Here is a 129,622-nt window from a genome sequence, read left to right on the forward strand (position 1 = left end):
ATAACCGAGCCGTTTTCAAGGGGGAAAAAAGTCCATCCACAATGTTAGTGGCTACATTAAGCCACCAAAATAAGACACAATTATTATTTCCCGGATTACATAACGCATTCCTCCCCCCGAGATGGGGTTTTGATACACTGCTTTGGGCGATAACCGAGCCGTTTTCAAGGGGGAAAAAGTCCATCCACAATGTTAGTGGCTACATTAAGCCACCAAAATAAGACACAATTATTGTTTCCCGGATTACATAAGGCATTGCTCTGGGGCTTATTGATGGATGTGAGCTAGTTTTCAGGGCGAAAAAGAAAACTGGTTATCACCATAAGGATACTCATGGTGATGTGTTCATAGACTGGTTTTGAAATAAACCCCTTTCCATATCCTATAGAAATCTTTGCATGAAGCAGAGTCGATTGTACGATTCCGACTATATCATGAGTATGTGTTTATGAATAACTATCAAATAGTAATGATACCAGGTGTTCGCGAAAATGTGAGCGTCTCCTGCACCACCGATGGCAGTCGTCACAAACACATGCAAAGGCAAGTCAAATGTTCACCCGAAACAACACGACATATGGCACAAGTTAAAATAGAGAATTGCATCGGACATTATTTTTGTCACTGATGCGTCAAATTTGGAAATGTCCTCCACATGTCTTCCTTAAAACCTTTTGAAAGTTTTACTGAGGCCTTGAATGTTGTAACCTTGATCAAACAACTTCTGGGCAAGAGTCGTATGACTCAACTGCTGAATATGAAAAAATATCATGGATAACGCCAGATATCATACCAACCATGAATAATCTAAAGGCGATCATGCAGGATTATCTGACATCTTGCAATGTCGACTTCAGACCATCTTACGTCCGTTTACACCAACCAATGCAGGAATAGGGGCTGGGGGCTGGACGCCATCACTTATTTCACAGTGGTGTTGTGTAGTTCGATTTTACAGGCGCTTGTGTCAATTTCGGCAAGATCGGACACCCAAAAAAATTCTTAGTTGGAGTAACAACCACAGAAGAGCGAGTGAGTGAGTGAGTGAGTGAGTGAGTTGGGTTTTATGCCACTTTTTTCACAGTATCCCAGTTATATCACGGCGTGTCAGCTTAATTTTGGAGGAAAGCCCGAAGTGATGCTGGTGTCAGACGGTGAAACCCACGAGCACAGGTATGGCGTTGGTGAGGTGAAATGGGGTTTAACGTCGCGTCCAAGATTATTGCACTTATATGAACGTGTGTGTGTTTGTGTGGATGCTTGTACTAGTCCAGACTGATGCCGATTTATAGTGCTAGCTCACTGAGATACCATGCCGCAGTTTAACATGAATATCCCACTCAGACACAGTATACTGACTCCGAGCCGACCATTCCTTGTTTTGACCCTTAATGCCGAGCGCCAGACAGGGTAACAACAAGTACCATCTTTTAACGTCTTTTGGTATGACGCGAACCCCGGACCTTCCGCTCTCCAGGCGGACGCTCTACCACGGAGGCGGTCTGACAAACCTAGAAACATAATCGGGGTGAAGCGGGATTCGAACCCACAATCATAGGTTTCTGGCGAGCCATATGATTTATATTTATTAAATGAAGACAGAAAAGCAGTTTCTGGCATTTCCGGCAGTACTGTAGAGAGAAGAAATGGTTAATGGGTCCAGTGAACAACTTTTGATAAAGATAACATTTTCATCAATTCTTAAATTGAGCGGACCCTTTTTATACCGTCCCATGCCTTTTCGTGTATACATACTGCTGTGTGTTCGTGGATTCGTTAGACGTTGAACCCGATGACTTAAATAAAAGTATCTGACGCAACCTCTCTGGAACAAAGAAGGATGAAGGAAAACATCCCCTAACACAGTTGCAGCCAGCATGGAGACATTGGGTGATGTCAGGCGCCCTACTCTATTCTCATCACTAAATGACCGGAATGGCCACACAAAGCGGGCCGTATAAGTCCACCGTTATCTACTGGGAGCTTCGTGCTGTATACCTAACAGCCTACTGTTTGTCTTGGACAATGTGCCCTGAATATGCCCTGTTTGAAAAGCGGAGATTGTGTCGCCGGTTAGTGAAACAATTACGAGGGGATATAGCCTGAAAGAGACGAAAAGGTTTAGATTAATTTTTTAATTAAGGATACAAAAGAGCGAAAATCCACATTGAAATGCAATGAGGTAAAAAGCCATGTTTCTGGTTTTTTTTGTTAACTTTCCAGGTTTGGTGTGATTTTTTAAACAAACACAAACAGGGATAGGGGAAAACGTTACATATAGGTAGGGAAGCCAATACATGAATACACCTGACCATATTGTAAGCCCCATTTCATTTGCTTTGCAAAATAACCTGGCGAGCAAATGCCTATTTTCTCGTCCTTTCCTGAAAGGTATATTTAATTATAAAATTTAACTGCCGGCTTAAAGAAAGGAAAGACATAAAATTGACAAAAACACTCTCAAGCATCAGGGTATACTTTCCTTTGCCCAGCAGTGTATATGTAACTCCCTTGGTTAAACCGGAGTAAAATCTAAATTAATGATAATCTTGTTGATGTAATCTTGTAATGATAATCTTGTGTGTATATATATATATATATATGTGTGTGTGTGTGTGTGAATAAATAAGTGTATATATGTATATATATATATATATATATATATATATATATATATATATATATATATATATATATATATGTTATTTACATCAACGGGGATATATATAAATATATATAAATGTTCATTCAGTGTACATGTCATATAAAATAAAATAATAGAGTCCACGTTAGTCCAACATGTTCTTTATATCAGTTTCAGACATGATACCTTTAATGACTCATCGTCACTTCAATCGTAAATGTTACACTGCTACTTTAGTATAGCACTATACTTTACTGCAAATGTTCAAATGTCTCCATACATTATTGTTAAATTACTCGATGTCGCCGCTGGAGTGTGTAAATACATTATGACGTCACAGTTGTAATTTATGACGTCATCATCAGTATGACGTCATTCATATGTCATTGTCAGTTACACTGAAGAGCTGTTATTGGACAGTGAAAGTACTATATGTATATATAAATGTATACAAATACATGTTTTATTTATTTTGGATAACAGTATAACTGTCAATACACTTTTTATCTGGGGGCGGTCGGGTAGCCTAGTGGTTAAAGCGTTCGCACGTCAAGCCAAAAAACCGGGTTCGATTCCCGACGTGGGTACAATGTGTGAAGCCCATTTCTGGTGTCCCCCGCCGTGATATTGCTGGAATATTGCTAAAAGCGGCATAAAACCATACTCACTCACTTTGTATCTCCCTGGTGATCGGCCCGATCTTAAAAAAACGTGTTTTTCACATGCAAAGGTGGGTCAATTGTCCACCTGAAAAAAACATGCAACATATCGTACGATTAAAAATAGGAATTGCATCGGACATCTTTTTTGTCACTGATGCGTCAAATTTGGAAATGTCCTCCATGCCTCGCATGGAAGTGTGACAGTGTCTGTGTAATCACGGCAATACTTAAATGTTAGATTGATATGTACATCATGAAACCCGAGCTTGCAATCAAACACACCGGTGTTTGACTGAATGCATCAAACTGTCTTGGACTGTCATTTTGACGAGCTCCGTCCCCTTTTACCAACACCCATATAAGTCACCCCAAAGGTCATTGTGCAGTCTGTCCACAATCAGGAGATACCCGTGTAAACAATATGCCCCCATAATTCCCTCCTCACATCAAATTCCCATCTTCGCCCTAAGTTCAGAACGGAGTAGGAGAAAATACCACGAGACGCGAAATCGTCCACGACTAGTTTTCCGCCCTGACTCTTATCAAACAACGTAAAAGCCCATGTAAACATTGAGTAGTTGGCGCATCGCCCGACACGAGCCGGAGGTTTCAATGTAGACTAAAACAGCCTTTGATACCCCTAGCCTTAACTGCGCGCCCACTATACACGTGTAGTTTGAACAGGTAGTGTTCTCGCTGTCGTCTGTCAGTCCACCCGTCGATGTTCTACACCCCTATATCAGTCTGCACATATCGTACCTATCTTACAAAGTGATATTTACCTGCAGCGTTCGGTTATACCCATACTTACCTGGCAGGTGTTCTCTTTGAAGATAGCCGACATGAAGGTTTTTGTGTTAAACGCTGTTCTTCTAATAACAGGTGAGTGTACAAATCTATATTCAGTCTTTTAGATATATTTACAATAGTTAGCATGATGATTTTCCTGCGGCACGTTTCTGGCTTCAAAAATATATGTTGATAAAAAAATATTTTGTACCAAACGTGTAATATCATATGAAATAGGAAAAAAATGTAATGCCTTTGAGAAAAGTTCAAAGATGTATTTCCAAAAAGTTTGTGATGGATACATATCGAACATTACAGATTCAGTGGTTCTCTCAAAATACCGCCTCGACTATTTTGAAACATGTTCCAAATGTGTATATTTTTCCAAGGTACGTGACATTTCTCAAAACAAATGGCATATACACTGACAATTGCTTTGATTTAATTCCCTGTACTAATGATTCAAATGGCTTCCATTTGTCAATTGCATTATCCATTGCTATTACCTACTAGTGGGACGATCGGGTAGCCTAGTGGTTAAAGCGTTCGCGCGTCGCGCCAAAGACACAGGTTCGATTCCCGACATGGTACAATGTCTGAAGTCCATTTCTGGTGTCTCCCCGTGATATTGTTGGAATATTGCTAAAAGCGGCGTAAAACCATACTCACTCACTCACCTTTTAGGGCTAACTACCCCTTGAAAACCCCTCACCCGTTTTGTTTTTGCCCATTGCACAAGACGAATCAGTGGTAATTTAAGTCCTGGTTTCCAGTTGTCCAATGCTGATCAGCGCTAATTAGCTGTTGGCTTCCCTTTTAAGTGTCCACCTTTTTTTATCTTATTACTTTCGTTATTCTTACATGTACATAATTATGATCTCTGCTTCATAGCATTCTTTCACTGATGCAGGAGTAAGCATATGCTCCAAAACATTGTGTTCCCCATAATCAAGAAGTTGACATCCATAGATTCTCTTCCTTAAATAAAGGGGCACGGGTGGCCCAGTCGTCTGAGGCGCCGCGATTCGCTGTGCAGACTTACGTCCCTTGGGCACGCCAGAAACCTATGGTTGTGGGTTCGAATCCCAGTTCACCTCGATTATGTTTCTAGGTTTGTCAGCACCATACCCGTGCTCGTGGGTTTCATCGAAGTGGTAAACGTCTGAGACCTGAATCACTTTGGGCTTTCCTCCCACACGGAGCTGCCACGCCGCGATATAACTGGCCTACTGTTAAAAGCAGCGTTAAACCCAACTCACTCACTCACTCCTTAAATGAAACAAGAACATGCAAAACATTGATAAAACTGACATTTCATTGGAGCAAATAGGGTAAACAACGCTACTGCCCTCTCATTTTGAATATAATCAACTCCAGACGTCACTCCAGGACACCGGCACAATCAATCCACAGTTTGTTACTCTCAGTCACATATCCGCCATCTTGACTTACAGCTGTCATCAATTTGTAGAAAGGTAACACTCTAAATAAATGAAGCAAATAAATGACAAAAGCCTTCCATACCTTAATCATAAGTAATCTCTGCTAAAAGGTGAGTGTATCCTGCCCCACTGGTGGCATCCGTCACAAACACATACAAAGGCAAGTCAATTGTTCACCTTAAAAACACGGGTTTATTTTTCCTCCACCTAAAACACTTTTGAAATTTCCACCAAGGCACCGATCGCTGCAACCATGATCAATCAACTTTTGACCATGAATCGTATGACGCTCTCCTCGTAGAAAGAGCATGCCCTGGTGTACCTCAAACGTTGTGAAATGGCGACACCAAAAGCTGAAGCTGCTGGAATATTACTCGACATAAAGGGGACGCTGACACTTGGAAAGTTGAAGAAGTCATAAAGCGTGGCATGTGGAGAGTTTTTTGTCAATCTGAATCTTTATGCATAGATCTAATTATGAAACAGATGAGCGTCGAACCAGGAACCTAAGGCAGTGTCACTGGTCTTTTCTATTTCTAGTTCACAAAGATAAATCTGCGGAAGTGAATTGTCTATTTGATCGTTATTGGACGATATACGATCATCGATACACCTGAAGCCTAACTTAAATAGCTTTGACTCAAATCACTTGTTTTGGTTTTGCCAATCCGATAAGACATTCTGACTCTGATCGGATCATGACGAAACAGATGAGCAAGAAGGGGGACACAGTTGCCTATGGGATGCCTACTTCCTGCCCAAAATGCCCCTATCCTAAACTTTAATGGGTAAAGATGTAATATTGCCTGTGTTAAATGCATCTTAAGACACCGTACTGTGTTCACTGTGTCACATCTATGCTGTACGAGGCACGCACCTTAAATGCAAACCGAGAAATTAGGTTTGCTTGTTTGTCGTTTAACGCTGCACTCAGTAATATTCCAGCAATGAGACGGCGATCGGAAATAATCGAGGCGACCAGACAATACAGTGATGCTCATGAGCATCGATCTACGCAAATGGAATACGATGACAAGAATCAACCAAATCAGCGAGGCTGACCACCCGATTCCGCTGGTCGCGTATAACGACAAGCATGGTTTGCTGAAGACCAGTTCTAACCTGGAAATTAGGGTTTGACACTGTAATAGGTGGACTGTGTATTAGACTAATTAATGCTGTAGTTGACTCAAACTGTCAGATGTTTCAGGTAATCTTCAAAGGCTAAATCAAATTTTGTCAAATATGTTTTGAATTTTGACGAGAGCATAGTTTTCACAATGCCATTAAACCTTTCCGAGAAAATATGCATATTCACCATCTGCCCATATACGACTATACGCCCATGTAGGATGATAATTTATTCATGTGTTTAGTGATGTTGTGAATACAAATTGTAACAGATTTCTCTTTGACGACAAGGCATAAAGTAACAAAAACATACCTTATAGTGATACTAATATGATGATGCGTCTCTCTGAAAATAGTATAAAGTTGTTACACTTGGATCAGTTATCCTGTCAATGACACGAAAAACATCGCTTGTAACTGAATAGTAGTTAAAGATGCAATGGCATCTTGTTAGCGTGAGCGTATACTCTGAAGACATTATGACAGAGGCGCCTGTTTCACGAACCGTGGTGTATTCAAATCCACAAGATTGAGGACACACAAAGTATCCTTACATCTAGACGTCTGTACACAAATCAAAATCCACACCTTTAATTATCTGACATTCTACCCGCCGTGTTGGCTCTTAAACAGGATGAACCTCCATAGTTAAGCATGTCATTGTGAGCAGCATCTCAACACACCAAACAGCACGTGTTGGAATACAAGCGTTAGGCTCTCTATTGTCCCGCGGCGCGTAAGTGGGTTTCTATTTGCCAGCGTCGAACCAGGGACCGTTAGTTACTCAAATGTCCGGGTCTGCCTAGTTAGTGGTAGTTGGTGTTTACGTAGCTACAATGGGGACCAGACAGGTGTAGATTAGCTAACTAGATCACGCCTGTGCGCAATGAGAAATGAGATTAAAGAACAGGGCCCATTGCACAAAGCGATCTTAGCGCTAAGACTGTTGTAAGCCTTTGCTAAAGTATGGGAGTTACTATCATCGTAGCGCTAAGATCGCTTTGTGCAAGTGGGCGCAGGACTTGACCTGGGCGATGGGCAACCGGGTCAATGGTGCTGCCATCCGTTCATTGGGTACCCACTGTCGAGAACACATCAATGTTGGTCATATGTTGGTAATGATAAATCTATGTAAACAATAAATTCTGAATTGTATTTTCACCATCGAACCCTTGGCGAACATATATTAGAAGAATCCAAATAATAGTTCCAAACATAAAGTGTCAGGGTAGAAACATATACAGGGTAGCTGAATTGTCAGGAATCAATTTGATCTTGAAAAACAGTATATGATATTTTAGTTGTTTTTTCTCACATTAGGCACAACATAGTGAAAGACGTCATGTCTGAGCTTATGCTGTGTTTCAGTCCAACTTCATAACTATCAAATACTGTTTAAAGAATGGTTGGTATGAAATATATTGATGTGATTCTGTAAGATTTATATATGGTTATATGATTAATATTGCTTCATCATATAAGGTTCATCTCGACATCCTTTGTTTGAAATTATAAGCATAGGGATAACTGTACGCATATTAATTAAAGCGATACATTCATTATTTTTCAGATCCAAATTGTACATATATAACTTTGATGATATGGACAATTATGAATCGTTTGTATGGTATACATTCTTTGTTTAGAAACAAAATCTGGCACAAATTTGCTTTTTTACAACGGAATATAGTGACCTCCATTTTGAAATCTCCATAAAACCTAAACTATTTTTACATGTTCAAAAATAGATATACGTGACCTTTACTTTATTATCGATTTTAAAGATGTAAAACAAAACACAGGTAACAAAATTCTAACATTCGGAGACAATATGCACAAAGCAAATTCTGAATTGTATTTTCACACTCGAAGCCCTGGCGAATGTATGTTTGAAGAATCCAAATAGTAGTCCCAAACATAAAGTGTCAGAGTAGAAACATATACAGCGTAGCTGAATTGTCAGGAATCAATTTGATATTGAAAAACAGTATATGATATTTTTAGTGTTTTGTTTTTACATTGGGCACAACATTGTGCAAGACACTAGTGACAAAAGCCTAATTTTCTGAGACAATATACAAAAAGCAATAATTATTCCTCACAAATTCTCGTGTTAAACAAGATTATGAAAATATGGGCGTTGCCATCTTTGTTTGGGTGGAGTACACGTGTACATGCAGCTTGCAGCACCCTGACTCAAGTAGGCACATGTAACGAACAAGCAAAGATTATTGTGCCTTCGTCAAATGTACTCAGCTTTAACCTCAGGGAACCTACGTACATGATATAACTTATAATCGTGTGAGGATGGGCCACGAAGACGTGCTGTCGAGTCTTCAGTGAAACCATCAAAGCATGGAGTAGGTGATCCTGGAGAGTATAGAGAGGTTATGTATAGAAGAGTTGCACAGATGCGTACCGAGGAGTGGAGAAAAGATGGGGTAGCTAACAACGTGTTCTTTGTGCGTGGGAAGGGTGACTGTTATTACAGAACAAACCTGATTGTGAAGACCTCTTCCCAACATATCAAATGGCTTTACTGATCAAGGAGAACACGTTGTGTTTGCTTTTACCGTTATTGCATCCACGGTCACATATGTGACCAAACATGAGATAAGGGACCTTATGTGTGACGAATCACATTTTTACTTCTCATCATATTTTAAAATAACAGTATCTTAGAAACACAAAAATACAATTCACAAGCTTCAATTCATATTTATTACAGAGATATATGACATCAAATATTTGGTCTCATTTTCCAACTTATAATTGATCATGTCATATTGCAGTGTTTAGATATAGCGTCTGATTCATCGAAAGTAGACATGTATGCTGAACGATTTTGAAATAATTTGTTTTATTACATTACGAACTAACGAGAGAGAAATATAATATTTCTTTTACAGTCCACACACATGACGGGTTTTACTGACCTAAGTTGACGTCAAACGTCTTTACGACGTCACAGTACAATTGTATCCTAGCAGCCATAAGGTCCCTTTTCTCCTTGAGGGTTACATATATCATTTATATAATATTGATGATAAAACTTTGATCTTTGAAACGCGTTACTTTCAATAGGGTAAAGTACAATATATATCGTTTAATATACTATAAATAGAATAACGTTTACAATATTTCAAAAGATAAGTATTTGTGTTAAACGATATATAGACATAAAAGGATAAACGTGTTTACTATTTAGATACACAAAAATAACTAAACACATATGAATATTGTATCATGCTGAGGTTATTATTAAATATGTATCTGTAATAAAATACATCTATACATCTTGGTTCAGATCGACATGGATTGAGAACATTACATGAGTATCCCCTTGTCTATGTAAATTGAAACAAATTATAATTGGGGTTGGGTGGTGGCAGTTGCACAAGGAATTAAATGTCAAACTATTCACTACCTTTTTTAAGGCATCATAGGCGCACTTTGGGACTAAATTTAACAAGAATATATTAAATTTATCTCATACATGGTAGTACATTTTGTACCCTACAGGCAAGACAAATGGGGAGAGTATTGACGCCTTCTTGCTCTGTAGATACTAATAATGACGTTAGCAAGAAACTGGTTATATATAAGAAGAAAACAGCTATCAGATAAATTAATTGGAAAGGATTAAATGAGCCTGCTTACCCTTTTACCCTGACACACGGTGTCATCACTGAGTTTCAGTGATATATTGACACTAAAAATGCAAGGCATCGTTGATGAATCTCTTCATCAAATGTGAAATTGGATGGAAACTTGTTATATAAAAAAAATCCAGCCATAACCTAAATTAACTGAAAATATTTAATGGGCATGCTTACCCTTTTCGCGAACACCTGGTGTCACTGATTGTCAGTGATGCATTCATATACTTTTGACCACTATTTTTCCTTTTACGCCCAGTGGAATCTGTTTCGGCGAATAATCGAGATTGATTGTCCTCTGACATTGGCGTCTTAATGAACTGTACACGTCTATATTGTCTCCTACATAGCAAGCATAGCTGACCTGTCTGTCTCTCTTTGTTCTCCACTCTTCTTTAAGTCACCTGTCCTTCACAGTTTGTTTAACTAAATTACATCAGGTACGTGAGGTGTTGTTGGTTCGTGCTTGTGTTCCTGATGTACAGGTGACAGGTCAGTAGCGTTGGTCAGCGGTGTAGCCATTCGTACAGGCGTTACTGACCCTCCTCTGAATCAAGATGCCAGAATGTTGTACAATCCTGTCTACTTGAAACAGAGTTTCTTTATTCTTAAAGTTATCAGTACAGGTAATGTATGAGCAACAAAGAAAACATGTTTCTTTTAGGTAATTATTTTGATATGCTATGAAACAGAATATCTTACATTATTGGTGTCTGTTATGTATTTGTTTTAATGAAAACTAAACCCAATGCTGAAATTAAATTCAAATATTCAAATGTAATAAGGAATAGTTAAATATAATAAATATTCAAACTGAGTATCATTTTTCAAATATGATTATGCAAACTATTTAAAAGGTATAACAGAATTTAAACTTTATGCTAGCCCGTTGTTATTTTTTACCTTATTAGGAAACACATATGGTACCATTTACACTTCAGAAATATTTAAGGAAATGAATCATAAAAGCGACAAAACCCTTTCTCCAGCCACAATAAATTTCTACTAAAAGCAGAGTCTATTGTAATATTCCGACTATATCGTGAGCATGTGTTTATGAATCACTATCAAATAGGTGTTTCCGAAAAGGTGATCGTATCCTGCCCCACCTGTGGCACCCGTCAATAAAACATACAAAGACAAACCAGTTGTTCACCTGAAAATACACGGAAACATGTGGTACAAGTTAAAAAAAGGAATTGCATCGGACATATTTCTTTTCACTGATACGTCAAATTTGGAAATATCCTCAACATGTCCACCATAAACCTTTTTGAAAGCTTTACTAAGACCTTGAATCTTGTAACCTTGGTCAAACAACTTTTGAGCAAGAGTCTTACGACGCTCTTGGGAATGGTCGTAGAAAGTGCATGCTTGATTGTACCTCAAGAACAAATAATTAATGTAAAAGTGCGTTACCTAATGGTATTACCAAGGTAAGTGTCTAAAAAGAATAACATGCTTTATATATATGTTGCATTCTCTAGTAAGGGAAATTAAAAGAAATACACAAAGCACATAGTTTTGCGGTTCAATGAAGGAAGGTTTTCATGTCGTAAACAAGAATCAGTTTTGGAATAGGTAAGTTTACAGAAAAATAAAACTTGAATATATTTCTTTCTCAGTATATGTTACAAATGTAAAGATTCTTCTGAATTATTTTCTTTTCACAAATGCACTATGAAACCATAAAATGATTTTAGCCCCATTGTAATGTTCTATGTCAAAGAACTTTTTACAAAATTAAAAGTAATATAAGTTTCCAAAAACAAAATACAATTATGTAATGCCATATATGAACACTATTCGTTGTTAACTTATACCAATACCTGTACACCTGTTAATTACAATTTATTTCCTGAGCTGATTTGGGAGCTTGAACATCATCATCATGAATACTTTCGTTACTGATGACTTAACAGTACAACTTGATGAAAGTGCAGTACACTACGGTTATAATGAACTCAAAGGGACCACTTATTTTAGTTCGTAATAACCGTAGTTCGTTATAAGCATATTTACAGCATATATACAACAAATGGCCGGGACTGAAAAATAAGTTCGTTATATCGGTCAGTTCGTTATAAGCGTGTTCGTTATAAACGTAGTTTACTGTAAGTTATCTTTTACTGTATAGCCATGTATTTTTTACATTTTTGAATATTTATAAAGTAAGAAAAAGTCGAAGAAGGTTGCTGATTGGATATCAATATAAGTAAAATGTTATTTTGAAAAATACATCCGGGTATCAGTTTCGATGACATTTATTTGTCATTACGCACAACAAGAAGTCTCTGATCTAAAAACACTGGAGTGATTAGAGTAAGTGAGTGAGTTGGGTTTAGCGCCGCTTTTAACAGTATTCAAGTTATATCGCGGCGTGTCAGCGTAATGTGGTAGGAAAGCCCGAAGTCATGCAGGTCTCAGACGTTTACCACTTCGGTGAAACCCATGAGCGAACCGGGATTCGAACCCACAATCATAGGTTTCTGGGGTGGCCAAAGGGACGCAACTCTGCACAGCGAATCGGGGCGCCTTAGAGGACTGGGCCATCCATGCCCCCGAAGTGATTAGAGCATCAAGAGGTCTTTCTTGGTAATTATATGCGGGTGGTTGTACATCACAGAACAAAACGCATCCTGGTGCAGTGTTGCTGAAGCAGGTTAAATCACCATGGTGACAGTGACACCCTGGTACATGATTGTTAACGACGCCCAGTCATCTGTGTGATGAAGTAACCCTACCCTCAACAAGTCGGATGGGGGGAGGGGGGGTTACAGATTAACACGTGGTGGTGGACAGTGAACAATGGATCACGCAGCCGCAAATAACTAGTTTCAGCACATAACTGTCACGAATGTCATGAGGTTGTTCGTCGAATACTTATTGTATAGCGTGAGTGTACGTATATGTGCATGTTTTGACAAATCAACACTGCTATAAAAACCAACTCTTGTCAAATTCCATGGTGTGGGAAGGGTCTTCTTCTGCTGTGGCATGCACACTTCATACACCCTTATACATTAATGAAGCACACATTTACCTGAGACATTTTACGTCATTTCATTTGGTAATCCAAATAATGTTATACTGTTTCCTGACCATATAGGAATATTCTATATCATAATAAAAATGACAGATTTTCATTTTTTTTTAATACGCCAAAATATATATGTACAGTAAACTACGGTTATAACGAACTCAAAGGGACCAGTAATGTTAGTTCGTCATAACCGTAGTTCGTATAAGCATATATACAGCATTTATACAACAAATGGCTGGGACTAAAGAATAAGTTCGTTATATCGATCAGTGCGTTATAAGCGTGTTCGTTATAAACGTATTTTACTGTAAATATAAATCATCGGAATAAATGGTGAAATCATATTTCTGGAAACTTAAAGCTGTTCGAATGTACTTTCCCTATGGACTTTTAATAGGGCTTTTTCGTGTCTCTCCGCCAAGTTTTAGCAGGTGTATGTGAAGTGGTCCTGTGGCGGTATAATCTCTGTGTCAACAGGCACTCTGAGACACGCATTCTACCAGTTCTCGTTTTATTTGGCACTAATTAGATAAAAACCTTTGACTCACGCTTAAAATAATACGCCGACTTTTGGACTAGTTCCCTGGTATACTGAGGAGACTAATATACGACTTGTATGTAATGAATACAGTGAGTATGATTCTGGCACTGAGGTGTTCTCTTTACACCTGTAATAAAGTTATGTACACTTCGCCCAAAAGAAAGCATACACTTGAAAATGGGATTTGACCCAGAAATTACAAACATTATCAAAACCTAGGAAACTGTAACCAGTCGCCAAAACACAGCAAACTTGAGGTCCAACAACACTATGTATCAAACACATCACCATCAAATAGCCATATCTTGTTTGTTTAATTTTTAGCCATCATTAAACAAGGATGCATACTTTTTTTGTCCGGAGCGGTCTGGTACCCTAGTGGTTAAAGCGTAAGCTCGTCACACCGAAGACCCGGGTTCGAATCCCGACATGGGTACAATGTGTGAAGCCATTTTTTGGTTTCCCCCGCCGTGATATTGATGGAATATTGCTAAAGCAGCGTAAAACCATAACTCACTCACTCACTCACTCACTCTTTTGTCTGGTAGTATACTAGGTTATCTTATTTTACCACATGCGGGACTTCCATGCATTTATATATGGTCATTGATCTAATCTACATAGACGAACATATGCTTTCGGTACCTGGTACAAGTACCAAAGTACCCTGTATGTTCCTGCAGATGGTCGCCAGTGTACCATGTGTTGTCTCTTATCACAATCGATGCTCATGATATCAATCACTGGATTGATTATAATAATGATTATAATCCAGACTCGATAATTTAAAGACGGCGCGATATTCCCGAAATATTGCTGAGTGAGGCGTTAAACAACAAACAAACAAACAAACCACGTGTTGCAAAGACGCAGAGGAAGCCGTGATGCACGTGTGGAGCCATGTCATCAAATAGTCGATTACGTCATCTGTAATTCAGCATGCTTATGGAAGAAAGAATGGTTTCGTTACAGAATTAATACAGGATAGGATTTTTTAAAATTGCTATTTTCCAGATGTATTTTTGAAGGTTTCCTTTCATGTTTCTACTGGCATTTTCTTGTTCTTCCTAACTTTAAAACCACCAACGACAGTTGAGTAAAGCTACGTATTAACGAAACTAGAGGATATTGCTTTTCTGGCCTGATTCACGATGAGAATAACAATGGGAGATTTTCATTAAGCATTTGGCGTACCTTTTCTTAAAGCATCAAAAGTTCAAATATACAGCGGATAATGCTGAGCATACGTTACATTACCTCTACATATTTAACCACTATATGTTACAGTCACTGTGTAAACTCACTCAATTTGTAAACTGACTGAAATTTTCATCTAGGCAATTCACAAAACGCCAAAATATTTCATTTATTTTACAGTTATTGTCCCATTATTTATATTATGATAACGAATTCCAAACATGTTTGTGCTTTTGTCATCACCAGTGACTGAAAAAGATAGGATTAAAAGAAAACGAAAGTCAGTTTACACATTTCTATTTCTTGGCTTCTATTCCGAGCATAATTTGTCTGATGTGATGTTTTTTTGGTAAAGCCCTTTTGAACTTCTTCATAACTCTCTGTCAAGCTGACGGGAAAATAACTGTAAATTGACTGACATATTTTGGCGTTTTGTAAATTACCTTAGTGAAAATTTCAGTCATTTTACACATTGATTATAACATAAACTCGGTATGGCTGTAATAACGATAAATACGGTATAAACCTATACTAGCTCACATGTGACCACAATTATAACAGCAAGACGCATGGCGAACCAAGGCTTACTGAAGCTCTCGGAGTTTGGAGGTACAGCGAGATGCCACGCATAGTGGCATTATACAGGTTAAAGCATGTTTGCACACATGTTGAGGCAGGTGCAGAAAAAACGCCAATGTTCAAAAAGGACAAAGCCCTTTTCAGCCGCCTGCTTAACGCGACTTTCTTTGAAAGTAGCCTCTCTTTCTGCTCCCTTGTATAGACATCTCACGGTGCATAGTAATCAACGTGTTTATATCGGAGCTGGTTCAAGGTTATTATTCGGAAACTTAGGTGTAAGAAAGTTCTGTGACAGAGGTATACACAGCTGCCGGTCCCAATCTCAGCTCTCATATAGTGTTTCAAATGTTCAGAGAAAGTGTCAAAGACTTGTGTCTGTACTGAATACAGTATGGTGTGTTCCGCGTGGTGCAATAACTGCTTAACGATTTGTATATCTATCCCGCTCACAACCTAGGCATGGTGTTATTGGGTCATGTATGGAAGGTTACTGTGGTTGATGGTGAATATGTCTCTCGAATTAGATCACCCGTGCGTGCGTGCGTGCGTGCGTGCGTGCGTGCGTGCGTGCGTGCGTGCGTATATATATAAAGTGACCCGTGAAGATCCGGCGACTAACGGGATGGGGTGGTCAGGCTCGCTGACTTGGTTGATGCATGTCATCGTATCCCAGTTGCGCTGATCGACGCTCATGATATCAATCACTGGATTGTCCGATCCAGACTCGATTATTTACGGCTCGCCGTGGTATAGCTGGAGCATTGCTGACTTTGGCGTTACCAAACATGAGCAGTGAAAGAGTCCGAGAGAGATCTCCGTCATATAGCTGGAATATTGCTGATTGCGGCCTTAAACAAACAATCAAACAAACAAACAAACAAACATATATATATATATATATATATATATATATGTGTGTGTGTGTGTGTGTGTGTGTGTGTGTGTGTGTGTGTGTGTGTGAATAATACATGATAATTGATATATCTTTTAAAGTATTAATAGCTTACTGTCTTTCTTTATAACTTAAGCCTTACGTCGTGCGCAAAGAAGCAGGACAGGAGTCGGTTTAAGGGCAGTCAAATAACTAATGGTGTGGACAAGCTAGAATATAAAACGCCAAAGCCAGAGAATAACCAACAGATTCCTTTAGGTGTAAAAGGCAATATACCGATGAAAACAACACGAATGGATCACTGAAAATAAATCAGTGACGACACCAGGTGCTTACCATTAGATAAACGAATTCGCGGTTTCCGAATTTCAATACGAGTTCGTCACTTTGAAAATATAAATAAATGTGTAAAGAAAATTTAAACAGGACACGATTTAAATTGGTAGCTACAGAAAACTATTGTTAACATCGTAATACAATTTGGTGCGATTATGTTTCAGGTTTAGTTGAAACTAAATACACCGTAGGTGGACATGCATGTACGTCAGTCTGATTTGACGTTTATCATTCGCTACAATGCATTAGCGCAACTATGTGTGCGTATGGCGGTGCGAACTCTGGTCAATCTCCCGACCTCTCATCCTACTCTGGGAGTCCCTCTACTGACAAATCTGACGTGCGAAATTTCTCACTTACTTTGACCTTTCTGAATGCGCAGTGAAGCCCTCACAACAACACCGTACAGACCGCCATCTGCAGCAGCGTTGAAACCACAAGTTACGTCGCGGGTCACACACACTGATAACCCACATGCAAATAAGTGCAAGGACGCTGTCGAGGCATGTACGTTTGCAGGGGCATTTCAGAGAGACCATGATACACGGTCTGTGTCAAGAGCTCTTGACGATGTCATGGGTGCATTGGAGGGAACTTACGTACAGTCCGTTTGACTCCAAATGAGAACGATAAATTGCAAAATAACTCGAAATCCAGAAAAGTGTATGAAACATCAATAATAGTGGCAGTCGGTTCGGGCACCAGCAGTTCCGACGACGAGATCTATGGCATGAGCGTGTCAGATTGCGACTGAAATTATCAGGGCACGGCCCCTCTAACGCTCTGTCGTTTCCCCTACCACAGACCGTGCAGTGCATGCGTGCTTGCGCTGTGCCTTCCACGGTTTGTCCCCCCTACGTGTCATGTACACATTTCTATACAAAATTACATGCTGGTTTCTTAAAGAACATCATCCGTCATGGGTCTTTAAACAAACAAAATTCAGATTTTGTTGGGTACAGGGTATTCATGGTCAAGTACCGTATTGATGTTTCATACACTTTTCTGGATTTCGAGTTATTTTGCAATTCATCGTTCTCATTTGGAGTAAAACGGACAGTAGTGTCTCTGTGTAATCATATTAGATTGTCATACATGATAACATTACCCGGCCTAAAGTTGTGGCAATTGCCGTGTTTCTTGTCGCCATGTATCTTAACTCATTTCTGAAACGACAAAATGAAAAACGTCAGTAGGTCAAGGGACGTTCCTCTTTGACGTGACATTCACCAAAAATTATTTTACTTCTTTTCTTCTAAATTTGAAAACACGTGTATTTTTATGCTATTTATATGCCAAGCGACCCAATGGCTTTTACAATTGGTAGTAATAAAAAGAGATATAAGTGGTGTTGCAAGTGAGTGAGTGAGTGAGTGAGTGAGTGAGTGAGTGAGCGGGGTTTGATAAGTTAATTCATGGTGTGTCAGCTTAATGGAGGAAGTCATCAGCAACATAGGCCAATGGCCGATGTATTGCTTCAGTCGTATGTGGAATGCTACTAATAATGATAAGAGACAGAAAGAAAAAGAAAGTAGGACAAGACAAATAATTTCATAAAAGAAAATAAATTCTTCAAATCAAATGAAAAACAGTTTTACAAGCATAAAAATGCAACCAATGGCAGTAATCAGAAAAGACCCTCCATGGATTCCAGTTGTGGTCTATACCCAGCAACTGTAACCTCGAGGAACCATGGGTAGAGGAATATAATGATATTGTACAAGACAAATTATGGTCACAGTTTTCTGTTTCATTAACCTGATTTTCTGAAAAAAAGTAATGAAAAAAGTCCAAATCTAATACGGTGAGCGAGTGAGTGAGTTGGGTTTTAACGCCGCGTTTAACATAATTCCAGTTATATCACGGCATGTCAGCTTAATGTGGGAGGAACGCCCGAAGTGATGCAGGTCTCAGACGTTTACCACTTCGGTGAAACCCACGAGCACGGGTATGGTGCTAACAAAGTGGGCCTGGTGGTATTCCAAACCGGTATTGGAGACTGTTCCCATGTGTCCAAACACCATTACGTCACTGTTTAAATTCTCTTGTTGATACAGGGGATGTTCCGCCTTGGTTGTGCAAAGGTCGAACAATACTTCTCCAAGAGAAAGGCGATTTGACTGATCCCCAAAACTTCTGCCCTATTAATTGTTTGAATACACAGCGTAAAGTATTTACATGATGTCTAACAGATCTTGTGTCATGATACTGCGCTTCCAATGACATTATTTACTTGGAGCAGAGAGGAGCCAGAAAGGGATGTTGGGGTTGTAAGGATCAATTGCTGGTTCAAAATAATATCCTTGAAGAGGCTAAAACACCGTTACCACCGTAACCTCTCAATGTGTTGGATAGACTACAGAAAAGCTTATGATTCTGTACCTCACGAATGGATTTTGAAGTCACTGAAATGTATTGACCTCCCCGAGCGAATACATGTTTTACTCAAGCCTTTAATGAATTCTGGTCAACTCAACTTGAGATGTATTCGCAGGAGCAGGTGGTGACTTCGGAACCCATTTCTATTAGAAGTGGAATTTTTCAGGGCGATTCTTTTAGTCCTTTGCTTTTCTGTTTGTCATTAAATCCTTGAAGCATTTGCTTAGCAAAGAGGAAGGTTATTTCCCTGGACCTCCTGAACCCAGATCACCCCTTACTCACCTCCTTGATATGGATGACCTTGAACTTATTGCCAATGGAGGATCCACACGAAGAAAACAGATTCTCCTTGTCGAGTCCTTATCTTATAACATCGGTATGTCCTTTGGACTCGACAAATGCAACATTCTGCATCTGAAACGTGGCAAGGTAGAAGATACAGGATCAGTCGGTTTACTTGGGGGAGGAATTATTGACCATCTCGTTGAAGGTCAGGCCTATACATACTTGGGAATGCAGGTTAGGTACCTTGTACCTTGTACAAAAGTACAAATGTATGTTTAAGAAAGTCTGGAGTTCAGAGCTGAACGATCGCAATTAAGTTAAAGCCACAAATACCTATGCAGTACCAGGTTTTTCATATTCTTTTGGTGTTGTTGATTGGACGAAACAAGAAATTCAGGGTATTGACTCCCTCACACGAAGAATCATGGCAGACAATAGATCCCACCACCCTCGCTCTTCCCTCAATCGCTTATATATACCAATCATAATGGGAGGGCATGATTTGATTAGTGTTGGGGCCCTTCATGATAGAAGTGTTTTGTGCACTTTTGCACACATTTATTTGTCTGATGATTCTATTGTGAAGCATGTCAAGACTCATGATGAAAACAAGGTTGTTCCACAGTTTACGTGAACGGGCTTAGGATGTGGGACATTATCTCAATGTCGGTGTTGATTTTGTTGATGTTTCTGTACTGCTGGATGGTACAGAAATGAGTGTCAACCAATGAGTGTGTGAACGACACTGCATCGAGTGTATGTGTTGTTTGTTGAGAGGATAAGCAACCCTGCAGTGTCCTACGCTTGGATGAAGTCGGGTCGCCTGAAAAGTGAAACAGAAGGCTTTCTGTTTGCTGCTCAGGACCAGTCACTTCCCACTCGAAACCGTCAATGTGTGTTTTTGCATCAAAATGTAAACATGCGATGTAGATTATGTAATGAATTTAATGATTCTGTCCAACACATTGTCAGTGGATGCCTAGCTTTGGCACACACACAGTATCCTAAGCGACATGATGGAGTGGCTAGATCATTTTATTACCGTCTTCGCAATGCTTGACGCAGGTTTTGACGCAGAGGTCCATCCATGGTACGACCCAGAATATGTAGAGGGCGTCACTGAAAATGATAAATGCAAAAATGTTTGTAATATGCCCGCATACAGCCTCAGACCTATCCAGGCCAACAAACCTGATCTTGTCCTTTTTGATAAATCCAATGAAATCATTTATATTATTGAATCTTCTGTCCCTTTTGACAACAATGTCATTGACAAGATTTAAGAAAAACATGGCAAAATGCAGACCTCGCTTTCAAAATATCACGCCTGCATCCCATGTACCAAGTTGTCCGACTCCCCATTGTACTTGGTGCCTTAGATTTGGTACCTCCCAATCTGTTGACTGACATCGGGAGAGTACCCGGGTTTACTGCTAGGAATACAGCCCTTCTGACAATCTGGGTAATGCAGAAGGCTGCAGTGTTGGGGAGTCTTCACATTCTCCAAAAAGCTCTGGGTTGGTTTGACTAGGCAGCGCTTCCTGGGAGAAGTCCCATTCGCTGTCTGGGCTGCGTGTAGAGGGGGCAAAGGCCCCGATCTGATGATGAGCCTAACAAGCCTGACTGTGCCAGGATCACCCAAACCCCCTTTGCTGCATTTTTTATTTAAATCTGTAATCTGTATTATTATTAATAATAATAATAATAATAATAACACTACACACACACACACATATATATATATATATATATATATATATATATATATATATATATATATATATATATATATATATATAAAATAAAATAATAAAGTCCACGTTAGTCCATCATCTTCTTTATATCACTTTCAGACATAGTACTTTCGCTGTCTCATGACAGCTCTTCAGTGTAACTGATATATTACATGTACACCGAGTGAACATTTACCTCATTTTTGTATATATATATATATATATATATATATATATATATATATATATATATATATATATATGTGTGTGTGTGTGTGTGTGTTGTTGTTGTTGTTATTATTATTATTATTATCATTTAAATAAATAAATACAAAAGTCCAAAAAATAGCTGTATGATTTACTCAACCAGTTATACCGTTACGCTGTTTGACGTCAAAGTATATATATATATATATACATATCTCTGAAAATCAATGCTTACAAATTGTCTTGCTCTACCGGTCAAGACATTACTTAACGCACAATCATGCCATGTCCTTGTTTCCAGTTTTGGTTCTTGTCGAGAGGACGTCCGGGTTATGCAGTAGCCTCGGGAAGGTGTGCAGGAACGGAAAGTTCCGACGAGACCCGGACAACTGCAACCAGTTCTGTCAGTGTGCCCACGAACGCTGGTACCAGAAGCGATGTCCACGTGGACTGTTCTTTGACGAGGCCCACAATGTCTGCAACTGGCCGGACCAGTCCCCTATGTGTGACCCCCCCCAAGGATGTAAGTGCAGCTGGAATCACGACCCTGTCTCATATTGATATTGTTATTTTTCGTTGTCTAATTTGTTTTGATGGTCACTGCCATCATTTATTTCCCGTGTGTTGGAGAGCTTGAAGATCCGGGGTAGAATAGGTCTTCAGCAACCCATGCTTGCCGTAAAAGGCGACTATGTTTGTCGTAAGAGGCGACTAACGGGATCGGGTGGTCAGGCTCGGTGACTTGGTTTGAAGCATTGCATCGATCCTTATTGCGTGGATCGATGCTCATGATGTCAGTCACTTGTCCAGACTAAATTATTTACAGACCGCCATCATATAGCTGGAATATTGCTGAGTGAGGCGTAAAACAACAAACAAACAAACAAACCAATCCTGAGGGTTGGAAATATCTCACAGAGTAGAAAACTAGAGATGACATACATTTTTACATATATCTAACTTGCATACATTATCATAGTCAAACATGTAGAGATAACACAATGATTATTTGATGTAAAATTCGCATTATCACGGATGACAATTGGAGATAACGTAATGTAAGCTATATCAAATTACCTACTTACATTAATATGTTTTGTACATAGTCTATTGTGAACTCGAGTAAACACAATCCTAATTAAAGCAACGTTTGGAGATTATGCGAGAGCTTCTAGCTAGTGGTGATGTCGCACTCGGAATATAGTAAATCACGGAAGCGATGTATCTATGTAGGGAGTGGGCCGCCTCCGTGGTCTATTGGTAGAGCGTCCACCCGGCCGCGTCATACCAAAAGACGTTAAAAGGTAGTACTTGTTGTTACCCTGTCTGGCGCTCGGCATTAAGGGGCTAAAACAAGGACTGGTTGGCTCAGTATACTGTGTATGAGTGGGGTATTCATGTTAAACTGCGGCATGGTAGCTCAGTGAGCTAGCACAAAAGATAGGTATCAGTCCGGACCAGTACACACACACACACACACACACACACACACACACACACGTACATGCACGTCGCGATATAAGTGCGATAACGCGACGTTAAGACCCATTTCATCTCACCTCACCTATGTACACAGTGACTTGAAATACTTGTCCCCGTGGTAGGGTATGTAATACGACGTTGTTCAAAGTATTTACTCTAGTACTGTACATCTTATTTTATGGCTAATCTTGTCACCAATGACTAAAGGGATGATGTAAATCCTACTGGGTAACCATGCAGGTAGCAAAGGTACTTAAAGCCTCCATGGTCCCTGGTATGGTAACCTAACTTCAGTTGTTGGTGATCAATAGCCTGTTTTTATAACGTGTTGTCTGTCACAATCTGATATCTTTACTGTTCTAAAACTAGTTTTAAAATGATAATCTGTTACATATTGCTGGTCGTTGTGTTGTCCTTCGACGACACTTTTTCATATATAATATAAATGCATAACTTGTTCAAGTCACGAAATGACTGAAATATTGCCGATGTGACTTTAAATTTGAACTGACTCACTCACTTAAAATACTTAATTCTTGATTCAAATTATCTTATATTTGACAAGTACATTCCTTTTAATATTGATTCAGTTTGAACTGTTTTGAAAAGTTAATATTCCTGTCTGTTCAGTGTGTGACCCAAATCCGTGTCAGAATGGCGGCACGTGCGTAAGTAACCGGATGGGCTACTCCTGCCTGTGTAGAGACGCCTACGGCGGCAACGACTGTGCTCTCAGTGAGTGTTCATCTTCCAAATGTATTCTCCTTATTGTCTTATCGATCAAATCAATGCATGTTCGTGAACCATATGCATGAGAGAATGCATGCTATAGACGCAATGATGCAAGATTGAGCATGACACAATATGTGTATCACGACGTTTGAAAGAACACGTGCATGTCAAACTGAAATGTATGTTAGAAAAGATTTAGTGATTATATATTTAAAGTCACGTTTCTCGCGTATAAATGAGAAAGAACAGTATTAGTGCCATGACAGAACCTCTATCAAATACAATTTTTAATATGGTATCATTTCTATATTTTTATTTTCTTTGTCTTTCGATAACTTTGTTTGTTGTTTGTTTAAAGCCGCACTCAGCATTTTTGATAACTGAATTGTTAACAATATAAACTGCCGGAAAAATGAAGAAAACACCACTTTGTAAGGTGGATAAAAATGAAACAAAAAAGAAATGGTTATTTTGTGGTGATTATAGTTGATACGGGTATCAAATATGTGTTTTGTGTCAAAGTTTGCAGTGTTTCTGCTATTTTGTTCAACCAATTTGATGGTCAAATCAAATTTTCAAGTGTATAATTTCTCTGACTAGCCGTTTACGACTTGTATGTAATTGTACATAAAAATAATGACAACATTTATCAGTAATGCATACTTTTTATTTACATTTGCAGGGATATGAATTTACATCATTTTCATTTATACCTGATACTGTACCCAGTCACCCTTTGCATCAGCTTATCACGAATCATCGCTACTTCACCTCCATAGCGTCGCCCTGGTCAATAATGTATTCTTTCAATAACAGATGTTATTTCCCTCTAAACACACTACAGTGAAACCCTGTGATTCCGGAAACCCGTGAATCAGGATATCCTGTTAGTATTGTAGACATATTCTTGTGGACAAACAGACTACAAAAACCCATGAAACATCAGTCCTTAACTTTATGAATCCGGACATTTCACTACAAATGGTCTTGTCCGGATTGACAGGGTTTCGCTGTGTAAGGCATGTTTTATTCTTTGTTTTATGTTAAACCAGCATGGTATTCTGCATGTTTCTTTAATCTTGTATGTCATTTATGTTGCATTCGCAGGAAATTATCTTTGGAACATTTTTGACGATAATTATTTTAATTAGCTATTTTCCGTTTGTATTTATTTTTCGTTTTCATGTGTCTTCTTCCTGGGATAGTTACAATATGTATATATTCATCATTTGAATAACGGTATGAAATGTCGTGTTGAGCATGACCTACCCCCGTGTGTATACAGAACTAGACGCCTGTCAGTACAGCCCATGCCAAAATGGCGGGAGATGCCGCGTGTCCTCAGCCAACAGTGTCTACTGTGATTGCCCTAGCAGCTACACGGGTGTCTACTGCCAAGGTCACGTGAGATGACCCTATGTCAAGGGCACAGTTAGAGCTTCCGGTCATGGTTTTAGATGATTACACACAGTAGCGTCATCCTTACAATCACCCCCTTCAGTAGTTGTAGATAGAATCTCTGTTAGCGGATATAGTATGTTGAATTCCCTATGTTGCTGGTACCTCCCGCTTCTCCCATAACCAAGTAGAATTCCCGTTATAACACCGTTGCACCAGACTGGTTCTTGACTCTCTTCACGTTTGCGATATGTACGCAACTAATGCATATCATGTGAGACGGGATCCAGGTGAGTTGTTGCTAACATAGTTTAGTTTGTAATCCTAACCAAATTGCTGCTTATGAAAGTGCGCGTGTAATTGTTCTCTCTGCGTGTGTTAAAACACACGGTTAATCGAGTTCTCATATACAAGAAATGGTCGATTCCATGTCACGTTAAACTTCAAATTGGAAGCTTGCATAGTCAGTTGTAAAGGTTTCCATAAGAAATGTATGCATAGAATCGTTAGTCCAGCCAATAATATAACTACATAATTCCAGCCTAGTTCGGCGAGTGTGGAAACAGGACTTTTACAGTCAGTTAACTCCCTTGCCTCGGGAAGATGTCTTTCACTTTAAGTAGCGTTGTGCATTCATATACTGTTTAAAAGAAGTTAAAGAACACGCAATTCTTTCACATCTCAATTGTTTAACTATCACGACTTTTCATCATTAAGCGTGAGTGAGAAAGTATGGGTTTTTCGCGGCTTTTAGCAATATTCCAGCAATATCACGGCGGGGGACTCCAAAAATGGGCTTCACATATTGTACCCATGTCGGGAATCGAACTCGGGTCTTTGGCGTGACGAGCGAACGCTTTAACAACTAGGCTACCTGACCGCCCCTCGTCATTAAAAAAGCCGTGTAAAACGATAGTTTTAAAGGTGCGGGCGTAGGGGCATGTTTGAATGATCTATGCGTGATGGAGCAGATGACGTAGAAGGCAAAACAGAATAGAACAAACTGGATAGAGCAGGAGGAAGGCACGAGTTTGCCTGATGCCGTATAAGGTCCTCATACACGAACAGCCGCAGCATAACATAAGATCTTTCTAATAACGAGGAAATGGCACCATCATAAAAATACCTGCTGTACACTGCGTCAACATAGTAGCCCATACCATCAAAATTTTGTCAATGTATGCTTCTCAACGTTTGCTAGGATCTTCAGTCCAAACCATTTTCGAAGAAGTAACGATCCTGACAACTTCACCAAAGGATGAATCTGTTTTAAGGCGCCTGATTCACCTTAACTAGCCAGTAATCATCAGTCCCCCGGGAGCACGTCATTTCATTTCAGATTGCGGTGTTTACGGATGAAACTGGCAAGGAACTTTTCAGAAGTAACGAGAAAGGCCAAATGATTTGTCCGTTGGCTGTAGATTAATCCTCATCTCCTCAGTGTTATGGCTTCAGTCATGCCAAGATCTCTGTAACGCACAAAACACAGGGTTTTATTCAGCATGCAATATCACACCCGTGAAGTTTCGGGGTAGAAGAGGTCTTCAGCAGCCCATGCTTGCCGTAATAGGCGACTATGCTTGTCGTAAAAGGCGACTAACGGGATCGGGTGGTCCGGTTCGCTCACTTGGTTGATGCATGTCATCGATCTCAATTGCGTGAATCGATGCTAATGATGTCAATCACTGAATTGTCAGGTCTATTATTTTACAAACCGCTGTCATATAGTGGGAATATTGCTGAGTGCGGCGTTAAACAACAAACTATAGAAGGCATTCTCAATTTTAATACAATTCAATTGTCAGTTCAGCTATTGTTTTGACGTGTTCCCTTAGTGCTGATTTCTAAGCATTTGGTGAGAAGCATAGATACGACTGAACATAATCTATAATCGATCATCTATCTCCTAGCTATACTGCTCAAAAGAAGTTACAGAACACCCGCATCTTTCAAATTACTAAAGTTAATCTGTCATGGCCATGACAAATTAACTATAGTAATATGAAAGAAATTCTTTTGAGTAGTATACTTGTTCCCCTGCCACCATATATTATATATACTGCTCAATAAATGTTAGGTATAGTGAGCTATTTCATGCGGTTATATAACTGAATTATAACAACTTATTAAATTATGTGCTTATGTTTATTTGGCTATTATGGGGCTTAATAAGCTTCCTTGTTCCTTGACACTATCGAATACTGCTCGCATGACAACATATTCAAGCAATTAGTCACATTCAAACCTTATCTGGACACTCAACATATTCCTATCGCAATTTGAGTTGTATATTAGTGGGGGCACGGGTGGCCCAGTCGTCTAAGGCGCCGCGATTCGCTGTGCAGAGTTGCGTCCCTTGGGCACGCCAGAAACCTTTGATCGTGGGTTCGAATCCCGGTTCGCCCCGATTATGTTTCTAGGTTTGTCAGCACCATACCCGTGCTCGTGGGTTTCACCGAAGTGGTAAACGTCTGAGACCTGCATCACTTCGGGCTTTCCTCCCACATTAAGCTGACACGCCGTGATATAACTGGAATGCTGTAAAGAGGCGTTAAACCCAACTCACTCACTCACTGTATATTAGTGAGACAATGTTGTAATTTTGGTTAACATGCATTAACATATGTGACTAGTCGCACGCCATGTGGAGGTAAGTTCCAATATTATAATTAGACGGCAATAGATATAATTGAATTGTATTAATTATCTGTTTATATGTAAATAACACTGTTTATAAGTGTGTATATCACAAATATGCTTATGCGGGTAAATTATTAATGTTGCCATAACTTACACAAACTTCACGTAATATGATATTGATCAATCGGAGGTTCATCTGCCAAGCATCTGTACCCAGTGTTGGTTTGTTTAACGCCAGCAATATTCCAGCTATGTGACGGGGGTCTGTAAATGATCGAGTCTGGACCATACAATCTGCCGTTCTGCACAAAACAAGGACTGGCCGCATCGGAGTCAGTATACCGTGTCTGAGTGGGGTATTCACTGCGGCATGATATCTCACTGGGCTAGCACTATAAAACCGGCATCAGTCCGGAATAGTACCCGAAATCGCATTTCAATCCCTCTTCTTGTCTGTGTACAGTTGAACAGTGATCAGTAAATTTAGTCACTCTTTGTAATTCGGGGAATTAACAGACCAGCGCCCCGTTCCACAAAGCGATCTTAGCGCTACGATTGTCATAAGTCAGTGTTAAAGAATGGGAGTTACGATCGACTTAGCGCTAAGATCGCTTTGTGGAACGGTGCCCAGAAGAGTATGTGCAAAAACAAACGCTTAATCAGCTTACATCTTTCACAGCATTAAAGCAAGTCTGTAGCATAGGGCTATACATGATGACTTACTGTGCTGGTGATTTTACGATCGCTTCCAGCAGAGCGGATTTCGCACTCAAAATAAGACGTAAACAATCTCGGTTTTCTCTTACAGATACGACATGCCCACGTTATGCATGCCCAAACAACGTGACGACATTCAACTATCCTGACTGGCAAGACGCCACGTGCAAGTCGTTCTTCAGCTGCGAGTTAGGCTCCTTGCGAAGTCGCCAGTGCCCCGGGAACCGCCTATTCAGCTTCATGCTCCTGCAGTGCGTGCAACCTGCCCAGTTAGAATACCCATGCACGCTCAACCTCGTCGACTCGCAACTAGCATGAAGACTGTCATGATTTCAAGACGGAACCCAGTCAGCTAAAAAGCAAATAATTCTTTCATTTGACATTTCGTATATTATGATTTACCAGACGACTTTACAAACTAAAGTTACGTTTATATTAGATATGAAGATTTCATCAACCTTTTTATTCGTCTATGAAGCATTATCTTTAAAATGACTGGGTTATTTTACTTGTGCAAACTTAACAATTGAATACACGTTCTCAAATATTATCTGTTTAACTAGACTTTAAATATGATACATTCTTTATTGTGATCAAAATTTATCAAAGCATTGGAGAATATCAGTAGAATATCAGTACCATAACTATTAAAACGTTTGATGCATATTTTGTGTGGTCATATTCTCTGTTGCTCTGCCACAAATTCACAAAATCAAATAATATTCGCGAATAAGTTTATAAAGGCTGCAGATATGAAATCCTCTCTGAAACCACTGGGAAACCATTGAAACATTGTTTCTTACGGTGGCCCATAAGGGACATGGAGTCTGTTTTTCAATATTTTGATATTGCTCTTACTTTTGCAAATTAACACGATTTTTTCATACAAATATGTGATGAATCATGTATAAAGTAGATATTGAAAAGTGAAGCGAAAATGTCAAAAACTAAAATGAAAATGTAAAAAACAAAAAACAAAAGGTAAAAAATTAAGATTAAAATGTCAAAAAACTAAATAGTTTTCCCCGCGGCGGAAATTCTCTTCTGTATTTTCATTTTAGTTTTTGATATTTTCGCTTTTGTTTTTGACATTTTCGTTTTTGTTTTTGACATTTCCATTTTAGTTTTCGATATTTTCGCTTCACATTTCAGCGACTTGAAAGTACATTTTCCATGTTTTCGGTTGTTTTTATACATGATTTATCACATATTTGTATGACAAATTATGTTAATTTGCAAAAGGTTACGATAAAAGTAAGTGAAATATCAAAATATTGAAAAACAGACTCCATTTCCCTTATGGGCCCCGTAGTTTCTCAGTGCCTGGAGTTAATCAATATAATGTTTGGCTGCTATTATGAGATATAGTACATTTGTGAATACACATGATTCACATCATACATTGTAATATAAAGGACTGTGTCCTTGCTTCTACTGAACTGAGCGCTCTTCAAGAACAATTCGTGTACTGTCGACACAGCTTCTTTGCACCATATTAATACTGGGTAACTATGGGAATAAACTTGACATTCAGTTGAGATACAGTGTGTATTGTTCTTGTTGTTTTTTTGTTTGTTTTTCGGGGGGGGGGGGGGGGGGGGGGTGTATTAGTTTGGGCAGTAGTTCACATTTCAGGGCATGTCAGGTTTGTGTGTGTGTGTGTGTGTAACTAAAACGTCACCGAGTGAAAACGGCACCTCGCCTAAAGCGAAAACAGCTACTATTGCTTGGTGGAAACGGCACCTTATTATTTTTTTACGTTTTAAATACCTTTACTCAAGTTAACTCAATTTCAAGCTGAAACTGAGTCTTGCGGAAATGTCAAGAATTTGGACTACAGGCACACTATATATTTAATATTTATTTTTGAAAGCTTGCCGGAAGAGGCGACCATGCTTGTCGTAAGAGGCGACTAACGGGATCGGGTGGTCAGGTTCGCTGACTTGGTTGATGCATGTCATCGTATCCCAACTGCGTGGATCAATGCACATGATGTCAATCACTGGATAGTCTGGCCCAGACTCGATTATTTACAGATCGCCGTCAAATAGCTGGAATATTGCTGAGTGCGGCGTTAAACAATTAAACAAACAAAACAAAGAATGTAGGAAATAAATAGTAATTTTATAAATATTTCATATATATTCCCCCTTTCTGTCGGAGCTAGGAAAACATGTCAGCGTAATATGCGAGGAAAGCCCGAAGTGATGCCTGTACAAGACTCTTACCACTTTGGAAAAGTAAGAGCTCGTCACTTTTGTGACTCTCCCGCCCCAGACTTGTTCCATTCTAATTTTATCATTTGCACAGGATTCCGATTTTGTTGCACAGGCCGTGGCGTTCAGCGGGAGATATTCTCACAAAACCTAGACGTGCCCACCATGGCGTGGCCCATCTCGCTAAACTTCAAGCCGCAGGGACTAGGACAAGACGGTTTTTGTACACTAGAATATCTTTTTAGAAAACCGTAGTTTCCTACAGAAAAGGGTATAGCGATAACAGACAATTATACTTAGGCTGACTGTGCGTTGCAGCAATTACCAGGAGATCCTGGCACGGCCAAGGGAGGCAAATCTGCAGTGTCTTATGCCAGATTCACTGAGTAGACAAGTGTTCTGCGCTGGAACAACACAACGTGTTTGAACACATCACATCATTCAAAGGGAGGCAGAGTAGGATAATGCTTCAATGGTTCACTTTTTATACAAAGATGACTGATGAAGACCCGGGGTAGAATAGGTCTTCAGCAACCCATGCTTGTCATCTGGTGACAAACGGGTTCAGGCTTGCTGACTTGGTTGATGCATGTCATTGTATCCCAAATGCATGGATTGATGCGCATGATGTCAATCACTGGATTGTCTGGTCCAGGCTCTATTTACAGACCGCCGTCATATAGCTGGAATACTGCTGAGAGCAGCGTTAAACAACAAATAAACAAACAATCATACAAAGATTCAGGTTCGAGGTCTTGACAAGTACCAGCAGCCACAACCGTGCCTGTACAAGTGCAATAATCTCCAAGATTCACCCAATTTTGCCTTAGTAACACATGGTACCATCAGAGTGGGTGGTGGGGTAGCCTACAGGTTAAAGTGTTCACTCCTGCTGAAAGCCTGGGTTCGGTTCCCAGATATGGTTCAATGTGTGAGGCCAAGATCCACACAATTGGGAACAGATGACATGCATCAACCAAGTCAACGAACCCTACCACCTGATCCCTTTAGTCGCCTCTTACAACAAGCATGGGTTACTGAAGACCCATTGTAACCCGCATCTTCTATTGTGACACAACAGCAGTATAGAGAGGGGAGTATTTATTTACAAGAACAATGTTCGGACATACACACGGACTATCCCAGTCCTCAGTCTTCAAAAGCATAAGATCAAACACAAGCAAGTATTGTCAGTTAGCACTTATGGAATGTATTAAGCAGGGTGCTCAAATGTTGTCTTGTTTGGATTCAAACCTAGCCTCTTCTTGACAAACAAACACACTGTCCACAGGGCTAATGCCAACTGTTGAATAACTATTTTCATGGTGAGTTGACTAGCAGTGCCACTGGATTCAATGTCAGAAACCTCTCATCTTTGCTGTAACCAATGATAATATGAAACAATACCCAGTAATATTATTCAACCTGTATAAGAAGTTTTAAGACAGTCCTACCAAATTCATCCTGACCAGAGTCAAGCACAAACTAGTGAGTTGGGTTTAACACCGCTTTCAACATTATTCCAGTTATATCGCGGCGTGTCAGCTTAGTGTGGGAGGAAAGCCCGAAGTGATGCAGCTCTCAGACGTTTACCACTTCGGTGACACCTACCAGCACAGGTATGGTGCTGACAAACCTAAAAACATAATCGGGGCTAATCGGGATTCGAACCCACAATCATAGGTTTCTGGCGTGCCCAAGGGACGCAACTCTGCACAGCGAATCACGGCGCCTTAGATGACTGGGCCACCTGTGCCCCCCAAACATAAACTAACTATAGACATATACATATGCATCATAAATAACAGCATGTAAAAAAAATATACTCATGGATGAAACTAAGGGAACACATAGCCATGGGGGCTCCATGAGAAGGGCTTAACGCAGCATCGAAAAGTATTCCGTCATATCATGAGTTGTCAGCTTGATGTGGGAGGATTCCGCCGAGACCACACATTGATGCTCATGCTGTCAACCACTAGTTTACTCAGGCTGGCTTTGATTATTTACATATCACCATGACACCTGGTATATTACTGCCCGAGTCAAGATCCATTATCTCACTCACCTGTTTCAAATGTTCCCTTATTTATTTGTATCAGTATATTAAGAAATATATGCAACATTGCTGACACACCTCCAAAAATTATTGCTTGAAGATTGTATTTTTAGTGACCCTTTCTCTTTTTCCCTCATAAATCAAGGAGTCCTCCACAGAAGACAATCTGGAATAGTTTAATACAAAGGCGAATGAGAGAGTGAGTGAGTGAGTGAGTGAGTACGCCACTTTTGGCAATATTCCAGCAATATCATGGCGGGGTACACCAGAAATGGGCTTCACACATTGTACCATGTGGGGAATTGAACCCGGGCCTTCCGCATGACAAGCAAACACTTTAACTACTAGGCAACTCCACCATCCCTTAATGAGAGAGTGAGTTTGGTTTAATCATTTCAGTCATGGCAAATCAGCATGACGTCAGAGCCGATGCTTACCACTTGGTTAAACCAACGTGCCGCTTGTATGGCACCAACAACCCCAAAAACATATTCAGCGTGAATCTGGAATTCAAACCCATGAGTATAGGTAGCTGGACACTCATGAAACTGTAACATCATTAGACCGTAACATTCATTTCCCAAATAAGTCTCCTATAATCCCGTGAGAAAAGACCCCATAAGTACAGGATCCCATATCACTGAATCGTGTACACTGATTGAAGAGTTCCAACAGGATCCTGTGATAATCCAGGGTGTCTGAATCCCCATAATCAACTGTTACAGTACTCTTAGAATAATAAAATAATATATAATATAATACTTCAACAATTCTAACACAAATCAAAGATTTCAACTTTAAACATGAGTGAGTTGGGTTTAACGCCGTTTTTAACAATATACCAGTTATATTGCGGCGTGTCAGCTTAATGTAGGAGGAAAGCCTGAAGTGATTCAGGTCTCAGACGTTTACCACTTTCAGTGAAACCTACAAGGATGGGTATGGTGCTGACAAACCTAGAAACATAATCGGTGAGAACTGGGATTTGAACCCACAATCATAGGTTTCTGGCGTACCCAAGGGACACAACTCTGCACAGTGAATCGCTGCACCTTAGACGACTGGGCCACCTGTGGCCCCACTTTAAATATGAAGGTGGTGATATAATGAAATATGTACCTTCTCACAAATAATGGACAATTCCTTCAATATCAAAATAGTGAATTCAGAGAGTATTGAATCATTGTATTGAAGCCAACACATCACCAGTGTGGGAGAACTTTTCACAAGTCAAACCCAGGTTGTAAAATAAAGCCGCATGTTGTATAAATTGCATTTTATAGGCCCAGTTAAATTTCATGCAAATCACCAAACTCCTAAAACAAATGGGTCAATAAAACATTATAAAACAAAATAAAACATAATAAAAACAAATTTTACAAAAACAATTCAGTCATAATCAAACTGCTTCACATTATATCACAAATATCATAAGCATCAACAGAAATCCATAGAGTGGAAAATGCTTTGATATTGTATCAGTCAACCCATCCTTGTTTTATCCCTTTAACCATGAATGTAAGGCAGGCTAACAAATCCAGAGAGGCACAATGACACACAACCCCGCTATCCAGACCCAACATACCCGGAAACCTTGCCTACCAGACGATTGATATATGAACAAAAAAATAATTTATAATAGGATTCCTGTATCCAAGAATTTGGATCCAGACAGTGAATTTTAATTACCAACAGTGTAAAATACATACTATATTATGTCCTCCTAACCAACAGTGATCACGCTTGACAGTATTTGTTTTAATCAAATACCCGACGGCCGCCATTTAAGTGACAGGTATCACGTGATCCCATTGAGTGAGTGAGTTTGGTTTTACACCGCTTTAGCAATATTCCAGCAATATCACGGCGGGGGACACCAGAAATGGGCTTCACACATTGTACCCATGTCGAGATTCGAACCCGGGTCTTCGGCGAAACGAGCGAACGCTTTAACCACTAGGCTACCCGACCGCCCCCGTGATCCCATTGAGATGATCCTATTAATAGAATGCAATGACAAGGTGTCTAAGTGTTTGCACAGTATAATAATAGAGCATTTTATGCTTCGGTAGAATTTGAGAAGGGAGGTAACTCTTGTCATTTAACAATGGATTCTGATATCTGGAAACTTGGTAATCTGGACAATATTTGAGAAAATGCTAGTGTCCGGATAAGTGAGGCTCAAGAGAATAGTGCTCTTCATGTCAGTATTTGCAATGGGGAATAAGAAAATGATGTACTTAAAGTAGGATGGGGCGTCTGCTAATGAAGGGAGCAGGGGTGAAAATCTGATGATGAATTTATAATGGCTTAAGACAGGTACCGTATTCGTTGCAATAAGCATTCAGGGCTAAGGAAAATGACAAATGGCACGCTTACAAAAACTATACACAACAAGTTCAATTTGTTGTCATAGATAAACTGTCATGTAAATGTCCAGTCTTAGAGCTATATTGGAAGCTTGGGAGCAGCGCTCATAAAAGATACTTACAGATTCACAGATGTTTTAGAGGGGGTGGGGGGAAGAACCAAACAGCTTCAATAACCATGACCACAGCATATCAATATGTCTTGTATTGTGTGAGTGAGTAAGTTTGGTTTAACATTCCTTTAAACAATATATTTCAGTTATATAGCGACTGGTGTCAGCCTGAAGTGGGATGAGGGTCTTTGAAACCCACAAGCAAGTATATATTGGGGACAAACCTGATTCACACCCAGGATCAAAGATTTCTAAGGGATGTAACTCTGCCACACACACATTCACATCCAAGTCCTTCCACTTGTCCATTTAATCAATATACATCTGTACATCCTTAAACTTCCCATCCCTTAAACACCCGAGTCAGTCAACAAGTCAGAGAGCAAGGTTAGACAGCAGGGTCAGACACACAAGGTCAGACATCAGGGTCAGACACAAGGTCAGACAGCAGGGTCAGACACAAGGTCAGACAGCAAGGTCAGATGGCAGGGTCAGGCTCAGGGTCAGACATAAGGTCAGACAGCAGGTGTTAGCAGCCACTGATGTCCTTCTGCTTCTTTCTATGGAACCGAGTCTCGACCGGGTCAAACCCTCTCTCCGAAGCTCCAAACACTGCCCAGTTTGGAGTAGGGGCCATATAGTCCTCTGCAGTAAATGTTTTCTGGCCTCCTGATTGGTTATATTCTGATATGAGCTGATGAAACCGAGGATAGTCTATCCATGTCCACCATTCATCCTTGATCTTGAACTGTAGGAGAAGAAAAATATACATACTTTCGCCAATCTAAGCCAACATTCTTTTAGTGAATAACAACATGTAAAAGCAAGATCAGCCATTGGCAAAGAGGAGATTTCACTTTTCCTCATCTTTCAACAGAAAGAATTATTCATTGATATATTTAGATAATGCAATGTCCATATCACAGAATATCCTCAATCATCATTGTAGTGGTGTGTTACAACAAGCATAGAGTACTAAATGGACCTATCTTGCCTTGCAACAAGTATAGAGTACTATTTTGACCTACTTGGCCTTGCAACAAGTATATAGTACTATATTGACCTACTCAGCCTTGCAACAAGCATAGAGTACTATAAGACCTACTTATCCTTGGGTCTAACAACAATCAAAGAGGACCATATGGACCTACTTGGCCTTAGTTCTTACAACTAGCACAAAGAACAATATGGACCTACTTGGCCTTGGGTCCTTAAAGCATATGATGCTAATTGGACCTATTTGGCCTTGGGTCTTTAAAGCATAGAGTAAATTGGACCTGCTTTGCCTTGGGGCTTACAACAAGCATAGAGTACTAATTGGACCTGCTTGGCCTTGGATCACAAACAGGTTGTCCAGATAGATGTTCCTGTGCTTAATCAGTCCTATTGAGTGTGACCTACCTTGGTGTGGGCGATGAGGATACAGTTCGAGTGTTCATGCTCCGATGCTATCTCGTAATCTGGCAGAGCATCTGCAAGCTGCTGCACAAAACTGACGACTTCCTGGTGCCAGGGGACATTGGCCATCGTCAGAGTGGAAGCCTTGGACTCCCCACAGTAGGTCACGCCCTGGAACAAAGCCAATAAATTGGAATACATAAACTATACATGATTCTGTGGCATCTGACTGGGTAACCATGGTAACCAAGCCATCTTTGTTTTGTGTCCTTTACAATTAGCTGAAACAAAATCAGGCCACTCCCACTCATGGACTCCTGTTCCCTGATTGGCAGATAATAGAATGGGCTGGGTTTGTGCTGCATTATTACGATAAACGATTAATCAATTTCGTATACGTTTTTTGGTCAGGCAGACTGTGAAGTTGATATTGTCTTCATAACAGGATGCAACTAGAAGTGGGAAACAGGCGAGTGGTGGTGAATTAGAAAAGACAGTGTGAAGCAAGAAAACAATTCTCATGATTAATTCATTTATCAAGGCTTTTGGACCATGTGCCATGAATAGTGCTGCGTCAGCCTATTAACATCCTTACGTGTCACTTTGCCTGATCTGGTAAGTGAGTATATGAATGAGTAGGTTCTTTCGTGAGTGTAAAAATGTTCTCCCTGAATATTTGTACTAGTGGAATTGATATGGCAAGAGTTTGGTTCCTCAGGAACAAAACCCCTGGCATATTGATTCCACCACAACAAATGTTCAAGAGTCTGGCTCCTCAGGAACAAAACCCCTTGCATATCGATTCCACCAGAACAAATGTTCAAGAGTTGGGTTCCTCAGGAAAAAAAACCCTGCCATATCGATTCCACCACAACAAATGTTCAAGAGTTTGGTTCCTCTGAAACAAAACCCCTGGCATATCGATTCCACCAGAACAAATGGTCAAGAGTTGGGTTCCTCAGGAACAAAACCCCTGGCATATCAATTCCACCAGAACAAATGTTCAAGAGTTTGGTTCCTCAGGAACAAAACCACTGGCATATCGATTCCACCACAACAAATGTTCATGAGTTTGGTTCAACCACCAGGCTACCCCACTCCCGCTTTCTTCCCGAGGAGTGGAAATTAGACTTTTAGAGTCCTTTAACTCCCTTGCCCCAGGACTCGAAGACCATCATAAAGACATACAACCATTTCCTACCTTGACCTCAATGAAGTCTGGCTTTCCCCGGGAGACGAGGCTGGCATAGTTCTGCACTTCCTCTGTGTTCCAGGCCTTGACCAGCGTGAGTCTGTACACAGTTCTCTGCCCCTTGCTGGCCAGGGCCTCCAGGCTGTCCAGGAAGCGCTGCCAGTAGTCACGGAACAGCGGGCGGTCGATCTTCTTCAGACTCTCCTTGGTGCTGGCGTCCACACTCACATACAGCTGGGTCACCGGGCTCAGGTCCCTGACACACACAAGATGGATTGTTTGTTGCTTAACACAACACCAATACTCCAGCTATATGAGTGAGTGAGTGAGTGAGTGAGTGAGTGAGTGAGTTTGATTTTACGCCGCTTTTTGCAACATTCAAGCAATATCACGGCGGGGGACACCAGAAATGGGCTTCACACATTGTACCCATGTAGGGAATCGAACCCGGGTCTTTGGCGTAACGAGCAAACGCTTTAACTACGAGGCTACCCGACCGCCCCCAGCTATATGATGGTGACATGGACGCAATTGAGTCTGGACCAGATAATCCAGTGATTGACATCATGAGTATCAATCCACTCAATAGAAATATGATAACATGCATCAAACAGGTCAGCGAGCTTGACCACCCAATCCCGTTAATTGCCTCTTACGACAAGCATAGTCGCCTTTTACGGCAAGAATGGGTTGCTGAAGACCTTTTCTACCCCGGATCGTCACGGGTCTGATAGATCACTGATGGACATGTCCTGCTTCTGACCCAAGAAAACAGTAATAAACATTTCACGACAATCCAGTGATTGACATAATGCACATCCATCCATGAAAATGGCATACAAAGACAGGCATCAACTGATCCTGTTGGTCTATTTCTAGGACAAGCATGGGTTGCTAAAGTCCAATTCTAACCCAGATTTTTAGTGATCAGTGTATGTCCATACTCCATTGTCCAGGTTCAGTAACAGGTGTCGTGGTGAACACATAACACTGCTCATTCACACTCGCATGACTGAGCTGACAACACATGGAACCTCTACAACCTTAGTCAGTGACCTTAACCGTCTCTTTTGAATATGCCATATTTTGAATTTCCGGCTTTTGATTTCATGGGAGTTAGATCACATGTCAAGCAGTTGTATTCAACTTTGTGATGTTATTAAACGGAACTGCTATCACCCCATACTACTTCATGATCGCACATTTATTCTACGTCAGTTCTGGTGTATTGCTTCTTGATTGATGTTTCAACTTCAAAGGTATGGCTACCCACGTTAATTTCATGTCACATTTTAGCCCAGGGGGTCGATGATAATTTGGTGACGCATTAATTTCATGATTTACGGTAAATGTTGTGCTGCTGAACCCTGACCTGCTGCACACACACTGCCCTCCACAACAGAACATCCTCATCTACTGCATCATCAACTTGTAGGCCACATTTCACTGCAGCACATCAGGTGAGGTGAGGTGAAATGGGGTTGAACGTCGCCTCCAAGATAATTGCACTTATAAAGCAACATGCATGCACGTGTGTGTGTGTGGCTGCTTTTACTAGTCCGGACTGATGCCGATTTATAGTGCTAGCACACTGAGATACCATGCCGCACTTTAACATGAATACTCCACTCAGACACAGTATACTGACTCTGAGCCGACCAGTCCTTGTTTTAGCCCCTTAATGCCGTGCACCAGACAGGGTAACAACAAGTACCATCTTTTAACGTCTTTTGGTATGACGCGGCTGGGAATTGAACCCCGGACCTACCGCTCTCCAGGCGGACGTTCTACCATGCAACACATCAGGAAACAAAGCTTTCAAATACCAGCAGACAACACTCACATTAATTTGGCCACACATTCATTTCAAGATTTACAGTGTTTACATTGCTGAGGTGAACAGGAGCATGTGCGACCGAGACAACTTCCTGCTTACTTGATTGCATCTGGGAACTGGGCGTTGGTGACGAGGAAGGAGGAAATGCCTTTGCCATGGAGGAGGCTGATGAACTTGTTGATCTCTGGGTACATGATGGGCTCCCCAACCAGGGACAGGGCGCAGTGCTTGGGCTCCAGGCCTTCCGCAAACCTCTCGGGCTGCACTCCGGGCACTCCTGGCAGACATATTAAGGAATAATTTTAAATTTGTGGCAATTTACTGTTGAATACATTCCTTTGTTATAATGCAGTGTATTTTATTGTTTAACAATGATTGTGTCACTGTGTCTCAATGTTTCTGTTAGGATTTGGTAGATTGCATTGTTTTTGGACAGTGGTCAGTCGTCAGGAAGTTACTATATTTAGATGCTAGTGTGGTGTGTAAACTTATGGTTCGGCATTCCACGGACAGTGATAGTATGTTACCGGAATTTCTGTAATGTTCTATGTGGTTAGGGCATGGTATAGCATTTTCCAGAAGCTTGTAAGGGGACAATAGCGTGTTTACGTATCTCTCACAAATTTCATCACTTTGGAACCAGCTTTCATGTGAAGATCGCTCATCATCCCTGATTCCCTGCCTAACCCATCAATTAAGCTTGACCACTGTCGCTGCTAGGTGAATATATATTATTGTCACTCACTTTTGCTATCACCACTGTATTTTTGAGTGAGTGAGTGAGTGAGTGAGTGAGTGAGTGAGTGAGTGAGTGAGTAAGGTTTAACTCCTCTTTGAACAGTATTTCAGTTATAAGAGCTTAATGTGGGAGGAAAGTTCAAAATTAGGCAGGTCTTAGATGTTTAGCACTTTGGTGAAATCCATGAGTATGAGTAAGGTGCTGATAAAGCTAGGTATATAATACAGGCAAAGCTGGGATTCAAACCCAGTACCACAGGTTTCATGCCAGGCCTTAGGGACGCAACTTCGTACAGCTTGTAGTGCCTTAGATGACTGAACCACCAGTGCTTCCTTTAAAACTGGAAGAGAAAGCGTCACTGACCTCGGAACTGCTTGATGAGACCAACATGGTTGTTGAGCGCCCCCTGGAAGACAGTATCGGCATCATCCATCTTCCACTTCCACTCTGTGCCCACAGGGTTGGTGTGATGTCTGGGGAGATAACAAGCAACTCGTTAACATCCTCGCATAGATACACATCAGGCACACGGCAGACGCGAAGATACACATCAGGCACACGGCAGACGAGAAGATACACATCAGGTACACAGCAGACGCGTAGATACACATCAGGCACACAGCAGACGCGTGGATACACATCAGGCACACAGCAGACGCATAGATACACATCAGGCACACAGCAGAAGTGTAGATACACATCAGGTACACAGCAGATGCGTGGATACACATCAGGCACACAGCAGACGCGAAGATACACATCAGGTACACAGCAGACGCGTGGATACACATCAGGTACACAGCAGACACGAAGATACACATCAGGCACACAGCAGACACGAAGATACACATCAGGTACACAGCAGACGCGAAGATACACATCAGGCACACAGCAGACGTAAAGATACACATCAGGTACACAGCCGACGTGTAGATACACATCAGGCACACAGCAGACGTAAAGATACACATCAGGTACACAGCAGACGCGAAGATACACATCAGGCACACAGCAGACGTAAAGATACACATCAGGTACACAGCCGACGTGTAGATACACATCAGGCACACAGCAGACGTAAAGATACACATCAGGCACACAGCAGACGTAAAGATACACATCAGGCACACAGCAGACGTAAAGATACACATCAGGTACACAGCCAACGTGTAGATACACATCAGGCACACAGCAGACACGAAGATACACATCAGGTACACAGCCGACGTGTAGATACACATCAGGCACACAGCAGACACGAAGATACACATCAGGTACACAGCCGACGTGTAGATACACATCAGGTACACAGCCGACACGAAGATACACATCAGGTACACAGTAGACACGAAGATACACATCAGGCACACAGCAGACACGAAGATACACATCAGGCACACAGCAGACCTGAAGATACACATCAGGTACACAGCCGACACGAAGATACACATCAGGTACACAGCCGACGTGTAGATACACATCAGGTACACAGCCGACACGAAGATACACATCAGGTACACAGTAGACACGAAGATACACATCAGGTACACAGCAGACACGAAGATACACATCAGGCACACAGCAGACCTGAAGATACACATCAGGCACACAGCAGACACGAAGATACACATCAGGTACACAGCCGACACGAAGATACACATCAGGTACACAGCAGACACGAAGATACACATCAGGCACACAGCAGACACGAAGATACACATCAGGTACACAGCCGACACGAAGATACACATCAGGCACACAGCAGACACGAAGATACACATCAGGTACACAGCAGATGTGTGGATACACATCAGGCACACAGCAGAAGTGTAGATACACATCAGGCACACAGCAGACGCGTAGATACACATAAGGCACACAGCAGACACGAAGATACACATCAGGTACACGTCAGACGCGAAGATACACATCAGGTACACGTCAGACGCGAAGATACACATCAGGTACACAGCCGACGCGTAGATACACATCAGGCACACAGCAGACGCGTAGATACACATCAGGTACACAGCAGACGCGTAGATACACATCAGGTACACAGCAGACGCGTAGATACACATCAGGAACACAGCAGACGCGTAGATACACATCAGGTACACAGCAGACACGAAGATACACATCAGGTACACAGCACATGCGTAGATACACATCAGGCACACAGCAGACGCGTAGATACACATCAGGCACACAGCAGACGCGAAGATACACATCAGGTACACAGCTGATGCGAAGATACACATCAGGCACACAGCAGACGTGTGGATACACATCAGGCACACAGCAGACGCGAAGATACACATCAGGCACACAGCAGACACGAAGATACACATCAGGCACACAGCAGATGCGTGGATACACATCAGGCACACAGCAGACGCGAAGATACACATCAGGTACACAGCAGACGCGAAGATACACATCAGGTACACAGCAGATGCGTAGATACACATCAGGCACACAGCAGACGCGTGGATACACATCAGGCACACAGCAGACGCGAAGATACACATCAAGTACACAGCAGATGCATAGATACACATCAGGCACACAGCAGACGTGTGGATACACATCAGGCACACAGCCGACGCGTAGATACACATCAGGCACACAGGAGACGCGTAGATACACATCAGGTACACAGCAGACGCGTAGATACACATCAGGCACACAGCAGACGCGTAGATACACATCAGGCACACAGCAGACGCGTAGATACACATCAGGTACACAGCAGATGCGTAGATACACATCAGGCACACAGCAGACGCGTGGATACACATCAGGCACACAGCAGATGCGTGGATACACATCAGGCACACAGCAGATGCGTAGATACACATCAGGCACACAGCAGACGTGTGGATACACATCAGGCACACAGCAGATGCGTAGATACACATCAGGCACACAGCAGACGTGTGGATACACATCAGGCACACAGCAGACACAAAGATACACATCAAGCACACAGCAGACACGAAGATACACATCAGGCACACAGCAGATGCGTAGATACACATCAGGTACACAGCCGACGCGTAGATACACATCAGGCACACAGCAGACACGAAGATACACATCAGGTACACAGCCGACGTGTAGATACACATCAGGTACACAGCCGACACGAAGATACACATCAGGTACACAGTAGACACGAAGATACACATCAGGCACACAGCAGACACGAAGATACACATCAGGCACACAGCAGACCTGAAGATACACATCAGGTACACAGCCGACACGAAGATACACATCAGGTACACAGCCGACGTGTAGATACACATCAGGTACACAGCCGACACGAAGATACACATCAGGTACACAGTAGACACGAAGATACACATCAGGCACACAGCAGACACGAAGATACACATCAGGCACACAGCAGACCTGAAGATACACATCAGGCACACAGCAGACACGAAGATACACATCAGGTACACAGCCGACACGAAAATACACATCAGGCACACAGCAGACACGAAGATACACATCAGGTACACAGCCGACACGAAGATACACATCAGGCACACAGCAGACACGAAGATACACATCAGGTACACAGCAGACGTGTGGATACACATCAGGCACACAGCAGAAGTGTAGATACACATCAGGCACACAGCAGACGCGTAGATACACATAAGGCACACAGCAGACACGAAGATACACATCAGGTACACGTCAGACGCGAAGATACACATCAGGTACACGTCAGACGCGAAGATACACATCAGGTACACAGCCGACGCGTAGATACACATCAGGCACACAGCAGACGCGTAGATACACATCAGGCACACAGCAGATGCATAGATACACATCAGGCACACAGCAGACGTGTGGATACACATCAGGCACACAGGAGACGCGTAGATACACATCAGGCACACAGCAGACGCGTAGATACACATCAGGCACACAGCAGACGCGTAGATACACATCAGGTACTCAGCAGATGCGTAGATGCACATCAGGCACACGGCAGACGCGTAGAGGCAAACAGCAGACCTTAAACAGACACACAGCAGGCACACACAACAGATACACAGCAGGCACACACAACAGACACACAAAAATGGGCAGACACAGACACAGAAAGAGACACAAAGTGGGCACACAAGTGACAGACACACAGGTCAGACATGCTAAGCAGTGACACAGCAGACACGCCAAGGAGACACACAGAGACACTTACCTCCAGCAGAAGACACACTTGTTGGCACAGGCCAGACTGGGCGTGGTCTCCATACAGCGGTGAGATTCAATACCGTAGAACGTGTGCTTGTAGCAGCCTCCCCTGCCCCGCAACATGGACTGAAGGACAATGTCTTCCCTTTGCATGCTAGCTTACAGCCCAACACCAACTCAGCTCAAATAGCATTCCTATCAATCTCGGTAAAATCAGATCTAAGTTCTCGCTGCCGCTAAACAAAGATCTGAGGACATCCCATTAGGGGTCATGTCAGAACGACCTTTCGCCAACTTTGACCGACCACCGAAATAACTAACAAGAAGTCAACATCAGCCAATTAGAAAGCAACATTCTCGAGCTTTACAGCACCCGTTTCAACCTGGCGACTTCCACTTCAGACTACACTTGAAAGATCAGTTCACACAGTTCTCGATTAAAATTTTAAGAACTGAACACATTCCGGAATGTCTCATATATGGTTGCGATTGTATGGCAGTGCTTCCCACATACTGTGCAACGTCTTCTCCGTTCAAATGTTTATCCCACTGAAGTGCGAGATAGAAGAAAATTTTGATGGAATCAGTCGTATTGGCCGTAACTGTCGTTTGGAAAACACTGTGTTAAGTGTTTTCGAGGTTGCATGATTAGAAAACACATTCCGACTGTCACTTTCATGATCTGGTAAGCGACACTTTGATTGGTCGGATGAAAGGTCGCTCTGACGTGACCCGTAATGGGATGTCCTCAGATCTTTGTTTAGCAATAGCAAGAACTAAGAACTGATTTTAATGAGATTGCATTCCTATTACCATGGTGACATTATTCTCAATTCCATCCTTATGTTTTGAGTACTTTGTTTCAACTTTGTATTAAGAGCTGTTCATAAAATAATAAAACAGTTCATCCATGTATGTACGGTCACCGTCTGAACCATGACTGTCATTATCAGGTTAATCTAAGGCATTTTCAATCATTGTGTGAGTGAGTATGGTCTTACGCAACTTTCATCAATATTCCAGCAATATCACGGCTGGGAGATCAGAAATGGGCTTCACACATTGTACCCGTGTCAGGAATCAAACCCAGACCTTCAGCATGTTGACATTTTCATCAATGATACTCGGCAGCTCCCTATACAGTTACCACAAAACATGTCTGAAAAAGGTTGGCTTTTTCTAATTACTTGGATTATCTATCAAGTGATGTATCTAGACCAGCTCAGAGGCTGTTATTCAGCCCAAGTCTACAGCCAAAGTCAACACTAATTCCCAAATTAGAAAATTTCGCAATTCCTGTAGGTATAGGTATTACCAACGATAGCCAATGCTTTGTGGAGGTGACTTGTATTTCACTGATAACAGTACCAATAAAGTTATCGAGAAGACTTAAGTGCTTAGTTTTACACTGTTGCATTGAATGCAATATTAAATATACCTCCTAATTTGAGAGTAAGAACTTTAAAAAAATATATCCAATTTTGAAAAATATTAATAGTTTTTCCTACGTTGCCTGCTAGAGGCACTTGGTTTGGAATCCTCGATAAATCCTTGTGTCGCAATAAACAACTGTTACAGTAAACTGAAATCATGTGGAGAACGGTGCTTTCTTCTTGCAGCTGAGTCAGTTTATGAATTTCAGTAATGGACTATAAAGCATCAACATGATCAATGCCAGAGAATAAATTCTTTCGAACATCTGCAGAAACAGATTCCAAAATAGTAGTTAAAATTATATGAATGGATCAAAAAAGAAACAGTGTAGCAGCGAAATCAATATTTTCATTTTATTCATATATCATCATATTCATATTTTCATTTTGACACCCTACATATTGGGGAAATAATTCTGTCGTATGAATTATTAAATCAGCCAAGTTAATACACCCATTTCATGCCTAAATCATTTTCAGTTGAATTAAAAAAATTTAATAAGTTCTGACCTTTGTCCACCTGCATAATTTGACCCCGGAGTGAGAACCAATTAGCTTGTAGCCCTGCTTCTCCAGCGACTGTCGCAGTAGCGGCGTGATCATCTCCCTCGGCTCCGTGGACGACACATCCTCATTCTCATCCACCTCCACCTGCTTGTTCTGAACATCAACAACATCAACAAAATCATCAACCAATATCAAGAAACAGATAATATAACATTATTTATTTACATAGCCTGACTTCCAGCTAGGCAGCTCACAAGCCCCTTTACCACAATGGATCGGTGTGCATGCTTATTTAATTCTCAGCTCCCTAGGGAGTATACAACCCAAGTTGTCGGTGAGGCTCTCGGTTAACAGACACATTAGCATCTGATCCTTCAGGATTCCCATCCACTGGTGTGAACAGAGGCTTATTTCAAACAAAATCACTTCAAGGAGACAATGCATTTCTAAATATGCATCAGCATCTCTTCCCGAGGCGAGGGAGTTAACTGACTATGAAAGGAAATCAGGGGTTATATTTTGGCTGGACTAATGGATAAAATGTCACAACTACCAGGCAATATAGGTGATAACAGACATAGCTGCCATGTCCTAGGTGATAACAGACATAGCTGCAATGCCCTAGGTGATAACAAATATAGCTGCCATGTCCTAGATGATAACGGACATAGCTGCCATGTACTAGGTGATAACAGACATAGCTGCTATGTCCGAGGTGATAACATACATAGCTGCCAAGTCCTAGGTGATAACATATATAGCTGCCATGTCCTAGGTGATAACAGACACAGCTGCCATGTCCTAGGTGATAACAGACATAGCTGCCATGTACTAGGTGATAACAGACAGCTGCCATGGCCTAGGTGATAACAGACATAGCTGCTATGTCCTAGGTGATAACACACATAGCTGTCATGTCCTAGGTGATAACACACATAGCTGCCATGACCTAGCTGATAACACCAAATAACATCTTCATCAGCGTGTCATGCCTACCTTCTTGACATTCTTCATTATCATCCCCAGGTCCTCCAGGTCGACAACCCCAGGGCTGGACCTGGACATACTTGTCACCTTCTCATCCTCACTACTGCTTTCAAACAAAACCTGCAGGGCATGTAAGTAAGTATCAATGTCAGTAGCAAGGGGCTTTTGTATACAACATAAAATTCTGAGTCGTGAGAATAGTTGAAAATGAATATCAAGTCTTCACCCTACACTGTATTTGAAAGACCCCTGACAATGTAGCTGGGGGTCAGTATGACACAGTCAACAGTCCACTTTACCCGCTTTTCAAATTATCATGAAACAAGCAACAAGCTACAGGGAATTATGGCTTATCTGTATGAAATGGCAACCCTCTTCACCCACTGAAAGTGTCAAATTTCCAATCTGAAGGATACTTCACAGTCAGTGGTAACTTAATGTTTTACATTTAGGACTTATAACATGTATAAATAACATCATGGCAAGAATGTTAACGTAAATGTTTGAAAAAGACCAGATTTCATGATTTTCATGAAATATATTTTACCACACCTGTTCTTAACCCAAGCTGACATTTCATGAAATGGGAATCTTTGGTCACTGAACTGCATCTAGTTTTCTGAAGATGTTTGAATAAAACCATCAACTCATCATGCATTTTAGTCATTTGTATATGTTGCTAGGGCTTTATGTCCTTATCAATCCTCATCCGTCCAAACAAATGTCATGTGAATTTCAGAAACTTTGGTTGCACCGACCTGATCATCACTGCTGCACTCTCCGTCGCTGCTGCAGGCCTTCCCATCAGCCTCTGTTGTGTCAGTTTTTTTGACACACTCGCACTTGCCGCCACACTTCTCCCCCACACACCGCTTCACGGTCCGACCGTTCAACACAGGCTTCGCTGTCTTGACAAACTGCCTCTTCCAGGCCCTAAAGTCTTCTTCTAGTCCTATAAAGCACAGCATGAAATGAATTTGCAAAAAAATCATTCTCTAGGTAGAACAAAAATATGTATATATTTGAATATATATGCATATATGCATATGAATAATCCCAGGATAGTGGGGACCTATTCTGTCCTGGAATCTCCACAGGGAGACAAGCAGGAGATAGTGGGGACCTATTCTGTCCTGAAATCTCCACAGGGAGACAAGCAGGGGATAGTGGGGACCTATTCTGTCTTGGAATCTCCACAGGGAAACAAGCATGGGATAGTGGGGACCTATTCTGTCCTGGAATCTCCACAGGGAGACAAGCATGGGATAGTGGGGACCTATTCTGCCCTGGAATCTCCACAGGGAAACAAGCGGGGGATAGTGGGGACCTATTCTGCCCTGGAATCTCCACAGGGAAACAAGCATGGGATAGTGGGGACCTATTCTGTCCTGGAATGATACTTGTGAGACATACATTTTTGCCTGAGTCTCTCCAAAGGGAGAATAAACATGGATACAATGGGTGAGTGAATGAGTTTGCTTAACCCCACTTTAAACTGTATTCCAATTATATGTGGGAGGAAAGCCCGAAGTGATGCAGGTCTCAAAAAGTTTACCAATTTCTTTGAAACCCACAAGCACAGATATGGTGCTGACAAACCAAGACACATAATACCACGAACCCGGATTGGAACCCACAATCATAGGATTCTGGCGGGCCCAAGAAATGCCACTCTGGGCTGCACCACTCATACCTCCTGGGGACAATTGACCTCTTGTGACCTTTAATACCCCGTGGAGTACAACATATGAAAAGTACTCTGCAAAGTATTATCATATTGCAAGGTAATCTGACCCTGTTGCTTACCTGCGTTTTCACTGTTTGCCACGTTTTCATCTCCAAGTCCAACAGCTTCAATTCTGAGTGCAGAAAGATCTCGTAACCATGAGTCCACGTTCTTGGCAACCTGTAGCAGTTATAATCCATGAAGTGAAGTCCTGTAAGGGTCTAATAATATATATGGGTGTAATTGTCTATCGGTTTATTAGTCCATATGGGTCTGAAAGTCAATGGATCTGTTGGTCTGTATGGGTTAAATGGTTCACAGATCAAATACTCAATGGGTCCATATGGGTCTAATAATCACTGTGTCTTTTGGTCCATGGGTCAAATAGTAAACAGGTCGAATGGTCTAAATGGATCTGATAGTCATTGGGTCTAATGGTGTATGGGTCAAATAGGCAATGGGTCTTCAATATGCTGTAAGCATGGTAAGTAACATTAACCCCAAATATATACAGTAGAGTAAGTGAGTGAGTGAGTTTGATTTTACACTGTTTTTAGCAATATTCCAGCAATATCACGGCGGTGGACACCAGAAATGGGCTTCACACATTGTACCTATGTCGGGAATCGAACCGGGATTTTCGGCGTGATGAGCCAACGCTTCAACCACTAGGCTACCTGACCTCCCCATATACAGTAGAACACAGTACAGTAGATATAAGAAACACAGATAGAGGGAACAAACGGATACAACCAACTGTTACAAAATCCCTGATTTATCTCCTCTATATTATCATATAAAATTACATACATCACAAACTCTCTACCATGTCTACAGCAAACAAACGTATATAGCGAACTGATATCTGATCCTCGACAAGCCCCAAAACCACTATTTAGTAACATGCATAGCAAACTGAGAAATCTCACTCAGTGTCAAGTGTCACTGACAATTGGCTGTACGCATTCAGTGGCGAATCAACTCAATCAGCAGTGACGATTCAACCTTGTCACTCATGTTAATCGTATCTGTACATGTAATTGACTAATCTTGCCTGTAAAACACACATTTAACATAAATATATCACGAAACTTTGTCAAAGTGTCAGTTCACTTGCCCGTGTTATCATGGCGGGCAATAGTAAATCAAAATGATTTCTCCGGTCACATAGTTCATTATATCCATGTCCTACTGTATTGTCCACTTGGAACCACATACCAAAATGTCATTTACAAAGACCACTGACAACATGGACAAGCACATCGTCGACAACACTGTCATGATCTTGTCAGAAAAGCATTGAAAGAACATTCATATATTTAATGACACATTGAAATTGAAATTGTAATAATTCTGTCGAGCAACAATTTAGTTTTTACCTTATTATAGTTTTCAGTGTAGAGAGAGTTTCCCAGGCCAAACACGGCATAGTGCAGGCCCTTGAGCAGCGTCTTCTGGACACGGAAGTCGGAGGCAGTTTCCTGCAGCCATTTGTAGAACCACTCAGCGCCCTCTGGTGGTGTCCCGTCTGTGTAGGTGGAGATGATAAACACACACAAATGGTCGGTCTGAAACATAATTAATTTACTCTCAAACAAATGAAATATCCCAATATGATAAAAATGTCAAACAGCAGCTTTAAATCACAAACTAACAAGCAGACATCCTTGTAGTGAGTGAGCAATATTCCAGCAATGTCACGGCAGGGGATACCAGAAATTGGCTTCACACATTGTACCAATGTGGGGAATTGAACCCAGTCCTTCACCATGACAAGCAAACGCTTTAACCACTTGGCTATTCCACTGCCCCTCAGACATCTTGTATGGAATACACAGAGATTATTATACAAGCATATGCATCATGCTGATTGCATGAGTGAGTGAGTGAGTGAGTGAGTTGAGTTTAGTGCCGCTTTTAACTGTATTCCAGTTATATCACAGCATGTCAGCTTAATGTGGGAGGAAAGCCCGAAGTGATGCGGGTCTCAGACGCTTACCACTTCGGTGAAACCCACGAGCATGGGCATGGTGCAGACAAACCTAGAAACGTAATCGAGGCAAACCGGGATTCGAATCCACAATCATAGGTTTCAGGCATGCCCAAGGGAGGCAACTCTGCACAGCGGATCGCGGCACCTTAGACGAACATCAGCATGACACACATGTGAGTGTAATAATTTCCCACTATTTCTTAATCATTTTGAGCACCTCTATAGAACAATGCACTGATCATAACATCAACAATCTTCATCTATGGCATTTCTTGTGTTACGTCATTCCGACCTTACGTCACAATAAGATTTAAAAGACATAAAAAATGCCGTCCAGATGGCGGAAACAATACACTGTTTCACGTCAAGTGATACCTGCACTAGTTCACATAAACTTTTAATGAATTGATATTGCTGAGTGTGATGTTAAACAACAAACAAACAAACAAGCTTGTGGTAAACTTCAGACGCATAATTTCTTTATCCATATTTTCAGCTTTCTAAAATGATTCAGCTTCATTTCCTATGAAGACTAGGAATGTTGATCTTAGCAAAAGAAAATCATCACAGAACACAAATCTTTCCTTTATAGTCCAGCACCTCGAAATGTCAGGATGTATAAACAATCCACAATATAATGGCAAGGATTTATTTTCTGCATTCAGGATTCCCAATTATATATTCCTTTTGAGATACAGACATCAGTTATGCTCGTCTGAATGCCTCGCTCGCTTGTACTGTTTGTTTGGTTGTTGTTTAATGTCGCACTCAACAATATTCCAGCTATATGACAGCGGTCTGTAAATCATCAAGTAAATCATCATGTCAGTGATTGACATCATGAACATCGATCTATGCAATCGGGAAACGATGACATGCATCAACAAAGTCAGTGAGCCTGACCATCTGAACCCGTTAATTGCCTCTTACAACAAGCATAGTTGCTTTTTACAGCAAGTATGGGTTGCCGAAGACCTTTTCTACCCCGGATCTTCACGGGTCTCATTTGTACTGAGAGACTGATTGACTGATTGTAAATTTACTCCTCAGAAAATAAAATAACTGAGTCTTGACTAGACAATCCAGTGATTGACATCATGAGCATCGATCTAGCCAATGGGGATACGATGACATGCATCCGAACGCCTCTTACAACAAGCATAGTCGCCTTTTACGGCAAGCATGGGTTGCTGAAGACCTATGCTACCCTGGATCTTCACAGGTCAACAAGAAGTATTGACGGTACACACATTACCTCTTCAGAGAGGTCATCTTCTGGGTCATAGGTCCTGAGGTCAACTGTCGATGTTTGATAACCTTTGTCAGCTACATCTGCAGCCAAGACCTCAGCGAATTTCTGTGGAGAAATCAGAATAAGTGAATTAGCATCTTGAGAGACCATCTTTCCTGTGAAGCACTGTGCAACATATTATAACAGCTGTTTAATAAACCTGCTGACATCATTATCAATGATGATCATGACAATTCTGAAAAATGGATCAAATACCAATTCCCTTTTTTCACCATTCTAGATTATCCAATGGATTATATTTCAATTCTCATGTGCCAAAATCCAGGATGCATTTACCACCATAGCTTTGTTTCAAATATTCTTACAATTGCAGCCTTCCATTCATGAGACATGTATCTAGGAGACCCAACGAAATGCCACTGTGATTTTTCTTATTTTGCTCAAAATTGGATTATAAAATTTTGAAGTTCTCATTTTCAGAGATATTTTAACAAATTGTGTAGTGACATTGCATTCAATACAATATTGTAAAATAAAGCCTCTTCCTTTTTGTCTAATTCTGTTATCAGAGGAATAACAATTCACCTTGACCAGCCACCACATTAGTTAGAACTATATTTACATGAAATAGGAACTATTTAATTCCCATTTGCTGCAGACTTAGGGTCAAATATCGGCCTCTGAGTAGGTCGAGATGAATCCCTGATTGACATACGCGAACCAGACCCGTGAAGATGCCGCAAGAAACTATGCTTGTCACAAGAGACAACTAGCTGCCATGGCCTAGGTGATAACAGACATAGCTGCCATATCCTAGGTGATAACGGACCCGTGAAGATCTGGGGTATAATAGGTCTTCAGCAACCCACGTTTGCTGTCAAAAGCAACTATGCTGTAACGAGATCGGGTGGTCAGGCTCGCTGACTTGGTTGATGTTTGTAATCGTATCCCAATTGTGTGTATCAATGCTCATGAAGTCAATCACTGGATTGGCTGGTCCAGACTCGATTATTTACAGACAGCCATCATATAGCTGGAATATTGCTGAGTGTGGCGTTTAACCCACATACACAAACCAGCTCACTGTCATAAATGAATGGCGCAATAAGACTCGGGGAAGGATGATAGGGAGATAATACACTTGATAGGCAATGTTAATTTCTTATTTTATTTCTAACGACCTATGTGCCAGTTCAAAGATAAGACATGCATAATATTCAATTTACAAATGCACATGCTGTCAAAAATATATGTAGTTGACTTCTCAGAAACTGCAACAATCTTAGATGTTATACTTAAAATAAACGCAAGGGACTGGGACTGGGACAAAGTCTTGTTTCCACCCTAGCCACATCAAGCCTCCTTTCCTGTGCTAAATATGATTGGACTATCGCACATATCGATAGTCCAATCAGAGAACATTTCACAAAATCAACATCAACGACTAGTACATCTTCGTATGAAAGTGATTTATCGCTGCCTGTCTTTGTTGACACCAATATGTCTTTTTCATCTTTTAAACCCCCCAGTGATTGCCTATGTTTTTGTGTCATGGATGACATCGCAAATATTTTCATTATCTGATTGACTAGGTTGTTACCTATGGTAGACGCCATCTTTGTGAAGCTTTAAGACGTAGGAACAGGATCTGATTGGATATCTTGTTTTCATTACAATAGGGCACAACTCATGATCTATGCGTGGGCGGTCGGGTAGCCTATAGGTTAAAACGTTCGCTCGTCATGCCGAAACCCAGGTTCGATTCCCGACATGGGTACAATGTGTGAAGCCCATTTCTGGTGTCCCCCGCCGTGATGTTGCTGGAATATTGCTAAAGGCAGCGCTCACTCACTCACTCACTCATGATCTATGTGAGGTGGTGCCAGGGTCGAGCCAATAAGGATCCCAATAAGGGTAGAAACTAGGCTTTGATATAGGCTAGTGGACACGCTTGCCTTGGGAAGATGGACACTCCCAAAAAAGACAAAATGCAAAGCGCTTTACATTCTATCATAAAATGTCCATTGTCTTATTATGCTCATGACTCTCCCCAAATATGTGTATTATTGTTTGTGTTGAGGCACTTGAACCGTGATCACCTTCGCATTGCCAGTTTGTGTTCCATAGAAAATCTTCAATTTCCGTTTCTCCCTCAGTTTTTTTCGGTATTTGGTCTTTTCAGCAGGTTTTTCTGCTTCATCTTCCGCAATACTAGTTGTTTCATAGTCACGCACCGCTTTCTGTAACCATGGAAACATTAGAAACAGTTTTAGTTACGATAACACACAGCCTGACAAATAATATGCAATAATACTTCAGTTTGACACATGTTTGATCATTGTTGATGTATGCAGGACAATAAAGTGAACACTCTGGATATACACGCTACAACTAAGCATGACTTGATCATGTTTTCATTTTGAATTAACTTGTATCTAAATCCATTCTTCACAGTATTCACTGGAGACTATTTCATATTGAAGGGTCAGCCTATATCCAAAACATATGATCAAATAATTTTGATCTTGACATAAGGCAACATTATGATAAATCATGGTTGAAAATTAAATAATCTAGTCTCAGAAAGAGGACTCTCCCATCAGCATTGATGTTGATCACAATTGTGTGATCAATTGGGCCACCGCTAGTTGCACATGAAGCTGTTCATCTTTTACTCCCAAACCTCATCACTGTCATGGGACAGACCCGTGAAGATCCGGGGTAGAATAGGTCTTCAGCAACCCATGCTTGCTGTAAGAGGCGACTATGCTTGTCGTAAAAGGCGACTAACGCGATCAGGCTCGCTGACTTGGTTGATACATGTCATCGATCCCAATTGCGTGGATCGATGCTCATGATATCAATCACTGGATTGTCTGGTCCAGACTCGATTATTTACAGACCGCCGTCGTATAGCTGGAATATTGCTGAGTGCGGCGTTAAATAAACCAACACAATATAACTTGTAATGAAATGTATCCTATGGATTGCGATGCAGGGGTTGTGAATGCATGTATTGTATCATGGGCCTCATATTGGGATACAATACTGTATCACTGTATCACTGTATCATTACACCACTAATGGAAACATTCACTCATGTACCCTGACCTTGACACTGATCCCTCTGCTTCCGCTGTAGAGCAGCCACACCAGACAGGCGGTCGCCAGCAGCACCGTCCACACAGGGAGGCACAGGTACTCCGACACCTGGCTTGTCAGGAACTTCTCCAACATGGCTTCCTACTGCAACAATTACGGTAACATCACTCTCTTCTAGTTTTCTAGGAGCACCTTTAGGGCTTTTTCTAGGAGCACCTTTAGGACTTAGCACTACAACTTCTTGTTAGGCCAATCACTGCCATAGATCATGTCCCCCGAGACAAGTAACCAGATATGGTGATAATCCATTGGATTCAAACCTTCGAGACCCGCAGATCATTAGCCTGTCAAGCTAACTAACTGAGCTATGTCTGTTAATAATAGGGGTGTCACATTAAATCGAAATATTACTATTGGTAAGCACTTAAAGTCAATAAATCGATTGTTAAATCAGTTTCCCATCAATAGTATCGATTTCAGTTAGGAATATAGATAGTTTTGATTGTAGTTACCATATCAATAAAATACATGCAATGCTGTTCATTTTTGTTTTTCTTTGGATCATGAGTGTTAGTAATTTACACATGGTATGTGGAAGTTTCTTTTTCTTAAATTATTAGGGTAAAGAAAAAGGAAATCAGTCATATCTCAAACTTTACTATTTATTTTTTGTAATGGTTATCACATTCAAAGGAAACTTCAGTTCCAGGGTTTAATTCAACTCTAAAATCCATCTAAAATGATAAACTGAAAACTATCGATATTTATCTCAATAGTTGCTTGCAATATCAATAGTTATCGCAATAGTGATTTCCAGACCAATAGTCACCCTTGTTAATAAGTGCAAAATTACCCTGGCATGCCTCAAAGGTTACAGAAATAATCAGAGAGGGGTGAAATAGTAACAGATATTGAAGAAATGGGTAGTTAGGATGACACATGAACTCAGTCTATAGACACTTACAGCACCATTTGGCACCACTCATTCCATTCTGTAATCAACAAGATCCTGAGTGGCAAGGAATGTGCCAATATGGTGCAAATTGAAAACATTGCTTTCACAAGTCGGCAAGAATGATAGGTTTTATGTCTGCTATTTATAGTCATCACATTACTATAGTGTAAATATGATCACATGACACTGTACCTACGTCATCGATACTGATGACGTCATATGTGAGAGCATGCTTGTGGCTTTTCAGAGTAAACAATCTAGCTGGCAAGATGTGTGTTTATGTTGTCTCTCTTGTTGGATCTGACCCAGTTGTGCTTCAATGCAGTGCTCCAATGCAGTCTAACTCTATGAGTGAGTGAGTGAGTGAGTTGGGCTTAACGCCACTTTTAACAGTATTCCAGTTATATCATGGCGTGTCAGCTTAATGTGGGCGGAAAGCCCGAAGTGATGCAGGTCTTAGACGTTTACCACTTCTGTGAAACCCACGAGCACGGGTATGGTGCTGACAAACCTAGAAACATAATTGGGGCGAATTGGGATTCGAACCCACAATCATAGGTTTCTGGCATGCCCAAGGGACGCAACTCTGCACAGGGAATCACAAGCCTGAGACTACTGGGCCACCCGTGCCCCCTAACTCTATGAAGTCAGAGAACATTTCAACAGGGAATTTAATCATTCTTTGGGTGATTATGTGACAGGAAAGTGAGGGAGAGGAAACTATAAGAATGATGTGGATCATAGTAAGGATGATGTGGATCATAGTAACGAAAACGCGGATGATAATAAGGATAATGTTGATCATAGTAAGGAACAAAGGAAGCAAAGGCACCCACATTGATAGTTCACAAAAAGACCTTTCAAGTGCCACAACGAAACAGTCAGTTCAACGTGTTCAACTTAGAAACAGTTTCGAAAGTCACAGAAGGTTTTATCTTATTCAAAGCGCTGACACAACGTTCAATTAACTGAGTAGATGAATTACATTATTTTCTAAAATTTCATTGTCAAGATTAAGATATAAAATAGTGTCAGCGGTCTTCAATCTTCGGGCCGTTCGGGTTTAGGGTCTGAAAAACTCATTTCTAGACAAGGACATAGATCAGGTGAGAATCTATAACAGGGTACATAAACAAGATACTGAACTCCAAATCAAGAGGCAATGGCTTTAGGAAATTAGCGCAATTCCTTTCAGAAAAATGTCGAAGCTTCACCAGCTATTCACGGATGAGTGTCTACAAGCGTCGTGAAGCGGTCGGTCCACTGATTATCAACACGTACACTAAATTGCTACGAGTTGAATGTGGTCATACACTCACTTCTATACAAAGAAACTTAGCGTGTTTGACAATTAAATGATCTGACAACCGCAGTAAACACGTCTCCAATTCAATAGAAATATATTTGATTTTGCATGAAACACAAATAACTCACCTATTCCTCAACTTTAGGGATTTCAAAACAATTACTCAACTTGGCACATGGAGGCCGCCATCTTTGATATTTACCTGCAGAGTTGTTTTGACGTTCGTTTGAGGTTCGCCCATTCTCTGAGGGAGACGCATATGAACTAATCAATATCTTATTCCATGTAAAGAGTAATTACCGCTTCAGTGTAATCACGTGTGAAAGTCTACATGTTCGTGTCTGTATTTTTATTTTATTCCATGTATTATTTGTTCTTCCTTGTGTTAGTTTCACACTCGTGTAGGAAGTTGACTAAAATTAGACAGTGTAAATTACACACACAGATAGTTCTACCATTTACTGACATATGAAGAGGGTTGAGAATGTTGGGAGAATGCTAGACTAACATTAAGTCTCTTAAATAAAAATATTTTTAAAAATATCTATATCTACAAAATAATAAATAAAATTCAAATGAGGACAAGAACAACGCTTACTTCAAGCTTCTGGAAGAGGCGATCCATATATATACTACTCAAAAGAAGTTAAGGATCACCCGGTTCTTTCATATTGGTAATGTTAATCTGTCATGGCATGAGAGATTAACTATTGTAATGTGAAAGAATCAGGTGACCCTTAACTTCTTTTGAGTAGTATACTTGCCAAATCATTCTAGACTTGAGCTGGATTTATTTTTAATTTTATTTCTTTTTATGTTTATGTTTTATTTATTAACATCATGTGCAGCTTCTTTAAGGATGTTAATCAAATGTACAAGCTTTAAAAGATATTGAACCAAATATTGATAATGATGACTCCCTGAATCGACCTCGGTAATGTCGGACAAGGCCATTTTACGAACAGGTGGGTTAATTAAGTTTGGTATGTCCCGCATATTCTCACAATCCTTACGTCGATCATCTGTACCAATTGTCATATCTCTCCCATTTTGGATGCAATCGTTCGGTCACTGCGTTTTTATGCGGAGCCCAGCTACATCATCTATGCTGAACACCTCACTAGACACGTCTCTCTATAACATAACGTCGTCAAGTTGCGCGAGCGAGGGAAATACCGGAATTTAGGCACGAGTCTCGTAAACATAGTATGACATGAACACGAATATAATGTACTATAGTGAGTGAGTGAGTGAGTGAGTTGGGTTTAACGCCGCTTTTAACACTATTCCAGTTATATCACGGCGTGTCAGCTTAATGTGGGAGGAAAGCCCGAAGTGATGCAGGTCTCAGACGTTTACCACTTCGGCGAAACCCACGAGCACGGGTATGGTGCTGACAAACCTAGAAACATAATCGGGGCGAACCGGGATTGGAACCCACAATCATAGGTTTCTGGCATGCCCAAGGGACGCAACTCTGCACAGCGAATCGCGGCGCCTTAGACGACTGGGCCACCCGTGCCCCCTAATGTACTATATATATTACAGAAGAAGATGTCTACACACAGAGACGAGTATTAGTGTTTACCTCTAAGTACAGCACGTCGCAACAGCAACGGAAATACAATTTGTCGAAAGACGTCAAAAATCTTCATCTATGACGTCGTGTATCGTGTGACGTCATTCCGACCTTACGTCACAATAGGATACGAATGACGTCAACAATGCCGTCCGGATGACGGAAACAATACGCTGTTGTTTCATGACGTGATAGACACATACGATTTTTATGAACCCCGATATGTTTGCACCTGTAGGTAATTGCTGAAAAAAATGCCGATTCGATGTTAAATCTTAAGTTTAACTCACTCACTCATAAATTTGGTACTTAACTGAGTGTGGAATTAAACAAGAAACAAAAACAGTTTGGATTTAAACCCGTGAATGTCATGAGTGTCTTTATCATGTGACTCCTAAACTGTTTTCCTCGTTTAGCTATGCAAGTATATATGTGAGTTCCGCTATACGACATGAAATAACGGACTTTTAATCAATCACATGACTCTTTTAAAAGTTCAAATTTCCACTTTTGTAAAAGTAATTACGAATAATCTATTCCCTGTAAATTATAAATAACACAAGAAATACATTTTCATAACATATGACAAGCCGAAAATATAATAACACCAAGTTGTTTACATGTTTTCTTATCTCATATAATTTGTATGTCATGGGCTTTGACCCGTAAAGATTCCGGGGTAGAATAGGTCTTCGATCAGCAAGCCATGCTTGCCGTAAAAAGGTGACTATGCTTGTCGTAAGAGGCGACTAACAGGATATCGGGTAATCAGACGTACTCGCTGACTTGGTTGATGCATGTCATCGTATCCCAATTGCGTTGATCGATGCTCATGATGTCAATCACTGGATTGTCTGGTCCAGACTCGATTATTTACAGACCGCTGTCATATACCTGGAATGTTGCTGAATGCGGCGTTGAACAACGTGAAACAAACAAACAAACAAACAATTTATTCTTTGTTTGTTTCATGTGATAATTCAAAATCAAAATGAAGATCATCAAGTTAATACTTGATTGTCCTCATCCGTTGCTTTGTCCATGGATCAATATTTGCAAATCGATGTAAACAATTAAACTTTTGACATTTTTACCGAAGAAAACCCGAATCGACATGGCGGGAAAAATCACGCCTTCGTGGACAACTGGGCTCTGTCTATTTACAGTCTGTAAGCGCCGCATTGGCATAAGAAAACTAGTCCAAATCAGGGCTTCAGCGTGGTAAACATGGAGCGAAAGAGTAAAAAAAGAGGTAAAACAACACAGAAGAACGATGTCAGCATACCAAAAGAAGATGTTGCAGATGAAGCCGATGATGTAGTGAAGAAGCCCAAACTGTCAACTGGGGAACTTGGTGAAGTGAATCATGTTATCAACCTCACCATTGAACACTGGTAAGTCGGAGTGACCAACACACGGGCACTCCGCGAGAGACATCGAACCATATTTATAAAGGGGGGAGTGAGAGCGGTAGGGGTGAATTAAAGGGATAGGGTATGTCTTCGTTGTTACACTACCGGTTGATCAGCTTGTAAATGCACATAAAGACGTCATCGTTTATAAATTGGAAACACTTACCCCTTATTGTAGCAAAATTTAACAAAATATTGTGTTTTTATGTTATACATAGGCTTGCTTTAAATACACAATCACATCAGACATTCAAATGTACCACCCGTACAATTCGTGTTTGGTAAACATAAACTCGCATTAATTATTAAATGAAGAAAGCAATATTAAAAACGTATCTTCAGACAAAATTTATTAACTGGATCGATAACAGTTACCTTTATCCACTGCTTGAAGTGCCACTGTAAAAATATTTTTGCAATCGCTAAAACTTCATGATCGGTAAATATTTGTTCAGAACGGGGGTATAGGTCTATTGATTAAATCCCTGTTTGCTCTCTTAGTATGTTTAACTTGTTTGTTTAAATGCTGCTCTATGCCAGCAGGGGCGGTCAGGTAGCCTAGTGGTTAAAACGCTTGCTCGTCACGTCGAAGACCCGGTTCGGCGGTTCGATTCCCGACATGGGTTCAAGTGTGAAGCCCATTTCTGGTGTCCCCCGCAGTGATATTGCTGGAATATTGCTAAAAGCGGCGTAAAATCAAACTCACTCACACTTTGCCAGCTATATGACTGCAGCTTATAAATAATCAAGTGTGGACCAGACAATCCATTGACTGAAATTGTGAGCAAGGATCTATGAAGTCTGGATACGATGACATGCAATGAACCAATTTTTAAGTGATCGAGTCTGACCACATGATCCATGTGATCGCCTCAAAGACCAGCATATATATATATATATATATAGGTTGTTGGGGACCTTTTCTAACCCAGAATCCCAACGATACTTGGACATATGAAGTCTTAGGTCCCTAGTCCGTGTCCCAGATTCCCATTTTTTTTTCATGTAAATAACATCCCACAACAGAAAATTCGAAATAAATAAAGACTTAAATATATAAAAAAAATTATATTGTATTGAGCCCTCTAAATCAGCATATATATGTCTCTCTATCTATCCATCTGTAATCACTTAATGATTGAGATGAAATACATCCAAACTTCATATGGGTTGTGTTGCCTGAAACAGAGGCATATTTAATGAGGGTTCAGAGCAATGTGGTTTTTCCTTGATCTTTTGTTCTTTCTTTCCAGCAAATCCTGACGAGTGTTTGAGCGTAGAGCTACAGAACTTGCTGATGCTCTACGCAGTCACTTCAGTGAAGTGAACCTGACCTTGAACCCTGAAAAGCCACGTCGTGGCAGCTTTGAGATCACCCTGACAACAGAGGATGGATCAGGTAAGTGTATTCAACATCTTGAAGGGAAAATAACAACAATCTTCCAAATTATCATGTCTTAGAGGCACACTACGGAAGGAGGTGAGATGAAATGGGGAATAACATCTTGTTCAAGATTATTGCACTTATATGGTGACGTGCATGGACGCTAGTGTGGGGCTGCTTGTACTAGTCCGGACTGATGCTGATTTTATAGTGCAAGCTCACCGAGATACCATGCCGTAGTTTAACATGAATACCCCACTCCAACACAAAGTGGCATGGCCCTGAGCCGACCAGTCCTTGTTTTAGCCCTTAATGGCAAGTGCCAGACAGGGTAACAACAAGTACCATATTTTAACGTCGGTATGACGTGGTCGGGGATCGAACCCCGCACCTTCCGCTCAGGGGGCAGATGCTTTACTACTAGACCACAGAGGCAGGTCACCAAGTAAGAAAGAGGTATAACAGTTCCACAAGGGTCAAAGTTGTGGTGAAAGCTGCAAGATGTGAGAAAATTGTGATAATTAGACTTTAGCACTTGTGTTTTGGTCTTAAAACAGAACCACATATAGAGGTATGGTTAAGTAGTATCGAGAAGTACAAAATCCACCCATGCATCGGTGTATCATCGGACCATTATTCCAGTGGTGTTTCAAGTTTGATGGGGGCGGTCGGGTAGCCTAGTGGTTAAAACGTTCGCTCGTCACGCTGAAGACCCGGGTTCGATTCCCGACATGGGTACAATGTGTGAAGCCCTATTCTGGTGTCCCCCGCTGTGATATTGATGGAATATTGCTAAAAGCGGCGTTAAACCAAACTCACTCACTCAATTCAAGTTTGTTGGCATGGAGCAGTCCATGTATAAGAGGGGTGTTTCAGATGTGTTGGTGTGGACCAGTCCATGTATTAGAGGGGTATTGTAGGCTTGTCTGGTGGTGTTTCAGATGTGTTGGTGTGGACCAGTCCATGTATTAGAGGGGTATAGTAGGCTTGTCTGGTGGTGTTTCAGATGTGTTGGTGTGGACCAGTCCATGTATTAGAGGGGTATTGTAGGCTTGTCTGGTGGTGTTTCAGATGTGTTGGTGTGGACCAGTCCATGTATTAGAGGGGTATTGTAGACTTGTCTGGTGGTGTTTCAGATGTGTTGGTGTGGACCAGTCCATGTATTATAGGGGTATTGTAGACTTGTCTGGTGGTGTTTCAGATGTGTTGGTGTGGACCAGTCCATGTATTAGAGGGGTATTGTAGACTTGTCTGGTGGTGTTTCAGATGTGTTGGTGTGGACCAGTCCATGTATTAGAGGGGTATAGTAGGCTTGTCTGGTGGTGTTTCAGATGTGTTGGTGTGGACCAGTCCATGTATTAGAGGGGTATTGTAGACTTGTCTGGTGGTGTTTCAGATGTGTTGGTGTGGACCAGTCCATGTATTAGAGGGGTATTGTAGACTTGTCTGGTGGTGTTTCAGATGTGTTGGTGTGGACCAGTCCATGTATTAGAGGGGTATTGTAGACTTGTCTGGTGGTGTTTCAGATGTGTTGGTGTGGACCAGTCCATGTATTAGAGGGGTATTGTAGACTTGTCTGGTGGTGTTTCAGATGTGTTGGTGTGGACCAGTCCATGTATTAGAGGGGTATTGTAGACTTGTCTGGTGGTGTTTCAGATGTGTTGGTGTGGACCAGTCCATGTATTAGAGGGGTATTGTAGACTTGTCTGGTGGTGTTTCAGATGTGTTGGTGTGGACCAGTCCATGTATTACAGGGGTATTGTAGACTTGTCTGGTGGTGTTTCGGATGTGTTGATGTGGACCAGACCATGTATTAGAGGGGTATTGTAGACTTGTCTGGTGGTGTTTCAGATGTGTTGGTGTGGACCGGCCTCAAGAAGGGACCCCCAAGAAAGCTGAAGTTCCCGGACAGTGATGCCATTGCCAAGGAGATTCAGAAGAACTTGAAGTGAAGTCACAGCTAAGGTACAGACATTCACCTTGTTGAGGCAGCCCAAGTTACCTTCTTAATTAGTTGGACTGCACGGTATTACCAGTTTTCTGCAGTACACCAGAGCTCCAGATAAGCTGTGTATCTGCGTAAAATACGCATCAGAAATGCAGAAATACGCAGTAAAATAAAATCCAAGCGTATCAAATACGCAACGAACATTACAGATACGCTACAAAAATAAAACTTGTGCGTATCATCAAAATACTGTTAGGTAACCCTGCGTATTTGATTATCAAATCAGCAACTCATTTTGAAATTATAAACGGGCATTCCGTCAACCTTGCGAAACTCCACCATGACAGTAACATCATGATCATTTGCCATCACACTTTCTTGTGGAAGTATCGTGGTATTTTTGAGTCCTATAAAGCTCTTGAACCCACACGACACCAGTTTGCAGGGACTAGATGAATAGTGTTTTTAAATATTTAACTTAGATACCAACATGTGTAAAAACTAGTGGGTAACAGAAATTTGAATACCCAGATAGAATTACTGATACCCAATGATTTTAAAATGCATGGGTAAAATACCCACAACACCAAAAGCTTATCTGGAGCTCTGAGTACACTTTTCAAATGATACTTATTGCAATATTCTTCTATGTTCCCTTATATTGGGCAAAGAAAGATAAAACGAAATTTGTTATGTTTTGTATTGTGTAACCTCAATTCTACACAGAAAATTATTCATAAATGTTTCCCTTCAAAATTAACAAAAGGGCACAAACGAGGAAGGATTTCTCATGTTATCTACCCTATATCCACGACTACAAAATGGCGCCGACTGACAATGCTGAGTAATATTTCAGTATGTGGAAGTCATCTCGCTTATGCTCACATATGCATGCATGTTACATTGTAACGTTGTGTCCTTTATCCCGTCTTTCTACGAACGTCAAGGGACGGTCGGGTAGTCTAGTGGTTATAGCGTTAGCTCGTCACGCTGAAGACCCGGGTTCGATTCCCGACATGGGTACAATGTGTGAAGCCCATTTCTGGTGTCCCCTGCCATGATATTGCTGGAATATTGCTAAAAGCGGCGTAAAACCTCACTCACTCACTCACTACGCACGTCAGTGTTCAATGTGGTTTGATGAATAAAACTACATTCAATAACAAGTCACATTGTATTCTTGATATACAGTCATGCCTCGTTTATACGGACACTTACGTCATTTCACAATTCGTCCGTATAAACGAATTTCCGTATAACTGAAACCAGCTTCTTACTGGAAGAGTTACTTCCCTTCAATTATGCAACTCATAACAAAATTACTTATGATATTGTTTTTCTTAATTTCGGCGAAATCGTGTGTGAAGCAATCGGAAGATCGCACAACTCACCGTTATTATACCGAGAAAATACACACAGGTAATCTTAATCCCTAGATATAAAACAATGCCTCGTTATGTTCTCTTAAGACCTCTGACCTCTGACCTCCACAGACTCCATATTTATTGAAGGGGATTACATGTACAATAAACAAGCTCGTCTCAAACGTAACTCAATGTCACTTGGTTAATTGACTTCTCACGAATCAAAGGATTACCACCAGCGGAAATGTATTGTCCGGATAAGTGAGACAATTTTGAGTGCATTTCAGTGTTTTGTGTATGAAAATGACCGTCCGGTTCCGGAAACTGAATTTCCGTATATACGGGTAAATTTATATAGTAATTATTTCGTTTTGAATGAAAATCGTCCGGGAACCGAAGTTTCCGGATATCTGAAGTCCGTAAAAGCGGGGCACGACTGTATACCAACAAGGATGGTTAGTCATTCCAACTATTGGCTTTGTCATATATCAAATGTTGTACCTTATGTTTGTTTGTTGTATAACGCCACACTTAGGAGTATTCCAGCTATATAACGGTGGTCTGTAAATGACTGACATCATGAACATCGATCGACGCAATTGTGATACGATGACATGTTATCAACCAAGTCAGCAAGCCCGACACCTGATCCTGTTAGTCGCCTCTTGTGACAAGCTTTGTTGTCATTTACGACAAGCATGGGTTGCTGAAGACCTATTCTAACCCGGATATTCACGGGTACATTAAAATTTACTTGTGATATTACTGTATCCAGTAACAGTGTACTGCTTCCTTCCAGGTGTATTGGTAACTCTCACTGGTCTGTGCGACTGTCTCGATGAAAGAGTTTGACGCAAGATGTACATCTGTTGGACGCTGGAAGGTTGACAGACGTCAGACCACCGGGACGAATACCTATGAAGCTTGGCATGTGGACTCCCTGTCCATGTTGTGCAGGCACCATGACGTCGTGCAGGCACCATGACGTTTTGTGTACTATTTGTGTCATGTGAGGGACATAGTGGCAAGTGAATGTTTTTTGTTTGGTAATTTTTCAATAAAATGTCTTGAACTTCAATGGTTTTAGTTGTTAGTAAACGACAACCCTCTATTCTCTGTGTATAGGGATAGGTATAGCTTTACGCCGCTTTTAGCACTATTCCTGCAATATCATGGCGGGGGACACCAGAAATGGGCTTCACACCTTGTACCCATGTGGGGAATCAAACCTGGGTCTTTGGTGTGAAGAGTGAAAGCTTTAACCACTGCCCTACCCCACCGCCTCTCTTTGTCTGCATCGGCACTGGATGCAAATGTATGCTACTCAACAGAACTCACAGCACCCAATTCTTTCCTATTACTATAGTTCATCTGTCACATGTAGGGAGGTGCTCTGCTTCTGTGTGCATCCACGGCCAGGGTCTCCAACAAGACATTCTCATCTTTCTTACGCCAGACTGGCAAATATCTTTTGACTAAACATTGAGCATATCAGAGGCAGGGTTTTGCTAGGATGTTTGTGTGACCAGTTCCACAAGCATATCAATATTTCACTCTTTTTTTTTTTACACATTACCTTCTTCCGTCACCCGGGGGCATGGGTGGCCCAGTCGTCTAAGGTGCCGCAATTCGCTGTGCAGAGTTGCGTCCCTTGGACACGCCAGAAACCTATGATTGTGGGTTCGAATCCTGGTTCGCCCCGATTATGTTTCTAGGTTTGTCAGCACCATACCCGTGCTCGTGGGTTTCAAGGAAGTGGTAAACGTCACAATCTGATATGACACCTCCCTGTGTGAAGATCTGACAAACCACCTCAGGTGGTTACATCAGGGGAACTTCCGAAACTGCCTATCAGCTTTGAGGCTTCCAAATCCATGATACAAGAGTGAGGAGTTCAGAGCAGCATATTTGAAATCAAAATGAACTAAAATGACCAGTCTTTAAGGTCATGAACCATGGCATCTACATTTACAGCCAGAGGGGAATACCAGCGAAGGAATATTTGGATAGGGTTTTTTTTGTGTAAAAATCAAAATTCCTGAAATTGAGGTGGTAAAGATGAATCATTTTAAGAAGTTGACATTTGATTGCAGCCAAATATAACTCAAGGATCACCAGACATGACCTTATGAATGTGTCCAATCAACTCCCAGGCATCAGAGACAGCCTCATCAGCTTACTAAACAAAGACATGCAACAACACTACAACACCACACACATCAGCTGTATGTATTAGCGAGGAGTATGTTGGTCTTAACGCTGCTTTGGACAGTTTCCAGTTATACCACGGCATGTTAGTTTTCTGTCGGAGGAAAGCCCGAAATAATGCAGGATGGCACCACTTTGGTGATACCCACAAGGACGAGTGTGGTGCTGACAAATCACGAAACAAGTGGGGCAAACTGGGATTCAAACCGATTATCATAGGATACTGGCGTGCCCAAGGGATGCAACTCTGCACAGTGCATTATGACTGTGCCAACCATGCCCCTTGGTCGTAGTACATACTAATGTTGATGATGCCAGCAGATCCCTAAATTACCTGACCCGTGAATATCCGGGGTAGAATAGGTCTTCAGCAACCCATGCTTGCTGTAAAAGGCAACAATGCTTGTGGTAAAAGGCGACTAACGGGATCGGGTGGTCAGGCTCGCTGACTTGGTTGATGCATGTCATCGATCCCAATTGCGTGGATCGATGCTCATGATGTCAATATCTGGATTGTCTGGTCCAGACTCGATTATTTACAGACCGCCATCATATAGCTGGAATATTGCTGACTGCGGCGTAAAACAACAAACCAACCAACCTAAATTACCTATAACAATGACTATAAACTAGTACACCATGACATAAAGAAAACATTACTCTGTTCATGACAAACTCTCGTCAGGATAAAAATACAACAAGTCAACATCAACATCCTGATGAAGATGATTTATTTACAATGCATACAATGTAATGAAATGTGATGACCTTTTTCGCCAACAGCCACTAAAGATCTGTTTATGAAAAACATATGGTTTAAAGATTGCCATGAAAGTTAAAGGCATTTTCTCATTCCTTAATTTAAACATGTCGAAGAGCACATGATTTTTTATTCAGAAACAGTGAGCTGGGTAAACAACCATTGTTACAATTATTCCAGCAATATCATGGTGGGGAAACTCCAAAAATAGGCATAACACATTGTACCCATGTGGGGAATCGGGACCTGATCCTTTGGTGGGACAGGAGAACACTTTAACCACTAGGCTACCCCACCGCCTCTCATTCACAATGTAGTTGTGAATGATGTAACACAAAGGGACTAAATGACATTCTGAACATAACTCTCAGCTCAAGTTGTATCATTGAGACTGCTTATAATTACAAACCCTCCGTAAATTTACACAAGCCTTAACATTTTCAATGGCCCATCCCGTGGGTATCCTCTGGATCAAAATGTTAATGACTGTCACCATGGTTACCAATACCATGATAAAAAGGGATGAACCACAGATAACTAAGTTGGCAGTGGCTCAAAAGAAATGTTTTGTCATATTCCAGCTCTGCTACTTCCTCTTCATATGTCCCCTTCCTGGCGCTCCTTGACTGATTCCTGAAAGGAATGGTCAAAATAGGTATGACATGACATCTTTAACTATAATCTCCAACAATTGACCTGTGATGGATACTTTCACGTTTTCTCAAACTTTTTACATCTACAATGACAAACAACCATGGCTATACACACATGAAAATTTCTTTACCAGCCAGTTAGTATGTCCAGTAATACATAGAATCTACAGGCCAAGTTTGGTTACCTCTGAAACGACCAGAGTGCGAAATAGCCACTTGTCTGCTAGCCTGAGTCTACCAACATTTCAGTCGGCCTGAAGATTCTGTAATGTCCCTAGCCTGACTGTCTACTGAATACCCAGATAACCATAACCAAAAAAATCACTGTTAAGAAACAGTGATTTTTTTACAATCATTACCCTTCATAATATATAACTCATAATTAGCAATTTGGTGGGGGAATATTCCACTTGGGCCATTTGTAACTTTAGGGGGGTGTAGGGTGTCCCAAAGTCCCAAACATGTAAACCATTATTAATATTGCTTTAACAACCATATCAACATGTTATCATCTTAGGCAATGTGCATACAAAATGCCCCCACCCCCCCCACCACCAAGACCCCATGTACATAGCAAAACCTATTAGTAATCACTCTAACTACATTAATTTGAAATTGTTCAAGACAATTTACTTCATAATCCTTGCTATACTTCTTATCCGCACTACCAGAGCCCTATCATGTATCTATATAAGCTTTTGGTTATCTGGGTATTTTACCCAGGGGTTTGATTGGGTAACCACAATTTTTAGAGGGTATTCAAATTTGTTTTGAAAATATCTCCATCAAAACTGGAATAGTAAAGTTTCAGAGTATATGGGTATGTGCACTGTACTTTGAATCTCTCCTCCAGCAGTGAGATCTCACTGATCAGATCTGTGATGGCGTTGGTGAAGGCCTCCTGTGGGCTGTAGTCGGGAGTGGTCTGAATCCTCACAACAAACTTGTGTTCAAGGGGGTGGGGCACCTTGTACCCAGCAAACAGCACCTGGGGGTCCTTCAGCAGCTGACTGGGGAAACAAGAACAAGTCTATGTTACTATGGTTACACTTCTTGTAGTGAGCGAGTGAGTATGGTTTTACACCGCCTTCAGCACGTTTAGCAATTTTCCTGCACCATAACGGCAGGGGACACCAGACATGGACTTCACACTTTGCACCCACGTAGGGAACTGAACCCAGGTCTTTGGCATGATAAGCAAGATAAGTGGATGCCTGCTCATAGCACTCATCTTCGCGAGGCAAGAGAGTTAATTGACTATAAAGGTCAAGTTTCCACCTTTGCCGAACTAGGCTGGTATTATGGAGTTACATTTTGGCTGGACTGACAAGTCTATGCATAGTCCAATCAAAATCGCGCAACGAAATCAAAATCCGGTTCGTAAACTGTCGTGCAGATTTGAGTTGATTGCAGGATTTGCAAAGCATGTGCACCACCAACTCTTTGTCAACAGATATTTTCCAAATCTTTTCATGTTTTTAGTCAATGTGCTCATGTAATTTGATGCACTTTGCGATGTAAGATCCATTTTATCACAATATAGATCTTGATTATCGATCAGATCTTCTTGACTGGGCAGCGCCATTTTGTTTGAAGCAAATGCAAGAGATAGAAGGGATGGAATCTGATTGGTCCATAGGAGAGGCTTAGAGGGGACATTACCAATAGCCATTGGTGGCGCTACAATCGAGCCCAGGAATTCCAGCCTATTTCGGCAAGGGTGGAAACTGGACTTTTAAAGTCAGTTAACTCTCTTGCCTCAGGAAGATAATAGCACTAAACATGCCAAATACTGGTAACTCTGGCTCATGCTGACATATTTGATCATGCATACCATTATGACGCACACACACTCACCCTCCATCTCTTCTTTTGCTCAGGTAAGTTGTGCTTTACTTGCCGCACAAGTTACATGTACCCAGATAACCTTAAGCATGTTAAGTACACTTAAATGTATACAAGTAATCCCAAATCTAGTCTACCTTTATTCATGCTGATGTACCCTGGCTAGTAACCTAGTTCACTACTGATGTCAATGTTTTGGGAAAATAATGATCCCTTATAAACTTGCTCGCAATGCTCTTTGATTACTGTGACAGTCTTGAGGGACTTGTTCTAATACACTAGAGTGTACCTCAGGTACATAGTGGTATAACATGTGCCGATTAGGATTAATGTAGGTCCTCCTTTGACGCTATCCATAACCCTTAGGCATCCATTCTGATCCAGCCTCGCTTTATTTTGTTTATTATGTTAGTTTGTTTGTTGTTTAACGCTGCCCTCAGTATTATTCCAGCTATATGATGGCTGGCTGTAAATAATCGAGTCTGGACCAGACAATCCAGTGATTGACATCACGAGCATAGAACTTCGCACCCTGACCACCCGATCCTGTTAGTTGCCTCTTACGACAAGCATAGTCACCATTTACAGCAAGCATGGGTTGCAGAAGACCTATTCTGCCTCGGACCTTCATGAGTCTCATGTTTAACACCCTTTACTGTTCAAACCCATTGTACAAATCATTGGATTAGCACCAATTTTACAACCAAAGGGTAAGTTGTCTGTTAGTGTTTAGGTTAAGATATCTCACTTATTTTGCAAATATTTCCAAAGTTAATCTGCCATTCAAAGTAAGAACTAAACTCAAGAGCTTCACTAGCCCAGGTAAAGATGAAATGCCCTTGTAATGTTAAAACAATGGGAAAATTTGAAAAGTTTCACTAGCCCACAGGAATCATGTACATAATCAGTCAAACAGCGGAGTTGGGGTACCTAGGATACATATCATAAAGGGATGCATGATTGAAAAGGGAACCATGGGCCAAGGATAAAGTTGGGGGTAACCCTACAACATTAGGACCGAAGAGGCGTGCATGGTAGTGATGTGTGAGCGACAGTCGGAGCCAATTAGTGCAATAGAGCAGTGCCCATTCAGTTGCTGTCTTGTCAAGTACACCTTCACAGATATACGTCCTTACACTGTAATGGTGTTGCCTAGAGTGTGGTCTTCCTTGTTCACTGTGAAGAGGGCAGCATTTGGAACCTTGGTATCTTTCTCGATTTGTATTCTGAAGAAGGAAAAAGAAATAAAAAGTACTCTGTGCAGTTAGTTATTAGATCTACAAAATTATTTTGATTTCTATTTTTTTTAAACTTATTATCTTTATCAGTAAAATCAGTGTGCGAATGTGATGTATGAATAAATTGGGCTCCAAAACTGACATGGAGAATGTGATTCAATGTTCTCTCTAAAATGACGCTGATCTCTCCATGATCTTACATAGGCTAAAGTGTTCTGTTTTAAGTTATGACAAGATACCTACTTTTTTTCTCCCTCAAACAAGAGGAATGACTCGAATGTGGGTGGCGCATTCATGGTTTACGTTTTCACGCTCACGCTTTCAAAACTTCCGGTTTTCAATACTGCAGACGTAGTCATGGAGCAGCAAATACTGAAAGTAAATGGAAAAATTAAATGATCAGCAAAAGATACTATGTAATTCTACTGTCAAAATTAATCGAACCATATTGAGCAAAACAATTATGTATTTCTATTTTAATGCACGATTGCGAGGTTACGGAAAGGGGACACAACTCTTACACGGACACTTGTCCGACAACAAATACATGCAAAAATGCAGACCAAAAGTTGTGTATAACTTCAGCACTTGGTGAGTAATGTAAGCCTGCTAGTCTATTGCATATAGTGTAATTTCGTAACCACCATAATACAATGCACATATACTTTCATCCTTGTTTGAAACCTTACCATGGTCTCTCATGCGTATCGGAACAGGTTTTGTCCTCCGTGGTCTAATTGCTCGATTAGCAGGTAAGTCTGAGCCAATACGGTTAATGTCTCGCGTGAATTTAACGATTAGCTCATTAAGTATGCGAGCTCAGAACGAGCGAACAATGATATACTTACCTGATAATGTGGTATACAACCCTCACTCAGATGGTTGAGCACTGCATGGATTGTGTTTATTTTTGCTTGTTAGAGCTAGTAGCCTGAGTGACTCTTACTCAGGTTAGTCCTGCTTGATATGGAAAGTAAGTGGTGAACAGGAAATGCACATCAGTTTTAGTTATGGCAGCATGCACAATTTGATAGTATTATGACATTATCCAGAACAGGTAAGGTGTACTTTGTGATGTTATGGATGTTTTGTATTTTTCATACCTTCAAAACACAACTTAAATACAGCAGGGAAGTAACTCAAAATGCATAGAGCAAAATAGTCATTCTTTGAGACCAAAATTGGAACTACAATTTCCTCCATTCTATATTTTAGTAGCTCTATAGGCGACTAGTCAGACAGTTATATTTCAGTATAAACATAATAAAGGCCACCACCCATAACCCCTATTACATTATCCAAAAGGGTTGAAAATATTAACAATTTTACAAAACACAGTTTGTAAGGTTATTTACATATCTTTAGAAAATAGCATAGATTTGCTTGGACATTTTCATTTTTGTTACTAATGATATATATTAAATTGTGTTGGTTTATGTACATAAAGAGTAGTGGGTAGTTTATTGGTTATGCATTTTCTTGTCATGCCAAGGCCTGTGTTTATTGGAACAGGTGAAATGGGTTAATTTATCCCTCAAAATAACAGTAAAGGCCACATTTTACTGCAATGTCTGTGCATTGCAGTGAGATGCATAGTTTGACACCATACAGGTGCATACAACTAGTGTTGGTCCTATACTAAAGGTATCTGAAGTTCTGACTTAAAATTTCTTAAATGATTAAATGTTATGTGCTATTGAAACAAACTGTAGAGAGGTGTGTTTGATAGTACAAGAAACATCAAATTCATTATTTAATAAATTTTATTTCAACTATCGATTCCTATATTGTTGTATACCGTATTCGACGTAATAAGGGCCCCGCTCTAATAAGCATCCACAACGATATTTGCTAATATATTGGCTAGTGAACAATCCCAATTAGCACCCCTTCCGATTGATCAATGTACACAACATTTATTTATTTGTGTATAATACGCACTCGTGTGTTATATGCACCCTTGATTATGGGCAATTAAATTCTGGAAAATATATCTCTTGTGTACTTTTCTTTGTATCATTTCAGGCTGTCAGAGTAAATCACAAAATTTACAATCTTTCGACTCTGTTTTTATTTTCACCTAAATTATATTCTAATAAGAGCCACCTATTTCTGATTTTGAGAGCGCCCTGGGTGCTTATTACGTCAATGAGTGAAAAAATATTGGTTACCCAATGAAAAATGTAATAACACAATTATAATAGAAAGTCTAGAGTAAAAACTCAATTGCTGAAGAGTTTATCTGGAGCTCTATGACTGCCTGTCAATGTCCACAAAAATCGTCTCTAAGAGAATTATTTTAAAGCTTGTGTTTTGTAACACTCTTATGTTATAATAAGTACAGTTATTGAAGATTACACTTTTACCAAATGAAACAAAATATATATTTGAATTATTTTTAAACTTAAATGTCACCTGATGAAGGAGTAAGCATGTACTCCGAAACGTTGTGTTCCTCATAATAAAGAAGTTGACATCCGTAAATTGTCTTCCTAAGACCATTTGTGTATCACTTCTAAATGCCTTTCAAGGACCTTAAATGTCAATGGATAACAAAATGCAAACTTGATAGTTCCTGGCAACAGTCCAACTGTTTGCATAATTCATGGTGTTTATCACCTACTACCTAGTTTTCTTATGGTGCACTGGGATATTAATTTACCTGAAAATATGATTGTGAAATCTATAGCTCCTGTTACCATGGTTATAGAAAAACAACAGGCCTGCCTGTAAGTCAGTTGCTGTGGTCATAGGCATGGTTTGTATACATGGCTGTCTGGGGCAGGTGTATGTCCATACAGGTGGCAGGGTCTCCCTATCTTATCACCTTCACGTAGATGTTTTGATTTGTCGCCTGACGATTGTCTTGGAGAAGACAGCTGGACAGAGTGAGTGTATCAAGATATATGAATAGAAACGGCATAATTGTCTCTGCTCTTGTCTTAAAATACATGTTTAATTCCAGGAACCTCAGTATTACTCTAATATTAAAATTACCTAGAATGAAATATATTACAGGAACATACAGGTTATCACGCAAGTGTGTTTGGGGATGGTAAATATCCTGTATTAGGAGTAAACATTGTATTTAGCGGGCCTTGGCCTTGCAATGTTTCAGTAATGTTTGTTAGAAAAGGAAAGCGATTTTCAAGCACAGAATTAAGGAATGACATTATATGACAGATTAAGGTTATCATTCTTCAATTCTTTGCTTGAAAATCTCTTTCCTTCTCTAACAAACATTACCGAAACATTGCAAGATTTCTTGGAATGTGTGCATTAATATATATTAGTTATTACGTCATAGGGTAAGTGATGTGTCAGTCGGACAGTAGCCAATGTAGTTCCAACTGAAACATGTTTCTTATACAGTGGCGAAACAACATATATGCAAAACAATTGCCTACACCAATTGTTTTTACTTGCCTTCGCGGCAATCGATCGGTTTGTCCGCTAGAGTAACTGCCCTTTGTCAAAGGAAAGCTACTCTGACCCTAGGCTATGAGACGTCACGACCATGGTCAGATATTGTTGACAGTCTGTCCGGTTAATCCTGTCATAACGTTACGAAGTGCAGTCAGATCTACACACAGCGACAAAACGAAACAAGGTAACAATACAAACATATTTCGGCCAAATCCAACTGTTTTAATTTGTGGAAAAGGTCGTAGAGGTCTACAAGCACAGATATGGCTACTGATCCCGCTAAGCTAGGACTAGTGTCCTCGCAAAATCGTTTAGCACTTTATGTCTCCAAAGTTGCCCAAACTTGCAAAATGCCTTAGCTACGTCACATTTAGACACTGATTTTCAGTACCGTATATTTCTCTTCTTTTGATAATGATAGCAAATATCCCTGTAGTTTATCCAGATTCCCGATGGTAATTCTGACTCGATTGACGAAAGACAAGGTTTGTTTGTAAACAGTGAAAGTTTCCCTACTTGACCTTTGATATTTGCATCTCTATCTGCATATGACCCCAACGGATATCGTTTTTATCTGTTGGCTTTATCCTGCAGAGAAACTACCCATTATATGATAAATACTTATATCTGCCGTTATTCAACCTCACAGCTGCTGCAAATGATAGTAATAAGTCCCAATTTGATTTTAACATTTCCCAATTTCTCAGAATATACACACCCAAAAAATGAATCTTTTTTAACTATATCTTGATTTTCTTCTCGATTTTCCTGCCAAGGGCACGAGGAATCCTAGGGAAATCGTTGCATTTAGAGCAAACCTCCATAATCTCTTTAATTTCCAACAGACCTGTGATAACCTGTAAGCACAATTTCAAAAACAAGAATTCCTTATGACCCATATATATATCAATGTATTAGTAAATTTTTAATGTTAATGCTGTGTCGATGCAAATGTTTGAATATTGAAACTCAGTTAATGATTCACTGCCACAGACATGTTTACATCAGTTTAAGATTACCACAGTTAATACGGACAATGAGAAGGCAGGAAATTCAATTTATTATTTTCTGGATCAGCCAAGTTGATATTTATCATGAAACTAATCCATTGCAGGTCCACATAGCCATTTCTAATCTTTGTGCACATCCAGAATAAAGAATGTTCTTAGCTGATGTATTGTACAGTTTCCAGTCATTGACAAAGACTCAGATGTTCATTAGGTATTTTGTTGTCATGTTGTAATATAACCAGTATTCATTGACAACTTGTAGCTCTGAAGCTGGAGATTATCATCGAGGCCAAAAACTGTGTTTCAGTGTTTTTTAAGCGTCATTATTTTCTATATTTGCAGTATGTCATTAACATCCTGCTTTCAAATGAAGATAGTGGCAGATTTGTCTATAGTGAAAATTGTGAAGCATAACAAGTTTACACTTGTGGCATTTATGATGTGCAATACAGGATGTGGTTCCAGACTAGGGATGTGGATCTAGATTAGGGATGTGGATCTAGATTAGGGATGTGGATCCAGATTAGGGATTTGGATCTAGATTAGGGATGTGGATCTAGATTAAGGATGTTGATCTAGATTAGGGATGTGGATCCAGATTAGGGATTTGGATCTAGATTAGGGATGTGGATCTAGATTAGGGATGTGGATCTAGATTAGGGACAGGGATCTAGATTAGGGATGTGGATCCAGATTAGGGATGTGGATCTAGATTAGGGATGTAGATCCAGATTGGGGATGTGGATCCAGATAAGGGATGGGGATCCAGATTAGAGACAGGGATCCAGGTTAGGGATGGGGATCAAGATTAGGCATGGGGATCAAGATTAGGGATGGGGATTCATTGGTCCATTGTTGCACCTGTATTTTCAGTGATTCATTCTGTGTACTGTGATTATTTTTCTTGCAGTGTCGAGCACAGTACTTAATTGGACCACCCGCCAGATTCGATTGAAAATGCGTCGTCGTTGTCTGGGAATACGATGTCGGACTGGCCTTATACTGATCATATTGACGCTGTGCCTGTGTGGGGTATATTTCACTTACAAATCTCTCAGTGGACAAGAAACTTCACATTCTCGCCGTCGCAACTCATTCCCATCTCTGGATAAAAGGAAAGGGTTACGATTCCAAGCAGCGAAGCAGAGACATGGAAACGTGAGACCACCTGATTCCACCAATGACTGGCACAAGGAACAGCAGATCATGAGACAATCTTTGATGTCAGGATCTTTAAAATTTAATCCTGTTTTACAGAAAAAACTTCATAGCTTTATTTCTGAACTCTACCCTGAAGACTGGGGCACAGCACGAGAAACTGACGAAGTTGCGTTGGAGCTGAAGTCGTTGCTGTTGGATGTTGGTTTAGGGAGCAATATGTCTTGTAAGCAGATCGATAGTCTACATATCGGTGGGAATATGGCCCGGTCAGATAAAAGGTATGTTGAGCGTGGTCGCTTTGATGAGTACAGTCGAAACGAGGTGACAGTGAAGAGTCAGTCGTTTGACGTCGGTACGAAGATCAAGTGTATGAAGAAGGTGTATGATTTTGAATACTGCAGCCTGATGGGGAATTACAAGATGATGAGGGAGATCCTGTACCTGGCTCTGCTGCGGCATCCCACCATCGTCAACATGCTCGGCTACTGTGTCCGTGGAGACCAGATCTCGCCAGAGATTCGGAAGAAGGGGCTGATTGTTGTCACAGAGTTAGGGTCACCCCTAAGTCCCCATTCCCTTGCGTCAATGCCCTGGCAGACCAAAGTCATGGTGAGTATTGCATGTGTTCAGATACATTTAAAAAAATAAGAAGGATTTTATGATCCAACCCACTCAGCCACCAAGACTTCCACAAAATGACACTTGTCAGAGGGGTACACAAGGTACGTGATCTAGACTACCAGTTGTCAGACTTTCATTTTGTGGAAGCCTTGGTGGCTGAGTGGGTTAGATCGCTGACTTTGTGTGCTGGACATTAGGTGCCTCACTCTGGCAGTATGGGTTCAAATCCCGGACAGGACTCAACCTCAAAAGTAAAAAGTAGGAGAATCAGTACTTTACTATGAAAGTGTTATCCCAAATATAACATTTGTTACATTTGACCACTTTCTTAATGGCATTGTGTGTTCATAGCTTTCGGCCATGGGAGCCGTGCCAATGTACACTTGTCAGAGGGGTACACAAAGTACGTGATCTAGACTGCCAGTTGTTTGACTTTCATTTTGTGGAAGCCTCGGTGGCTGAGTGAGTGAGATCACTGACTTTGTGTGCTGGCGATTAGGTGCCTCACTCTGGCAGTGTGGGACGGACTCAACCCAAAAAAGTACGATAATCTGTACTTTACAAGAAAGTGTTATCCCAAATATAACATTTGTTACATCATCATCGGATTTCAAATTTTTATCAGTGACAGCATTAGAAATTGGCACTAGTCCTGTTGTCCTTGCCAAACTGCCCAATAGCATGGATAGTTAAGGTATCCTAAGGACTAGTAGAAAGTTTTGCAATATATTATTTTTATAAGGACTCATTGACTAAAACTGTCGCTGTGCCATTGCAGAACCAAAAGACATGTAAACTTGATAATTTTCATCACTGGAAAACAATTTGAACTGTTTATTATTTCATTTTTCCTTCCACCATTTGCATCCAACCAGTGACACTGTAGCCTGTCATCTTGGAACACAGTGTTTGAAGTCAAAAGGTCCATGTCACTGCCCTGATGTAAGACTGACAGATTCAGGGGGTCTTATACTATAGGACATACCACGAAGACTCCCGAACTCCCCTATATTTCTGACATTCGAATGTTACTCAGGGTTTTACCTTGATCTACCAGAGGTCCAGAGGACCCCCAATTACTATTTTCATTGGTCCTTGCATAAATTATTAGGGTCCTGAAAAGTAATGAAATAGTGTGGTGTTCTGCACTGTAAGATTTGATAATGAATAGGTTATTGAATTTTTAAAAATATATGAACATGGAGTCCTGTCATGGTCCTATATAGTATTAATAACCTCCTGCATGACATGTTGATTGATCATGTTTGATCACATTGTTTGATAATGTTGATTGATCATGTTGATTGTTTGATTGTGTTGATTGATCATGCAGATTGGTCATGTTTGATCATGCAGATTGATCATGTCGATTGGTCATGTTTGATTATGTTGATTGATCATGACGATTGATCATGTTTGATGATGATGATTGATCATGACAATTGATCATGTTTGATAACATTGTTTGATCCTGTTGATTGATCATGCTGATTGATCATGTTTGATAACATTGTTTGATCCTGTTGATTGATCATGTTTGATAACATTGTTTGATCATGTTGATTAATCATGTTTGATAACATTGTTTGATCATGTTGATTGATCATTTGTGATTGTTTGTTCATGTTGATTGATCATGCTGATTGGTCATGTTTGATCATGTCGGTTGATCTTGTTGATTGGTCATGTTGATTGGTCATGTTGTTTGATCCTGTTTGATCCTGTTGATTGATCATGTTTCATCATGTTTGATCATGTTGTTTGGTCATGTTGATTGATCATATGATAATGTTGATTGATCATGTTCTTTCCATGTTATGATGCATGACTTATGAAAGTGAAAGTGATGTACACAATATGCTTGTTATTGTTTGACTCTTACACCTTAAACATGTCCATTAACAGGGTTGATAGGTAGAGCTAAACCATGCTGCACAGCTTTTACTGTCCTACATCTACTAGACTGACTTGGTTGATGGCGTGGAATTCTGCCTTGACCAGACTTGATTAGCTCAAGATTGCCGTTATAAAGCTAGAATATTGCTGAGTGTAATTAAACAACAAACAAAGATAATACAGATGCTATTCTCTATCAATAGTTTTCATAGACATTGTTGTGGCAAGAAACTGAAAAATTAAAACATATTCTTTTAAATTTGCTTTGATCCAAAATAGATCCTACTCAAAAGTTGAAGAGACTCTTTTTTATCTGTTTGTTACTGATTCTTAAAATGTTACCATGGTTACCTCTCTACATCCTAAGCAATCTGAACATAATAGACAAAAGTTAAAGGACTGCAACAATAATAGCAAAATTTTGGTATAGATCCTTATACCATTGTCAAGTAGGACAGAAGAATAAACATGGTCCGGGATTATATACATTAGGCGAAGAACAATGATCTTACATGAGAGGGATTAACATGAGTAGGCTAACTAACAACAGAAGGATAATACTGAAACAACATGATGGACAAAGAACACACGAGGAAGCCAATTAAACCAGATTAAATTATTTAGGTAGGATGATAGGAAAAACTATTGCTTGATGGTTTAAACATATTTATTTTCGCAAAAGTGTGAAAATGGATTGGTAAACCAACGAAGCGCTCATGTTAATACCGCTCCATTACGCATAGGACATATTACAATAAATACATCAATGAAGGTTAGATGTAACAAATAAATTGTACATGCCAAGCTAGATGTGTATATATAATAAATCTATTTGTTTATATTAAACAATTCATTGAACTGAAAATCTGCCAGTTTTTGATATGAAGTTTCGAATTGAATCTAATATTAGGATTTGCTCTTCCTTACTCATATACGAATTTCTGCATAGCACTATTTGTAAAGAATAATCATGTTGGTAAAAATACATTTCATTTAGAAGAACATGGTAATTTGTACACACAAAAAGAAGTGTAAGGCCTCTTGGGTATGATATCCTCAGGAACAAGTTTTTGTATCCTAGATATAGCTATCATACTGATCTGCGGTAAGATCGCTGCAGCCAAGCCTGAGGCGATTGTGAATAATTTGACATAATCTGCTTCCATAATTTAAATCCCTATTGCTTGATGAGTTCATAGTAGGGGGATGGAATTAAATAGCCAAGATTTTTGTTTTGATTTCAGTATAATAAAGATGTCCAAGGATGAAGATAATACCAATAACAATGGGCTCTTAGTACATTATTTCTTTTTTTTTGGAAAGTATTAATATTGTCACAGTAGCTCACCTAAACATCTTTAGTAGTTCCCCATTGTGATTCCAGGGAGAATAGGTGTGATGGTTGTAGGTTACACAGTTTTCTAAGGCACCACAATTCGCTGTGCAGAGTTGTGTCCCTTTGACACGCCAGAAACCTATGATTGTGAGTTCGAATCCCGGTTCACCCCAATTATGTCTTTAGGTTTGTCAGTACCATAACCGTGTTTGTCGGTTTCACCGAAGTGGTAAACGTCTGAGACCTGCATCACTTCGGGCTTTCCTCCCACATTAAGCTGACATGCCATGATATAACTGTAATACTGTTAAAAGCGATGTTAAACCCAACTCACTCATGATGGTTGTAAGAGGCGACTTAATCGATGGTCAGACTCAGAGACATGATTGCTTGTCTGTCCTCATCACCCGAGAACAAAGATTGGTGGTAACCATGGTAACAGTATCAATCACTGGATTGTCTTGTCCAGATTCGATTATTTACCGGCTGCCCTTATCATGTGTCCTATGGTGGAATATTGCTAAGTGAAGGGTGGAGTTACACAACAAATGAACAGCAAGACTCTTTGAGGACTTAAGCTGCATTCCTACCCCTGGCGTATGTTTGTGTTACAGTATGCTCTCCAACTTGCCAAGCTGTTGGAATATTTAGAATCAAGCCCCATCGGCAACGTGGCACTAGGGAAGATCAGCATGGAGGACTTCATCGTCGTGAACAACGGCTACTCGCTACGGCTCGTGGACCTTGACGACATGATGCCTCACGAGAAGACCTGCAGCTCAGACAGCGACTGCATAAATGATGGCAAGTCACTGGGTAGGTAGTCGTCTGCAGTTGGACCTGAATAGAGAAGAAATGAAAATATTGACTTGGATTACCTTCGAACAATAAATTGTTGTCATTATTGGCTACCAGTAGCGACATGATAGGGAGTAAACAAGGTAGTTCAAGCTACCTGGTTCATGACAGGCTTGTGTGCTCAGTGAACAAACATCAGCAGTCATCACTTAATCAAAGACCTTGGACCCATCCAAGATATGGCAAGTTATCTATAATGTGGTGCATACCTGTGCTCGTGGGTTTCACCGAAGTGGTAAACGTCTGAGACCTGCATCACTTCGGGCTTTCCTCCCACATTCAGCTGACACGCTGTGATATATGTAGAATACTGTTAAAAGCGGCGTTAAACCCAACTCACTCACTCACTCACTCACTCACTATAATGTAGTGCAGGGGCACAGATGGCACAGCTGCCTGCCATGTAGAGTTCAAATCTGATTTGCCGCTATTATGTTTTTAGGTTTGTCAGCATCATATCCATGCTTGTAGATTTCACTAAAATGGTAGATGTCTAATACCTGCAGCACCTAGGGCTCACCCATTAAGCTTAAATGCTCTGATGAAACCACACTGGCTGATATGACAGTTCACCATGTAATATGTCTGACTGTGTTGCAGGTATACAGTGTAACTCTGGTCGGTGCTTGGGGCTGAACAAGGCATCCAATATGCATCGTCTTGGGAGTCTGATGATGGACCCCATCCTCCGAAGCTCACCCGCCTCCCAGTCTCAGCGAGTAGACGACATCCTCAACAGACTCCTCAACAACCAGATCTCAGCCCAGGAACTCACCACCAGCCTCAAACAGATCCAGGATGAAGCAGGTGAGCCCAGGGCCTGTCTCTGTCTACTGTGTGTGACAAGCTCTCCTGTACGGCTTTAGGGGCCCAGTGCCTGTCTCATGTACTGTGTGTGTGTGACCCGCTCTCCTGTACGGCTTTAGGGGCACAGGGATGGCTCATGTACTGTGTGTGACCAGCTCTCCTGTACGTCTTTAGGGGCACAGGGCCTGTCTCATGTACTGTGTGTGACCAGCTCTCCTGTACGGCTTTAGGGGCCCAGTGCCTGTCTCATGTACTGTGTGTGTGTGACCCGCTCTCCTGTACGGCTTAAAAGGCACAGTGCCTGTCTCATGTACTGTGTGTGTGGGAAGACCCGCTCTCCTGTACGGCTTTAGGGGCACAGGGCCAGTCTCATGTATTGTGGGAAGCCCCGCTCTCCTGTACGGCTTTAGGGGCACAGGGCCTGTCTCATGTACTGTGTGTGTGTGACCCGCTCTCCTGTACAGCTTTAGGGGCCCAGGGCCTGTCTCATGTACTGTGTGTGACCAGCTCTCCTGTACGGCTTTAGGGGCACAGGGCCTGTCTCATGTACTGTGTGTGACCAGCTCTCCTGTACGGCTTTAGGGGCACAGTGCCTGTCTCATGTACTGTGTGTGTGTGACCAGCTCTCCTGTACGGCTTTAGGGGCCCAGGGCCTGTCTCATGTAGCATCTGTGACCCGATCTCCTGTACAGCTTTAGGGGCCCAGGGCCTGTCTCATGTACTGTGTGTGTGTGACCCGCTCTCTTGTACGGCTTTAGGGGCCCAGGGCCTGTCTCATGTACTGTGTGTGTGTGACCAGCTCTCCTGTACGGCTTTAGGGGCACAGGGCCTGTCTCATGTACTGTGTGTGACCAGCTCTCCTGTACGGCTTTAGGGGCCCAGGGCCTGTCTCATGTACCATCTGTGACCTGCTCTCCTGTACGGCTTTAGGGGCACAGGGCCTGTCTCATGTACTATGTGTGTAGGAAGACCAGCTCTCCAGTACGGCTTGACTATTGATTTGCCCCGATTATGATTCAAGTCCAATCCTCTCTATCCGTGTAACATCATGATATTCTGAAATGCAGAAAGTGACCTAAAACCCAACTTCCTCGCTCACCCTGCAGGACTGCCACAAGAGCCTCCAGTTCAGCAGCAACAGCAGCAGCAGCAGCAGCAGCAGCACTACCAGCAGGAGCAGCCCGAGCGCATCGTCCAGCGGGAGGATGACCCCGATCTGAACAGACCCAGCAGAAACAAACAGTTCCTGTATGGTGACAACAATGTGGCCAAGGTGAGTTGTGTCTATGTATGTCCTTCATTCAAAGTGAATCATGCTTATTGTGTTAGTTTGTCCTAAACAGGGTTGTAAATGATTTACATTTTCACAAGTTCGCAAAAACAAACAGCTACAGAGTTGCCATCTGCGTAATGGTAAAAGTGGTAGTCCACAAGGAAATGTCACTAGTCCTGCTGCAGAGTGGCCATCTACCTAATGGTGCAAGTGGTAGTTCACAAGGAAATGTCACTGGTCCTGCTACAGAGTCGCCATCTACCTAATGGTGAAAGTGGTAGTCCACAAGGAAATGTCACTGGTCCTGCTACAGAGTTGCCATCTACCTAATGGTGAAAGTGGTAGTCCACAAGGAAATGTCACTGGTCCTGCTACAGAGTCGCCATCTACCTAATGGTGAAAGTGGTAGTCCACAAGGAAATGTCACTGGTCCTGCTACAGAGTTACCATCTACCTAATGGCACAAGTGGTAGTTCAGAAATAAATGTCACTAGTCCTGCTACAGAGTTGCCATCTACCCAATGGTACAAGTGGTCCACAAGAATGTTTGACTACTTGAATTTTACTAGTATCAGACCAGCAGACTTTGTTCATGTTGAACCCTGAATGGATGATGCTTATTGCCATGGAAGATGAGTACTGGATGATCAGTTTCATTGAGATTTGTAAACACAAGGGATAAGGATGACTTGTAATGTGAAGATTAGTTTTGTAGTCTAATGACACTAGTGCAGAGACAAGGTAGGCAGACAGAACGTAAACATTTTGTTTTCAGAATAGTGAGTATCATTGAGCATTCTATTTCAAATTTCAGTTTGCAGTGTTAAAATATTGTCTCCTATACACATTCACATTCCTATATCCCCCACCCTGAAGTGGGAGGGAGATCTAGGAATGGGTGCTGTCCTTCCATCCTTTCGTCCATCTGTCACGTTTCGTTTCTAGAGCTAAACTGAAAAACCATGAGACATATCTTAACCAAACTTGGCACATAGATAGGTCTAGCAGTAAACTGGTACCTTTTGATAGTTTGGGATTTTTGAAAATATTAATTTTTCCCGTTTCCATAGCAACAACTTTGACTTGAAATGGAGGTAGTGCTCATTTCCGGAGCAGATCTTGAAAACCGTAAAATACTTCTTGCCTTGCACACAACTGGACAGTTCATATTGGTGGGGGATATGAGTATTTCATGCTTGTTACTATTGCGAGTCCTGGAAAATGCACACAAATCTATGGATTGGGAATCATTAAAACTTAAAACATTTTAGAATGTATGTTACACATATCTGAAGTATATATTCTGGTAAGAAATACACTCAAAGTTCAGCATGTCAGTGGTTGATTTATCACAGACTTACGGCATGTGAACATGCACAGTGACATGACTATGGAAATCAGTGATGGGACCAGTGTCACTGGGAGTCCTAAGAATCACTGACACTGTAAAATTGATAGATCCAGGTAAATCCCTGCATCAAATACTTGAGGACAAATAAAACCTACGATTGCTCCCAAAGTGTTTGCTGATACATATTCTTTGTTTGTTCGTTTGTATTTTTGTTTGTTTGACGCCTCACTCAGCAATATTCCAGCTACATGACGTCAGTCTGCGAAAAATTGAGTCTGGATCAGACAATCCAGTGATTGACATCACGAGCATCGATCCACACAATTGAAAAAATGACATGCATCAACCAAGTCAGCGAGTCTGACCACCCGATCCCGTTGGTCGCCTCTTACGACAAGCATAGTCACCTGTTACGGCAAGCATGGGTTGCTGAAGACCTATTCTCTACCTGGCTGTTCAGGGGCCCTGATACATGTGACATGATAGTCATGGTAAAGGGAGGGTGACCATTTCTTTATGGACTTTTCAGAAGCCAGCTATGACTAACAGGAAGAAACAGCTTGTGTTAGGATATAGTGACAAAGTGAGTTGTGTTTTGTTGCCCTGTATTTACTCAAGCCTTAGTAATTTCTGAAAAAAGGGGGCGGTCTGGTAGCTTAGTGGTTAAAGCGTTCGCTCGTCACGCCAAAGACCCGGGTTTGATTCCCCACATGGGTACAATGTGTCCCCCGCCGTGATATTGCTGGAATATTGCTAAAAGCGGCATGAATAACCATAGTCACTCACTCATTCTGAAAAAAAGGATATTTTTTGTGGACACAGAAGTCAAACAAAGAATATAGTGATCAGACTTTTATCCAAAACTTTCGGTGTGTGAATGTAGAGTGGGCCATGAAACAGATTTTCACATCAACATTACATGAACAGGTTTAAAGTGGGCCTAGTTTGCCACGAGATGAGTCTATTTAAACTTACTAACATTGACTGGGCTTATATTATTTCATTAATTTGTAACTTTCATGTTTTGATTAACAGTAAGTCGTATTATTCATAAGCATGTACACTCTCCTGAATTCCTGTTAGGTACACAGCACACTGTCCTTGACCTTGTCTTCATACTGCCCTTGACCTTGTTTTTACAGTGTCCTTGACCTTGTCTTCATACTGTCCTTGACCTTGTCTTGTAGGTACTGGACAGGTTATTCCGTCGCCATCACCAAGTTGTCTCACATAGATGATGCTATTGATATGAGAATATTTACATTGTTATTCCCTGATTTTTTAAAATAAAGTTTTGAGTTTACTAGGACTCAAAGTAAAAATATATTAGATCAGAATTGAGTTTTTCCTTCAGAGCACATTACCAGCATCTAGACGAAAGAGACTTGATAGATGTGTCCAGTATTATTATATATTTCGCAGGAACATTTAGATGTATTCACATCTGAAAAGGCTTTATAACTTAAATGTAGTATGACATATGTTTGCATGGATAATAGTTACCAAATTAACATAATGGGTTATCATCCCACAATTAGGGATTCAAGACCAATTTGATTTATTGGTTTCTAAACAATTCATATATGTGATAACATAAAATTTAGGGCATTATGTTGAAAGGACTGTTGAATTTGAGGATCTTTGTATAATTTTTGCTCCTTTTTTATCTGGTCCTATCATAATATCATGCATGCCTAAAGAGGTGGAACACCTCCCTGCACAGAATGGGCACTTCCGTATGTCACACATCAATGTTTGATTGACAAGATATGACTTTTGAAACATACACATATCACAGAAAATCTGGAGTGGGGATACCCATGTTACCCTCATCCAATAAATGCCGAGTGATCTAGGGTATCGCTGAGGTGAATTGCCTCCTGTTGCTGCCGCCGCCTCCGTGGTCTTGTGGTAGAGCGTCCGCCCGGAGAAGGTCCCGGGTACCAAAAGACGTTAAAAGATGGTACTTGTTGTTACCCTGTCTGGCGCTCGACATTAAGGGTCTAAAACAAGGACTGGTCGGCTCGGAGTCAGTATACTGTGTCTGAGTGGGGTATTCATGTTAAACTGCGGCATGGTATCTCAGTGAGCTAGCATTATAAATCGGCATCAGTCTGGACTAGTACAAGCAGCCACAGACACACACGTGCATGCATGTCGCTATATAAGTGCAATAATCTTGGACGTGACGTTAAACCCAATTTCACCTCACCTCACCTCCTGTTGCTGCCAGAATCCTGTGATGCTTAGTCTGTTATCATATGAACTGATGCAGGGACATGTTGATTTTTAATAACCAAATCTGGTATCTTGTATCTAAATCAATGCAAAACAAATGCGACCCGTGAAGATCCGGGATAGAATAGGTCTTCAACAACCCGTTCTTGCTGTAAAAGGTGACTATGCTATATTAAAAGGCGACTAGCTGTATCGGGTGGTCAGGCTCACTGACTTGTTTGATGCATGTCATCGTATCCCAGTTGCGTGTATCGATGCTTATGATGTCAAGCCCTGGAGTGTCTGGTCCAGACTCGATTATTTACAGACCGCCGTCATATAGCGGAATATTGCTGAGTGCGACGTTAAACAACTAATTAACCAAAACCAAAACAAATGCTTAGTAACTGATCAATATTATTTGCCAAAAGGATTTCAGTGTGGTCAGTTTGGTAAGGAAACTGTTTGACTGTGGTCTGAGAGGGTGTTTTCACCAATGTGCTGATTCTAGAGAACCTAGTGTATGTATTTTGTCATAATGAAATATTTCATGATTAAATATAAAAACTAAAATAATAATAAAGACTAAATATACTGAATAAAACAGATATGGATGTCGTAGTCCTGTGACAGGAGTCAGTGGTATTGCTGGATAAAACAGGGGCACTATTGACATTGTTTAGACATGCAGTTTGCTGTGCACAGTATGCAGGTGCTCGTATCCTGTGCTCGTCCCACATTTGACCCGATTTCAATGTTAGGTTTGTGAGCACCATACCTGTGCTTGTGGGTTTGAATACCACATTTGACCCGATTTCAATGTTAGGTTTGTCAGCATCAGCAGCAAATGTCCTGCTTGCACACTAACACTGACTGTTCTGAAAAACTGTTGAAATCTGTGTCAAACCAACTCACTCACTCACTCACTCACTCACTCACTCACTCACATCCAGATAATTTCGGTACGTGTTACTGATCCAAAGTACCATGCTGGACTTCTATTCAGTACTCACTCTAGCGTGTCAGAAATAAAGCAATAGCTGATTCAACTAAAACATGTCGCTAGGGAGAATTCAGACAGTGGATGTCAAACCTCTAGATACCCTAGTAGCAGTGATACTGTCAGGTAGAAATGCGCTTGTGGGATTTCTTCAAGGTAAGCCCTGTGCTTTGTACATGTTGTATGCTTGCTGCTATGTGGGTAAAGTGCTTCACAGAATCGTGGTAACCATTTATATTTTGTAAGGCGCAGTGGGTGGCCTCGTGGTTAAAGTGTAGGCTCATCATGCCAAACATCCAGGTTTGATTCCCAAAGGTTTTCTGTAAGAAGCCCAGGATATGCTGGAATACTGCTAGTATTTGACTAATGTCAAACAATACCAAGTTTATGACTCTAGAAGTAACTCTAGAAACATGTATCAATCCAATCTTTGAGTGAACCTCCCCATTTAGCATGTCGTGGTAGATGATTTGCAGCCATTTGTCTACAGACACACCCACACAATAGGAACCCCTATCAAAGATTATTGGAAACATTAGGCAGTAATGTATTGAGCAAGACTTTGCATTGATGTATAGTTTTTGATAGTGCTGATAGGAGACCTCTTTTGCTTAGGTATCAGGTCTTGATACTAAGTTTATATGATCTGTATGTTGTATGTCCCTATTAAATATTTAGGAGTGTCTATTTCTTGTAAAGTTGTTATTGGAGTCAGCTCTGTTCAGTGTGTCTATTAGAGAAGCCTGTGGGTTTTTCATCTGCCCCAGTAACTCTGTATGAGGTGTGACCCGTGAAGGTCTAGGGTAGAATGGGTCTTCAGGAACCCATGCTTGCTGTAAAATCATCATTTATTTACGGGTTAGTCTTTTTTTCATTGTGTTTATTAGCGAAGCCTGTGGGTGTTCCATCTGCCCCGGTGCTTGCCGTAAAGGCGACTATGTCGTAAGAGGCGACTAGCGGGATCAGGTGGTCAGGCTCGCTGACTTGGTTGATGCATGTCATCGATCCCAATTGCGTGTATCGATGCTTATGATGTCAATCCCTGGTCCAGACTCAATTATTTACAGACCGCCGTCACATAGCTGGAATATTGCTGAGTGCGGCATTAAACAACATGAAACAATCATAAAACAAACTGTATGAGGTGACATAAATAGGACACTGGGGGTTTGGGGTAAGAATAAAGTCCCCAGCAATGTATGCTTTTCATAAGAGGCGACTACATGGACTGGGTGTCAGGCTATGTGACTTGGTTGATGGCATGATCATATCCCAATTGAGTAGATTGATACTCATGATGTCAGTCACTGGATTGTCTGGTTCAGACTCGATCATTTACAGACCGTCATATAGATGGAATAATACTGTGTGGTGCTTTAAACAACAAGCAAACAAACCAATCATTGGAGATCAGTTGCTAAGAATGGAGTATCCCCAAATCTTGTAATACTCCCACAGTTTAGATAATGCTCATAGGGGTAGAATTTGTTCGTAGCCAGCAGGTCTTGCTCCTTTTGAAAGTTACTAGCCCTTCTCCAAACTAACTGGCGTACAACTAAATGGTGGAGGCCACGAAGTGCCTGAACCTGAGGTCACGTAGCAAGGCTCTGGAAATTTTAGAATTCCTCACCCCTAAATCATTTGTTTCCTACACTCTGAGATTAAATCTTGCCTTCCACAATACAAATAAAAAAATTGTTGTACACAACATTGCAAAATGGCAGCAGGTTGTCATTCTACCTAGATGAGATCCAATTAAAAAAATTAAACATGCAGGGAGAATGGATGAAATTTGGACTAGCCAGACGGGCCATCTACTTTCATTTCAGCAAGCCCTTTGTAATTTTTACTGGCCACGGGCCAACGGGGCAGCAGTTAAATTGATCCCTGCTCACACTATTGGGTTCTGCTGCTCCAGTCTTGTCGTCACCACATGCTGCTGTTGTGTTGCTGTCCTACTGTCAACCGATGTAACCCTCGTTGTGTCACTCCTTGGTCAGGCCGCGGTTGTAAGGTGATGGTGTTTAAGTTGTTGCCATCTGTGTTGGGAGTGGACTTGTACCAGCTGATGCAGGCGTAACAAACAACGTTCGTCTTATTCTGGCTTGACTAATGGCTTTTAATGACCAATTAAATAATTGATAAATGTTAAACTTAAATCAAGGTTTTCAGCCTTACATGGTGAATTAAATCCGTGTAATAATCATTATTATTATTTTTATTTTGAAAGTTAGGTCTTTCTCTATTCTTTGATCCATAAAAATCAATTCAGTTGTGTAACATGTGTAATATTTCACAGCCATGGTTACGGTAATATGGTCACAAGAGGGATGGTAACAAGTCATGTGAGGGATGGTAATATAGCCATGAGAGAGATGGTAATATAGCCATGAGAGGCATGGTAATATAGCCAGGAGAGGGACGGTAATATAGCCATGAGAGGGAGGGTAATACAGCCATGAGAAGGATGGTAATACAGCCACGAGAGGGACGGTAATATAGCCATGAGAGAGATGGTAATATAGCCATGAGAGGGATGGTAACAAGTCATGTGAGGGATGGTAATACAGCCATGAGAGGGATGGTAATATAGCCAAGAGAGGGATGGTAACAAGTCATGAGAGGGATTGTTATACAGCCATGAGAGGGATGGTAATATAGCCATGAGAGGGATGGTAATATAGCCATGAGAGGGATTGTAATACAGCCATGAGAGGGACGGTAATATAGCCATGAGAGGGACGGTAATATAGCCATGAGGGGGACGGTAATATAGCCATGAGAGGGAGGGTAATACAGCCATGAGAGGGATGGTAATATAGCCATGAGAGGGAGGGTAATACAGCCATGAGAGGGATGGTAATATAGCCATGAGAGGGATGGTAATATAGCCATGAGAGGGATGGTAATATAGCCATGAGAGAGATGTAATACAGCCATGAGAGAGATGGTAATACAGCCATGAGAGGGATGGTAATATAGCCATGAGAGGGATTGTAATACAGCCATGAGAGGGACGGTAATATAGCCATGAGAGGGATGGTTATACGGCCATGAGAGGGATGGTAATATAGCCATGAGAGGGATGGTGATATAGCCATGATAGGAATGGTAATACAGTCATGAGAGGGATGGTAATATAGCCATGAGAGGGATGGTAATACAGCCATGAGAGGGATGGTAATACAGCCATAAGAGGGATGGTAATATAGCCATGAGAGGGATGGTAATATATCCATGAGAGTGATGGTGATATAGCCATGATAGGAATGGTAATACAGCCATGAAAGGGATGGTAATATAGCCATGAGAGGGATGGTAATACAGCCATGAGAGGGATTGTAATATATCCATGAGAGGGATGGTAATATAGCCATGATAGGAATGGTAATACAGCCATGAGAGGGATGGTAATATAGCCATGAGAGGGATGGTAATACAGCCATGAGAGGGATTGTAATACAGCCATGAGAGGGACGGTAATATAGCCATGAGAGGGACGGTAATACAGCCATGAGAGGGATGTAATACGGCCATGAGGGGGATGTAATATAACCATGAGGGGGACGGTTATATAGCCATGAGGGGGACGGTAATATAGCCATGAGGGGGATGGAATATAGCCATGAGGGGGATGGAATATAGCCATTAGGGGGATGGAATATAGCCATGAGGTGGATGGAATATAGCCATTAGGGGGATGGAATATAGCCATGAGGTGGATGGAATATAGCCATGAGGGGGATGGAATATAGCCATTAGGGGATGGAATATAGCCATGAGACCGACGGTAATATAGCCATGAGGGGGGATGGAATACAGCCATGAGGGGGATGGAATATAGCCATGAGAGGGATGTAATACGGCCATGAGGGGGATGTAATATAGCCATGAGAGGGATGTGATACGGCCATGAGGGGGATGTAATATAACCATGAGTCGGACGGTAATACAGCCATGAGAGAGACAGGGGGATGCATTCCATCTTGTCAATGGAGATAGTTTGTAATGTTCTGTTTGCCTATAGTTTGTGATGAACAGATAATTGCATATTAGTATATCTATTTACACCTAAAATGCAAAACTTGTAGATATTAGATGTAAATTGCTTTTACAGATTCATGAGAAATTAATTTCTTGTTTCATGGATGATTCTCCTCAAAATTTGCATTTTGAATAAAAAAATATTCTTTTTAATTACCGTTTATTAATACCTAAAGATAAAAATTGTTTTGTTTTTAAGTTTACTTTATGACATTAACCGTATATAATATTTTTGGTGTATTTGCACCTGGTTCACAAAACAATCGAAACAAGCAGTCCTCATCAGTAAAGAAAACTAGATTTTGTAAATCCATAGAAAGTGACTGCTAAAATCTCCAGATTGAGTCATGACGCTTCCATGTTCAATGAATCCTGTTAGCCACCATCTCTTCTCTGCATGCCATCTAACTACGTGTCTGTATTGATTGTGTTTCTCTTGCCACAGGGACGGGACCGAGTGTCACCCGGCGAGTACCTCCGCTATGACCAGTCCAACTACCAGGGAATATATGATTTCCGATGCGAGAACTCGCGAGTGACGTGGGGATGTGTTCTGACAGCACGGAGCATCCAGGACTCACAGAACATGTGTGATGCCAACCAATTCTGTGAATCTATCGTCATCTACAGCTCCCAGCCAGAGTCAGAAAGTAGGTATATCACTGGGAAAGTTTTAACCAAATCCATGGTAGATTCCACGAAAACGTGTGAACGGCTGATTGCTGTTTCCGGCTTAGTTTATGAGAAAATACACAAAGCTAATCTTAATCCCTGCATGTAAAACAATGCCTAGCTAAACAAAAAATACAATTTAAATGGTAAATCAACATGTCTGGTGATTTTTTATCTAAAATTTCAAATTTGTACTGACCAAATCTTCCGTTCGTTTACTGTTTTTCGCTGAAGGGTTACGGTGTCATTTTTTTCTGCACATGATTTTCAATTATTTTTTTTCAAAAGTAATGAATCCGCTATAGGGGGATGCGCACTAAATTCAAGGAAAATACTGTAACTAATTGTTTGTATCCTTAAGAGGACCTCCAGATGAGAAACTAACTCAGGGTTTCCAGCATCTGTTGTTTTGTTTCTATGAAGGGCCTGAAAACAACTTATTTGCAATCTGCTTCAGACCTGATGACGATAATACTGAAGAACTCCAGCGCCTCCAACCCCCAGTTGTCTGCTGGAACCACGCTGTTCATCCGTCGCGAGGGGGCAGGCCGACCACCACAGGCCAACAACGATGAGACCAACAAAAACCATCAGGACGACAGCAACAACAATCAACAGAATAACAACAGTCCGAACAACAATCATAACAGCGATCAGGACAACAACAACCTTGACCAACAAAAGAAAGACCAGTCAAATGACCAGAATGTGAGCAGAGCGCCACCTGGTGGCCAGCAGCCTATGACACGTGACACGTGTGTAAAGCGAAGCCTTATGAGCCATGAAGAGGCTCACAAGAGCAGAGAGAGGAGGCTTATGACCCACCTAGGATTGAAAGGTGGGTACAGTGAGTGAGTGAGTGAGTGAGTGAGTATGTTTTATGCTGCTTTTAGCAATATTCCAGCAATATCACATCAATATCACTGTGGGGGAAAGGTGGGTACATTGTGTTCTACCCTTGGGGGTATTCCAGGTTAGAATTGGTCCGCAGGAACCTATTCTAGTCTCAAAAAAGAGGCCAGGCTCCATGTCATTGTACCCTGATGGCGGGGATCATTGCTCCTAATATCAATCACTGGTTTGTCTGACCCAGATTCAATTATTTGCAAACCACCATCATATAACTGGAATGGTTGAATGTGGCATTAAACAAACAAACAAACAAACAAACAAACAAACAAACAAGCAGTATGTGTTCCTTCCAGGTTACCGGGAGAGTGACTGGTTCAAGGCCGTGGTGAGTCAGACGGTGGGGTCTGTGGCTGGCATCACTCCCACCGTCGGGAACCAGCCCAAGGGAGGCAAGGTGGTGGTCAAGTTCATCCCCAGCGGTGAAGACAAGATGGTGTCCAAGGCGCTGTTTATTTCGGAGAAAGGCCCGGAACAGTTCCACACCTCGTATGCCATTGTCTACCAACTGGACAGACTCCTTGGGGTAAGGAATGTTTTCCCTCTATCAATTTTCTTGTCCTCAAAAAGTTTTGAGTGTGGTTTAGCAGCTGTTCAGTTCTCAGTGTGTCATGTTCAGTATTAACAAATGAAGGATGGTCTGGAGCCCTTGGGGGCACAGGTGGCCCAGTCGTCTGTGGCAGTACAATTTGGTGTACAGACTTGCATCCCTTGAGAATGTCAGAAATCTATGATGGTGGGTTTGAGTCACGGGTTTGCCCTGATTACGTTTCTAGGATTGTCAGCACCATACCCGTGCTTGTGGGTTTCATTAAAGTGGTAAACGTCTGAGACCTGCATCAGTTCGGGCTTTCCTCCCACATTAAGCTGACACGCCATGATATAACTGGAATACTGTTCAAAGCGTTGTTACACCCAACTCACTCATGACAGTAACACGATCACCAACCAATGGATCACATTGAGAGAATATTAAAACATTCCATCCCATCCCATGGTCACAGTTGTTGATTTCAATTGATTAAAAAACTTCTCTTCATTAGAAAATGGAAATCTGTAATTTAATAATTTCAGAGTACATTTGTCTGATATATAAACAATGATCATATTTTGTCATAGTCACAATTCTCAGTTTCCTGTTACCATGGTTTATGTCCTGGTAGTGATGTAGGTGCCTTTAGCTGATGCCCCTGTAGTGATGTAGCTGGCTGTAGCTGATGCCCCTGTAGTGATGTAGCTGCCTTTAGCTGATGCACCTGTAGTGATGTAGCTGACTTTAGCTGATGTACCCGTAGTGATGTAGCTGACTTTAGCTGATGTACTCGTAGTGATGTAGCTGTCTTTAGCTGATGTCCCTGTAGTGATGTAGCTGTCTTTAGCTGATGTACCCGTAGTGATGTAGCTGTCTTTAGCTGATGTACCCGTAGTGATGTAGCTGTCTTTAGCTGATGCCCCTGTAGTGATGTAGCTGCCTTTAGCTGATGCCCCTGTAGTGATGTAGCTGGCTGTAGCTGATGCCCCTGTAGTGATGTAGCTGCCTTTAGCTGATGTCCCAGTAGTGATGTAGCTGCCTTTAGCTGATGCCCCTGTAGTGATGTAGCTGTCTTTAGCTGATGCACCTGTAGTGATGTAGCTGTCTTTAGCTGATGCCCCTGTAGTGATGTAGCTGCCTTTAGCTGATGCACCTGTAGTGATGTAGCTGCCTTTAGCTGATGTCCCTGTAGTGATGTAGCTGTCTTTAGCTGATGCCCCTGTAGTGATGTAGCTGGCTGTAGCTGATGCCCCTGTAGTGATGTAGCTGCCTTTAGCTGATGCACCTGTAGTGATGTAGCTGCCTTTAGCTGATGCCCCTGTAGTGATGTAGCTGTCTTTAGCTGATGCCCCTGTAGTGATGTAGCTGTCTTTAGCTGATGTCCCTGTAGTGATGTAGCTGTCTTTAGCTGATGCCCCTGTAGTGATGTAGCTGTCTTTAGCTGATGCCCCTGTAGTGATGTAGCTGCCTTTAGCTGATGCCCCTGTAGTGATGTAGCTGGCTGTAGCTGATGCCCCTGTAGTGATGTAGCTGCCTTTAGCTGATGCCCCTGTAGTGATGTAGCTGTCTTTAGCTGATGTCCCTGTAGTGATGTAGCTGTCTTTAGCTGATGCCCCTGTAGTGATGTAGGTGCCTTTAGCTGATGTCCCTGTAGTGATGTAGCTGGCCGTAGCTGATGTACCCGTAGTGATGTAGCTGTCTTTAGCCGATGTCCCAGTAGTGATGTTGCTGGCATGGGTGGATTTCCTGATGTTGCTGCTGTTGTTGCAGCTGTACCACACACCACCCTCCATGATGACCAACCTCCCTGCGGATCTCGTGCAGAAGTTCTCCACCGACTCAGAATTCCGGGACATGTTTGCCACCATGCTGGAGAGGGATGGAACTGCTAAAGGTGAGACTGCCAGGTCACTGGACACATCGACACTAGTCACAGAAGATCCGAGATGTCGTGAGCACTGAGATTTTTGTTTACTTCCGCACAATTTCCGTAGATTTCAGGGGCCTGTGGCGTTTTGGTCGATACATTGCTGAAACTAGAGTTTTGGTTGATACAGTGATAAATATATCCTAATGCCCCTTACATAGTGCTGTTTCCAACTCTCAAACTGTGCTTGATGTTGTGTAGGTCTGTTCTCGGTCCCGATGCCGAAAGTGATGAAACCAGAGGCCCTGACCATCAAGCCGCTGAAGACCCTGGTGCCGAGCGTCACAAAGTTTACGAGGTTGATGAAGATGCAGTTGGAGTATGTGTTCCTCTGGTGGCTGGCCAAGATCTCCAAGGGACCGGACTCACACATCGGCTACAAGGGTAGGTGTGGGGGATCAGGCAGGTTGGGATCGGGCGGGAGGGGATCGGGCGGGAGGGGATCGGGCAGGAGGGGATCAGGCGAGATGGGATCCGGCAGGATGGGGCAGGATGGGATCGGGAGGGATGGGATCCGGCGGGATGGGACAGGATGTGATCGGGGGGGATGGGATCAGGCAGGATGGGATCAGGCAGGAGGGGATCAGGCGGAAGGGGATCAGGCGGGATGTGATCAGGCGGGAGGAGATCAGGCAGGAGGGGATCAGACGGGAGGGGATCAGGCGGGAGGGGATCAGATCAGGTTGGAGCGGATCAGGAGGGAGCGGATCAGGCGGGAGCGGATCAGGCGGGAGCGGATCAGGCAGGAGCGGATCAGGAGGGAGCGGATCAGGTGGGAGCGGACCAGGCGGGAGGGGATCAGGCGGGAGCGGATCAGGCGGGAGCGGATCAAGTGGGAGGGAATCAGTCGGGAGCGGATCAGGCGGGAGGGGATCAGGCGGGAGGGGATCAGGCGGGAGCGGATCAGGCGGGAGGGAATCAGGCGGGAGCGGATCAGGCGGGAGCGGATCAAGTGGGAGGGAATCAGTCGGGAGCGGATCAGGCGGGAGCGGATCAGGCGGGAGGGGATCAGGCGGCAGGGATCAGGCGGTAGGGGATCAGCCAGGATAGGATCAGGTGGGATCATATAGATTGATTTATATACATGATGCTACGTTTACACAAAGTAGGATTAATGTACGAAGAGAACAATTTAATACGGAAGCCGATGAGATTAACAGGAGAAAAGCCAATGAAGTAGACTGTATGTGGTTGATCATTCAATCTAAATGAAGGATGCGAGGCTTCTGGAGCCAATCATATGTCAGCTTTCTGAAACTATTCAGTTTCATGTCCTTACCACCTCTGTTCAGAAATCGCAATCTTAGCAACAGAAACCCCCCCCCTGAATGCAACCATACCCTTGATAGTACATCCTTTTGGATGTAGATGCTCTGTGGTGCTGAGACACGACGGAATGTATTCGTATTAATCATCACAACAATATAATAGCACACCTTTTTTTTTGCATTCGGAACCGCACGATTATATTCGTTTTTGAGATTCAGAGATCAGATATGCTTGCCTGATTGTTTCGCTTTCTCATACCGAGAATTAGAAAGCCTCAATACTGATTGGCTGATTTGAAAGCTCAACTGACACGACCTCCTGTGAAGATGTCCTGAGATCTTTATGTCGATGTTCTTACTGTAGTCTCAACTTCGTTCTGTGCAGGCCACATGATCCAGTTTGATGCCGACCTGGCTTTCCAAGACCCGCTGACGGACCTGACCGGCTACTTCTTCCACTGCCAGTTCCCCAACATCGTGTACAAGACACTCAACTGTTTCCGCTGCCACTCCCCACCGGGCCAGCCTCAGTCCTCCTCCATCTGCTCCCTGGGGCAGGAGGTGAGTTGACCCCACCCCACGATCTAGTTACACCCGCCCCACGATCTAGTCACACCCGCCCCACGATCTAGTCATTCTCGACCCACGATCTAGTCATTCTCGACCCACGATCTAGCCACGCCCATCTCATCAAAAGCAAAAGTAACTGTGATGATATATCTGTTATATATACAACAAATGATTCTCTGAATGAGAGCAGAATATATATTTAGGTTAGGTTTTGTCAATTAAGAATTGACTGAAATATTTCTTGCATTTTTGGAGGTATATAATCGTAAAACAAGTGTGAACACTGTGTGCATACTTGTAAAAACATGGTGAAGTCAAATCAGTTTTTTGAAGCTGGAAGTTTTGAGTTTGTTGTTTGCTTCTCCTCAAGAACAACGTGTAATAAAAGAACTTGTGCACAGTTACTTTTGCCCTTGAGTATAGACGTTTCTGCCACCCATATATGGAATCAGTTCTGGAGATTTTCTGGCATCTTGATTTAGGGCTAGTAGAGTGTAGAATGCTTCAGATTGCCTTGGGGTGGATCATGGTCTGTGAAATCAATTCAAATCAGATCAAATTGCAATCCTCTGGCCATACATTTTCAGTGGTGTGTCACCTGACTCATTATCGTTGACTTCAGCCTGAAATTGATAGACAGAGGTTCAACCTACGCTGGTTGTAAGAAGTGACTCAATGGACGACTGGTCAGACTCAGTGACTTGGTTGACTGATTGTGCTTCCACGTACCACAATAATTTGAACGTTGCTCATAATTTCAATCACTAGATTGTCTGGCCAGACTTGGTTATTTACAGGCCGCCATCAGATGGCTGGAATATTGCTGAGTGTGGTGTAAACTAGAAACAAACAAAATCAGATGCATTCATATCACTGAGACTGGATTGTTGACTTTAGTTAGTCCTCTATCTGAGGCAAGGGAGTTAACTGACTGTAAAAGTCCAGTTTCCAACCTTGCCGAACTTGGCTGGAATTTCTGAGCTTGACCGAAGCACCACCAGTGGCTAATATGAGGTATGTCCCTATTATGTCCCTATTCACCAATCAGATTCCTCCTCTGATATTACTGCACTTGCTTCAAACAAAATGGTGGCACCCAGTGAAGACTGTCTGATCTTAAATCAAAATCTATATTTTAATAAAACGGGTCTTACTTCCCGAAGTGCCTCAAATCACATGAGTGACTTGATTAAAGACATGAAAAGATTTGAAAAATGTCTGTTGATGGTACGCATAATTTGCAAATCCAGCAATTGACCAAAATCTGCACAGCAGTTACGAACCGGATGTCAATTAAGTCACACGATTTTGATTGGACCATGCATACACTCGTTAGTCCAGCCAAAATATAACTCCATAATTCCAGCCTAGTTCAGCAAGGGTGAGAACTGGACTTTTACAGTCAGTTAACTCCCTTGCCTCGGGAAGATGTTAGTTTGTGGACTGCAGATACAGATGATACGGACTGCATGTCATAGAGAGCAGTACAGAGTATTGAGCACAGCTTCAAGCAGCTTGATACTATACCAGGCTATGTTTAACTAGTCATGTATACTATAGTAAGACGCATGCAAAAAATAGTACGGAAGAAAAACTGATGCGGAGAATGACACATCAGTAGCCTTGACCCATCCATATTGGCGAGATCTGTGAATATTTATTTCACAGCTGAAACTTAAAAAGTTTTGTGGAGGGAAATAAGAAGCTTGCAAATAAGACTATCGGTGTATTTTAATTTTATTTCACATTTGTGAAAATAAGATTTAGTGGATCTGTTAAGCAATTTATTTATAATATCCTTTTATGGATAGTGTTGATGGATTGTGATTGGTCACTTGGGTCATGTGACTTGGGTTTGCATCAAAGAACATGGGTTCTAAACATAGCTTGGTATCTTAGGATTTTTTCTAAATGTATCTTCACATGTATTTTAAATAGCTCACCAGCTTGAAGCCTTGTAGGCCCAAAAGAAAGCAATGAACAATGAAGTCTTTATCATGTCATGAGTTTGTTGTGCCCATCTTAGCTCACCTGACTTAGGCATGCCCGTCTTAGCTCACCTGATCAAAGGATTTATGAGATTGTTGTCCATATACTGTTAGTCTATCAATGTTCATAGTCTCCTGCTACTGACATAGCCATGGTGCATGCCACTGCATGACGTAACAGAATGCTGATGAATGCCAATCACAAGCATACAATGTAATACAACTTTGTATCATAACTGAGGCCATCTGTTAGAACTATTTTCCCCAGCCATACCAAATTTTGATAGGCAGGTACATACTTGAATACTTTTGTCTTTGAAAACTTGCATTTTCCATCTCTTGAAAATGTTGGTATCTCAAGCGCACTTTCAGTTTGAAAAGGAAACATTTAAAACATGTTGTTTCTGTGCTTTAGTGTGGTGATGGCTAACAAACCACATACCTTTTTGGACTGATGTAATGTTTTTATGACAGCTAATACTTAAGACCACAGGTGCTATGGTGAGAAGGGTACATATGCTGCAGCTAGCACTTTACTAAATTAGGGTTCATATGCTACAACTAACACTTTAGGGTTCATATGCTACAACTAGCACTTATGTGTACATATGCTACAGCTAGCATTTACTAAATTAGGGTTCATATGCTACAGCTAGCACTTAAGAGAACATATGCTACAGCTAACAATTAAGGCTATCATATGCTACAGCTAGCACTTAAGGCTGTCTTATGCTACAGCTAGCACTTAAGGCTATCATATGCTACAGCTAGCACTTAAGGCTATCATATGCTACAAATAGAACTTACGGCTATCATATGCTACAGCTAGAACTTAAGGCTATCATATGCTACTGCTAGCACTTAAGGCTATCATATGCTACAGCTAGCACTTAAGGCTATCATATGCTACTGCTAGCACTTAAGGCTATCATATGCTACAGCTAGCACTTAAGGCTATCATATGCTACAGCTAGCACTTAAGGCTATCATATGCTACAAATAGAACTTAAGGCTATCATATGCTACAGCTAGAACTTAAGGCTATCATATGCTACTGCTAGCACTTAAGGCTATCATATGCTACAGCTAGAACTTAAGGCTATCATATGCTACTGCTAGCACTTAAGGCTATCATATGCTACAGCTAGCACTTAAGGCTATCATATGCTACAGCTAGAACTTAAGGCTATCATATGCTACTGCTAGAACTTAAGGCTATCATATGCTACAGCTAGAACTTAAGGCTATCATATGCTACTGCTAGCACTTAAGGCTATCATATGCTACAGCTAGCACTTAAGGCTATCATTTGCTACAGCTAGCACTTAAGGCTGTCTTATGCTACAGCTAGCACTTAAGGCTATCATATGCTACAGCTAGCACTTAAGGCTATCATATGCTACAAATAGAACTTACGGCTATCATTTGCTACAGCTAGCACTTAAGGCTGTCTTATGCTACAGCTAGCACTTAAGGCTATCATATGCTACAGCTAGCACTTAAGGCTATCATATGCTACAAATAGAACTTACGGCTATCATATGCTACAGCTAGAACTTAAGGCTATCATATGCTACTGCTAGCACTTAAGGCTATCATATGCTACAGCTAGCACTTAAGGCTATCATATGCTACTGCTAGCACTTAAGGCTATCATATGCTACAGCTAGCACTTAAGGCTATCATATGCTACAGCTAGCACTTAAGGCTATCATATGCTACAAATAGAACTTAAGGCTATCATATGCTACAGCTAGAACTTAAGGCTATCATATGCTACTGCTAGCACTTAAGGCTATCATATGCTACAGCTAGAACTTAAGGCTATCATATGCTACTGCTAGCACTTAAGGCTATCATATGCTACAGCTAGCACTTAAGGCTATCATATGCTACAGCTAGAACTTAAGGCTATCATATGCTACTGCTAGAACTTAAGGCTATCATATGCTACAGCTAGAACTTAAGGCTATCATATGCTACTGCTAGCACTTAAGGCTATCATATGCTACAGCTAGCACTTAAGGCTATCATTTGCTACAGCTAGAACTTACGGCTATCATTTGCTACTGCTAGAACTTAAGGCTGTCATATGCTACAGCTAGAACTTAAGGCTATCATATGCTACTGCTAGCACTTAAGGCTATCATATGCTACTGCTAGCACTTAAGGCTATCATATGCTACAGCTAGAACTTAAGGCTATCATATGCTACTGCTAGCACTTAAGGCTATCATATGCTACAGCTAGAACTTAAGGCTATCATATGCTACTGCTAGCACTTAAGGCTATCATATGCTACAGCTAGAACTTAAGGCTATCATATGCTACTGCTAGCACTTAAGGCTATCATATGATTCTACAGATAGTCATCCTTGAGAGGGTATTCAATATGCCCTCAGTTGATACTGTCCCGTCCAGCAAATTCACTGACGTGTAGTGCAATAACTGACGTCACTGAAATGACATGCAAAGCTGCATGAACTCCAGCTCAAGCTGAATGTTGTACAGTCTTACAGGACACTTGTCTCAGTCAGGGCTTGAGACCCAGTCCAATATTGGTGACCCCTTTAACAAATATCATATTTTAATATTGGATGATAGGCCTCCACTCTTGATTATCAGGTCTGGCCTTGCTCCAAGGCTGTACCGAAACAAAAGTCCATGGATGTGTAGTAATTCTATCCTCCCAAGTCGAGATATGTGGACATTCTAAGGACTCCAGTCTCTTATAGGGACAACTTGTTATTATTTACATAATCTAGAAATTAATGATTATTGCTGTAGAGACTTGTGCAAGTCTAGGCCCTGTTGTGTAAGACAATGTCAGCTCCACGACTGTTGCAACTCCTGTACTTTAACACAAAGAAACAACAGTCGTAGCACTGAGATTGTTTTCTCATCCCGAGCACCAGATGGTTCCTCATATTTTGGTTCATGATATCACTAACTACACGTTGTTAGCACACTGCTTGTATTGCACGACACTTCTTCTGTGTAAATATCCCTGTGATCATATATATCGTTAACCGTGGGAACAGCATTGTTAATCAGTTTTATTATTATACACTTTTAATGTGATAACTTCATTTCAGTGCTAACCATTTTTTCTTTTGTTTCACCTTTTATTAATATATTTTCTGTTTTGTTTTACTGAAAAGGTTTCATTGATTTTTTTCCAATTCCTTTTTTGGCCATTGTATTTTACAATGAGAGCGAGCGAGCGAGTGAGTGAGTGAAACCTGTTGAGAACTTGTTGTGTATATTTTTACCCATTTTGGAAAAAGGTCACACTTGCTGAAAGGGATTTTGGAAATTGTCAGAATGAATCTTCATCAATATTTAAAGGGAAGTACATGAAAAGTCTACTTCATATTTCGTGTTGTGAGTATTGAAAATATCATAAAAAGAGTAACCTCATCCACATTAACCTTAAGAGTCATAAGACGTACCTCCAAGATAAGTCCTCACAGTTTCCTTGTCCAGATGATGTCGATGTGTTCAGTACTTCCTTTTAACTATTGCATGCTAATTAACTGTGTTGTGTTTTATATTGTTATGATTTGTAGCCTGTTTTTGTGACCCTAGAACTGAATTGTTGTTTTTCACTTGTTTCTTTTACTTTGTTTATTTAAGAATCAACTTCAATATTTTTTATGTAAAACACAGTGTGCATTCGGTTAAAATTCGCATTGCAAAGGTTGCACATCAGTTTTTACGTTAATAACTCCTTAAAGGTAACAACATATAGGAAGTCGATTCTTGGTAATACTTATGTCAGCAGTAATAACTTCACAGACAGCTTATCAGTGGCATCGTTCAGCAATGATGCAACACCAGCCCCACCCATTCTGTTATCAGCCAATCAGGAAACAGTAGTCCAATAGTGGGCATGGTCTAATTTCTTTTTGGCTTATGGAAACATAAAAGCAAACACATTTGCTCGGTTAACCAATCAAATACCACGGAATCACTACCCATTCTGTTATCAGCCAATCAGGAAACAGTAGTCCAATAGTGGGCGTAGTCTAAATTCTTTTTGGCTTATGGAAACATAAATGCAAACACATTTGCTGGGTTAACCAATCAAATACCATGGAATCACTTGCAATTTATTCATTGAACTGAAATTTGAATGTGATGTTGTTTTGGTCGCTGTTTTGGTTTGGGGCGGTCGGGTAGCCAAGTGGTTCGCTCATCAAACCAAAGACCCGGGTTCAATTCGCGACATGGGTACGATGTGTGAAGCCCATTTCTGGTGTCCCCCACCTTGATATTGCTGGAATGTTGCTAAGACCTGCGTAGAACCATACTCACTCACTCACTCACTCACTTTACACACAAAGAATTGAACCAAAACAGTGAGTGATTGGGTTAGATTGAAATGACTGAAACAAGACTGCATAAATATATTTCTAGGAGTTGAGCTATTTGTAGTGTGAGGATGGATTATGCCAACAGTTACACATCTGCACCTCAATCCACGCCCAAGCCTTACTTCCACAGACCTCTGACAGTTGTAGCCCTGACCTAGCTTTGTTGGATGGTGGCCTCAATGATTGAACAAATACTTTCACTATCATTTTCAAAATCATGATTTATCTTTCTGGACCCCGTTCACAAAGCAAACGAAGCACCAAGACAATCGTAACTCCCATACTTTCTTTTTAAACTTACAACAAGACTAAGATCGTTGTTGGGGCTCTGGTCAACTCATCAAAACATTTATTCAGGCCTGACCAAGTTAGCCTGGGATTTAGCAAGGCTTTCCAACAAAGTGCCCTTGTCAGGCCGATGGAGAAAACGTTATTTTATTCATTTTCTTTTTTAAGTTCCTATTTCCTGATTTTCAGAGGTCTTTTTAAACTCTTCCCTTTTATTGTTCCTGATATCTGTGAAATTTAATAATTGGCAGGCTGAAAATAATTGATACGCGCTTTGGATGGGATTTGCTGTTTCACTGGGTTGGCATACAAAGAGGCTGTTAATTAAGTTGTTTACGGTAGTAAGTTGCCCAAACCCTAGGGTCACAAATGCACATTTCTGTAATTCCAAGCATCTTTTTGCATGCTGTTATTTGCTTTCCACAACTAACGTCTAACTCTTCAGTTTGTTTATTTTCTGACAGAATAAGGCATCTGGTGCATGGCATTGCTGCAAGGCGTCTGTCATGGCCGGCCCACCAGAGGAATGTCCACTGCCTGCAATTACAAATATTCCTTGTTCTTGGTCTGAAAACTTGTTGTTCAGCAGTATTGAAAATTGGTTGAAAAATCAACAGAAATATCTGATTTTTTAAAATTCAAGTGTTGTGATATTGACTATTTAATGACTGGATATTTCATCTGGGAATCATGATGTTTCACATGTTAATTTTTATAGGTTTCAAATTCTCAAAAAAATCTTGCAAATATGAGGACACTTAAAGCATATTGATTTGTAAATTGTAAAATTATCAGTAATTTTCCGTCAGTACTCCTCCACTTGAACTCTCACAGCCGTGGTGAGATCGACACTCGGAAATGCTGTGACAATGTGATACAATGAGTGACATCATGTTTCCATGACAACTCAACCTGCTTGGATTTGGTGTGCTTTTTTCAAATTTCGATGGAGATAAAAAAGCGTTTTATGAAGAAAAGTAATCATACCTGGTGAAAATATTTCCAATTCCATTCAACATAATTTTTCAACCAATCAGAATGCAGCAGACATGCCCATTCACTTTACAATAACTCAACCATCAAGGGAACATGCGTCATTTTCAAAGCAATGTTTCTCAGTAGACTTCATTTGTAACAATTAAATAATAAACTTGCTAATTATTTCTGTAGTCTGCACCCCAACATGTCTGCTTGGTGAAATAGAAATAACAGTCATTGAAGCCTCACCCTTCATCAGTGTTTGTAACTTTCTATTCAAATCAACTTCATGATGATTTCCTTGGTTGAAAACGTAGAATAGGTCTTCAGCAACCTTTGCTTGACGTTAAAGGCGACTATGCTTATCGTAAAAGGCGACTAACAGGATCGGGTGGTCAGACTCGCTGACTTGGTTGATGCACATCATAGATCCCAATTGCGTGGATCGATGTTCATAATGTCAGTCACTGGATTGTCTGGTCCTGACTTGATTATTTACAGACTGCCGTCATATAACTGGAATATTGCTGACTACGGCATTAAACAACAAACCAACCAACCAACTTGGTTGAAAACTGGCACAACCTTCATCAGTGAAGCCCATTACACCGACACGCCCTGTTTCCAGTCAGTGAAGCTGGTACCCATTTGACCTAAACTGTACATGCTTATCAAACTTCACTCAAGTATGGGGGCGGTGGGGTGGCCTAGTGGTTAAAGCATTCGCTCGTTACGCCAAAGACCTGGGTTTGATTCCGGACATGGGTACAATGTGTGAAGCCTATTTCTGGTGTCCCCTACCATGACATTGCTGGAATATTGCTAAAATATTATAATATTGCTGTTATTGATCATTCTAGTTTCATAACACTGGTGACCGGTAGTCTTAGGCTCTGCAGGGGGCGCAGGTAGCCCAGTCGTCTATGGTGCGGCAATTTGCTGTGCAGAGTTGCGTCCCTTGGGCACACCAGAAACCTATGATTGTGGGTTCCAATCCCGGTTCACCCCGATTATGTTTCTAGGTTTGTCAGCACCATACCCGTGCTCGTGGGTTTCAGCGAAGTGGTAAACGTCTGAGACCTGCATCACTTTGGGCTTTCCTCCCACATTAAGCTGACATGCCGTGATATAACTGGAATACTGTTAAAAGCGGCCTAAACCCAACCCACTTACTTAGGCTTTGCAGTTCTCCGTGCAGAGTTGCGTCCCCTAGGTATGACAGAAATCAATGATCATGGTTTAAACCCCAGTTCACACTGGTTGTTTCGAGGTTTGTCAGGAACATACCTGTGCTGTGGGTTTCACCAGTCGTAAAAATCATCACTTCGCGGTTCCCTTACGCATCAAGCTTACATGGCATGATTATAACTTAAATATTTTTCGCACTGACTCATGATAAGTTAAATAAATGACTCTGCAGGGAAAATTGCTATTTCTCCGAATTTGCCCTAATACTGATAGCATGTTGGGAAAAATGTAAAACCAAGGAATTCCTCCTCCCCCAAAGGATATCTATAATGACATTGGGCCGATTGCTTCGTGCAACTCCCGAATATTGTCCCAGATGCTATTAAACTGTAATGAATACTCCCCTGCTGGGCCGGCCATGACATCACTCTAGGGATAACAGGCTTCATTCTGGTGGGAGAGGTATTGCCCTGACTATGTATTGTTGACTGTTAATCATCCATGTTCCTCCCTTTCTGATCTAGGTCATTAGCAGGGTGAAGACGTCCGGCTTTTCCGTTCCCGAGCTCCAAGTCCGCAGCTACAATGAGAACGAGTTTTCCATATTACTGAACGACGCCGCGACTGTGGCGCTGTCAATTGTGGATCAGTGTGTGCGAACGTTTGGCAAAGAGGATGTGCTGTACTGAGTGGCTGTCGTGTCGGCGGTTTGGGTCGTTGTGTGAATGTGTTTTGTTATGAAGTTCATGTAGACATGAGGAGTAAGATCATTTACATAACAATTTAAAGGTGTTGGAAACGGTTGTTTGATTTGAAGTTCATTGATGTTTTGTTAACGAAAGTCTTAAGGATCCTTTAAAAAGTATATATCAAGTTACAGTTCTTGGTAGTTCAACACAAGACGACTCAAAATATTATTCTTTATGGCTGACACTGATTCTGCCTAGACTCTGATATTACTTTGTCACTTAACTAAAGTAGGACTATACATGGGTGCATTGGAAGTCTGAGCAGTATTGATACATGTCATTTGTCACATTGATTGTATTACTATTTAACATAACAGTTAGTAAGCCTACACACAGTCGGGGCAGTCGGGTAGCCTAGTGGTTACAGTGTTCGCTCGTCACGCTAAAGACCCGGGTTCGATTCTAGACATGGGTACAATGTGTGAAGCCAATTTCTGGTGTCCCATGCCGTGATATTGCTTGAATACTACTAAAAAGCGGCATTAAACCATACTCACTCACTCACTACACACAGTATTCGAAATTCACGCTAGTCCACTGGCCTGTGACTACTAAATTCTGCTGAGCACAAGTAAAAATCCAGTAATGGTCGTCCTCATAGCATTTGAGTGCTGTCATTCCAAACCACTTCTCATTGCTTCCTGGAAATGGAAATGAAAAACGGTGACACAAAATGTAAACATTTCATGTCTTGTTCAAGGAGGAATAGCTACGTACTCTGAAGGCTGGTAAAGTATTCTAGACCAGAGACCATATATCGGTATATGGTCTCTGTCGAGACTATTCTTAAAAAAACACTCTTGTTTTATTTTGTAAGTAGATCAGCTCCTCATGTCACATGACCTTCGTCACCTGTCAGTCCTGTCATATTCCTGGAACGCTACACCCAGAGGTGCCGACTGTGTGGCAGAATCATCTCGATATTTTGAATCAAATTCCACAAATAAATTAAGTGTAACATATTTCAAATTTTGTCCACAAAATCACGAGTAATTTAGACCAGTTACTGCCCTTGCTGCAGGCGTTGTCACGTAAACAAGCAATAAGCAACAGCCACTTGTTCAGCTTAAGATGGTTCACAGATTTTGAGATGTTTGGTAATAAATTTACATACGCTCAACGAGGCCAATACCATCCCAGATATTTGTAATTGGCCCAATATTAAGTTGGCATCTCAGGACAGCTCATCTAGGAGTGTACTGGTATAGTGGAACATTATTAACAGTGTTCCCGCTGGCTTTTGAAACTGCCAGTCCTTGTGGACTGGCAACTCTAAAAATTACCAGTTTTCTCTCTCATTTTTAATATTTCTAGATGAAGTCGCTACAAATATATGTTTAACCTCAAGTCAAAGCGAAATGATATTTCCTTGCACTGAAAATAGACAATGGGAAACCCTGATGGTAACAGACAAGCTGACTTCTTTCGAAAAATATACATATTTGAACATCGCCAATGTTTTGTTCAGCAACAAAAACTTATAAGGTACTTTATTTGCTGGTCCACAGTGACTGGCAGTCACATGAATTCCCTGTCCAAGGCAAATTTTACCGGTAACAAACTGGTAATTACCGGTAAACGGGAACACTGATTAACTATAGAGAACAGTTTGTTTTCTGCAGTTTTTTGTCTTAATTCCGACCTTTGATCCTTCAGTGTATCAAAGTGGGAAAATAGACACATTGCAGTTCATGGACAGGAGTTGTTAGGTGGCTAGTTTATAGACTTGCCTTAAGGCTCCTGATGTTTGTAGTTTTGAAAATCATGTTCCTTAGTTTTCAGTCATTATTGACTTATAGTAGGAAATACTCTCTTTCAGTTTCACGATTTTGTTTAATAAGACTCAAGAACCAAACTATATTTAAACTACACAGTGTAGGGCTTGAAGTTTTGAGGTTGCCATTGGATTGGAGAAATGCCTCGTCTCTCCGGCCAAACATTGAAGGCTTCTGGTATTGAATCTATATCAGACGTTTATTCAAAATGACATTCTCCATTACTGTAAGGAATGATGATTATTCATGGTTCGTCTTTTTCTCCAAATTGTGTTTATATAATTCTTTACAATTGTGAATATTGTTTGATATCAGTATTTGTGTTGTCCGTAAGACACGACTGAATTCCAGAGCTAAGAATTGTCTCAACTGTTTGATGGTACAATAAGAAATCAGTTCTAGCTTGTGTGTGTTTACAAAATGGAATGGAAATGGACATCCATACTGCCCGTCCAACTGTTATTCTGTCCATGTGTTCATCAATGACCACTACTGACCAGCACCAAGCAGTAATGGTCACTTGATAGTTCCGTAAGCCTAAGACTTGGCTCTTAATAAATATGCTCACGTTGACCTCTGTGAGTTACCTCCCTTGAACTACAACCAACTTGCTCAGCTTCATTGCTAAGGAAACTTGCGGCAGTGTCTTTGTTTCGGAGTATTAGTAAACACTTGTTTAGCTACAGCATCTGGTTAACTGTTATACCCCTTGTATTGATGGAAGGTAGGATGGGGCAATCGCTACCTTGATACATAGTCTATTATTACCCAGGATAAGGTAAGGGCCCTTCGCGACCCACTAACATAAAAAATCCCTGAAGTATTTTGAACATTGTTATGATATTTAGTGTTTAAATGACTGGCGTCTAGCATCTTTTCTTTACAAAATGGTTAACGTTTTTTTTATTTAAAAAGAAATGAAAACTAGGTTCAAACTTTTAAGAGTTGTAGTGAAAATGCATTAAAGGAAAATTGTTCAAGATATTGGAGGAAAGCTGGCTATGATCCAAGTAGAGATGATCCAATATGACTGTGCTTTCTTATCTTATTAAAACAGCAGCATGGATTGAGAAATTAAATAAATACTCATTATGTGGTGTTCTTTTACACTTTCAGTAACATTTGAGTTTGTTTCAATTGGAAAAAAGATTTTTAGAAAGAAAGATTGCTATCAGCCTGTTATGAGACATCATCCTCTACCCCCACCCCAACTTTTTTTGAAATTTTGGGTTCTTGTTATCAGAAAGGGCTCTTCAAAAATGCACACACACACACACACACACACACACACACACACACACACACACACACACATATATATATATGGTAACATATGATACGTAGCTGATAACACTGTATTAAGTACTTATAATATATATATATATATTATAAGTACTTAATACTTATAATATATATATATATATATATATATATATATATTATAAGTACTTAATACAGCATTATCAGCTGGCTTTTTTGGCAATCATACAGTACAATTTTTTGTGTAGCTTGTTTCTTTTGTGGAAGAGTAATGTCCTGCTGTCCTGCTTGTTTTAGAGGTACCTTAACAGTGGACGTTCAAAGACAAGGTCACATGTTTATGACACAATGTGTTATAATGTCTTAATGTCAAGTGTGAATATATTCCATTAATCTGATATTGTTTACATAAATGTATTTTATGCTTGATATATTTTATAGCTCAAATTTACTTTACAAATTGTTTGTGATACTCAATTGCTTGAACTAGTTGTGTGACATATAGCATATAGTGCCTTCCTGCCGCTAAATGAGCACAGCATATAGTGTTGTGTTGCTTGTGAGACTCCATGTCGAGTGCTGCATGTCAATATCTGCAGTATTAGTACTGGGGCAGTTGATAGATCTGCCGACTTAAAATTTCACATGTTAAATGAAAGTACTTGTTTTATCACGTTGCATTTGATTTTAATAATTACGAAAAATCAGAGTACAAATACCATATTCGACTTTATAAGTGCCCTGCTCTAATAAGAGCCCACAGCGCTAATTGCTTATTTATTGGCTAGTGAACAATCCCGATTAGCCCCCTTTCTGATTGATCAATGTACACAAGACTTATTTATTTGTGTTTAATACACACTTGTGTGTTATATGCACCCTTAATTATGGGCAATTAAATTCTCGAAAATATATCTATCATGTATAATACGCTCAGATTCTTCTTTTAGATCATTTCAGGCTGTCAGCGTAAACCACAAAATTTACAATCTTTCAACTTTGTTTTTTATCTCACCAAAATTATATTCAAATAAGAGCCCCCTTTCTAATTTTGAGTGCACCCTGGGTGCTTATTACGTTGAATACGGTAGGTCAGTTTTGGAAGAAAAGTAACCATGGTACGTTTTACTTTCATTTAAAAAAAACAAGTTTTTGTTTCCTTCTTGGCTGATAGACATGTTTTTCAATTTTGAAAAAACAAATCTTTTTGGCCAGCAAACCTACCATTTGGATAATACATATAATTGGTAAACCAAGATATTAAGTCATGACCAAAAATGTTTTGCAAAACTGTTTATTGAAACAATGCATATCAGCTCAAGCATATCATTGTTGTGTTTCACCGAGTTGTCGCAGGGCATTGGTGATTGTTTTGGTATGTTATTTGAAACATGCTTAATATATTGATATAGATGCTGTCCTTTCAAATGATTTGTGTTCATATTGTATTATTGAATTTATTCTTTATGATTTATGTTTTGAAAATGTTTTATATACATATGTGAGTACATGGATCAAGGTTGACAGTCTTGTTTTCTTGTTTACTGTGAATTGTATTCACTATCTGACGTTGCATTTTGATATTTCATCATATTAACGAAATATCTTACAATAACTTGAGATATGGGTCTTTTTTCAAGTTTAGTAAGCCCTTGGAAAAATTTGATTTCTTGACTTGCAAATCTTCAGTCAGTATGCCAAGAGGGGACAAATGAAATAAACAAGAGTTTTTTCTGTGTTTATTTCCAAAAAAACAACTCTTAGAAGAGGTTACAAATCTTTTTGGGAACAGTTATTGTAGGCTTTGTAAGTCAAACAATAAATTGTGGCCTAGTTTGATAGATCGATCTTCCCTCTTTGTATTCTGACACTTATTAAACCAGTGTCAACAGTGGTTCATATTATACCATGGTTTCTCTGTAACTTTCATGGCATTTTTCTGTATATTCTCCACTACCTGAGCTCAATGATATTTAGCGTTATAGATCTCTGTGTGTTTATTTATTTTTTGTATTGTTTTTTTCCCTATCAGGTAATAAAGAGAACAAAAGGGTCGGGCTTTAAGCGCCAGGAGATGCACACGGCTAAAGACACCGACAATCAGTTTATGATGTATATGAACGACGCAGCCTCATCTGCACTTCGCATAGTTGATCGGTGTATTCACAAACATGGACGGGAGGCAGTCTTGTACTGATTTCCACACAACTAATAATCAGACCCATTGGTTGGACAGTCATCTAACAGTATTTGTGGTCTGGGGTGCACTGTAGTAGACAATATGTGTTTCGGTGCTGATTTCCACACAACTGATAATCAGACCATTTGTTGGACAATCAGCACCTGAATAAGATGGCCTTGGCTGCACTTTCACAAAACACGGATACTGATTTCCACACAACTACTAATCCTATCTGTCTGCCAGTTTATCACCAGCATTACATTAATAATCAGACTTACTCAGTTTCTTATTTGTATACAGTGTTACTTTGTATATTGTGAGGGGAAACAGGTGGCACAGTCGTTTAAACTGCCACAGTTTGCTGTGCAGGGTTGCGTCCCTTTGGCACGCCAGAATCCTATGATAGCGGGTTCGAATCCGGTTTCGTGCCGATTATGTTTCCAGGTTTGTCAGCATCATATCCATGCATGTGGGTTTCACCGAAGTGGTAAACGTCTAACACTTGCGTCACTTGGGCTTTCCTCCCACATTAAGCTGACACGCTGTGATATAACTGGAATACTGTTCAAAGCAGCGTTAAACCCAATTCACTCACTCACTGTTATCCTGGATTGGTTTTAAGCAGTTACTATTTCTATTTGACCAACTGACAGGATCTGCATTATATGCCTAGGATAATGAAAGCCTTCAAGAAGGTTTGGCTTGTGTATATATGGCTTTCTGTGATTTGTGTGTAATGGTTGATAGTCTGTCAATGATATGTTTCTATAATCCTTATTCCTTAGATTATGATGAAAGTAAGAACTGACAGGAAATTGAAGTCTGGTATTTCTCATCGCTGTGAATAGCTGCAAAATTGCTGATGCGGCGTTAAGCAATATTCACTCACTCACTGGAATTTCTCGCCATCTTAACGCCATGTTAGCAGGTGACTGTGACTTCGGTGGTCAAAATGGCTGCTTAGGATGGATACTTCTTGGGTGATGACAAGGTAAGATCAGCATCCACCATCCAGCAGCTTGTGTTTCCCATCAACCACTCTGGTTTCACTGGTCTACATGACTTACGGCTTAATTGTGGAACAGCATTCACACTTGCTGACTCGCACTTGTTGAGTGGACTCTGTTAGTAGCAGAACAAATACCGTATTCGAAGTAATAAGCGCCCGGGGCGCTCTCAAAATCAGAAATAAGAGGCTCTTATAAGAGAATATAATTTTGGTGAAAGAGTTGAAAGATCGTAAATTTTATGGTTTCTGCTGACAGCCTGAAATGATACAAAAGAAAAGTATGTGCCTATTGTAAATGACAGATATATTTTACAGAATTTAATTGCCCGTAATTAAGGTTGCATATGACACACGAGTGCATATCATACACGAAGAAATGTACACGAATTGTGTACATTGATCAGTTGGAAGGGTGCTAATTGGGATTGTTCACTAGCCAATATATTTTCAAATATCGCCGTGGGCGCTTATTAGAGCGGGGCGCTTATTACGTCGAATACAGTATGTAGAAATTAAGAATACAAATCAGGGTGTCCTCATCATGACCCTAACTTTAAAAGAAATCTATGGAACCCCTTGATCAATCTAGATAAACTCATATCTGTTTCTCTGATCTTTGCATGAAGACCTGACAACCTCTCCACAAGAAGTCGCATGTAACTTTCTAATCAGCCTATTAGCCACAAGGCTTCTAAATTCCTGATACGACTGAGAGAAGCATTTAGACCTGCATAGCTGATTCCTGTATCTCAAAAGGGGGCACTGGTGTCTGGCACAACCTTCATCAGTGAAGCCCATTACACGGACACGCCCTGTTTCCAGTCAGTGAAGCTGGTACCCAGTTGACCTAAACATTACATGCTTATCTAACTTCACTCAAGTATGGGGGCGGTGGGGTGGCCTAGTGGTTAAAGCATTCGCTCGTCACGCCGAAGACCTGGGTTTGATTCCCGACATGGGTACAATGTGTGAAGCCCATTTCTGGTGTCCCTTACCATGACATTGCTGGAATATTGCTAAAATATTATAATATTGCTGTTATTGATCATTCTAGTTTCATAACACTGGTGACCGGTAGTCTTAGGCTCTGCAGGGGGCGCGGGTGGCCCAGTCGTCTAAGGTGCCGCGATTCGCTGTGCAGAGTTGCGTCCCTTGGGCTGGCCAGAAACCAATGATTATGGGTTCAAATCCTTGTTTGCCCCGATTGTGTTTCTAGGTTTGTCAGCACCATACCCGTGCTCGTGAGTTTCACCGAAGTGGTAAATGTCTGAGACCTTCATCACTTTGGGCTTTCCTCCCACATTAAGCTGACATGCCGTGATATAACTAGAATACTGTTAAAAGCGGCATTAAACCCAACTCACTCACTCCTGTATCTCAAAATCTCGAAAAAGAATTTAAATGGACAGTTCCTAATGTAACTGATAAAGCCTGTCCTCTTATTTTGTGAATATTTTAAACGCTCTCATGTATCCGAGCCCCCCCCCCCCCCCAAAAAAAAAAAAAAAAAAAAAAGGAAGGAAAACATTGTTTTGGGTTCAGTTCCTGTTGGTATTGGCCTTCAAATCCTATTCCGAGCCATACCTTAAAAAACATTCAGTGTTTTCAACAAAACTCAAAACTTACCATATGCATTGCTCATCAGCTTAACTGTTGCCTAGTGGATGGGTTGTCAGATCTTCGTGCAGAGAGGTGTTGTATCAGAGAAAAGATCTGATTATATGAGATTGTCCCACAGATATTGCACATGAAAGCCAGTATGAACACAACTGGTTATGTGGGAGCCTTGAACTTGAACTTGCCGTCCACAACATGGAGCCAGGTCAGGGGTTTGAAAGACGTCCAACTTGATAATTTAGAGACTTCATATCAAATGATAGGTAAATTCTTTTTCAGAAGATAGATGTGGCCCTGTTCCACCATTTTATCCTACAACTATCCTAACTATCCTAATTTAGCAAGACTTACGACTGCATTGTGCTGCAATGGCTTAGCGGAATGGCCCATGGGCTATTATTTAGCATTATAGCGACCTGAAATATTACATACTGCCTTGATAATCAAAGTATGTATTTATCACAAACCAATGTCTTGTATATCAATACCATGATATTCTGAGGGATCTGGGCATTTTTCTTTAAAATTATCTGTTCCCCGAAATGCTGGGAATAAATCTTTTGTCCTGTTTTACGCACAGAGGACTTCGTTCACAGGACATGCTGGCTGTTGCTTAAGGTATTGTGATATAGTTAGAAAAAACATGTAAAACTCAACTCAGTCACTCATTCCCTTTCAAAGAATTGTATGTTTTAAAACTCTAACTTAAAACTACATTGGGCCTCAAACACAAAAAGCCCGACCCCTTAGGAATATGAAATAGTAGCAAAAAGCAAGATGCATGTAAGAATGCTGACAGAGAAACCAAAAGTTGGAATAACGCCACAATTATTTGGACCCCGAAGGTAGCGTTGTAGCGAGGGATCACTGTACCTAGGTGCCAGTCCACTCCCCCAATTAAACATTAGCCATCCAATGAGCTTCAATCATTCCACACCAGAAAGTTCTGGGGGCGTGTTGCGTGTACAACTCAGTGTGGCCTAGGGTAGACTGTTTACATTGCTGAACATGTTTGCTCACAATTTGACCCTCCCGGCACATAATGCGGGCGATATAGTCTACACCTTGTCTGTAAAACCATTCAATATTTTTCAACAAAAATTAGCAGATGTATCAAACAGATCCTGAAGTGGTGCCTTTTGCTCTTTACGGATTTTGGCATTATTATTTTCTTGAATTCCATGGAAACGATTTGTACTTAGTCACTTGAAGGGGGGTTGGTGTCATTTCCGGAGCAGAACTAAAAATACTTTTGAACATTTTTCATCCAAACTTGGTACATGTATTAATCAAGGGCTGAAGTGGTGCCTTTTGCTATTTAGGAATTTAAAAAAAAAATTTTTTTATCCTGTTTCCATGGAAACATGTTTGACTTTGACACTGTTCATAGTGGGGAGTTTGTCCAGATCTTATCTATAAAACTAATAGGTGCTCTTTCTTGAAACTGTCCACACTCAAGGACCAGGTTGTCAACTGGGGCTTTTTGCTATTTAGGGATTTTTAGAATTTATTCTTCGCAAGTTTGCTTTTTACTCTGTTCATTGTGGTGTGTACCTGACATAGAAACACAAAGTTTTGAATCCCAATTCCTTGGTATTGCTTTGATAGCTCAATAACTGACAGACAGATTAGATAGAAGTTCTCTCATCAAGTTGGACTTGAAGTAACAGTCAGATGAATCGTTCTTTCAAATTTGATGGGGCTGGGGGATCTTCTGATGACTCTTGTTCACCTTTAGTTTCACCTTTCGTTCAATCCAGTTTTGATTAAACAACATGCTCCCGCGATACATATATCCCCATTCACTTACTCATCCCAGTATTTCATTGGATCTGACTTTACTATTCACTTTACATCTACTTTACATCTACTTTACATATGTCTACTTTACTCAACTCTTGTTACTTAAAAGTCAAGTGAAGTGTTTGTATTTTTGTATGCAATTCCATGGCTGCTTGTATTTATTTAAATATTTGTTGTACATAGACAACTGTCTGACTTGAGGTTGTTGTTGTGTGTAACTTCCCAGAATCAGCAGGATCTAAATAAAAATGGAACATTCAGTTTGAGAATCTATTTGGGACCTTTTTCAGTATAATTAGTCTCGCTGGAAGTAGTATATCTTGTACAGGAAGTCAGCACTTCTCTCACCAGCCCATTACTGTGGGTATTTAATTTTCTGTCTTTTCATGACTAAAGATGGCAAGCTATGTAATACTTCAGTCACAGGTTTATTTTGGTAGGACCCTTTGGTCTCCATTGTATTTTAATGGGTTTTTTTTACACCTTAGTGGTATTTTTTGGGTAATGCAGTAATGCAGTCATCAAAACAAAGATATATTTCCTTCCGATTTCGTCATCCTCTATTTCTTGTCCAGCACTTACATGGTTTCCACAACTGGCCCTCAAGTTAAAAATTAATTACGTGTACATTTTTTATGGAAAATGTTCCCTCACTTTATAAAATTATGATCTTTGATACAAGTCGTCATAACCGATGGGGGCGGTGGGGTAGCCTAGTGGTTAAAGCGTTCGCTCGTCACGCTGAAGACTGGTTCAATTCAATTCCCGACATGGGTACAATGTGTGAAGCCCATTTATGGTGTCCCCTGCCTTGATATTGCTGGAAGGCGGCGTAAAACCATACTCACTCACTCATAACCGATTGGCCAGACAACTTGTAACCAGGATGTTTTCTCTAGAGCTGTATATACTTTTTCTAGAATCTATGTGTATAAGGCATTAAAGTTCAGCATAGTGTTTGCCAAGTGTTGAATAACGTTTTTTGAACAGGTCACAAAGGTTCAAGTTCTAGTGCTTCTTTCCTAATATGCAAAACGCTGAAGCTATTACAGGTGTTGTATTGACATTATTGTGTCAGTGTATGCATTCATTATGTATGCATTCATTATGTATGCATGGTTCAGCTTGAGAATTGTCACCTTTATGTACAATGGTTGAAACAGAGTATTTGTGAATATGCAATTTTTGTAGAGTCTTATGATGTCAACTTCGAATTTTTCTCTCAGTGTTTTCAATATGTAAATCCTGAACCAGGGCTGTATCAAAACATGCCCCAAACATGTATATGTTGAGTGAGTGTTTTCCTGTCTTGTCACTTTGTGTAAGCAGTCAGTTTGCTTCCTGAACCTTCTACCCCTTCTACATGTCCTCCTCCTTAATATCTGTCTCTTTTTACCACACTTTTTTATGTTTACTCATACAAATCTAGACTCATCACTCTGTCAGTCCCCTTTTGAACTCGTCCTCATGTTGCGTCAGACTTGGAGACTTATCGTGTCATCGTTTCCTAAATGCCTGGATTGATGCTGAAGATATCAATCACTGGATTGTCTGTTCCACTGGCCGCAATAAATAGCTCAAACTTGCAACTTTAAATAACCCCAGCACACTGTTGGATTGTGCCTTGTCAAGCATTATACAAATAATTACTCTTGATGAGGTCAATATGCGAAAACAAGACCCAAGGACCCGAACCCTGAAGTTGTCTGGTCAAATCACCGAAGGAGTCGGGTCGGAGGGTTCTTGACCCGTGAAGATCCAGGTAGAATAGGTCTTCAGCAACCCATGCTTGCCGTAAAAGACAAATGTGCTTGTCGTAAGAGGCGACTATTGGGATCGGGTGGTCAGACTCGCTAACTTGGTTGATGCATGTCATCGTATGCCAATTGCATGGATCGATGCTCATGGTGTCAATCACTGGATTGTCTGGTCCAGACTCGATTATATGCAGACCGCCGTCATATAGCTGGAATATTGCTGAGTTTGGCGTTAAACAACAAACAAACGTTATTCATCATGTGACAGGTCAATACTGATTATGTGATGAGTCAATATTCGAGGCCAGTGTCAGTCACATGATTTAAGGGTCTATATTGAAAAGTATTGTTTCGTCATGTTTTGAATTGACCAATAAAAAGGTAAGATTCTTAATAGAGGTATAACAATTATTAATGTTAACCTGTCAAGTTACTTCTGCCTTCATAGACTGTAAAAAGTGTGACTTGTCTGTTGTTTAACTCAGCAATATTCCAGCTATATAATGGCTGACTGTAAATAATCCAGTCTTACCAGACAATCCAGACTTTTATTGTGAACAACAATCCATGCCATCGGGGTACAATACCACTCCATCATCCACGTCACCTTGCCTGACCACCCATCCATTTGTCGCATGTTATGTCCAGCATAGGTTGCTGCGGACCTATTCTAACCCTCAATCCCATGTGGTGCTTGATTGTAGCTGATGCCACTGGCATAGTCCCACGGAAATCTGAAGTAGAGCTGAGGTATGATAGCCCTTCGGCTGTATATGGTATACAGGGTTAGAAACTAACAGTTTTTGTCCACTAGTCCTCATAATGATAACATATAGCAAAACCCTTAAAAATGGCCAATTTCTACTAGTCCTTAGGATACCTTTACCATTGGGCAGTTTGCTAAGGACTACAGGACTAGTGCCAATTTCTAACGCTGGTATATAGCGTGTAAATAGAGTAGAGAATAAGGTCGCCATTTGCAGATGTATCAATGCATATTTACACCTGATACAATACACCATTTGTCTACCCTTGTATCCATTCCTGTTTTAAGTTGGCGTCCATCTTTAAAAGTAAAGTCTTTCTTAACAAAAGATATTACTCACTTGATAACTATAAGGGATACCTTGACGTTAATCACTAATCAATATGCTATGAATAATGCTATTAGTAAGAGTGTAATTTGGCCATTTAGTCGAGAGAATGTCACTTTGCTGAGTAGGAACATGAATTTAACTTTGAGAAATGACTTAGATACAGTATCACGATAAATATTGTACTGTGACTCGGGTAACGATATGTATTGCAGTGAGGTAGGCGGGTATTAGGCATTGACATTGAAGTGGAGGACTGCTATGTATCTGCCCATAGGTGGAACTTTGCGATTACTGTGGATGTTCTCTCTTGACATTGCCCCTACTGGGTGCCTCATCCATCTTCATCTTGACCTGAGAACCTCCTTATCTTCTCTGTACGATACAGTCCCAAGATAGTTAAGCACCACCCCTTTTGGGGGATGGGTGGGAGGTGGAGGGGGAGGTCTTTTGTCCTGTACTTACAGGTATGTGTCAGAGATCTGTACATACGCCATTGACTTCAGTTTGATATACCAGGGTATGTCTCAGAAACCACCATGGCTGCTGAAACAAATGAGAGGAACACTATGTTTCTCCAGATGGTAACAAGTCCTGCGTGGTACTGTTGGCAGAGGTGACGCAATGCGCTGTGCAGAGTTGCTCCCCTTGGGCAGGCCAGAAGCTTGTTATTGTGGGTCCGAATCCCAGTTCGCCCCGATTATGTTTTTAGGTTTGTCAGCACCATACCCGTGCTCATGGGTTTCAGAAAAGTGGTAAACATCTGAGACCCATCATCACCTGGCCTGCAGAGTGGCTATCTTCCTTACAGGTTCCTACATACTGCAATCATTGCTGTGGTACATGTTTCAAGGTTGGATTCATAACAAGCTTTCCTGTATTTCTAGTGACTTTAATTGTTTGTAATTGTTCTGTTGTAAGTCATCATGAATACTGTTTACATCACGTCAGCCCAGGTCCACGTTCTTTGTCGATGACTCTGAATATGATCTTTGTACTATTTCTCTCTTTGTTGTAGACTGTTGATGAAATGATTGAGTTCATGATATGGAGATCGGCAAGCGCTGGTTTTGGATGCTTGTGACCTTCATGTGTATTGCTATGTTCTGTGAGTGAGTGATACTGGATGTTTCATATGGAAAACTCTACATATATATTGTTATGTTTCCATTGTAAATATTTTTCTTACATCATAATAAAACATTTTCATCATGAAATACTTTTGTCGTAGTTTCCATAAGCTGAAGCTCTACGAAGTCCACAACACCTTTTTCAAAGGAAATCTCTGCCAAAAGCAGAGTCCATTGTACAATTCCGACTCCGTCATGAGCATGTTGTTATGAAGCTCTATCAAGTACTGATGACACCAGGTGTTCACGGTGTCCTGCTCCCACCGGTGGCACCATCACAAACACATGCAAGGGCAAGTCAAAATTGTTGACTTGTAAAAAACACAGGAACATATTATGGTACAAGTCAAAATAGGGAATTGCATCTGACATCATTTTTGTCACTGATGCCTCAAATTTGGAAATGTCCCCCACATGTCTACCATGAAACTTGAATGAATGGTTTAAATTTGATCAAACATTTTTTTAACAAGAGCTGTGTGACACACTTTGAAATCTTCGTAGAAATATACACAAACCAGCCTGTACCAGTGGTTGATTATCAGATAGCATGAGCAGCAACCCACCTTCTGCCGATTCAACATTGGTTCATATTGTTTCAAGAACCTTTTTATTTTTCATTTTAAGAAAGGATCAACCATCTCATATTGTTGTTGCTAAAATGGTGTCTTGATTCGTGGTGGAAATTTTTAATCAAACTCAGATAAGACACACAGTGTAACCACCCAAGGCGCACAGTGTAACCACCCAAGGTAAACAGTGTAACCACATAAGACAGGCATTGTAACCATCCAAGACATACAGTGTAACCATCTAAGACACACATTGTAACCATCAAAGACACACAGTCTTACCATCAAAGACACACAGTGTAACCACCCAAGGTAAACAGTGTAACCACCCAAGGTAAACAGTGTAACCACCCAAGACACACATTGTAACCATCAAAGACACACCGTCTTACCATCAAAGACACAGTGTAACCACCCAAGGTAAACAGTGACACCACATAAGACAGGCATTGTAACCATCCAAGACATACAGTGTAACCATCTAAGACACACATTGTAACCATCAAAGACACACAGTCTTACCATCAAAGACACACAGTGTAAACACCCAAGACACACAGTGTAACCACCCAAGGTAAACAGTGTAACCACCAAAGACACACATTGTAACCATCAAAGACACACCGTCTTACCATCAAAGACACACAGTGTAACCACCCAAGGCACACAGTGTAACCATCCAAGACACATAGTGTAACCACCCAACACATTGTAACCATCAAAGACACACAGTCTTACCATCAAAGGCACACAGTGTAACGACCCAAGGTTAACAGTGTAACCACCCAAGTCACACATTGTAACCATCCAAGGCACACATTGTAACCACCCAAGGCACACAGTGTAACCGTCTAAGGCACACAGTGTAACGACCCAAGGTAACAGTGTAACCACCCAAGACACACAGTGTAACCATCCAAGACACATAGTGTTACCACCCAAGGTAAACAGTGTAACCATCCAAGACACACAGTGTAACCATCCAAGACGCATAGTGTAACCACCCAAGGTAAACAGTGTAACCATCCAAGGCACACATTGTAACCATCCAAGACACACAGTGTAACCATCCAAGACACACAGTGTAACCATCCAAGGCACACAGTGTAATGACCCAAGGTAAACAGTGTAACCACCCAAGACACACAGTGTAACCACCCAAGACACACAGTGTAACCATCCAAGGCACATAGTGTAACCATCCAAGGCACACATTGTAACCACCCAAGACACACATTGTAACCACCCAAGACACACAGTGTAACCACCCAAGGTAAACAGTATAACCGCCAAAGACACACATTGTAACCATCCAAGACACACAGTGTAACCACCCAAGGTAAACAGTGTAACCGCCAAAGACACACATTGTAACCATCAAAGACACATAGTGTAACCACCCAAGGTAAACAGTGTAACCACCCAAGACACACAGTGTAACCCTTCCAAGACACACAGTGTAACGACCCTAGGTAAACAGTGTAACCATCCAAGGCACACAGTGTAATGACCCAAGGTAAACAGTGTAACCACCCAAGACACACAGTGTAACCACCCAAGACACACAGTGTAACCATCCAAGGCACATAGTGTAACCATCCAAGGCACACATTGTAACCACCCAAGACACACATTGTAACCACCCAAGACACACAGTGTAACCACCCAAGGTAAACAGTGTAACCGCCAAAGACACACATTGTAACCATCAAAGACACATAGTGTAACCACCCAAGGTAAACAGTGTAACCACCCAAGACACACAGTGTAACCCTTCCAAGACACACAGTGTAACGACCCTAGGTAAACAGTGTAACCACCCAAGACACACAGTGCAACCATCCAAGACACATAGTGTAACCACCCAAGACACAGTGTAACCACCCATGGCACACAGTGTAACCATCCAAGACACATAGTGTAACCACCCAAGACACAGTGTAACCACCCAAGACACACAGTGTAACCATCCAAGACACATAGTGTAACCACCCAACACATTGTAACCATCAAAGACACACAGTCTTACCATCAAAGGCACACAGTGTAACGACCCAAGGTTAACAGTGTAACCATCCAAGGCACACATTGTAACCGCCAAAGACACACATTGTAACCATCCAAGACACACAGTGTAACCACCCAAGGTAAACAGTGTAACCGCCAAAGACACACATTGTAACCATCAAAGACACATAGTGTAACCACCCAAGGTAAACAGTGTAACCACCCAAGACACACAGTGTAACCCTTCCAAGACACACAGTGTAACGACCCTAGGTAAACAGTGTAACCACCCAAGACACACAGTGCAACCATCCAAGACACATAGTGTAACCACCCAAGACACAGTGTAACCACCCATGGCACACAGTGTAACCATCCAAGACACATAGTGTAACCACCCAAGACACAGTGTAACCACCCAAGACACACAGTGTAACCATCCAAGACACATAGTGTAACCACCCAACACATTGTAACCATCAAAGACACACAGTCTTACCATCAAAGGCACACAGTGTAACGACCCAAGGTTAACAGTGTAACCACCCAAGTCACACATTGTAACCATCCAAGGCACACATTGGAACCACCCAAGGCACACAGTGTAACCGTCTAAGGCACACAGTGTAACGACCCAAGGTAACAGTGTAACAACCCAAGACACACAGTGTAACCATCCAAGACACATAGTGTTACCACCCAAGGTAAACAGTGTAACCATCCAAGACACACAGTGTAACCATCCAAGACACATAGTGTAACCACCCAAGGTAAACAGTGTAACCATCCAAGGCACACATTGTAACCATCCAAGACACACAGTGTAACCATCCAAGACACACAGTGTAACCATCCAAGACACACAGTGTAATGACCCAAGGTAAACAGTGTAACCACCCAAGACACACAGTGTAACCACCCAAGACACACAGTGTAACCATCCAAGGCACATAGTGTAACCATCCAAGGCACACATTGTAACCACCCAAGACACACAGTGTAACCACCCAAGACACACATTGTAACCACCCAAGATACACAGTGTAACCACCCAAGACACATAGTGTAACCACCCAAGGCACACAGTGTAACCACCCAAGACACACCGTGTAACCACCCAAGACACACATTATAACCAACCAATACACACAGTGTAACCATCCAAGACACATAGTGTAACCATCCAAGACACACAGTGTAACCACCCAACTGCAAGGCACACAGTGTAATTACCCAAGGCACACAGTGTAAATACCCAAGGCAAACAATGTAACCACCCCAGGCACACAGTGTAATTACCCAAGGCACACAGTGTAACCATCCAAGGAACCCAGTGTAACCATCCAAGGCACATAGTGTAACCATCCAAGGCACACAGTGTAACCATCCAAGACACATAGTGTAACCACCCAAGGCACACAGTGTAACCACCCAAGCCACACAGTGTAACCACCCAAGACACACAGTGTAACCACCTAAGACACACAGTGTAACCATCCAAGACACATAGTGTAACCACCCAAGACACACAGTGTAACCACCCAAGGTAAACAGTGTAACCACCCAAGACACACAGTGTAACCATCCAAGGCACACAGTGTAACCACCCAAGACACACAGTGTAACCATCCAAGGCACATTTAAACCACCCAAGACACACAGTGTACCTGCCCAATTCTTGTAATCTTCATGTTGGAACTGTGTCCAGCATGACAGGTTTAGAGTCGCCCATGTAATTGTAATAGCATTGTGGGTTAATTAAAACATATCCTTTTTTATCATATAATGGGTAGGTTTCTCGGCAGAATAAAGCCAACGGATAAAAACGATATCCGTTGGGGTCATATGCGGATAAAGATGCAAATATCAAAGGTCAAGTAGGGACAACCTTTTGTGTTTATAAACAAACATGGCGTCGCCCTTGTCTTTCGTCAATCGAATCAGAATTAACCATCGGGAATCTGGATAAACTACAGAGATAATTGCTATCATAAGCAAAAGAACAGTCTCATATACTTAAAATCAGTGTCTAACTGTGACGTCGCTAAGGCATTTTATAAGTTTGGGCAACTTTGGAGATATAAATTTCGAAACAATTTTGCGAGGGCACTAGCCCATGCCAAGCGGGATCAGTAGCCATATCTGTGCTTGTAGACCTCTATGGCTTGAAACCTTTTCCACAAATTAAAATAGTTGGATTTGGCCGAAATATATTTGAATTGTTACCTTGTTTCGTTTTGTCGCTGTGTGTACATCTGATTGCACTTCTAACGTTTTGACAGGACAGGCCGACTGTCAACAACGTCTGATCGTGGCCATGACGTCTCATAGACTAGGGTTAGAGTAGCTTCCCTTTGACAAAGGGCAGTTACTCTAGCGGACAGACCGATGGATTGCCGCGAAATGCAAGTGAAACAATTTGTTGTTATGCGTATATATTTCTTCGCCACTGTAAAAGAAACAGATTTCTATTGGAACTATATTGGCTACTGTCACTGTCCGACTGACACTTCATTTACCCTGTGACGTAATAAATATTAATGCGCGCATTCCAGGAAAACTCGCAATGTTGAGGTAATGTTTGTGAGAGAGGGAAAGCGATTTTCAAGCACAAAATTAAAGAATGACATTATATGATAAAGAGGTTATCACGCTTGTGTGTTTGGGGATGGTAAATATTCTGTATTAGGAATAAACACTATGTATTTAGCTCGCCAAGGCTCGCTAAATACAATGTTTTCGCCAAGGCTCGCTAAATACAATGTTTATTCCTAATACAGGATATTTACCATCCCCAAACACACTCGCGTGATAACCTCTATATATTTGTGCACACAATTCATCCTGAAGTGACCAAGTACGGGGACTGGAAGGCTATAGGTTTGCTGTGGAATCTGCTGACCACTTGAGTGACAGAACAAGGTAGTTTGACAAAGGATAAACATTTCTATGTATTATTTCTCAAAATAAACATCAACACACATACATCAACGCTTCATTCATGCAATACAGTGCATTTTAGAAGTTTTCATCTCCTTAAATAAACATCGCTTCAAAACAAGACAATCTGTCTTCATGTTGTCGGGTGAACTGGCGATACCGCGCCTCCAACTGAACGTCCGTTATAACTCATCTTTAAGACCGCTTACTTCCTAACTTCCTTGTGTTATTATCATTGGGAGTTGCGGTGGGGCTTCTTTAGAGAGAAGGCCTGTCGCAGGAAACTTATAAAAGCAATCTTTTCGCACAATAATCAAATCACACAGCCAAGCCCCAGGAACCACCAGGTAAGCGCGAGTGAGTGAATGCATGTTGTTTAACGCCGCACTATTCCAAATATATCACGGAGGCCGTAATTACTCGAATGTGGACATGGTAAACCATTGACTGACGTCATGAACACGGCTTGTGCAGTAAGGGCAATATCCTCGTACCCGATAGGCTAGTCGACTCTTAACGGGGCATCAGGTATACTCCCCAGGGAGCTGAGAATGATTCTTGAGTGGACATTGATCCAGTGACTGGGGTAATAATAGCGCTTTGAGCATGCCCCTGAGTGGTGTGGAAGTATGCGCAATATAATTAGCCTTTCATTTTTATTATGTACAGATTAAAATAAAAAATTCAGCAAAGTGGGTTTGGGTGATCCTGGCACAGTCAGGCTGGTTAGGTCCATCATCAGCTCAGGGCCCTTGCCCCCTCTACACGCCGCCCAGACAGCGATGGGACTTCTCCCAGGAAGCGCTGCCTAATTAAACCCACCGAGAACCTTTCGGAGAATGTTTAGACTTCCCAACACTGCAGCCTTCTGCATTTCCCAGATTGTCAGAAGGGCTGTATTCCTGGTAGCTAACCCGGGTACTCTCCCAATGTCAGTCAACAGATTGGGAGGTACGAGCAAACCTAAGGCACCGAGACAACTTGGTACTTGGGATGCAAGCATGACATTTCGAACGCGAAGTCCGCATATTTGCCATGTTTTTCCTCAATCTTGTCAATCACATTAGTGTTAAAAGGGACAGAAAATTCAATAATATAAATTATCAAAAAGGACAAGAACAGGTTTGTATGCCTGGATACATATGAGGCTGTAAACGGGCCTATTCCAAAGAAATTTATATTTATCATTTTTCAATGACGCCCTCTCCGTTTGTCTGGATGACATGATACTTATGTCGTATATAAGATTCATAACCAATGGTATATGTTTCTTTAAGCTATGTCGTATATAAGATTCATAACCAATGGTATATATTTCTTTAAGCTATGTCGTATATAAGATTCATAATCAATGGTATATATTTCTTTAAGCTATGTCGTATATAAGATTCATAATCAATGGTATATATTTCTTTAAGCTATGTCGTTTATAAGATTCATAATCAAGGGTATATATTTCTTTAAGCTATGTCGTATATAAGATTCATAATCAATGGTATATATTTATTTAAGCTATGTCGTATATAAGATTCATAATCAATGGTATATATTTCTTTAAGCTATGTCGTATATAAGATTCATAATCAATGGTATATATTTCTTTAAGCTATGTCGTATATAAGATTCATAACCAATGGTATATATTTCTTTAAGCTATGTCGTATATAAGATTCATAACCAATGGTATATATTTCTTTAAGCTATGTCGTATATAAGATTCATAATCAATGGTATATATTTCTTTAAGCTA

The 129,622-nt window shown here is 41.0% G+C and overlaps 5 protein-coding genes across 5 annotated transcripts; 3 read left to right on the forward strand and 2 right to left on the reverse strand.

Moving 5' to 3' along the window:
* Positions 1–3,888: 3,888 nt before the first annotated feature.
* On the forward strand, positions 3,889–29,335 carry LOC139456150 (adhesive plaque matrix protein 2-like). The gene is made up of 5 exons (XM_071237696.1): positions 3,889–4,188; positions 21,821–22,042; positions 23,632–23,736; positions 25,019–25,132; positions 28,580–29,335. The coding sequence occupies exons 1-5, from the start codon at positions 4,149–4,151 to the stop codon at positions 28,804–28,806; spliced, it is 708 nt and encodes a 235-aa protein (XP_071093797.1). The 5' UTR covers positions 3,889–4,148; the 3' UTR covers positions 28,807–29,335.
* Positions 29,336–35,280: 5,945 nt separating this feature from the next.
* On the reverse strand, positions 35,281–58,086 carry LOC139455305 (S-adenosyl-L-methionine-dependent tRNA 4-demethylwyosine synthase TYW1-like). Its single transcript, XM_071236857.1, has 15 exons — positions 58,019–58,086; positions 55,639–55,773; positions 54,627–54,767; positions 52,531–52,632; positions 50,662–50,850; positions 49,363–49,462; positions 48,315–48,508; positions 47,566–47,676; positions 46,573–46,722; positions 44,637–44,755; positions 40,775–40,884; positions 39,772–39,949; positions 37,845–38,091; positions 36,647–36,814; positions 35,281–35,993 (listed from the first exon to the last, which is right to left on the reverse strand). Exons 2-15 carry the CDS (start codon positions 55,762–55,764, stop codon positions 35,775–35,777), a joined length of 2,154 nt encoding a protein of 717 aa, XP_071092958.1. The 5' UTR covers positions 55,765–55,773; positions 58,019–58,086; the 3' UTR covers positions 35,281–35,774.
* Positions 58,087–60,696: 2,610 nt separating this feature from the next.
* Positions 60,697–66,544, forward strand: LOC139456049 (selenoprotein H-like). The gene is made up of 5 exons (XM_071237558.1): positions 60,697–60,863; positions 61,425–61,434; positions 62,145–62,280; positions 64,117–64,230; positions 66,377–66,544. The coding sequence occupies exons 1-4, from the start codon at positions 60,697–60,699 to the stop codon at positions 64,215–64,217; spliced, it is 414 nt and encodes a 137-aa protein (XP_071093659.1). The 3' UTR covers positions 64,218–64,230; positions 66,377–66,544.
* A 1,957-nt stretch (positions 66,545–68,501) lies between these two features.
* LOC139455306 (DNA-directed RNA polymerase II subunit RPB11-a) lies at positions 68,502–72,615 on the reverse strand. Its single transcript, XM_071236858.1, has 4 exons — positions 72,525–72,615; positions 72,180–72,269; positions 70,034–70,208; positions 68,502–69,178 (listed from the first exon to the last, which is right to left on the reverse strand). Exons 1-4 carry the CDS (start codon positions 72,575–72,577, stop codon positions 69,143–69,145), a joined length of 354 nt encoding a protein of 117 aa, XP_071092959.1. The 5' UTR covers positions 72,578–72,615; the 3' UTR covers positions 68,502–69,142.
* Positions 72,616–72,789: 174 nt separating this feature from the next.
* Positions 72,790–116,445, forward strand: LOC139456151 (uncharacterized). The gene is made up of 12 exons (XM_071237697.1): positions 72,790–72,872; positions 77,628–78,487; positions 82,346–82,547; positions 83,190–83,396; positions 84,503–84,669; positions 93,727–93,931; positions 94,411–94,791; positions 95,159–95,388; positions 97,165–97,288; positions 97,523–97,705; positions 98,975–99,150; positions 113,794–116,445. Exons 2-12 carry the CDS (start codon positions 77,675–77,677, stop codon positions 113,956–113,958), a joined length of 2,853 nt encoding a protein of 950 aa, XP_071093798.1. The 5' UTR covers positions 72,790–72,872; positions 77,628–77,674; the 3' UTR covers positions 113,959–116,445.
* Positions 116,446–129,622: the final 13,177 nt, after the last annotated feature.

Source organism: Haliotis cracherodii, unplaced genomic scaffold (genome assembly GCF_022045235.1).
Source record: "Haliotis cracherodii isolate W230 unplaced genomic scaffold, xgHalCrac1.p SCAF_11, whole genome shotgun sequence".
Classification (NCBI taxonomy): domain Eukaryota; kingdom Metazoa; phylum Mollusca; class Gastropoda; order Lepetellida; family Haliotidae; genus Haliotis; species Haliotis cracherodii.

What these genes read in the sequence shown, in the direction of transcription:
- LOC139456150 (XM_071237696.1), top strand. Translation starts at nt 4,149, where the DNA reads ATGAAGGTTTTTGTGTTAAACGCTGTTCTTCTAATAACAG. An exon ending in CGCTGTTCTTCTAATAACAG is followed by an intron (nt 4,189 to 21,820) that starts GTGAGTGTACAA and finishes CCTTGTTTCCAG; the next exon opens with TTTTGGTTCTTGTCGAGAGG. An exon ending in CACGGGTGTCTACTGCCAAG is followed by an intron (nt 25,133 to 28,579) that starts GTCACGTGAGAT and finishes TTTCTCTTACAG; the next exon opens with ATACGACATGCCCACGTTAT.
- LOC139455305 (XM_071236857.1), bottom strand. Translation starts at nt 55,764, where the DNA reads ATGTTGGAGAAGTTCCTGACAAGCCAGGTGTCGGAGTACCTGTGCCTC. An exon ending in GGCAAACAGTGAAAACGCAG is followed by an intron (nt 48,509 to 49,362) that starts GTAAGCAACAGG and finishes TGTGCTTTATAG; the next exon opens with GACTAGAAGAAGACTTTAGG. An exon ending in CAGACTTCATTGAGGTCAAG is followed by an intron (nt 36,815 to 37,844) that starts GTAGGAAATGGT and finishes GCTTTGTTCCAG; the next exon opens with GGCGTGACCTACTGTGGGGA.
- LOC139456049 (XM_071237558.1), top strand. Translation starts at nt 60,697, where the DNA reads ATGGAGCGAAAGAGTAAAAAAAGAGGTAAAACAACACAGAAGAACGAT. An exon ending in GACAACAGAGGATGGATCAG is followed by an intron (nt 62,281 to 64,116) that starts GTAAGTGTATTC and finishes GTGGTGTTTCAG; the next exon opens with ATGTGTTGGTGTGGACCGGC.
- LOC139455306 (XM_071236858.1), bottom strand. Translation starts at nt 72,577, where the DNA reads ATGAATGCGCCACCCACATTCGAGTCATTCCTCTTGTTTGAGGGAGAA. An exon ending in TTGTTTGAGGGAGAAAAAAA is followed by an intron (nt 72,270 to 72,524) that starts GTAGGTATCTTG and finishes TTCCTTCTTCAG; the next exon opens with AATACAAATCGAGAAAGATA. An exon ending in CTAGGCAACACCATTACAGT is followed by an intron (nt 70,209 to 72,179) that starts GTAAGGACGTAT and finishes TTGTTTCCCCAG; the next exon opens with TCAGCTGCTGAAGGACCCCC.
- LOC139456151 (XM_071237697.1), top strand. Translation starts at nt 77,675, where the DNA reads ATGCGTCGTCGTTGTCTGGGAATACGATGTCGGACTGGCCTTATACTG. An exon ending in CTCCCAGCCAGAGTCAGAAA is followed by an intron (nt 93,932 to 94,410) that starts GTAGGTATATCA and finishes AATCTGCTTCAG; the next exon opens with ACCTGATGACGATAATACTG. An exon ending in GACCCACCTAGGATTGAAAG is followed by an intron (nt 94,792 to 95,158) that starts GTGGGTACAGTG and finishes TGTTCCTTCCAG; the next exon opens with GTTACCGGGAGAGTGACTGG.